Source organism: Larimichthys crocea, chromosome XVI, assembly GCF_000972845.2.
Source record: "Larimichthys crocea isolate SSNF chromosome XVI, L_crocea_2.0, whole genome shotgun sequence".
NCBI classification, from domain to species: domain Eukaryota; kingdom Metazoa; phylum Chordata; class Actinopteri; family Sciaenidae; genus Larimichthys; species Larimichthys crocea.
This window is the reverse complement of record NC_040026.1, coordinates 12972560-13102833: the sequence shown is the minus strand read 5'-3', so window position 1 is coordinate 13102833 and position 130274 is coordinate 12972560. Positions and strand designations below refer to the sequence as shown.

General features: G+C 40.6%; 2 long non-coding RNA genes across 2 annotated transcripts; one reads left to right on the top strand and one right to left on the bottom strand.

The window, feature by feature from the left end:
• Nucleotides 1-28795: 28795 nt before the first annotated feature.
• On the top strand, nt 28796-109189 carry LOC113747840 (uncharacterized). Its single transcript, XR_003463923.1, has 5 exons — nt 28796-29065; nt 100986-101050; nt 108154-108254; nt 108379-108563; nt 108830-109189. It is a non-coding gene; the product is annotated as an uncharacterized LOC113747840 (long non-coding RNA).
• Nucleotides 45750-48940, bottom strand: LOC113747841 (uncharacterized). The gene is made up of 3 exons (XR_003463924.1): nt 48843-48940; nt 46111-46413; nt 45750-45953 (listed from the first exon to the last, which is right to left on the bottom strand). It is a non-coding gene; the product is annotated as an uncharacterized LOC113747841 (long non-coding RNA).
• Nucleotides 109190-130274: the final 21085 nt, after the last annotated feature.

Below are 130274 nucleotides of genomic sequence, written 5' to 3'. Positions count from 1 at the left end.
CGAAAGGGAACAAAAAAAAAAAAAAAACGAAGTAGACCAAATCTTCTCCTTTCTTGTCATGAAGGCTCGTCTTCTTTTCTTTTTTCTTTGCACCTACACTCTCTCCTCATCACCTTACTGTATGTGGCAGAGGGAATGGCTCCCGTCATGATCCTACAGCGCTCTTAGCTTCTTCAGTGGTCCACCACAGCCGCTGAGTGCAAGGTGTGAATAACATCAACGTCATTACCACTCTCGTCCCATTTGCCTGGCCAGCATATGTGTCAGATGGTGCCTCCATATGTAGAGTGAGAGCAAACATGGGTGGAAAAGTTGCTTGTGAAATATGGTAGTTGTCTGATTTGTTGCGCGCAATACGGACGTGGAGGTGTATGGGTTTGAAAAGTTTCATTTTTGAGACCTTTACAACTACTCATCCACCCAGGTTTACAGATTTTGGTAACAGAGGAAGTATAAACTACTTCTAATTGATCATAAAAGTTCAGGGTAGTTGTGTGAGTCAGGCTGAATTACAGAGGAAGGCATTAATAATTTCCACCGGGGGTTCTTTACTGAGTTAGTCATGCCACAGAGGAGACAAAATAAGGTATATCTCCAGTTCTAAGAAGCTAATGGGGAAAGTTCCTCGGATCTACTTTGTGATAAAAGGGTTTACTTCAGCCAAACAGAGTTGGTGAAACTAAGTTTGAATGAGTGTGGTGTTATGTGCTAGTTCAACAAAAAGAACCCTAAACTTTCACAAAAACATCTATCTTTTGTAAGAGTCTTTCCAAAGTTCTCAGAGACTGACCTGTCATGAACAAAACAAGCATGAAACTGAGGGCACACACACTGCCTACAAGTATAGGCTGCAGCCAGTTTCCTTTCTGCTGGATGCAGTTCTCTCACTCAATACTCAACCAATTCACAAATTGTTGTGCCCATTGTCACTTGGCCACAAAAACATGGGAAAGAAAGGTCCAGGTTGAAAGATGCCAAAGTTGCTCTTTAAAACTCTGTTGTGTAACTTTTTTCCCATAAAATAACACTCTTATCATTCCCACTCTGGACCCACATGCCTGTTGCATGCACTATGTAAGTTTGTGCTCCAGGTATGATCACCTGCAAGAAGTAGCGCTTTATGGCAGTCACACACTACCACTGATTTCGCCAATTTCACAGATTTTGGTAAAACTGGATCATATTTTATGATGTAAATGTTTTCTGGTTTTCCCTCTCCCCCCCTCCCCGAGGCAAACATTTTCTCGTGCGCCCTCACGGCCGTCCGTGCGCCCCTGGATGCGTCGTGCGCCCCCATCACTCTGTCCGATGCCCCCCTCTGCCTTGTCAACACCCCGCTCCCGGGGCGCCCGCTCCCCTAACCTAATGAGCGGTATCTAAAATTCGCCCAGGGCGCAAATGTGGCCAGGACCGGCGCTGACCTGGAGCACAAACTTACATAGTGCATGCAACAGGCATGTGGGTCCAGAGTGGGAATGATAAGAGTGTTATTTTATGGGAAAAAAGTTACACAACAGAGTTTTAAAGAGCAACTTTGGCATCTTTCAACCTGGACCTTTCTTTCCCATGTTTTTGTGGCCAAGTGACAAATGGGCACAACAATTTGTGAAATTGGTTGAGTATTGAGTGAGAGAACTGCATCCAGCAGAAAGGAAACTGGCTGCAGCATAATACTTGTAGGCAGTTGTGTGCCCTCAGTGTTCGTGCTTGTTTTTGTCACTGACAGGCTCAGTCTCTGAGAACATTTTGGAAAAGACTCTTACAAAAGATAGATGTTTTTGTGAAAGTTTAGGGTTCTTTTTGTTGAACTAGCACATAACACAACACTCATTCAAACTTAGTTTCACCAACTCTGTTTGGCTGAAGTAAACCCTTTTAATCACAAAGTAGATCCGAGGAACTTTCCTCCATTAGCTTCATTTAGAACTGGAGATGATACCTTATTTGGTCTTCCTCTGTGACATGACTAACTCAGTAATAGAACCCCAGGTGGAAATATTTATAATGCCTTCCTCTGTAATTCAGCCTGACTCACACAACTATCCCTGAAACTTTTATGATCAATTAGAAGTAGATTATACTTCCCCTGTTACCAAAATCTGTAAACCTGGGTGGATGAGTAGTTGCTAAAGGTCTCAAAAATGAAACTTTTCAAACCATACACTCCACGTCCGTCATTGCCGCAACGAAATCAGACAACTACCATATTTCACAAGCAACTTTTCCACCCATTTTTGCTCTCACTCTACATATGGAGGCACCATCTGACACATATGCTGGCCAGGCAGAATGGGACGAGAGTGGTAATGACTGTTGATGTTAATTCACACCTTGCACTCAGCGGCTGTGGGTGGACCACTGAAGAAGCTAAGAGCGCTGTAGGATCATGACGGGAGCCATTCCCTCTGCCACATACAGTAAGATGATGAGGAGAGAGTGTAGGTGCAAAGAAAAAAAAGAAAAGAAGAGCACTTCATGACAAAGAAAGGAGAAGATTTGGTCTACTTCAGTTTTTTTTTTTTTTGTTCCCTTTTCGAAGTGATCTCATTACACAACTCACACGGCACCTTCCTCCGCACGTGTGCACACGTGAGATGGAGCCTACACAAACTCTGTCGTGTTAAAAAGCAACAGTGGTTTATTTTCCTGGGAAGCCAAAGACATCTTTTCCCTTTCCAGATCAATCTATGTGTCCATATGTATATTTTAGTTTCACAAGACCTTTCCCACCCAAGACTCAAAGTGAAAAAGATAGCAACCATGTGGGCGAGCCAATTTCCGCAGAAGATGGAGCGCATATACAGTTTAAGCTCATGGGAGACACTTGAGATGATTAAAGACGAGCATCTCAAAGCAAATTGGATACGTACTGTGCAACAAATCAGGTTAAGCGGTCGCACAGCCGTACTCACAATGGATGCACAAAGACCACATACACACACACACACACACACGCTGTACGCTCGCTGGCACACGCCCTGCTGCAAATGAGTGAGTCATGCAAAATGTATCAGTATAAAGAGGAAGATCAATGTCAACCCGAGCACTGCATTCTCCTCTCCGTTTCTCCTTCTATCTCCTGTGACATTTTACTAGACGATTCAGAAATGCAAATCCAACCCACCCACACACCCGCTTGAGTGTATAAGTGGATCTACGGCGAAGCAAAAGTGCAATTAATGTAATAAAGCGTGACATTTTCGGAGAAATAAAATGTCTGTTTTGCTTGTTTGTTTTTTTTTTCGTTATATGAGCCGTCATCAGACATGTAGGGAGTCATTTTGAAAAAGTGCTCTTAATGAAAGCTGATATGATAATACAAAGCCTCTGAGCATTAAAATGTAAACAGACATCTTCGTAAGTGAAACAAAGCAGTGAACATCTGTCAGAAGAAATCCATTCTAATGACCTGTCTAAATACACGGCCTAAAAAGGAGGCTCTGTAAGAGTCTTAGGTCTTTTTTCTGCTCATCTTTTTTTAATTCATCTATTCAATTATAAGAACAGTGACAAGTCGTCCCCCACACACATGTTATGCTGGCGAGCCTGCAGGGGCTGACATGCAACAGAATGTGTCATCACTCACAGAAAGTTTTATTTAAAAAAGACTGCAGCAGATATTGGTTGGAAAAGTTCAGAGTTCTGACAACGTAAAGTCAAACTGAAAATTGGATCTGTCCTTACACTTTTTGTGTAAATGATGCTGCAGTGATTGGTCACAATGATCATTATTTTTTAGGATGGTAGAGCACAAAAACTTTCGTGGAAATCTTGTCTAAGCTCCGACATGTGTGGGTGTTTTCCATGGCAATGGTTGATTGACACCTGAGAGCCAGTGTTGCTAGGAGACAGGTGATGGAGAGTAGTAAACTATATGTAATTAAACTAGTAATGAAACTACATTTTGCAGTAGCATGCTGTTAGCTCCATTCATATTTGCAGAGTTGCATCGCTGCTGCATGCTCAGGTCATGTGTGGTTCAGGTGCAAAATTGCTGTTACATCCCGGCTCTCAAGGGGAAATGAAGCAGCATAAAACCAGGTGTTCTTGGTATAACAAAGGTACCAGGAATATCTCACAGAAATATTCTTCTAAGTGTGTGTAAATCAAAGTGCACTCAAACTGAACCTGCCCCGTCTCTGTGTAACAAACGGAAACCTCAACTACAGACAGATTATCACTCATTTATTTTCACAGTCACAGTCCAATTTACAAAACACAACCGAGGTGAGCTCAACCACAAGACCACAAGTCGCCCCATCTCTCAGACATTTCTGGTTTAAATAATGTAGCTCTTCTGGATTTGACACCTCTGATTGGTGGGTCAGGGAATGTGCCACTCCAATCTAGATTGTCTGGACTTCCACCTTCGTGCTGTGTCCACCTTCGGTGATCACACACCTGTATTTACAGAGCCCAAGAACACTAAAGCAAAGTCATACACCCTGCAACTGCAGCATCTGTAACAACTGCTTTCAAAGTAGCTTCCTCTGCTATACCCAGTACATCCCATGCTGTATGGGATGTACTTTCAATTTAGGTAGTGTGTTTCCTACTAGAGAACATTATTGACTACAAATGTTGAAAGAAGATAGCTTTTTAAAATATCAAATCAAATCAAATCAAATCAAATCTGATTTGTATAGCCCAAAGTCACAAAGTACATTTGCCTTGGATGGCTTTACAATCTGTACAAGGAGTGACACCCTTTGTCCTTAGACCCTCGGTTCGAGTAAGGGAAAAACGTCATTGCCGTCATTGTATTTCAAACTTGTGCTGTGTCTCAGTTTGTGTACTTCCACAGTTACATTTGCTATTTTGAGTACATAAGTATGTTCACACTGTCAATCATGGCAAAATGCAGTGTAGTGTGAACACCCTGACCATGCACTCAGCAATCAGAAAGTTGAGTATGGAACATTGGGTTGAGTGGATAACTACTTCAAGTGACTTATTATTTAAAATAATAATAAAAAAAACATTAATGTAAGATTCAATCACAGCAGAAACTAACTTTTTTGGGGGGAGGGATCACAATTGTGATCAAATAGGTATACACCAAGAACAGTATATATGCTGATTTCTTATCAGTCATGGCCACCGAGCTACACATTCTAATATTTACTTGCCACAATAAGATCTTGTATTGAATGAATGAGTAGGGTGTAATGTAATCAAGCTGCGCTTAATAATCAAGCATTTACAGGGTCTGGAATGCATTTTTAAAAAAGCCCCCTATGCTTCCTGGAATTTCTTGTTTGCAAATTGAAGAGAGAATCTGATTTGAGCACCACTGTGTCAGTGGAGTCAGGAAGGAAACAGAGTTTTTCAGCAGTTAATTGTTGTTAATTGTTAATCTCCCTTCCAGTGACCTCAAACAGAGCAACTAGAGGATTCTGTTCCAATTTGACATTTAATACCTGGGACAAACACTTGTTAGGGCTTGGGAATGACCAATACATATGGATAAAAGGAGTTCAGCACTTTGACATTTGTCACATAGACACTACTCTCAGGATATAATTCATATATGTATCACTTTGAACTGGATTAAACGGTGGTGAGAACATAGGGAGCTTGAATTAACCAGTTTAAGTAGGTCGATGCCGATGCTGATCTGAGCCTTTCCATGATCCCACAAACAATAACTGCTAGATACACTTGCATACTTGTGTGATCGAGCTGATTCCCTTTCAATCTATAGCTACACAGTCATACAAACTCAAAGATATGGATGCATCTGGTGTGCTATTTGTGGACTGTAGAGGTCAGCCTAATAGATCATATGTGTGTGTGTGTGTGTGTGTCACACAACACAGATGCCAGCTAACAGGCTCTGACCCCAGTGGCCTCCTTCTGGGTAGGCTGTCAAATCCGGAGCAGAAGTTGGAACTGGGTGTCAGAGGAAGGACACAGCAGAGGAGAAGAGTATACCAGAATTACAGAAACGGAAGGGAAGAGGAGGTGACCAGAAATGGAGAGAAAAGGATACTTCTGTGAATCAGAGGGAGATATAAAGGGAGAAAAAGTGGGGGAGAGAAGTCTGGGTATACAGAAACTATCTTAAGCTGCCGAAGGATCCATGGCAACCTTCCCACTTCAGCCTTTTGAACAGCTCTTCAAACAGAAAGGCAGCAGATGGTGTACATAGGAGTAATATTTGATATACACGTGCAGTTTTATTTCTGAATTTACGTGACATTACGTTATCACCATCAGCGTCATCCCGAAGGAAGCTTGCAGCTTCGACGGTGCTATTTCAAATATTTAAACTCAGTTGGGAAGGTTTATGAATAGCACTCTTGTGCACCAATAGCTCTTACCAATGAACAAGGTATAAAAAGAAGTAATCCACCTTCTTATACTTATAAGACTTCCACATGCACAATTTCTCTTGTTGTCTTGTTGCTTTGCTGATGGCTTCTCATTGAATATTAATTCAAGGTTTGTCCTTGACAATTGATCTACGACATGTTGATTTCAATGTAAATTCAGGCAATTCAAACATGATTGTTTGTGGGTGAGACGATAAACAGCATTCTGGTAATGAATTTAGCTGAACAAATGAAGGAAGGTAATTGATTTTTGGAATAAATTAAAAGCAAGGTGTGTAACTGCAAGCCACATACTGAATGACAGTAGCAACAACTTGTTCTTTTGTAGTGATAGATGGACACAGACAGGTACAAATCAATAAACTATTTATATCCCTCTAGTTTAGGAAGTTGTTTTTGCCAAACACACTCTCCCTCAACTGACCTTGCTATTTCTGTTTTAGTCAGTGATAAGCCATAATGCCTCTCAGCAAACCATTTGTGGTTAATAACCTGTGCCCCTCTGGTCTACTCCAATGTTTCTCTGGACATTAATGGACCTAAACCCTGGGCATTGGAAAAAATGGCCATTTTTAATTCTCACCCCCACAGAGTTTGTGCATACTACTGACTGAAAAGGACCGAATGATCTTTCTGTGAGATGTGGACAACAACAGATCAATCAATCGCTGCCGTTCCTAGAATCTTCCCACTCCAATTAACAATGTCTTCCAGACAAAAAGGTATTGTGTTTTGTGCGACTCATGGAAAGCGCTGCTCATGGCTCAGTGTATGATTCAGAAATTCATTTTTATTACTTTGTCATCAAAATTAAAGCTCCTTGTCATGGTCACGTTCATGTAGAAAATTAAGACTTGGGAATGAGATAGCAGTGTATGGGAATTGCCACATTGTGTTGGCTTGACATTACTGACTAGGTTTGCAGCTCTGCAAGGTGAAAGTTCATTTCAAGCTCCAGCAATCGACCTTTAAACCATATCATGAATATGTACCATTGTTGGGAATGTATGAGTTAAGCTTCATAATTTACAAAAAACGAATCCCGGGGAAATGTCAAGCAACGCTATACCCGACGATAGTTTTATTACTGCTGAGCACTTTCTGTGTTTGCCAGGGCTTATAGTTAATCCATTTCTAATTCAGTGACTTCAGCCAGGCCATTTAAGGAATGTGTAAACATAAAATTGATATTGATTCTGCCATGGAGGTTCTGACCTTTAATTCAATGGAAATCAGCTGCTTTACATCCATTTACCCTGGAGAAGAGTCAGCAAGATATTAAACCCACAAGAATTTTAGACAGTGACACAGACAGTTTAGACAGATTTATGCAGAAAAGATACCTGTGAGGGCAAGCAATGAAATCCTTGATCATCAAAACTGCAAGGCTGTGGGGCACCCTTGACATTCCTGAGCTTGTAATGGAGAACGATAGTACAAGAGAGATAAATTACTGACTGAAAAAAGGCAGGCTGAAAATATGAGAGTATGAGTAATTAGTTAATGCCTGGCCATACGAGAAAGAGCCATAGAGAAACTTGGCTAACCACTAATACGTTAGGCCACTGGGACATGCTTGTCAGTCGCAATGGCTCCCTGAGTGTAGGTCGATATTCTCTGTACTGTTTACACCCTGTGGCATTTTTTTGCTGGACCACACAATTTATTTGAAATGAACTCCTGTCCAAAGTGTGTCTGTAAAATATGCCATTCTTTTATGGAGCTGTGGAGGGCAAGACAAAGCTAGCCTTTGTCATTGTCCTTGTCCTTTGTGTTGGTGTTTGCCATTGTGAAGTGATAACTGTTATGGTTTATTCAAAAAAGTGTTGCCAATTGCAGATAGAAAGGTAGAGTGACAGGCAGGATGACTCCTCGCTGAGGGGTCTAGGTAGAAATTTGTTTTCTACCTAGACCCCTTAATCCAGCAATCCAAGAATAGGTCCTACAATGAGAAACTGACAATAACTGAGATACACAAGGAGCAAGAACAGAGGGGCAAGCACAAAGATAGATGTAGTTATCTTTCAAACAAATGTAGCCTACAAGAGAGGGATAACAAAAAGACCAGCGGGGGGCTATAAAACAACGACATGAGAAATTTGCTGCTGGCTTACAAAGGAGGCTAAGTCTACACGACAGTGACAGATGTGATACAGTAACTGTATGCTCTCCCAAAAAAAAAAAAAGACAGATCTATAATGACAGCAGACTTTGCTGGATTTCCACTCTACCCATCATGTCTTTGCAGTCATTTTTCTTGCCATATAATAAACTGTATTTTTTTTTCACCCTGGAGCACACAATAAATGTGACAAGCAGAGTGCATTGTGTTCTCTGGCACATGAAATTGACTGCTGCCGTTTAGATTTAATGCGGCTATCAGGAAAATTAACAATTATCATGTGTGATTATGGTGGTCAAGACATGGGTGCATTGATTTCTGGACAACTTTTTTTTTAAACATAACGGAAGAAGATGTGTTTATTTTGCCTCCTGATGGTTGCCTCTTAACAAATAACATGATTATTAAGTTTTTGAACATTATTCTTACTTTTTTAATTAAAACATTAGTGCATTTCTTTTTACTTAGCAGGATTCCTAATTAACATGTTTGGCTGTCTTTGACTTGTGTACATGAAGTGATGTTCTGAAAGCCAAGATGTATCTATTCACAGATCTGCAGCTGCCGATCATTATAGAAACGTCACCACTTCTACTTCAAATGTTTTGACAGCGAAACTCATTTCTCTGTTTAGTATGGACAGCAAATGAAGTAATGGCAGTAAAAACACAGTTAATAGTGCTATTTACTGTAGATTGTCTTATCTATCCACACCATATATACAATAATAATTTTCTCTGGTTCACATTTAAAAAAGTTTTGTAACACTTCCCATCAACGGTGTCTTTAAACGTTATCTAAAATATGTATAAACACAAACGAGCAAATACTTCTTTTAGTTAAGTCTGATAAGTTTCTAGTCTTCACCTTAGTAATAGTCAGGGGCAGAGCCCGACATTGTAAACATTCAGGCATTAGCTGGGGCATGATCCAATGCATTAAGAGAGAGCTATATGAAATTACTTTTCAAACGATACTTTTCAAAAGAGTCAGTTTGAAAAACATGATAGTTGCCCATCCTGTAGAGCCTTCATCCTATGTTGTATCTAATAGTTCTCCAACTGTCTTCATTACCATAACCATAACACAACATTTAGGATATTTTTTTGGCATATTCTTTTATTGGAGTGTGACTGCTAAAGAGAGGGGAGAGAAAGATGGATGAAATAGGAAAAAGACCAAGGCAGGAATCGATTTTAGCCTTGTTACATGGGAGACATGCTCCGGATGAGCTACAGGGACACCCAATAACATAACAAATTTTAATGATTAGACTAATATTCACTCCTACCAGCTAAAAAAGAGGCATAAATGTCTGTTAGTATTTTTAAGTTGCAGAACATCCTGTAGAGAGGATAGCAATTTGTCATAATGTCATGATCTGCAAATTCAGGAACCCCAGACAATGTCAAATAGATTTGATCTTCTGTATTCATAATTGAAGATTTACGCTAAACATCTTTAGGGAATAACACATTTCCCCCTGGAAATAAATAAAAACATGACATGGCATTTCTTATTCTCTTACATCACAGCACCTCTGCTCTCCTTTACACTTCTGTTCTTCTCAGCACATTTCTCTTCACCTGCTTTCTCCACAAGTTTTCACATCTCATTTCCACTTTCACTCCCCTCTTTCTGCTCTTTTCCTCAGTCATCAAATCCAGACTTCCACTTGTGTCCTCTTCTCACCTATCTTCCACTCCTCTCCTCCTGGCTTCCATATTAGTGCAGTCAGTTCTGTAACTCACTGTTAAACCTGAAAACAATCTGTCTGGGGTTCACTCGGCTTATGCTGATGTTGCTGAATCACTTTCTGTGGATGACGCCTGTGGATGACTCATGAAAACCTTAAGTCGGATAGCTCATTGCAGCGACATGACTGAATAAAATGCAGCCATTGACAGTATAAAGAATGGAAAGTGCGTGCGTGATGTCACCCACGGGTTTCTGAAGAGGATTTTTGAAGCTCAAAATCTGTAGCGTGGGTACTCAAACAAGCCATCTGTAATGGTACCCGCCTGTCAATCAAAGCAGCCACACTGTTAATTATGCATAACTTTAAGCCGCAATATAATTTGAACGAGTGAGTTCTATAAAAATTCAGACACAGTACAGTTGTCATGAATGGTTAAATTAGCTATAGAGACCAAAACTGTTTATTTTAACATGGAGATTGTGTGGTGCCACTGCTTCGTGGTAGATCGGCCTGTGAGCTTTTTGTGGATTTGCTATTTGAGATTTCCTAGAGAATTACTCACCAGCTCTCTTACCACCAAGCCACCCTGCCACCGCACCCTTCAGCTCCAGCCTCAACCTTACCATGCTTTCCACCTCCCTCGTTCCCTGCTTCTACCCCCCCGTGAACTTGCCTGCCTCCACAGCCTTCCCTGCGTCAGGAGACGCCACCTCACCTTTTCCCCTCAGTTTCAATAAATTGCTGTTTTATTCCTTCTCCCTCGTCTGTTTGTCTGCATTTTGGGTCCAGCACCACCGCCACACAACAGATTGACTCGTTTTGTTGCCAGCCTCAAGTGGGTGTTTGAGGAACTGCAGTTTTTGGCACTTGGCACCGGCTTCACTTCCCAACCATGAAGGTTTCAGCTTGAACGAAGCACACACAAGATAACAATGATGGCATTTCCTCAGTAATCAAACTTTTCCTTGATTGATTTGCTGGTCCAGTCAGAGTGAGGGAGGGGATAAGACACAGACATTTAAGCTATTTTAAAAACCCAAAGGACTCTGGGGTTTTAAGGAAATATTTGGAGCTAGCTTTGGCCAGTCTGATTGACAGGTGGGCACCATTACAGATGGCTTGCTTGAGCACCCAGACTCCATCATCCACCGGTGATCCAGGTCAATTTTGGATTAGCCAGGAGGCAGGACTGCCAAGATGGCAGCAGCCATATGGGTGTCATCATGGATACTTCATCCATGTTTTATGCAGTCTATAGAAATCCCATAGACTTCCAGTTTAAGAACACAAACCAGGCTTAAATAATGAGCTGTCCTTGGCTGAATTAGCCTAATAGTTTAAGGGCTATTTGATTGCATTACATGTTTTCAGTCCTTGTATGTGCTGGTCTACATCTGTGTGACCATCTGTTCTGCGTTGGTGTGTCCCAACCAGGGAAGAAATAGCATCAATTGTAGGCCGTGATAAGGCAAAGCTGCCCTGTAATGGAACTGTCCAATGTGACTGAATGTGGGCAATTGAATGGCCCCATGTGAATGTCTGTATGTTTGTGTGTGTGTGTGTGTGTGTGTGTGTGTGTAATTGAAGTGCCCATAGCAGTGGACATTGATTTGTGAGTCAGACTTAGCTGCTCTCATATGGCATGGTCTGGTTTATTAGTGCCTAAGCAAACCTAAAACACACACACATACAAACACCACATACACACAATTATATACATTAAACAGAGAGACGAGAGCAAATGAGATGACCTAGCCGGCCCTTTATCTCCACCTGTCAGTCCCCGCTGATGAAAAGGGAACAAACGCTCTTGCGAAACGCAATTCGACAGAAGATTGAGGAGAAGAGACCTGCATAAAAAGCAGAGAGCGGGCGGGGAAACCTGAAGACTATAAAGACAACTGACAGTGACGGAAAGAGAGAAGAAAGATACACAGTGCTGCTTGTCACCAGTTACCTCCATGTTAGTCTAGATCTCTCTGTTGAAACGGAGTCGTCATTTGTCGTACCAAGTCCTGACTAATTTAAAATCAGTCTTATTCTGCAGGGAAAAAAACGGAAAGGAAGACGAGCTAGTTAAATAACATGTACAAGCCTTTTCACAGGAGACATCTTGACATGCCGCAGCAGAAAAAGCAGAGGTGTGGAAAAACAAGGAGAACGTGGCTGGATTCCATTGAGCTCCTTTGCTTTCAGAGTGGTTTTCATATCTGCTTGGTAGGTGACACTCATGACTTACTGTGACACCTAAACTGAACACAGCCATTGTTCATGTTGTGACAAGTCAAAGTGTGTGCTGTGAAGAGGAGAGAGGGGAAAAAAAAAAAGGATCCCTCAGAGTGTGTTACTGGGCTTTAATGGGCTCTGTGTGCAGCCCGTTGACAACATCCATGGGAGCTTTGGAGGTGGAGATGGTTCTCTAAGTGGCTCCTATAGCATGTTTTGTGGGCGTGCATATTCTCATGATATCTGAGATATGTTGAGTTAAGTCAGGCAGACCACCTGTGGTCAAAACATTTGTTTTATTCATGTAAATAAAAGAAGAACTGGGGAGTGTGGGTATTTTGTTTTTTAGTACTGAGGGATGTACTACTGAGCCTGAAACCAGAGTTTTCAATGTCATGCGGGTGGCTGTCTTTTAACCTGGCTATATATCACCAAATTTATTCTGCATGCCTATGTTTCTCAGAAAGAGGTCATGTTCAGAGTTTCAGATTTAAATCAGTTTAGAAAAACATAATCCTTTATTCTCTATGAGTGATATAGATTCTCGGCTATGCACTGAACTGTACATTAGGAATGTCATTAAGAAGCTGTGTAAATAATTACAGGAAGTCTAAAGACCTCGACGATGTGCAGTTGTCATGTTGGGAATAAACAGGAGGAATTGAGAGTGCTAGGAAAAAAAAAATGCAGGGACCTCCGGTGGAGAAATTAAGCCAGATTAAACTTTTGGTTAATTGCAACTTGACGTCATGCATCTGTGGCCAAATTGACGATCAGACCGGTCAAAATCATCCATTATCATGGATGATGATCATCCATGATCATCCATATTCAAGGTTGTTTGTAGTAATTTCAACCCACAGATCAGTTGCCTTCACCAACGAGAGTTAACTGGTCGTGTAATGTGAAGCAGATGCACTGTGTTAGTATTTGTGCACTGATTTGGCACAGTGATTAAACTCGCTTTGAAGCGTCAGCCAGGAACAAGCAATTTTGTGGTGACGGTAGAATTCAAAGCATTTCATAGCAATTCTGAACAATGATAGAAAGTCTCTCTTTGAGCTCATTAGTAACACGGTTATAGAAGAAGGTCATTTTTCGAACTGCAGCAGCTATGTGACATGAAACCTGTTGATGTGATTAGCAGCTGAATTGGATTTGGCCAGCTCGAGCTATTCAATTCCTATAGAGAGAGAGAACAATGGCATTGAAGTGGTGGCAGGCTCATTTTCCACTTGCCTGTGCTCAAAATTCTAATTATTTAAATTTCAACCTGCTGACTCTTCGCAGCCTTCCACATTACAGCAAACCAAGAACCTTAGGGTGCTTCCCTCTCACCTAATTATTCCTCCTTTTGTCCTCCAGCATGTGACCCAAAATTCATTCATGGTCACACTACATCAAACAATCCCTTAAAAGGGCCTCAGCGTAGACAAAAACAAGGAGGGAGGAATCCTACTGTATGCAGATTGTTGCAGTTACTGTTTGCTCAGCTGATGTGATCTGATGGGACAATAAAATCTGACTCAAACTGTGATATTAAATATTTTATAATTACAGTACTGTGGACTAGGAAAACTGCTGGTGGAGAGTCTGCAACTGACACTATTCATATTGATTTCTAAAATAAAATGTGTGCGTATATAATAAATTATGATGTGCATCTTTTCCCATTCAGGAAAAATCCATCAATTTTCCATAACCACTTATCCTTCAGGGTCGTGAGGGCTGGAGCTAATCCCAGCTGACATTGGATAAGAGGTGGGGTAGACCCTTGACAAGACGCCAGTTCATCACAGCGCTTCCGCTCACACATAGAGACAAACAACCACTGATCCTCACGTTCCTGGTTGTTTCATAGTGGTTACATTCAGCATTCAAGACATTAACATTTTAGAGTTATAAGAGCTTATTACCCACCAGCATGTCTTTGGACTTTGGAGACCCAGACCCAGAGAGAACCCATGCAAACAAGGGTTTAGTTAGTTCTATAATAAACACATTTTAATTGCTGTTCCATGATGCCCCGATGCCGCAAAACATCTACAGTCAAAGCAGCTGCCATCATGCATTGTTATTTTAGCACATTCCAGGATGATTGAGATGCCGTGCATCATCGTCAGAACTATTTTGGATTGTTCCATGTGGTAAACACAGTTCCTGTGTTGTTGCATCTCTTCCCCTCATCTCTCTCGGAGGATGATGCATGAGCGAGAGAAGCGCAAAGCTATATTTGCCAAGTTGAAAGCACTCGTAACTCCAGTTTTGGCTTCCATATGGTGACATAACACTGATACATGAGTACAATGTTCGAAAATATAGTATAGGTTTCTTGATTAATAACACTGGGGAACAATTTGAAAAAAAAAATCTGTTGAGTTAGATTTTTATGCTGATTAAAACTAGAATTGGCATGCTGATTTCAAAATTGCAGTCTGTTTTTTTCTAGCACATCAAGTTTTTTTCTCCACAGCTTACCGTCCAGATAAGCAAAATTCCACTGATTAGCTGTAGTAAGACTTGCCAGCTGATTACGATTGGACTCATCTACAGCTACGTGGAAACTTGTTTGTGCAGTCACAATTGAGACAGTGCGGTGAGAGGTGTGTGCAGCTCCCAATAGGTCAGTACTATCAGTATCTGCAAACAGAAAGCTAGCATAGTAGAAATTAAGAGGATTTGTGCTGGCTTTTCTCTTAACCTTGTAACCATGGGCATACCGTTGTAAGTTCTATTTGGTTTTATGCTGTTTTTGTAGTTTTCAAAGCTTGTAACTATTCCATCTTAGTGTTTTATTTAGGTACGTATTTCCTTTGTTCCTGATCATGTCTGCTCCTGCTACTTCTTATTGTAAATGCCTAAACAACCCTGACCCCTGTTGCTATATTTGTGGTAGTTTCACCATTCCAAGTCAGAGGGCAAACATCAATGCATTTGTCAAACAAGCATAGTTTGCATATTTTAAAGTCAAACTAGGTGATCAAGACAAGCCATGGGCCCCTCACAAAGTGTGCAAGCAGTGTGTCGGGAGTTTACGGATGTGGACCAAAGGAACACGTGAAAAGTTGGCATTTGGTATCCCCATGGTTTGGAGAGAGCAAAAAGATCAATGATCATCATGTTACTTTTGTTTAGTGAAAACATCAGGATTTAACAAGAAAAATAAAAGAATAATAAAAGTAAAATAGAATATGCTAATCTACCGTCAGCTATAAGTGCCTCATTCAGCTGAAATTCCAGTCCCAGTTTTCGACCAACTACCTCCTCTAGAAGATCGGAGTGATGTTGAAGAACACAGTGACAGCAATGATGCAGATTTTGAAATTCACGAGGATTCAACAAACAAGCACATATCTGTTAAGTACAGTATTTTTAATATTTTTTAAGAAAACAGGGATCCTATACTTCAAAAACTTGACATAATAGAAAAAAACTGAGATCCGTTTTGGATTCCGCACCCAAAAATTAGTTAAGCTGTCAGACCTAACTCAACAAAAATTGTGTTCCCCAGTGTAATTCCTTGCCTGTTCTGAGTCGCTGAGGTGAGAAAATTAAATGTATGACACTTCATCATAAAGTAACACTGAGCGCTGCAGATGGATGAGATCTAACAGGGTGAGAATGACCTGAGAGAGGACTTTGCTTTACAGTCCATTAAAGTGGACTCATGTGGAGTAACTAACCTTACAACTTTGATAGTTAGCGCTGTAGCTGCAGTGATGTGTGGTCAGCTTGTGTCAGCACGGACACCAAATTATATTTGATCCATGGACCAAAGATCAGAGCTGTGACTGACGTCACTTGGTAGCTACTGTCACTCCTTGTAGCGGAGGTTTCTACTTGGTCTCCACGCACACTCCCCTCACCTTGTGTTGTTAGATCAAGAGGAGGAGGATAAACAGGAATTAATAAATTCAACCTCAAATGTGATCTCTGGAAATGTAAACAAAGTTTTTACTCACCTCTTGAAAGGATATTTCTCTGCTCGCTACAAACACGAGCTACACATTTCATTGGATACAATTGTGTAACTGCCCTTGAGCTCAAGGTGAGGAGGAAAAAAAGTTTTTCACATTGTAGAGGGAAAGAAAGATTTTTTTTTTTGACATGTCTTGCCTGTAATAGAGACAGATATATGACAATAAACACACAAGGACAGAGGATTAGATCTTGTATTTTTCATTTCAGTGTATGGATTACATTTACACACCTCCAGATGAGACGCAATCACACCTCCAGATGTGGTCTGGCCATTCTGATTGCGTTCCAATCACGTTGTGTTCTGCTTGCATTTACACCTCGCATCAAACATGTGTTTTTCTGTGTTCATGTAATATATCAAAGTACATATTGCATACAGGTGAAGATGGAGTCATTGAACATGGCTGCTGGTCAGGTCTGAAACGAAAAAACAGACTAAACTGGTGAAGTGGCAGCAGAAGACACTCGAACAACAAGAAGCAATGTCAACCATCTTAGGAGGAATTCAAAGAGATGATTGGCTGCTTGTGCATTTTATCTTAAAACATGTTTTAAGCACGCTGTATAGATGCTATAAAAGCTCCCTACTGTTTTAATGTTTTTTAATGTTTCTCTTGCACTTCTGCCCACTCGCATAAGAAAATTACTTCTTCAGATTGGGCATCACAGCTCTTTGTTTTCACCGTGCATGGGTGTGTGAATACCTTTTAAAGTTTGTCTCTACGTTCGTCTTTGGGCTTATCTGCTTTGTACACAGGCCCATGACAAACAACTGGAGACTGAGGACCTGTGATGCTGGCATTCACGGGCACATAATTACACCACCAGCCTCAGCTCTTAGAGTTGAGCTTGTGCCATTTAGGCTTGTGTCGGTAATTATAATTTCTTTTCAGGAGCTTGCCTTTGAAAATGAGAGCCGGCGCTCCCCTTTCACTACACCTGCTATTTTCATGTCCTGTTCTAAATAAAGCGAATGGCCAGTTTAAATGAAAGCCGAAGAAGCAGAAGGCTAGGAGGCAGAGAGATCACAATATGTGAGGCGACTATGCTCTGTGATAATTAGCAACCTTTGATACTGGACCCGCCACGAGTGAGTCGCAAGTAAGCAGAAGGAATCCATGCCAGGCTAATTAACAGAACACGCTAATGAGATGATTTGTCCGTGACACTGGCTGTAACCACAGTAGAGAAAACGATAAGTAGGAAGCTTGAGGTGAGGGGGGAGGGAAAGGAGAGAAACATTCAGCATGGAAACAGGTGATTTTTAAAGGTGATTAGAGTTAACTGTCTGATGCTTCGCCCCGGTGGTCTCCTCAAAGTGCAGGTGGAGAAGCAGAGGATTTTTTTTATGTTAAGTAAACACTATGTACTATGTACATCCTGAAACAGTGTGTACATTGGAGCAGTTTAGTGTTGTCTCAATTCGGATATGGTCCTTGTGCACTTAACGGAAGCTGTGTTGGTAATATTTGACCACTTGGTCCCTCCCCTTCCACTACGTAGGCAAAATGGCATTCCACACTAAACCTTTGACAGTGTGAAGGCACTTATGTACTCAAAACACCAAATGTAAGTATGTGCATATATGTGTGTATGCAAACTAACACAAAGCAATTGTCTTCTTGATTTTAGACAAAGCTATGCAAGTTGTTACCGCCTGCCTCCTCCTAACCAGACCAAAAACGAACACAAAGGCAGAAAAATCGAGATCAATCTCACCTTAATTTAGGAAAGAAAGCGAATGAACATATTTCCCCAAACTATTCTCTTAATCCTGCAATAACTATTGATCTTTTGGCTGCTTAGGAGACAAAAACAAGCTAAGCACCTGTTGTGGAGAAATTGCTGAAGTCAAAGGTCAATGGTGAGGTCAGGAAGGAAGAAAGTGTTCAGGAGGCTCTGATGTCTTATGCTGTAATATTTATTGACGCTTGGCCAAGGAGAATTAGAGACACTCTCAAAGTTCATCAGAAGTGCCTGAGTCAGTCTCACATTCTGCCCAACTCATCCTGGTGGATAGACTTTAAACCCCCAACACCACAAATACTATACGCCCAGAATTAGTCAAAGAGAATGCTTTAACCCATGGAGGTGTTATTGTCAGCATATTCTAGTCTGGAGACACAGATGTCTGTTTATGCAGATTGGAACGTCAACAGCAAGCTATCTATTATGTCTATGAAGGCAGCAATAGGTCTCTTTGACCCTGACCACCACAGTGTTGAGATAGACTGGCACCTACTGTTCCCAATCAAAGCCAAACAACTAATACTGTCGAGGACCTCAAGGCCCACACGTGACCTTGGATAGAAAATTCCATAACAGCACCCAACTGACATAGGCTATTATAGGTGATATGGCAAACTCCAGCAGATAGAGAGCAACATTAGCATTTATTTGGAGTCGTTTTGTGCTCTGGTTTGTTCTCCACCAACTCCAGAGAAAAATCTGTTGTGTCTCTTTGGCTTATAAACGCTGAGTGTTTTAGTGCTGGGTGGGTAACATACAGTGCATTGTTAGGAGTATTTTGATGGAAACAGCTGCCTGCTGTGACTGAAAATTATGCTGATGAAAGTAAGCAGGAAGGACAGTAAAATTGCAGGTTGGAAAACAATGAGCATGAAACTTGCTCACTGTGTAGAGCTGAGGGAAATTGCATTCTCGCTTTTCCATACGATACATGTAATCTGTTGTTAATATAGAAATATTGAGAGCATACACAGTTTATTGAGGTTTTAATTACAGGTTGTGTGCCATAGGGAAGTCATTATAAATGGAAATGTGTTTATACAGTTCGATGTGGCTCTGTTCACAGTAGCTGCATCTTCACTTGCTCTAAATGACATTTTAGTAAAAATTGTACAAACGAACCGTTTCCCCACTTCAACTCCTTACACATTCTCCCATAAACCAGCAGCCCACCCCTCTCACTGTTTCCTTTGCTTTCGACATCAGCCTGGGTTATTTTTAGCTCCGTCCAGGGGGAGAGAGAGAATGACACAATCCCTTATAAGTGGGTGGTTGAGAGAAGGAGGAGGAGGAGTAGGAGGAAGAGGGGAAAGTAGTGGGCTCCTTCAGGATGGGTGCTCATTTGAATATTTATAGAAACAGCTGTGTTCACAAAGGTGCTGAGATGGCGTTGAGCACGTATACATTGGGGAAAATCAATAGAGGCCTCCGCCGCTGAGAGTTTTGGATGATAGGCTTGTAAGTGGAGCATACTAATTAGAAGTTACGTGGGACATGCTAATGTGATGGAACAACGACAGTAAGAGGATTCGTGATTTACAGCAGAAAGGAAATTTTGTCTTTATATACAGCTTGATCATCATATTGAGTTTTCCCAACACTCCGGCTGTCATAATATCACTCTCTATAAGAACAAATGTACTGTATGCAATATACATTTTGCATACAGTACATTTCTTATACCAAAAGACAACTCTGTCGTTGCCTCATTTCCAAATATCTTGACACATCCTGAGCCTTTGTTAAGATTTTCTCTAGTTCTCTGTGATTTGACAACTCAGCTTTGGAAGAAATATAGTAAATAAAATGAATTATGTGTTAAGTGATTGTCTGTGCACCACTTTGTCCCTGACTGAAATCTCTCGACATCTAGTGGATGGACTGACACTAAGTATGGCACATGGATGTATCAGAGGATGTACGTAATTTAAGTTTTATTCTTTCCTCTTTCCTATATTTTAAGTTTCAAATAACTGAGCTAACTAATTATGTTCCTCTCAACATCAGCTGTACTTTGTGTAGACCCAATTGGCAAACACACTGAACTATGTGCCTTCAAGAAGGTTCCTGGTTTGAACCTCGGCTGGAGGCTTTCTGTGTGGAGTTTGCATGTTGTAAATGTCCACGTGTCTACGTGGGTTCTCCACATTAACAGGTTAATTGATGACTCTAAAATGACCTGTCCAGGGTGTACCCCCGCAAAGTCAGCTGGGATAGGCTCCAGCCACACCGTGACCCCAGTGAGGATAAGCAGTTACAGATAATGGATGGACTAAACTATGTTGGAGAGCATAGCAAAGATTTTACTGGTTAAACATGTTAGCACCTCCATCACCACCGGGTCGGTGATGAGATCCTGCCTCAAGTGGAGGAGTTCAAGTATCCCGGGGTCTTGTTCACGAGTGAGAGAAGGATGGAACGGGAGATCGGTGCGACTTCTGCAGTGATGCGGTTTCTGCAACGGTCCGTCGTGGTGAACAAGGTTAACCAGTCAATTTACGTTCCTACCCTCACCTATGGTCACGAGGTTTGGGTAGTAACCGAAAGAATGAGATCGCGAATACAGGCAGGTGAAATGAGTTTCCTTCAGAGGGTGGCTGGGCTCCCCCTTAGAGATACGGGGGAGAAGCTCGGCCATCCACAGGGAGCTCGGAAAGAGCTAGACGAAGTGGCCGGGGAGAGGGAAGTCTGGGCTCTCCTGCTGAAGCTGCTGCCCCCGCGACCCGACCTCGGATAAGTGGGTTAAGACAGACGGAGGGATGTTAGCATTACCATTGTGAGCACGATAGCATGATGTTATTAACATTTACTTGGGTGGCAGTAGCTCAGCCTGTCGGGACTTGGCTTGGGGGTTCCCTTGAGAAAGCTAGGCAAACCCCTAACTGCTCCCAGGGCACTGCTGCCCATCACATCTCTCCACATTTATGTATGAGCCCTTTGTGTGTGTGTGTGTGTGTGTGTGTGTGTGGTTGTAAAGTTAATCTAAAACCACACAGACCCACAAGCATAGTGGGGATATACTGAGATGTTCTGTCTTTAACAAGGACACAGGGTACTGGAAAGACTACAGTGCTCCTTGAGGAAAGGGAGTGATGTGATTTGTGATTCTGGGATGTATAAATAAAACATAACTGCTTAATTAAGACTAATTAAATGAGCTCAGACTTGATTTTGAACGATAATAGACACCAGCATGTCAAATAATGCGGATAAATTGAGATTAAATATAGTTTCAAATGCCATATAGACATTTCAAAAGCGTAGAAGCCAGTCTGAGGGGCATTTAAATGGTATTTAATGTCACCTTTGATACTATGTTGTATGTTCGAACAGTGCTGTTAATTCAAAGGTTCAGATCTTTCTTTGATCGGGTCCACACTGCTGATCTGCAGATTCACGTCAGCGACAGATATTAGAAGTCAGCGGTGGTGATGCATTAGAAGATGATGCCGCTGGGCTGCTCGCATTGACCATAATGGTTCCTACAGTGACTAAAAAGGTCAGTGAGGGAGAAATGGTGGTCTTATCACTCAGGACTGCTGCTAACCGCTCTCGAAGCGCAGCACATGAATGCCTTCACTAATGACATTAAATGGCATTTCAGTGGCGCTTTCCCAGCATGGTGAAAAGAAATGATGACCGGGGAGCTTGTTTCCAAAACAGACAGTTGCATTTAATTCAGTGCTTCGGCAGGTTACAGTAAACAACAAAAATGTACAATCTTACACACACTTAAGAGAGACAAAAAAAAAAACAACTGTTTGATAAATATATTTGGTATTCCTGGTTATGTATTAAAAGAAACCGTATCAAAGTGTGACTTAAGGTATTTTTCATGCACACCAAACACTCACACAACTCGACTAACTTGACTGAAATAAACTGGAACATTTCTGCATGTCTTGGGCTACTCTATCACCGGCACCAGTAGGCCTGTACAGCTTACATTAACTGCACCTTACAGAGAAATATTGATGTTGCAAGTAAAAGGCACTCAGAGAAAAGCTGGGCCATGCCAATAAACTCAAAGCAAATTGACCACAACCACTTAAGCGACTGAATAGTTTCATTCCAAAAGACCATATTTATCAAATTTGGCTTAAAAAAATACAATCTGATATTTACTAAATCATGTTTCCGTCCTGACTTTTTAATGGGACTTTCACTTTGTCTTCAAATAGCAGATGTCTAATTTTGGAATGAAACAATTACAATTAACACGCACACCAACACACTTGAATTCATTACAACCAGAGAGCTGTTGAAACAGAAATAGAAACAATAATGTCAGCAACTGCCTCAAATACATACATACTGTACTTTACTGTGTTGAAATTAGCTCTGTCTACTCAAAATAGAAGATACATAAATAGTCTTTACAGTCCGTACAAGGATAAGACACTCACTGTTGGAGGTACATTCAAAAATGCGGCTACACTCTTAGTACCTACAGCATTTATGATATGTCATTTAGAAGAATACACAGTATTTCAGAACTAATATGTGTGCACACGACTGAACACGTCAATACTGCGAGGGATTATCATAGATCATCCTGGGTTTTATGAGCAGACTGTGAAACTGTGAAAGCCATGAAACTGGATAGTCGACATGGTGGAGGAGAAAGCCGGGGAAACTGAGGGAAACAGATTAAAGTGTAGCTTTGGTGTGTGCACACATGCGCACACACACATACAGCACACATTTCTACAGCTGCTGCTCCACATGATAATGGTTATCGGAACTCCATGCAACAAATCAAACCACGTGTGATTGCCCAGTAAACATTTTATCAAAGAGATACACAGATATAACATCGCTACAGCTGACAAAAAGCTGCTGGGTCTTCTTCGAAACCACATCACCTGCTGCTGCTAAAGACCGTACACCGTTATAGTTATATCTATTGTGGCTAACATACTGCTACATTTTGGCTCTGCGACTAAGACTGTTGCTCTTGCTTCAAGGAACAGTTTACAAAGAGCCGTCTGATAGCTAGTTGGTTAAACATCTGACTTTTGAGTAATCTCATTCTAGTGTATGGTGTTCAAGAAAGGACAATATCCAGGACAAATGCATTAAGACAGGTTTTCACAATAGCTACCTCTCTGTTATAAAGCTAACCTGATCTATGAGGAATGACAAGTTAAATCTGGTTAACCCTGTGCCCAGGGAAGAGTTACTTAATGTCCATTTCTCATATCCAGTCGCCTATATAAACAATTGTATAAATCCTTCCTTGGAGAGCTGGAGAATGGAGGGCACAAAGAAGGAAAGAAATTGATTTTCCCTCACTGCTCACACCCAAATGTCCATTGGTGTCACCTCTGCTGTATTCTGCAGGTGGTTCTGCAAGTCCATTAGGTAGGCAAGTCAATTATGTGCTTTGTCTTTGTTGGTATGGTGCTCAGTGAAGCATGTCTGTAATGGGATTGCCTTTTAATTTAATGTACATGCCATCTATGAGTCCACAAGTGCTGGGAAAAGCAATTTCAACCGTGTGGACTGAAAACGCAGCCCATTACCTCCAAAGCTTAATACTTCAAAGAGTGGTGATTTCTATTGATCCGGCACAGCGGGATCGTAGTTATCCACCACAAAAGCCTGGTTACAGGAACTCTAAAGTGTTGACCTTTGTGCCCGATAACACAAAATTGTACTGCAGAAAATAACACAAGAAACATGAAATAGAGAGTGCATGTGTCGAGTACTTCACCCCTGGGAAAATCTGCTAAGCCTTCTTTTGCATGATTTTGCTTGATTCCCAGCTTCCTTTTCAGGTACAACCCTTCAGTGCGTACTGGTACTTTTGCCTAATGAGACACCGCTGGAGCAGTCGGAGACTAAGTGGCATACGTGCAAAAGAGCACCTCAAAAGTGGTTTTGTAAGGAGGGGAAATCATGTTTCATTTCTTTCTCTGGAAGCCAGGCCAGGTTTTAAAGTGGCAAATGTTTGGGTCTAGGTTCTTCTAACTAATTCCCTATTGTCCCTCTGTGAAGCAACTGCACAATTAAACTAGCATGCACAAGCACAAAAGTCTACCCATTTCTTTAAGACTGTTTTATCACCTCTTAATGCTGATTCAGATGTTCCTGACAGGCATTTCTGCTCATAGACAACCCCTCCTGTTGTACACAGGCACTGCAGATAGAAGATCAAGAAGTCTTAAAGAACTATTCCTGAGGCGCCTAGCTCTCTTACATTTCCCTCACATAAGAGGCCAGTCTTGGATGATCTATAGTGTGCTCTGGGCTCTGTGCGCTACTTGAACACCGAGTTAATCCATAATAGGAAAGAAGGAAAAGAGGGAGTGGAGGGGGTTTAGTGTGACACATACTCTACTTGGTGTACCTGATCAGGATGGTGATGATTCTGATGCTAAACTGGCCATTTCTAAATACACCTGTTTGAGTCAACACTGTCACAAAGTTTCCCTGGCACAGTGTTATCACACTATTACTTAACTTTTCTACCCTCTTCATCACTCATCATGGTGCATAGAGGAAAAGCATGGATGGTCCCTACAACTCTTTTTTAATAGTTGTCTTTCTCATTTAAAAAGTCCAACTTGAAGTGCTATGTCCTAACTAACAAGTATCTGACCCTCCATCACAAAGTGCCCTGATCAGCGGTGAAGAATCCACCTTCCTTCTTTTTCCTCCTCCTCAGTCTGTGTACCCTCCAGCAAACGGCTGCCACGAGCAGCATCACGACACCAGCGCACAGCAATGCCACCGACACCACTTTGGTCTGGAGCTGCGTGTCAAAGGTGAATGTTACCCCGGTGCCCGCCATGCCGATCACGAGGGATATCACGCCAAAGGGGAACACGCAGCGGTACCAGGACTTTTCTGTCCCGCCTGTAGCCTGGGCAAGTCTTTCCAGCGTCGGGAGAGACTCTGGAGGTTTGGCTGGGTCTCTTCCAACACTTCCCTCCCCTTCTCCTCCTTCGCCACAGCCGTTTAAACCCTGGTTCTGGTTCTCGGAATCCTGGGGTAAGGTGTTGGCCTCACTGCCGTTGCCGCAGTCCAGGTCCGGGTGAAGGACCGGGGCGGGAGGCTGGCGGCCTGAAGAGCAGCCCATCTCGGAGTTGCTGTCCTTGGGTAATGATGCGAGAAAGACTCCCCGTTAGTGGCGGATCTCTCAGTGTGCGAGTGATGATTGCTACAGGAGCTTATGATGCTACACGGGGGTTTTTTGAAGCTGCTTTCCGCGCCGTCAGTGCCAGTGAGGTTGCTGCTGCTGTTGTTGCTTTCAGTACTTGACAGCATGTGCCTGCAATTGGAGAGATAGAAAAAGAAGAGATGGAAATAGAGAGTAGGAGATGAAAGGAGGGAAATCGTGCAAGAACACCAGAGCTAGAAGACAAAACTGGGGGAAATATTTCAGCTTTGATGGATTAAAACATTCAGAAAGAAAAGGGTAAAAAAAAGAAAGGTGGAGGTGAAGGAGGTAACACCAAATATAAGACAAGACTGCATGTTTTATTTTTAGCCTCACACACGCACACATTCAGAGCTGCATAGAGGATGCACTCACCTCGTATTTTCAGTGTCCATCAATGGGTGAATGTTTTCAGTGCAGCCTCGTTTCCCGAGCTGCTCACGGCAGCAGCAGCAGCAGCAGCAGTTGTGTGTGTCTGTGTGTGTGTGTGTGTGTGTATTGTAATGCCAATGCCCATAGACTATATAATCACACGGGGAGGAGGAGGAGCCTACGGGAAGTGGTAGACAGAATGCGTGGCTCTGATTGGCTCTCTCAGAAGACTGATTTCAGGGGAGGAGGGGCGGGAGCGAGGTTAACTGTTCAGCGGTCTCATTCAGTGATATTAATTCATTATTTAGTGTGACGAGGAATTTGAGATGTCTCTGAGGTAGAGCCTCATTCAGGGGTCTGATGTAGCCTGCTGAATCAAAATCATGTGAGGTCTTGCAAAACGGAGAAAAGACGTAATATGACATCAATAGCAGGAATTATTACATAACATCATTACAGTTTAATTTTTTTATGTATTCACTGTCATGCCTGATTTGGCACAATGTATGTGCAGCACATTCTGCATACCTGTATGTGTCTAGCTGCATTTTTCACAGTTGCTGGCTGATACATTGTTGTTGTTCTGAGTAAATCTCCAACAGTTGCTGGCTGATACATTGTTGTTGTTCTGAGTAAATCTCCAATTTCTCGAGATCTTTTTCCAGGATTGTGCAAGATTTCCACCATATCACAACTGTTTGGTGGAACACTCCAAAGCGTCACCATTTTGATGTAAAAACAAGGCTTGCCCTTTACCTGACAGTTAACATTTGCGAGTAGTCAATGAAATTTTTACTACGGTTCCTCAGCCTCAGCTGACTAATCAGCTAAGCTCATAGAGAAACATGACATCTATTTAGTGATGGTTAAAAAGGAACACGATGTTTGATTTAAATTGTTTCTACAAGCCGACAGTGATGTGCAATTCAGGATTTAAGTGAAAACATCCACACCAGATTAACTGAAACACGACTCTCCCCACTCTTCTCCCTGTCTTCCCATTGTCCCTCATCATGTGCGTCATCCGTGTTGCCCTGCACAAAGGCATGACAGCTAGCCCTGTCACGGTCGCTGTCCCTGTCACATTCTCCCCATATACTGTATGTCCGTAATGTTGTTCATGCACCCCTTTCTCCTCTCAGACAATGACAGTGAAGCATAGATCCCAGGGGACGGCTCGTATCACTGGGGACGGCTCATATCACTGGTAACACGAGGACGCTGTGTGTATGTGCGTGCACAGGAGCATTGCGTGCATGTGCAGTGGTCTATATATTCCATATTTTTTTTTCTTTCTTGAGGCAATTAAATTTCCTCATGCACAAGACCTGCTGTAATTATCTCATGTCTGATTTTAGCTGATATCTCACAGGCACAGCTGCTCTGGAGGCAGGAGTAATCTCATTGGTTGAGTTAGACCTCAAATGGTGGAGCCACAGATTTCTATTCCTGAAGCCCTGTGAAAAAAAATGGAGAAGGGTCAAAATGTGGCTTGAGTCCGAATTTGGGAAGAAGAGGATTACGCTTCTCATTTAATGATGATAACCTGACCTTGAATAACGGCAGCAAATGGAACACTGAAAAAACCTCAGCTTAACACCTGTTTTCAATCAGAGCTTCTAATAGGTCTTTTTCACAGCAGACATTGTGACTTGTCATAGCAGGAAAAGCACAGATGTGATTAATAGGCATTAACGATGGTTAAGTTCCTTTTAAATGTCCCGGTATGCCATCTCACGTCGCAGTATATACAATGGCGCATTTGCCATGGCAAATGGAATAACTCCATCGTTAACAATGTATAATTAATTACACCTGTGCTTTTCCTGCTTTTCACGTTACGTGTCAAATTGATGGCACTGAAAAAAATCCTACTAAGCTCCAATGACCTGGTGCAGCGAATGGTTTGATGCTGCAAGAGGTGATGCAACCTTAGGGGGTTCAGCAGGTGTTGTACTGGGTTTCACATTATTTGAAGAGTCCAGTGTTAATCACATAATTAGCATTTAAACTTCACTTGAGTCACTGCTAATGATTTTCTCATTATCAGTTCTCCTGAGTAGCTAATCATGTAAGATGCTATTCATTGGGATAGTGTTTTTTTTTTTTTTTTTTGTGAATAAAACTTCAGAAATTGACACAGCAATTGTTCAGAATGAAAATCAATCAATTTTTTTTTATTATTGTAAAATATATCATTGTCAAATGTATATTGTAGTACTCTAATTTTATATCCAGTATCCAACATAGCTGTTATCAACAAAGTTACTACTAAAGCTTGTGGTTTAGCTAGCTATGTTTATACTATAGATTTTGGTTCAGGAGGGTTGCTCAATGGCTAGGACACTGCATACGGCATGTTGTTAAAGTTTAGAGTACTGAACAGGACAATAGGGTTAACTTGCGAGGCTATTTACCATTCTCATAGTGGACAATACTACTAGGAAGACCTTACAGCTTTGCTAGCTATGTTAATAGTATAGATTTAGGTTCAAGGGTGTTGCTCAGTGGCTTGCATACCTGCTTACAGAAGCTAACTTTGCCAATGAGAACACTGGAAACACCATATTGTTAAGTCTATTGTTAATCCCATGTTCCTGATCCATCCATCTTCTTCCGCTTATCTGAATACGGGTCACGGGGGCAGCAGCTTCAGCAGGGATTTGAACAATGGATCAGGAACATCCCCTCCTGGAGCTGCCACCTTACCGCGGTGGAGGGGTTTGCGTGTTCCAATGATCTTAGGAGCTATGTTGTCGGGGGCTTTATGCCCCTGGTAGGGTCACCCAAGGCAAACAGGTCCTAGGTGAGGGTCCAGACAAAGTGCAGCTCAAATTCCCCTGATGAAATGACAACCGAAGGAACCAAGTCTCCCTTGCCCATTGTTCGAATTAGTTTAAAACAGACAAAACATACTGGTTAGGGAATTAATCATTGTCACAGTGGACATTTTGAATGGTAGCAGTAATCATGGCTCCATTCTGTTCTGGTGTGCTGTTTCCCAGACTATTGTTGGCTCACTGGGCTGCCAGTGATTGGAACCATCATTAATGCAATTAGCTCCACCTGTGCTTTTCCTGCTACCACAAGTCAACATGTCCACAGAGAGAGAGAGAGTTAGAGGTCTGTGATTCAGATTTCGGGAGCAATATTTGTGCATCAAAGCTACGAGTCTGGTTTTACAGTTTCCTTCCAACTGATATCAAATGACAGCAGACTCAGGTGTCTCTAATGGAGGGTTAATGGCTCATTATACCAGTGTTAATTAGCAGTATTAACCAAGTGAAGCGGAAATCACATTCGGTACCAGAGTTAGTTCCTGTTATTCACAGTGGTGCCCAGGAGCCAACTCATTTCATATTAATGTGTGATATTGCTGATATTGTTGGCGTAAAAGCACCCAAGTTCACTTGGAGGTAAGATGGCACTTTTTCATTCATTAGTCACTATATGAAGGAGCACATGCTTAATTTTAGAGCTGTGACTCATTTTATTTTTGCCTTCTGAGTTCGGTTGTGGTAATTAAAGCATTAGCAGTCTCCAATGCTATTATTGCAGTCTGGGTTGCTCATCTTTACTCATTCTCTGCTTTTATTGTGTTTGGACTTGGTCTGATTGTTAGTGTTTGAGCCATTATTGTATAACGCGGATGTAATCTAATTGTTGAAATTGGTTCTTAAAACGGGAGTCATCAATAAGTCTGGTTATTAAACGATTAAACTGTTGTAATTTTTGCCATTTGTGCGTCAGCAATGAGCATTTTCCTGTCTATGAAGAGCACGTTGACGCTTTTTGTTGCCAATCATCTCGTTGATGTGTCATCTGGCTTAAAGCTCAGCGTCCATAAAGCATCTCTAACTGTTGGAGGAGCCGAGGGCAGTATCCAATCTGCAGTAAAAATGCTGACCATGTATTTAATGGGCCTTCTCTGACGCATGTTAAGTTCATTTACCACTTGTAATACTGTAGTGAATGTCCTGATATACCCTAACACTCTTCAGACAGCAGTTGTTTATGTCCTTGTGCTGTCTGCTATATTGAATACCCTGTGGTGCCATGATGTGATATGCTTTTGTGTCAGAGCCACAAAGTAGTAAAGCAAAGGCTAAGATAACCCTCTTAATCTAAAGACCTAATCACTTGTGGAATCACTTGCAGTGTGGGTGATACTGAACCTGTTACCTTGGCCTCACATAAAGACTTATTTGTGTGGCACAGGTTGTGTGTACGTGCGTGACTCCATTTGTGCAGGAAGGTCATTCTAATAACAGATAGCAGCCTTCAATAATGGATAGTGTGAGTCGTTCAACACACACGGTGGGAAAAAAAAAAGAAAGGAGGAGGCGGAGGAGGAATAGATGAGAGTTATAGAAAGATCTTACACGCCATTGCCTGCTGTGCTGCCGTCACCCGTTCACGCTCGGTAACAATGAGGATCTTTGTGCTAGAGACAGGCATGAGCAACAAACACACACTCACACAGACACACGCACACACACACACACACACGTATACATACAGTTAAACCACCCGCTGCACACACGCATCAAACACAGATTTGTTGTGGGTCAGTGGAGCTGTTTATCAGGAGGTGAAATGAACAAAGACCGTGTGGGATGTAGGAGCAGTTCTGCTTACAATGGGGACTACGTGTGTGAGCTAATGAAATGGTTCACACTAGTAATTAACAGGACATGTATTGATTGTTAAAAATACATATTCTTCAGATTACATAATTTCTATTCAATGCCAGGTTAAAAAATGAATGACAGAAGTTACTGTACACACTCAGCAGGAACAAATAAAATTGTTTAAGAAACATTTGAGAGAGTATTTTTAGTATAAAGAATAGACAACGCATGCGTGATCTGCGTTCAGACCTGAGACAGGCTCAATGAAGCCTGGGTGCTTAAGCAAGCCATCTGTAACGGCACCTACCTGTCAATCAAAGAGGCCATGCTGTTAATTATGCATAACTTTAAGCCTTATTATCATTTGAACGGGTGAGTTATATAAATATTCAGCCTCAGTACACAAACTGGTTCTTGATAAATGTTCTGGAGCACTTTGAGTTCACTGGAGAACCTTTTTATCCTCAAGAAGGGTTCTTAAGCATAAAGTTCTTTGTCACAATTGCAGCATTTTTGGTACATTTAAAGAACATTTTTATGTTTAATATTTTCATTTTAAATGTTCTTTGGAATGCCAATTACTGGTTCTATAGGTCGACCCTTTGCAGCAAATGGTTCTTTGAAGAACCAATAGGTAAAATGTTCCTTGCAGAATCGACAAGGGTTGCCACTTTAGGTTTTAACTCGCACCTTTATTTTTAAAGGTGCATTGTGACGAAAAAGCGTAAACACATTTATTTCAGCTATGAAGTTGGGCATTTTAATACAGGAGGTTGATGCTTGCATTGGATGCACTGGACTAAAGAAAGACTACCAAAAAGGTTCCCAGATGTTGATCCAGCATGTAACCTTTGCAAACTGAACCTTCTTCAGTTGCTCCAGGCTAGCCATTTAACTGGCCCTCTGTGTACAGTCAGTCTCAGTGATACTTGAAATGACTATAGATCCCCTGCCTTATTATAGCTCTTTTTGGAGTAGCCTTTGATGTCTATTCTCCGAACAAGCACCCTGGCGCCTGGTGGAATTCTGTACACTGATTGCCTGCCGTCCAACCCTACTGAGGTGAAAAGAGGCAATTCCTCCATCTCGTACGCCGTGGATCAAAGACAACTTATACTATAAGAAGCTTGAAAACCTCAAGCACATATTGCAAGGCTTTTCTGGCAAAGTCTGCATAATTTGGCAACCTTTTCTAATATACAGAATGTAGAAGAAACTAGAGCTAAATGAAGACTCCTAATCAGGAGGTGGTTGGGGTGGCTGTGCCGGTTGGGTATCCTATCCTACAGTATTAGAGTTGAAGAGAAAACAGTTTTATAATCTTCCGTGTTTAGTCCTGAGCAGCATGAACACTGCGCAAAAAACAGCATTGTTTCTTAATCAGCATGATTACATGCACAATCATAACTCAATTACTATGAATACACAGATTATGGTAATATTTCAAATAAGGTGTTCAAACTGTATGATACAGTGTTTACACGAGGAACAAAGAGATTTACATGATTTCTTTGTGAAAGAATTAGAGGTGCCCTACAGGCTAATGGAAAATAAAGGTTTGAGCTTTGCTGGATGTTAGCCCCAACAGTAGAGTCATTAATCTGTCACCCCATAAAACTAATTTCATTCATTCACCTGCAGCTAGCTATGCTCACCTGTGACCTTTTTATTGTGTGTGTGTTTGTGTGTGTGTAATTAAAACACAGCAATGAACAGTAGCATTCATATGGGATGAGTAATTGAAAAGTTCAGGGCTGTATATGGTTAATAACATGATTTTGATTATAGACCAATCCATAAGTCTGTACTCAGACACAGTTATGAATTGGAGGTTTTAGTGGGAATGCGATGTAGTTGCAGCCCCATCAGGGTGACGCTAATGTAATTTTATGAAACCTCTTGCCCATTGCGTCTTTAATGGAGTGCATCTGAGGGCGATCATGGGGTGAAGGGGGTATTCATGTGTACGTGCATGCATGTGTGGGTGGTTGGCTTGTATTTGGTCACGCCCTGACCAGCAGATTTCTCTCTTCCCTTGCTCTTTTGGGAAGTGGCCAGCATCCCATCCTGTCCACGCAACCAAAGCCATCACGACATTAAAAAAAAAGAAAAAAAAGAAAATTGTGACTGCGGCGTGCCTCCTGTGTGGCTCCTGCATAGCTTTGGGCTTTTCCAGAAGGATGCGTACAGCATGCGACAAAGCTGAACACGACGTGAAAACACTATCCTTTAAAGTGTGGCTAGGATAGCAAGTTAATCACCGAGGAAAATTAATGATCAGGTTATGCAGCCAAAGAATATGAGGATGAGGACTCAGATAGGAGCCTCGGTCTCGCTGATCAGACAATGAAAGGTAAAAAGGACAATCATTCAATCACAACGCCTTCTCTGATTCACACTAAAAATAGAGAGGAATAAGTGCAGTGAAGTGCAATCTAAATGTCATGAGACAACTTATGTTATGATTTGGTGCTATATTCATAAATTTGAATTAAAACCACCAGTGCTGATCTAATGTTGTGTTTATAGGAATCGTTGTGATTATGTCCATTGTGTTGACATGTTGAACATTAATAGACTGGAATATTTTAATTTTGAACAAGCAATATTCAACTTGAGATTTGAGGACAAAATACAGCTGAGGCTAATGGGAATTTCATTAGTTTTATCATAACCTAAAAAATTACATTTCTGCCCTGGAGGTGGTGCTACATTTAAAGTTATTACAATACACCCTGAGGGTGGACATGGATGTCTGTTCCAAATTTCAATTCCAATTGCTAGAAGAAAAGTCAAGATAGAAAGATCAAGTCTTCAGAAATCATCCTCTGGGAATCGTGACTTTACTTAATTTAACAGTAATCCAATATGGCTGTAAGAAATCAGTTTGATTCAAGTTTTTATCACCCAGTGGGTAAATTTAGAGGAGTCTTTTTTTTTTTTATAGGTTGAAACCTCATACAACAAGGTTTGGCCTCCCTTTCCTGTGTGAGATCATGCAAGGTCCTATAGACCTGTCAGTCTCTATAAAAACCTTTTCTTTTTTTTTTCTTCTTTTTGGAACATCAAGCTGCTCTTTAGTTGCCCTACAGAGTTTTTTTTTCATCCATTTGTTCTGTTAAGCTTCTGAGGCCTCTAAAATGGTGTCATGGTGTCCTTCTCCTCTTTCAGTGAATCATGATGCCCCCAAACTTCTTCCCTCTCTAACCTTGAGTCGCAGAGAAAAGTTGACTCGGCTTGACTTGTTTTCTGCTTTTATGACTTCTTGTCCTCCTTGTTCCTTTTTTTTTTCCTTGTTGTTGCTTTTATATGATAGAAACAGCTTGAAGAGTGAGTGGGGAGAGCCGCGGCAAGGACTGAGCCTTTGTACATGGGGCGGCTGCTCTACCAACTGAGCTTAAAAAAGTTTGATTTCTCCTGTTCTATTTTGTAATATCCTAGTTTGGTTGGTGATTGATGGAACTTTTTTCCTCGACTGTACCATCATTGACATATTGTCCTAAAAGCACTCAGACAGAAGGAATTTCAATAAGAACCTGTAAATTAGTTTTTTGCTTCAAGCCAGCCATCTGTCTGCTCCTTCATGTCATACTAATACCTCCAGTCATCATCATTTATGAGCTTCTTGTGGATCCCACTATGTGTTTTAATTAAGTCTTCACTTTATGCCCGCATGATCCTTCTCCTTAGGTTCTAGTTCTTTGTCACTAATTGTCATTTTCCTCACTTTAGAATGTCCATATGGTTCATCCTTGTCCCTGCATACAACACTCCACTTCTTTCAGTCATCCTACTCTTTGTACAGACTCTGGATTTCTGCCTCAGGGCAGAATCTCAGCACCTCACAGCCTCTTTTGTCATTTTCATTCATTTTATGCAAAGCACTCTGTGGATCTCCTGGATCTCATGTTCACAAATTGTCATTCTGCGGGCCTGATCGCCTCTTTCTCTGCCAATGCAGCATTGTAGGATTCATCCAAAGCTTTGACATGTTGATGACTCTCTGTGAGCCACAGGATTGCTTCTTGGATGGCATTGTTCTGCTGCCCCCTTTTCCATCACAGCACACATTTCCTCCAAAGTGGGTTTATTTGGAGTATTTGCAGGTACTGATTTTCTTTTTGGAGCTTTTGTCTCACAGCTTCACTTTTGGCTTTTCCTCCATTAAACTTATACTCCGAGGCTTTGTGATTTAGCTTTTCCTTGAAGTCTCTGGACATGTGGCTTGGAATAATAAAAACACATCTGAGATTTTAAGCCGAGTGTCTCATTAAGCAGCCACAAAAATCAGTGAAAATAAACATTCATAACTATTAGAAAACCCTGTTCAAAACCAACTCATTTTGCTGTTCAGACCATTTCTCCAGACTATGTAGGGGTAGTGTGTGATCACGCTTTGACTGGCAGCTCCCTCAGCATGGAAGCAAATGATTGTACTGCTGTGGACGATGAGCAGCAAAATGTGTTTTAGCCACCTAGAAACATCTATTAGTCTGAAACCTTCAGACACTTTCTATACTCTATATTCTTCAAAGCCACAAGACCAGACTCCTTTTAGTAAAACATTAATTTTTTTAACTTCATGATTCATATGGACCAAACCGGAGTTGGTAATTGTTGGGACAGCAGAAAGCCTAACCAAGACGATTTGGTGAGTTTAAATTGGTTCCTGTCACGTTTGAATGAAGTGTGCTATGACAAGTTAACAAGGCAGTTAAACTAATCTTAGTTTGGAAAAAGAGATTAATTGAATTAAGAATATAATTGCTGTACGCCTATTTCCTTTTTTGACAGCTTAGGAGTGTATTTATTACACTAAACAGCAAAGTTTGTCCGGTTGGCTTTGAGGCTTTGAATCTAGATTGTAACCAATACCTAATGCTTTTGAGATGCTTATTACTATGCGTACTCTGTATTGCATAGTGAGAAGGCCGTTGTGGATTTGGGTTTCCAGTGGTGTTTAGGTCAAAGTTTTTCTTGCAGTGTGTGACTGTGACTGTCCAACATCTCATTTGACACCACCGTACTATCACAGTTAACACATATCGATCATTCTTGTTTAGAAAAAACAATTTAGTACTAAAAGGATCGATGATGTTTTCTGTGTGGTGCCTCGAGTCTGAAAGAACCTACCGAACTACAGCCTCTGTTGCTCTGTCCTCTCTATCAGGGTGACGACTAATCCATCAATTAGACTCCTCTCTTTTGTCTGGACCATAAAAAGTCCATTATTATCTGTGCGTATTAGTAAAGAGCAAAAACAATGACTTAGACATTATGCGCACATTCTGTGGATCCCAGGAAGAGCAGCTACTGTTTTTGATACAGTAACTAATAGGGACCATAACAAACACCCACCTAGGAATTTGGTGTGGTGTCAGTGCTGCTCAGGGCCTTGGCAGGTTGGTTATTGCCTTGAGGTTCATGCTGTCAAGCCCATCTGGCAGCAACCGGTGCCAAATCATGACGTGTTAGCCTCGCTTATGCTGCCACCCACCTACATCCTCATGAACACTCTGACGGTGTAACCTCTCCACTTTCCCCATCTTGCCTCTCTTAGTATTTATCTCCTGCTTCTTTTCATGATGCCATTGTTATGGCTGAGGTTAAAATTCTAAAGTAACTTTAGTCTCTGAGTAACTCATGTTTACAGATAACAGTAAACCTTTCTGTCCTAACATGTTAAAGGCCCACCCACATCCTTGAACAACATGTTTTCTCACTACTGCTACAGCTACCACTGAGTGCTTGTTGTGTTTTTTCCCCAAGGGAATTTTCAAAACTTGCATGCAATGGGTATTTTGTAGGCTATTTCCATATGTTTGATTTGATTGTTCATTCAAATTGTTCATTGTTAATTAATGCACCTTTTTGCTGGCTGTAATGAAGGTCGTCTTCATTACTTTTGGTAGCAATAGCACAATGAGTAAATATATTAAAGAATGAGGCACAAACCAAAGTAATGAATGTATTATTGAATTTGTGAAACTATTGTGTTAACTGTGTGTGTGTGTGTGTGTGTGTGTGTGTGTGTGTGTGTGTGTGTGTGTGTGTGTGTGTGTGCGCAGGTTCTGTGTTGCCCTCAGTGGAGATCAGGCCTGTAAAAGAAACATTCAGTTAGTTTGGTAGCCTGAACAAAGCTCTTTGTGGTAATGTGCAACCAAATGTATTTGATAAAATGTGACGTGACTGTGTAGTATCATAAATGAAATGTGTGTGTGTGTGTGTGGTGTGTGTGTGTACAGGTCACTCACCTGTTGTCACAGTTTCTGTATCCCCAGGTTAACTGAACAGTATTTAAAGGCTCCAGACCAAACCATAAACTAATTGGTGTAGGGGGGAATACACCTTAATTACTTCTTTGGAGTTTAATAGATTCTTTGGTAATGTTCAGCACAGGTAGAGAATGCAGTTTTCAAATGATGATATAGCAGAGTGTAAATGTATTTTAAGATTTTTGTCTAATGTTTAGTATGTTGGGATGTAATGGGAGGGGCAGAATCCCCCAGACTCTGTCAGGGTCTATGTTGGTAGCAGCAGTAGCAGCCAGTTCCACCACACACGACTGCTGGTAGGACCACTTATGTTCCTGGTCCACAGTATGTGTTTCTGTATGTTAATGTGTCAATGCCAATGAAATAAAAAACCTGGTTGGTTTGCACACAACCTCTGCCTCAAGCCTCCCGCCTTGCGTATCCAGCTGCTACATGGTCATCCATACATGGCATTGGTCAAGTTAGCAGTAATTAATATGCTTCAAGTTAAAATAAAGCCTGCTTAGATTTCTCATTGAGTTTAAAAAATCACAGTTTGAAAAGAAAATGGTAGTTATATATATCATAGTTTGGGTTAAGATAAACACATAATGTAAAATAACTTAAGTTTATGAAGTCAGTGTTAACTTTTAGTTTCATACTGGACATGAACAATGGTCTCGTCTGTGTTTGACACATCCATCTACTAGAACCTTGTCCATATTGCTCTTTATACTACATCACCAGACTTCAGCAGCACACTAAAACATTACCTCAGATTGGTGCGTCCAGAAAAGACGCAACAGAGGTACAATCCAGGTTTAGAGCATAAGGCCACTGACCAAACAGACCTTTCTCACTCCCAAGTCATCAAATATGTCAGTTTGTTAGCTCTGTTTTGGTCTCCACCAACTCCTGAAATATCCAGTTTTAGCTGTTGCATGCTCTGCTGTTTCAACAGTTGCTGGATTGTCAACGACCCCTAAAAATCAGGCTGGGCTTTGGCAAATAAAATCAAAGCTATCTGCATGTGTACTGTAGAAGGAAGACAAGTTCTTTTAGGTGAACTTGCCCTCAGAAACAGTAATTCAGTTATCTTCTGCACCATCTTGTTTGTATAGAGATTCACATTTATTGAATTGCACACAATAATCCGCCGAAATGTCTGCAATGTACCACCTACAGAAACTTTCCCCGTAAATCCAAAGAAAAGAGCATCATGGTACACCCCCACTGTTTGTGTGAAGCCTAGAAACACTAACGCTGATGAAGAAAACAGTTTGAGGATTACCTCCTGAAACTTTGTCTGAACCCACCTCTTCTTGTCGCCCACCCGTGCTCACAGGGGAACAATGGTTCTTTTGAAGTTACCGTCCTTCCATTTGTAAGGTTGAGATTCCCTCCACCTCCGCACTCCGCACACAAATAGCTCTCACTATAACGCTTTGCTTGTAATGCACAAATTTCTAAAAAAGGGAAAAAAAAGTGATAAACTCAAACTGTTAGGGGAAAACTAAGAAACCCTAGGAGGGTTATAAAAAGACTCAAAGCAATAACAAATAATTACACCTAAATTAAGTTGGCACGGAGAGAAAATTACAGCGTAGAGAAGGTGTACACAAAAGACAAAATGAGTAAATGAATACATTAGAACAGACCTGCCATTAAATAACCCTGATGCAGAAAAGAATATTCACAGGCTGGCCGTTGTTGGTGAGAGTGTTCTGTTGTCAACATGTTCCTGCCAGGAGAGAAAAAGATCAGGATGACAACCGTGTGTGGGTGTTGTGTTACTAAGGGAGAAAAAAAAAGTTTTAATTAGTTTAAGTCCACATGTGAAGCTGGTAGGAGCTGCAATTGCATTAGTAGTGTCAGCGGAACGTCTTCAGAATCAGGTATTCAAGTCAATCATATCATAGCTAAAGCTGCTACAGTATACACCTACATGTCACCTGTGATAAACTAGAAGCTATTTTAAAGCCAGACTTTACGGATTCTCTAACAACAAATGAAAGATAATTAATATTGATCATCAGATTTTAAAAAGGAAAAGAACAAGCTGTTTTTGTTTCAAACAAATGGCCTCTAAAGGGGAAAATGAGCAACGTCGTTTGATAGTTGAACAAATGAATCTCGCCTCTTTGTTCTCATGCTGTTCATGCTTGATTGCAGCTGTCGAGATGTGATTATGTTTGAGTCTAAACATGTAGAGTTTCAGGAGGATACAGAAACAGCGACTTTGCCAATTCGAGAGATGTTAAGGAAACGGGTGCAACAAAATGTGCGGATGGAAAATGTGGAATCAAGAAATCGGAAATACACTGATTATGGATCCTACTTTTTAATATTTATAACAAACAAAACAGTTTGGATTCTTCTGTGTGTATTCATTCATACCAAGACTCATCTGATTCCATAAATAACAGTCGCCTGCAAATTTCTAGTTATGCAGGCAATCGCCCACTCTGCAGCACATCAGTTCTTCAACATCTGTCAAGCAAATGATTAATCATGTTCCCAATTATGATTGCATTAGTCCTTATTGTTAAGACTATACTGTCAGACTTTGTCAGCTCTATGCCCATGTGTTCCAACTGAAACAGCAATATCATGAATATGTACTTTGATATTTTAAAGACTATTTTGTGAAGGATTTAATGCGCTGATGAATATAACAGCAGGGCTGAATCATCTTTTTATCAAAATAGTTTTTTAATGTCATGTAACAAAGTCTTACTTCTGAAATGTATTATAAGTTTAGCTGACGCATTAACTGACCTCCTACAGTTGTAAAAATCAGCAAAAAAAAAATGTCGTCTATATCCAGCTCAAAGGATGATGACCTCACCTTCACTGGCCTGTATTGATCGAGGGGAGAGGAGTGTGATCCCCCCTACTGGAGCTCAGAGGGATGACCTATAGATCGATGCACAGACAAGGAACTGCATCATCTATTTGCATCACAGGCTGCCTATTTTTAGCAACAAAACTGTAACAGCTAACTTGACTTGCAACAAAGATCCACTTGTTTTCTACAATCAAACAGTTTAATCGGAAAGATGATTACTCCTGTCTGTTAGACTTCCATGTGGCTTGAAATAAACCAGTTCTTAGAAAGAACAAAAGAACAACCCTACACTCGACTGACCTCATCAATAGTAGGACATGTGGTTTGATTTGCAGTATACTGTTGCTTTCCAATGCCCAAAAAGTAAAAAAAAACAAAAAAAAAACGTTTTCTTCCGCTCCTGGTTTTTCATCCCTCCTGCCAGTACTTTTCCACTCACCTGTTGGCCACTCCAACCTCATCAGTGCAACCACCTTCACCTGTGTTCTCTCACCTGATTTAAACTCACTCAGTCTCTGCCAGATTGTCTTGAGCAGCATGCTAAGCTCTCGTGCATTTATCTTCGGATTGCTTCCCCCGGTTTCGACCCTGCCTGTCCCAGACCCGTCATCATCGTCCCTGTCCAAGTAACCTGACCAGCCTTCTGTCCCTGACTCCTCTGTCTGCTCACCCTTGTCTGTCTCCTGTTTGCTTGGATTCCCTCCCCAGAGGTTTCTGCTGGGGAGTTGAAACTGTTTTGGCTGGCTCTGTTGTCGACTATTTCCTGTTCCAACACTGGTTTCAGTCTGTGCTGTTCTTGGGTCCAACCTCACACCTGTTACCAGCGCCGGTCCCCCCACGGAGACTGCGCCCTGGGCGGCCGCCCACATTGCCCATAGCTAAGACCGGCCCTGCCTGTTACAGTAAATGACACTTTCCATATATCGAGACCCAACAATTCCCACCGTGAGCAAGCACTTGGCAACATTGGCAAAAAAGAGGCAGGACCCAACTTATTGGTACCGATACTGGGTGGTTGAGTTATTAAATTATTAATCAATTAATGTTAACAGTATTTGTAGTGGATTTAAAGTAGGACCACGGCAGTAGCCTTGACCATTGCCAGATCTAGGTGTAGCCACAATCCAAACTTGCCATCTTACACTGACCTGTGTGCATCACACATGATGTAACAAAACATTTTCATTGGTCGATATTATTCTAAATGCTGACAATAGATGGAAGAGAATATGCAGATTTATATATTAAAAGTTTTCATTGGACAGCGGCTTTTACAGTTTCATATAGGAGAGAAGTAAGATGCAAGATGACATTTTGCTGGGATTTCTTTTCTCGTTTCCACAAGATAAAAAACAGAACTTTTCTCTATCAGCTACACCAGGTTACAGTGATGACATTTTTAAATGCATGAGGCTTCATCGAGCCCCATGAAGTTACTATTACCTCTGTCTTTGTCTGAAAGGTCAGCGGTCCTTGCAGGCTGCTATGTGCAGAGCGGACCTAAAATTCCACATACTTATCGTCAGTATTCAGCATCAGAGCCAGAAGGCAATTATGGATCGCTTCTGCTGCCTTCATTTAATTAAGGGCTTACTCATTGTTCCATCATGCATTATCTCGTGGACTGTGAGGAAATGAGAATCAGTGGACCTAGATGAGGCTCAGGCAAAGTAAACAAAGCACACACACTCACAAACACACACATCACACAGTAGTACTCTAAATTTTAAACAAATGAATGCTCACGGCTTAGGCAAGGAGAAGGCTTTCTAAGTGCATGTGTGCAGTAAACACACTGGGGTCAAACTCGTTTGTGAGTAAGTGATGCTAAAGCCATCATCGCCTGGATTCTGCTGCTTGTGCTTTGGACTAATTGACTGGGTTTTCTGGATCTTTTTGTTCTATTTTAGGCTTTTAGCTGACACTTTCACACAGTGGATGCTTCATTATCTGAATCACAAACATCATGAACAGTGTACGCCGGCCACAGCTGAAAAGGTGTTTATTAGAGCTCCTAATTTAAGGAGTTAGGAGGCTGAGATGAAGCTCATTCTGACTCAGGTTGTTAAAATATACTTTGAATGTGGCATTTCTGTTTTCATGAATCATTCCTTCACAGAAAAAGAGCTGCTTCACAATATTTTCCATCATTAGGGTAATTAGGCGCAATTAACCTCAACTATTAGGCTAATACATATATAATATATGTAAGTCTACCCAGTGCTCAAAAGCTATTACACAACACATAGGCCTATATTAAGTTAACTGCATTAAAGGTCCAATGTGTTTTATTTATTGGTATGCAGCATTCCAGCTGATTACAACCCCTCACCTCACCCTGTCCTTCTCGTGGTACAGCATGGCAGACTTCTCCTCAGGTAACAAAAACTGATATTTACTTACAACTTATTTTTAGGTGAATATACAAAACAAAGAAAATGGTTATGAAAATTCCATTTCTGACATTTTGTAAATAGAACCATCTAAATTTGACAAGCTGGCTCTTTTAAACTAAATGTTTAGCCTAATTAGGACAGCAGGAACAAGCTGAAAACAAATACAGTGGCATAGTATCACCTTGGTAGGCAAGCTGATATGACTAATGTGTTAGCAAGCAGTGTCATTTACATGTCATTCAGCCACATTAGCATTAATCTGGATTTGTGTTCCTGACCACCTGTCCAGAAAGTCCAGAATTCACTCTTGCTTCAATGTTTTCGATTTCCAACACCTCCTCAGGGAAATGTTGTTTCTTGAACTTCTAAATAGGGTTGGTTTATCTGAGCTATATATTTGGGGAGGAAAAAAAAGCCTAAACAGCTAAAACCAAAATAGTGAGCTGAAATAAAAGATCAGCGGAAGAAATGAAAACTGATTATTTGATGATAATTTGATATGTTCACACATTTCCCTTTACATGGAGTAATTTGATCCATTGTTCATATGAATAAAATATTGAGTAAAGCAGTTTTGTGTAAAGTCAATTCAGTACTGTTTATTCCTTTACAGACTGAAATTCGGGGGTTTCTACAATATATACAACACCCTCTATTCTTATCCCCTTAAACTGGATAAGGAAATGTTAATATTAAGGGGCTAGAAACAGAGTAGGTCTTCAGATTTCTATACATTGTGACTTTAACAATACAAAACAAAACTAACCCAAAATAAAAAGCTATATTAATGGACCTAAATACAAAAGATAAATGGCTCAGTTGCAACTTCATTAATAATCTGTTGCTTTGCTCCATAAACAAGCTCTGACCTGACCTATTTAATGTTCTACAATATGACATTGGTAAAAAATGAGATTCTGGCTCCATTATTTACTGAGTCTGACACGTGAGCACCTACTGGCTCATGTGTTTTATTTATATATATATATATATATAAATAAACACTTTATAGTCATATTATGCAGGCCATTGTTATCTGTGAACATAAATATTCAGTAGCCCATTGACGCTTCTGTTTGGCATAAAATAAGATGATGTAATGAACTCAAACTGCGCAGGGAGGAGGGTAGAATCTCAAAATACATTTCCATAAAGCATGCCGACAGTGGAAATACAAAGAGGACAGCACCACTAACTGGTGTGTGAAAGAAAAAAAATATGCATCACAACAGTGTATTTAAAGTGAGGATGTGTGGGTGTGTGTGTGGGCATGCAGATACAGTTAGCAAGTGTTTTTGTCCAAAAGGTCGAAAATGTGGCTGAGCCACAGATCTTGAAGTGAAATACCAACCTGAAGTTTTTCATGAGGCTTATATTACATGCCCGATTCCAAAAAAGTTGGCACGCTGTGTAAAATGTAAATGGAAACAAGATGGGATGATGATCAAAACACTGTAACCCCATTTTAATTGAAAATGGCCCAAAGGCATCTTATAACATTTAAGAAATTTGATTGTTTTTGGAACAATATGTCCATTTTGAATTTGATGCCAGCAACATATTTCAAAAGAGTTGGGACAGTGGCAACAAAACTCCTGGTGGAACGTCTCATAACAAGTTACTGACATGATGTAGTATAAAACAAGCACCCCAAAGAGGCTGACTCTGTGAATTAAAGAGGAGGTATTCATCACGCAAATAGTGCAACAGTTTAAGAATAATCTTTCTCTGCAAAGAGTTGAAAAGAATCTGTGGTACAAAACACCAATATCAGATGGCCATAATCTCACAGACAGCATTGCATCAAAAGCAGATACAATTCTGTCATGGACGTCACTGCATGGACTGAGGAACACCTCCAAAAACCACCATCTGTGATTTTTCTGCTGCATCCACAAATGACAGTTGAAACTCTACCATCCAAAGAGGAAACCACATCTAGAAACGCAGCTGACTTATGTCTAGCTTCTTTGTGCCTTCAAGCTAATTTTAAGATGGTCTGAGACAAAATCGAAAACTATAATGTGATCTGACAAGTCAGTATTTGAAATTCCACCAGGCATAAGGGGAGAAAACTGAAAATGTTCGGTGCATTATGAAACGTAAAAGCTGAAATCCTACGTCAAGCAAGAATGGAGATAACATTCCAGAAGATCAGCAAGAACCAAAAACGTTACGGCCAGCGACATATTTCTTAGCATAGACACGAACAAAGGAGCCCTGACACAAATCCATTTAATAAAGCTCTACATCTCAAAGTTTTACAATATTGCAATATTTTCTCTTTGAAAAACTGCCTGTGGGGCGGCGTTTAGCTCACTTGGTAGAGCAGCCGCCCCATGTGCGAAGGCTCAGTCCATGCTGCAGAAGCCCACCTGAATCCGACCTGTGGCTCTTTCCCACATGTCATTCCCCATCTATCTCTCCCTGCATTCCTGTCAGTCTTCAGCTGTCTCTATCAAATAAAGCTTGAAAAAGGCCCAAAAAATAATCTTAAAAAAAAATAAAAAAAAATAAATAATAAAAAAAACTGCCTGTACAATATATACACACAATATCTCTCAGTTCGTTCCAGCACAGCTGCAGGAAGGTGAAATGAAACCACCTTTCAACACGGTGGCTGAAACGGAGTGACAGCAAGGTTATCAGCACTGATGACAGTCTGAAGAAGCACAGCAGAGCGAGTGGCTGCAGGTCACAGGATGAGTCACACTCACTGAGAGCAGTCTATTATCGACACCGTGAATAGCTCCATTTGTATCCAGCTTTCTTTATCCACACTATTACTAGCCTGCACAACAGACAGCGTTGTTTAAAAAAAGACAGTTATAATAGAGCACGAGGAGATGGGTTTTTCAAACAAGACGCCCACTCCTCTTTTGAAGCTGTGAAAAACGACGTGGCGAAAATGTCAGACTTATTGTAAAAGCACAAAAACGCTTGTTGTCAATCAGCTTGTTGGTATTGTGGTCGAGCACCGTGATGGAAAAGGCTGTGAAATTCAAAGTGAGGATCGCTTTGTTATAAACAGAGCAACACAACACTTAAACACTTTAACATTTACTTAAGTGGTACCAAATCTTATTACGTGGCCCTGTGGGTGCCTGAGGGGCCCGGCTGCATAATTAAAGCTGTAACTACTATTTTAGACTGAAGCCTGTGATATACAACTGTTATAAAAAATAAGTAGCCCATTTCACAAAAGGGCCCATTACATCAATAATGCCACCTATTCCATTAAAGGATCATGTGTAACTCTTGTTGAAGCTCTTTTCCATAAACCCTGTGTAACATCAGACTCACCAGGCATGCTGCTGATTTTCTTTTGGAAATAGAGAATTACTAAAATATTCCTCTTTTCATTTACCTGATTTTCCTTTATTCAAGATCACTAAAGGGCTGTAGATGATCCCAGTGAAAAGGACAGATGCAACCTGGATATAGTCAGGCCACAGCAGGGCCCAATATGTAGTTTTGAGGTGGGAGGGGCTGCTATATATTTTCATTAAAAAAATTTCTTTAAAGGTCCAGTGTGTAGGATTTACTGGCACTTAGCAGTGAAGTTGTGGATTGCAACCAAGTGAATACTAGCCTATCTCACCCTCTTCCAAGCATGTAAGAAAAGCTCTGGCTGTGAAAAGCAAAAGACCACGTCTAGATCTTCAACATGGTGGATTGCATGTAGATATAAAGGGTTCATTTGGAGACAACGAAACATAATGATTCTTATTTTCAGGTGATTATACAGTAATGGAAACATACTAATGAATATTGTATTTTATTCATGCTAATAGATACACATTGGGCCTTTAAAGATATCCTCAGTGATGTGGTAACTGCTGAATTCATCCACTCTTTACCCAAAATCCAATAATGAATTTTTTGAAAGTGTAAACTTCTACTTCCATTGCACATCAGATAATAAATAAGAGAAAAAAGCTTTACATTGGCAGAGTTAACTTCTCTCTCTCTGGTTTGTACATATTGACTTCTAAATCAAAGAATCTGATATTTTCTAACACAGTTCATCTTCATCAAGTTACTTTGGTGAGCTGGTCCCTGGCTGATGTTTTGGCTGAGGTGAGGAAAGGTATCCAGGCATGAATGCTTGCACAAGGGGAAATCCAGGGAAAGAGATCTGGCTGCAGGTTTGCCGAGCTGGCACACAGGTGATCCTGGAGACCAAGTGAAATGGTGTAAGTTACTCTGGCAGACTGGCAGGCAGGCGGACAGGCAAGCAAACTAATAAACTGGAAGATAAACTGGCTAACTAGATGGTTCACTGAGCTGAAGCAAAAAAACAAAACAAATCTCATCACAGGCAGGACTTACGGAGGTGGAGTGGTGACATTTCATGTTGATCCAGAATGTAGAAGTGCTCCAGCTATGAGTCATGTAACACTGTCTATGGCAAACATGAATGAGAACTACTTTCAAATCCAGTGGCGCCTGAAATAATCCAAAATCTGAATCAGCTTAAATGATCTAAATAGAATATGATTGTTAATGCTATCTTTTGTATGAAAATGATGATGAAATGATGAGTGGTAAGCACCTAGGCAATCTTGGAACCCATCAGATGATGATTTATCCTCTGGCCAATGTTTCTGGGCTTCTCATATAGCAGGCAAATATCTGGAAAACGCACACAAGATATCTGGTGATGATGAGAAAGACACATTTCAGCTAATCTTTAATAACAGATATTTGATCAGCCAGCTGAAGGTGACTGGTCTATGCCATTCGGACTACAAATGGAAACCAGAACACTTTCAGTGTCAAAATCTTGGGACCTGGCCTACAGAAAAGTTTTTACAGTCTAGCTCGCAGAAAGTGTGGCACATCTGGTCAACAAATCTTCAAAATGAAATGACAAAAAAAGGTTGTTTGCAATTTCCCTCCAGAACAACACATACTGTAGAAGAAGGAATCACTTAACAATGCCTTCCAAAAACTCAACAAATCACTGTTGCATAAAACCATTTTCTGACCTGACAACACTATGTTAGGTTTGGTTAGGCTGGTTAGTTAGGGGGGCATGGTAGTTAGCACTATGACCTCACAGCAAGAAGGTATCTGGTTAAAATCTCACAAGACGGCTGTGGAGTTTGCATGTTTTTCCTTGTCTGCGTAGTTTCTTTGAGTACTCTGGACTCTGGCTTCCACCCACAGTCCAAAGATGTGCAGGTTAATTGGTGACTCTAAACTTCCTGTAGGTGTGAATGTGATCACGGATGGTTGTTTGTCTCTATGTGTAAGCCCTGTGATGACTCAAAGTGTCAGCTGGCCCTCTCATGACCGTGATAATGATACGCAGTCATGGAAGATGGATGGATGGTTAGTTAGGGTTAAGAAAAGATCACTGCTTGGGTTAGAAAAACTACTTGGTTGTTATAGTTGGGGAATAATTGTGGTCATGGTTAAAAAATGCTGACTCTGACTGGGGAAAACAGTTTTTTGTCCTGTTTCCCACTGGCACAGATTGTCAAAATTTTTGTTGACAAAACCATCCACCACAATTTCCTCAATTGCTTCCAACAGACAAGAGTCATAATTCACATTGCTGGAATTGAAAGTAAACGTATGTCTTTATTGGGCATGTGTGAAACATCGATGCTGTAATTTCTCTTGGGACATTGTCCACCTGGTTGCAGGATTGTGCAGAAAAAAACACCAGCAGAATTAGTCTAAGTGTGGTCCAAATCCATTCATTCATCCCAAGTACATGGCACCAAAACCTAACCAAATCTGGCAGTCCAGCACAAGCTGGAGCTGGCTTACACTGGTGCTGCTCTTAAATAAGGAAACGATAATCATGATGTTTTAAATCAGAAATTATATTAACATGGGCGTATATGTGGATGTGGATGAAACTAATCACTTTTTGCCTGCCATTTACTGTCTTACTCAACGTAAGGTTGAATTAATTATGCCTAATAATTATATGTACGCAAATTAGGTCTGCATACTATATATAGTCTATCTCAATTTTCTTTAACTTAGCCTCAGAAGCGACTCTTATGTTTTTTTATTGGGCGTAATAACAGACTGTAGCATCCAGTCTGATGCGTCATCCCCATTGTTTCAGATTTGTATAGTGCTCATCATCTCTTACCTCCTAGCCGATTAGCATGCTGTGCACTGCAGAGGGATGATTACTAGTTAGGTGCGATGTGGTGTTTTTCCAGGTCATCTTAAATTACAAGGTGCAAAGTGTGTGAAATCAGCCTGTCAGCAATAAGCTCCTGTTCTTCTGCTTTAGCATCCGTGCTTCTCATTAATGATAATTTAGGACAGAATTATCTGGGAGGGAAGGATCATTTGCCATTATACTGATTAAATGTTTCTTTTCTTCACATTGTTTTAATGTGAAAGAAACATGGGCTTGTTTTTCTCGGTTTAGCAGAGGCTATTAATTCCTGCACAGTATGAAAAACAGCTTTCACTTAGAGACATAATCCATCTCAGTACACATAAAACCATCACTGGCTTTGGTCAGAGGTTATTTATGGTAATTTTATTATAGTGAGCGTTGCTATGCTTCTTGAATCACCCACAGCTCAGCCAGTGTCACCATGCCAATTGTCAAGTTTGTTTATTAACGGTGTCTTTGGTAACCAGTTAAAGGCTTAGGGTTACATGAGATACATGCAGCATGTGCTAGAAATGATTGGGGAAAATGTAAACCTGATGGAGACCCTGAGCACTACTGATATTCTCCATTAACCTGTTCACTCAAACCGGACATGTGGGTTCTTGTACAACTTTGGTGGGAGCTTAGGACTTGGGTGTTTAGTAGAAATAACTCAATACACAAAATTCAATTTAATTATTTATTCACAAATTACTCAAAAAAGTTAAATACTATAACTAGTAACACAAAACAAGGTCTTTTGTAAAAACAGACAAACATAAAAGTCTAAACATGAATAAAACCGTCCATCAATGTAATTTCTTATCCAACTGCCTCCCACGCTGCTGCTACTATCTATAAAGACAAGTCCAACACTTGCCCCTTTCACAGATTCTTCTCCTTAGTTGCTACATTAGTGAACATGGCTCACCTTGGTAGATATAACTTGATCTTGATTCTTTGGGCTGCCTTGTCAGGCTTGGCTCTGCTGCGTCCACCTGTTACTCCCTTGCAGCCTCACTCCGTTGCTTCCCGGTTATTCTTCTGGCATGTAGTAGGGGGGCACTGGCACTGTCTGGTCTGTGGTTTTTAATTACTGTCCTCCTTCTCCCTCCTTCCACATGACTCACACACATCACCATGTGCCCATAGGAATGCTGGAGATACATAGGCTACATCTATCAGTGACCACAACACAGGGTAACGCTCCATTGCTGCCTTCAACCTCTCTTACATTTAAATGCTGCACTATGTCTACCAGCGAGTCACTAACTTTGTGTCTGTGCTGTTTGGTGTTGGGTTGTACGGTACAGTGGATTTATCAGAGCTTTTTTCTCTCTCTCTCTTTCTACCTAAAACAGCTGTGTCTGAAATCATGTTGATGAGAGCAATGAGACTAAACCAAAACAGTAAAGTTGTGGATTGGAAAACCAAAACAATTACTAAAAGACACTTAAAGCTTTGGGGAACTGTGAACCTGGGTGATAATTTTGTCGGGGTTCATCACCATGAGCAACCCTTTTAATCATCACAGTCATTTGATCCATAAACATTCATTTATGCAGCCTTAAAGTGCATTTTGGAAATGTGTCCATCATAAGCCATAACACACACGGACTGTGACTGTAGCTATAAAGAAACATCTTGGGTTTGAAATTTTTACTCGATGTTTTGTTCTCAGTTTCAATGGCACCCTAAGATACTGGAGATATATGTGTGATGCTGTAAACATTGTAAAAATACATTCTCACAATATAATCCTTGACAGATCTGAAGGTATAAAAATAAGATTAAAATGAGCCTAGTGTGGTTTATGAGTTTCTCCTCTTGTTTTTATCCATCAGTTGTCTGTTGCACTGCTCCTTTCCAAGCTTCTTTCTTGTACTTCTCAAAAAATAGTCTAATAATAATAATAACGATCTTGGTATACATCTTTCATCATTGTGGATTTCCGGAGGGCGCAATGTCAGAAATTGAATCTCGCCTCAGTTGGCGATATAAGTAGATCTTCCACTTGCTAAAATAGTAACAGACTGAGATAAAGAGGGTATAAGGATGGAGTGGGTTGTCTCTGAGAAACAGCTTGAGGTGTGTAAAAAAGGCACTCAGCCCTGCTTGCCCACATAACACTTAGATTTTTCGTCATCCATTATGCTGCCTTATTATTACGCCTTTTATGAGAATGTGCCTGATACCTTTTTTAAGCTACATTTTACTGTTTTTATAGGTAAAATATACATCAATGGAGGCAGCGTGTATCATTTCCCTGATAGACACCAATACCTTTTCTTCTTTAGTTCCTCTCCTTAACATCTGTTCATTTGAGATCAGTCATTTCTGATGATGGTTTGGTGTTCAGAGGAAGAAGCTGACCCACTGATGAGCTCCTGAAAACACAGATAGCAACGTGTTCCAGAGGGTTCATTGTGTGATATAGAAAGAATACAACCAAAGATGAGCAGACATAGCTGTAGCAGCTGTTGCTATTTAATCAGAGGCTCTTCCATTACCCTGGGATATGACTATCGCAGGTGTAAAGAGAAACAAATGGAGCAACATTCCAAACACAACATTGACATTTTTAACCCAATAAACAGATGTAATGCATAAGTTGGTCACTAGATGGAACCAGCAGTCCGTTTTTTAAATGTTTTGGTTAAGTGCATATCCAGTCATAACTTTACAGAATGATCCAATCCCCTTAGCTTGACCTTTACATCACAAATCACTATCAGACAAGGTTATGATAATACTGGCACAGCAAAATGATAAAGTGATCAAGCATCTTTTGGTTCACAGTTTAACAGGACACAGTTTGACTGGTAACTAATGTTGGCTCGGATATTATCAGTGTGCCCCTCCCTTATGTACAGTACATGAATAGAATTTTAATTATATGATTTCTTATTATATAAATAATCAAATTATATTTTCCATATTACCTCTACATCAAAAGACTATGTGCAGTATAAAGGAGCTCCCTTGTAGTGAAGAACCCACAGAGCATTACCATCTGACTCTGCTCAACTGAGCGTTTTAGTGTCTTTCAGCTTTTTTCAAACAAACTAAAAAAAACAAATCTAGCTGTACACTACCTGCTCAGCAACAGCCATGCAAAGTTAGCAGGAAGCTGGTGAACGTAGTGGAGCATTTAGCAGCTAAAGAGACAGATATTTCCCTCAGGAGTTGGTAAAGAAATGAGTTGGAGCTAAAAGGTGAGTGAATATTGGATTTACATTCCTCAAGTGGCCAGAAAACACAATTCTAGACGAACGCTTATTTTGCAATTTCTATGCTGGAAGTATAATTAAGAAGCTTGTTTGCCAACAAGTTAGACATATTAACTTAAAACGTGGCAGTGTTGTGTTTACAGCTTGTCTGCTTCCTCCAAATGCCTTATTCCAAGTTTAGATTGATAAGGGTAGCAGAAATGATGAGCCAATGAGTGCCTATGATCAGTGAGTTCAATACAGTGACCCCTGAGGGTACACACAGGAAACCTATCTTTCTTTATTCTTTGGGTAACTTCTAACATCTAACTAAGTCATTGCAGTGAGTGTTCCCTTCAGTGTACAGTACAGTAGTCCGTATCTACCTTACATTGTTTGGCTACAGCAACCCCCTAGCACAAACTTCCATGTTCACAGCACATGGTGGCAGCAGCGCTCCACTAACACAACATCACTTCAGCAATACATTCAGCCCGTATCAGAGCAACTACCCACAAAATACAAGCATTTTGGGACAAGAATATGACAGCTCTGTTCTGTCTGTCCTAATGCCTCTGACTGAAACTTGACTCCTTGTCTACACCTTTTATTATACAGAAAAGTATAAACAGACTTCATTCAGTCATTAGTGAAGCTCTGACAGGTAATGACCTCTTTTCTCTCAGGTGTGGTGTGGTTAGAAGTAAAAGGTTGTTCTGTCACTACTGACAAGTAAATTAAGCACAAGTAAAGTGCCTTCAGCATAAATCTGTCTTTGGTGAACCAACATGATAGGTGTTTACTTAGATATCCACAATCCCTCTATTCAAAACATGCTACCACAGTGCTGCAGGGATAATGAAATGGCTTCAGCTGAGAGATAACTGTGCTTATGTTTATGTGTGCTGACCTTATCTGTTCTTACGTTTATAATCCAGAGATGTCTTTATTCAGTTACTGCTGCCAAACCAAGTCTCTGCAGGGATTTCTTTTCACAGTATCTTTCCTCTCTTCATTCACTCTTCATCATCAAACCGTCCTGCCGTACTGGAACGTGCGAGGTAAATCTGCAAGTCCTTCCTGTTTGGCACCTGGGCAGCTCCACTGAAGCAGCTGGAGGCGAAGTGCTTCACTCAAGGGCTAAACAGTAAAGCAGCTGTTGCAAGGCACCGCGTTGGTCAATAAAAAAATGTGCAAGGGCACATTTCTCTGGAGGTTATATGTAACTTAAAAGTCATTTCTTCTGTTTACCTGGCAAACGTTGCATCGATACAGTAAATGGATGGAGCCGTGCGGCCCTGTCAGAGTATTTGAAACTGTTATTCAGTGTTTAAGCCTTTGATAAGGATTTAAATGAATACATTTATCTCTGAAACTGTACCTCCTTCCTCATAATTCATCTAACCGGTACCCAAACAGACACATCCACACGAAACACAACAAGGACTGTTCTGTCTGAAGGTGACCTTGACCTGGTTGATTTGAACTCTCATTAGACATCACTGACTGCTTTACTGTGATCTAATAGAAATGTATAAGATTGGCAAATTTATATATGTTTTGAGTCTCTAAGTGCTTTGGCTATATAGAAAAGCTTTTGGTTGTCCATGGATCTTCCATTGTGAAAACTTGTGATCTGGACTGGAATGAAACAGCCAGTTGTATTTTACCTCTCCTAGTGATGGTTATTTATCGCTCTACTTTTCTAAATTTATTGGGCATCTGTTGTTTTTTTGTTTTTTTTCACTGATTCTGGCATACCTTGCCTGTTTGTGTTGCCTCTTTCCATTTTGCAATATTATACTTTTTTTAAAACATTTTTTTTTATCTCATCTCCAATCATTTCTCCTCCCTTCTCCTCCTGGGGGTATCTCGTCCTCTCTCTATCCATCCGGAACGTTCCCTGGCCTTTGCCCAGTACCCTGCAGCTGTTCCCCATTGAGCCTCTCTAGGATTTTAACCCCCTCATCTCCTCTTCATCCCCCCTTTTTTCCCCTGTTCGCCATTAGTATACACTCTAAAAAAGTTTTTAAAAACAACAAAAAAACATTTGGTCCTTTGGGTTGCAACCAAGTGGCAACCTCCGTGACTGTGAAGAGAAGCCAACTTGAAAGTGCCAAAAACTGAAGTTGATTAAACGTCCACTTGAGGCTGGCTACAGAACAAGTCAATCTCCATAAGTCCCCATGTTAAAATGTCCAACTTCACAGCAGAAATAAACATGTTTACAGCCTGGTAGAAAAATCAAAATTGGTCTCTACAGCTAATTTCTCTGTTCATGACAACTGTACTGACTCTGTATTTTTATAGAACCTTTGTTCAAATCATACTAAGGCTTAATGTTATGCATCATTAACAGCATTGCTGCTTTGATTGACAAGTGGGTGGGCTTACAGGTGGCTTGTTTGAGCACCCAGGCTTCATTCAGCACAGCTCAGGTCAACTGATGATCCAGATGCAGGACTGCCAAGCCCTGTAACCAGTAACCTGTGAGTAACGTCACAGATACAATGTCCATGTTTTATACAGTCAATGGTTGCAACAAAATCTCTTCAAAATGTCTTGCACATTGGGTTTATGAACATAAATAAAAGTAATCTTTTTGTAATCGCATCAATATGATGAAGTCTTTTTTTTTTTCGTCTTTTCTTTGGCAGTATGGAAAAAAAAAATCTGTTTGGTTTTAGGAACCCATTTCTAATGTTAGTTTTTCACATGTGGAATCCCAGCTGGACCCTGTGTTTTTAGAGTGTAGAATGAAAAAGAAGCTAAAGAGTCTGGAAGGGGGAAGGTGGAAAGATGTTTCCGATTGAAGAATGTAAGTAATTAACCCCTCTTCCTCTCAAAACAAAAACACTCTCCTGCAGCATGTGTGGGGGTGATTGATCTGGAGCCTGTCCGTATGTGTGTGTGTGTGTGTGTGTGGCAGACATACGTCCACGTACGATATGTGTGTGCACACCAGGGTTTTGTCCTGATTGGTATCCATTTTGTATACACATTAGTACAGTTGTTTGTCATATGTAAAGCTCCAGTTCAAAGACTTACATCCACCCACACCCACACACAAGCACACACACACACACACACACTCATTCTCCCACACCACACCAGACTGCGACACCTCCTAATTGGGATGGATGGATTTCATTATGTAGCATCAAGAGAGAGTGAGAATGGTGATGGAGGGAGGGGAGGGGGAGAAAAAACACAATGTGCTACAATAACAAACATTTACAGAGGGCTGCAGTTCTCAGCTCCCTGCTAACATCACACACACACACACACACACACACACACACACACAGACATTACACAAGTTCTAGCATGACGTACATATGTTTACAACGTGGCCTTTAGTTGAGCTAAACTCTGCCTCTGTATCACGTTTTATCTCACTTTTAAATGCACTACAGGCCCCTAGGGTTCTACCGATGACGAAAGCTACCTCTTTGAGTTCCTCCTCTCCGTCTCCTATCCCCCGTTCATTTGTCTCCTCCAATGTCACCTCGCTAATGGCGCCTCCTCCCCTCGCCACAAATCCTCGCTGCCGATGTTGCCCTCACGCTGGCTCAGCGCGCTAATGACACAGACAAAACTGTGAGAACCGTCATCAAAGACGCCGAGGACAGCCTGCTGATGTTTTGCCATTTGGTCACCATTAAAGTGTTTATGTAGATTCCCTTTAAACAATATCTGTCACAGGCATCACATCAAGCCATTCGCCTCAATGGAATATATATGGAGGGATATATATCCAATGCCAAACCACAAACACAAAAAGGAAAATTCTAGACAAACACTATGACAATGTAATTTCTGTGCTTGTTTAGTGTAAATGAGAATTTTATGGACTTCTCAGTGTAGTCTATTTATGCTCAGATAAAAAACAGGTCACTATTATGCCTGTGGTGAATTCCTCTTGCATTTCAAATGACGCAGCAACGCAAACTGTCAGCAGGGCTGGAGCCAGGATTGTAAACATACTGAGGTCATAAGTCCCCCACACACATACCCGCACCCTCTGCTAATACTTCTGATCAGAAACTCAAACGTCTTCTTTCAGTTGACTGCTCAGTTCAATTTAAGTCTTGACAATGTTGGATTCAGCTAATAAAATATCCAACATGTGTTTGTTTTTAATTGTAGCTTCTAAAAGCACAAAGCACAATTCAAATGTCATAAAAACATGACCATGCAATTGCAGCTTTTCTTTTTTTTTTCTTCTTAACTTCACTTAAAGTAGTACTGCACATTTGAACATGTTTTTGGAGCTGTATACTAAATTGTATGATTGTACTGTGGTAAAATCAAGCAGCAGCAAAGCAGCCAAAATGCAGTTCCTTAAACGGCCACTTGACACTGGCTACAGAACAATAAATCTACATAAGTCCCCATATTAAATGTCCAAATTTACAGCAGAAATAAACATGTTTACAGCCAGGTACAAACTGTTTTGGTCTCTATATCTTATAAACTGTGCTGAGGCTGAATCTTTCTGTTATTTACTTATTATTGTTTATGTACCCAGGTTTCATTCGGCCAGCCTGAGGTTCCACCGATGATCCAAATCTTTGCCCATTTTTAGATTAGCCAGGAGACACATAGACCTAGCCTCTCTTAGATGTTACCTTAGCTACAACACAGGTACTACACACAAACTTTTACAAACAGCCGTGAATGCGTTTCTAGTGACCCTCGAAGCTCCAACACTGTTTCCAGTGTGGACACAGAGAGTCTGACAGCAGCTGTCCATGTCTGCTTAGCTGGACCGGCTCTGACTGTCAGCTTGCTGTTCCTGCTACACTGAGCAATGGTTGTCTATCACTCACTCTGGTTGCTGTCAAGGCTGTTTGTCATGTACTTAGTAGTCATGAAATGACTACTACAACAGACAGACAAGGTTATAGTTTATTTAGTAGTGGAACATTTAGCAGCTAAAAAGTAGTAAAATAGTTTCCTCAGGATGTGTTGAAGAGCAAAACAGACCTAAACTGAGATATTTGAGTGGGACAGTGGGAATCAAATGGTCAGAAACGTGACTGTAAATGACTGTAAATGTTGCTGGATGTGTGAGTAAGCAACTGTTTGGGGCAAACTTTTAATAAGCAAAACTTTTTATATCAATTTTATAAGATGATAAAATGTGTTGCGTTTGTGTTTACAGCTCATTTCTGCTGACCCCACGGGGAATCCACACTTAATGCAAGCTATCTGGAGTTTGGCAGCTCTGTTTGTTGATCTCAGATCTTTCCAGTATATTATAGTTTATGAGAACGCATTCACATGGAGAACCAGAGCTAATGATCTACATGAACACATGAGTTGGAGTTTGCATGGTGCATGGTGTGAGTTATATGTTGCACTGCAGCAGATTGTCAATAAAAATGTAATTTTCTATATTTTATGGCACTGAAAAGGGGGAGGTTGTTCATTAGTAGGAGTAAAAGAAACAGTTCCTGTTAATAATAGTAGTAAAAGCCTTCACATCCCATATGCACTTGTCTATCTTTCTCAGTGGATAATTGAGAGGAATTTGGGTTGCTCTAGCAACTTGTGTTGCTCAACGCCGTGCTCTTCTGCTCTGAAGCAACTCAAACACACAGAACACATTTAGATGTAAAGTGTGTGTAACGCTAGTGAAGTCATATATAGAGTGTAATAAGTGTGCATCATTTGGAAGTCCTGAGTTAATGTGTGCGGTAAATAAATATTGCAAAGCAAGAGAAACGTTTTACGTGTCCAAAATCCCGCTCTGAAATCCTCTCACACACACACACACACACACACACACACACACACACACACACACACACACACACACACACACACACGCACACACAGTGGGATTACAGTCCATGGCATAAGGGGCTAATGTAACAGAGGCAGTTGGATCCGGCTTGGCCTTGTTTCCTGCATTGTTAGACGTTGGAGTGCGATAAGTCAGAGTTGGACTGCTCAGAGTGGGACGGTCCTCTGCTGTTTCATACCCTCAGTCGCGGATTAACTCTCTCCTGCCACCTGAGCACTAAATCCAACACCAGTGCTCTGGCTGTAGGGGAGAGGCACAAGAAATGGACTGAAAAAGTTTGGCAATAGCCACAGTATCAGAACTAGCCAGAGTTATTGGTTTTATCCACATGGGGCCTACACTGATCTCACTGTAGTTAATATATGAAGCAATAATAAGAGTTTTAGACAAGTCAGAGCAAAAATCAAGGCTCCACCTGTGTTCTAATCATGACACAGAATTGGATCCTAATCATTAGGGATGTCCCAATTTTCCCAAGTTGAATATGTGCCAACATTGGATCCCAGTGTGACATTATGCAGTAAAAGCTGGAGATGACAACAGCCACAACAGTGAAGCCAATCAAATTTAGATAGAACAGCTTTAACCGTTTTTTAGTTTTCAGAACAACTGCGAGGTGTAGTGAGAAATGTTTGATGAACATTTAACGTATGTCGGGAAGAACGAGATACTGCAGGGGCCACAAGAATTCTCAGTTCATTGTTAATTGGTTTTGGTAATTTGATTAAATGCACATTTGTGAGGGAATGTGCCCACTCAAGCATAATATCAGCTAAAGTGGGTGCTACATAATGTTCTAATTCTGTGGCTCGGGCTCAAAATATAAGACTTCTGTTATTTTAATTCATATTGTGCTGACACGGTGCATATTTTCTATATAAAGTTATGTTTAATCAAATTACCACAAATGTATTGACACAGAGAAAACCAAGGTCCAGGTAGTATTATTGCAGCATATTAGTACTGTTTGGATTCTTGCTCTCTGGTCCACATAATGAAGCTGCTATGTGTACTTTGCTACATGTACTGTATGTGGCCTACGACCACAAGTTAACCTGGGCAAGGCTCCAATTGCTTAACCTGGAGGACCTGCATGGAGTGTGTGGATCAGGCTTTATATAGCTTCTATCCTTTATAATATATTTGTTTTTGCAAATTAGAAGTGTGTATAAATGGAATTTCTATGAGAGAGAGTCGTCGACATCTTGAAGATCAAACCAACCAACACTTTTAGTTCGTCTGTCACGTGTACCGAGAACTCTCCATGCTTATTTGAAAGAGTGTATTCAAAATCTCGACCTTTCCTTGGTCATTTTTGTTTATTTAGTCAGCTGAGAACAAAGCCATTCAAGTGACCACAAGACACCAAGAGATGTAGGTGGCAATAATTTGTGGTGTAAGTGAGTGGATATGTGGGAAATATAATGTGCCACATAGTTTCTGCAGTAACTAACAGGATGGCAGGGCTTACCGGTTCCATGAACCTGCAAGAGAAGAGCTAACGAGACACAACCGAACAGGCCAGAAGGCCGTCACAGCCTGCAAATGCGACTCTCTGTCCTGTTCTTGCAGACGTGTAGAGTTTGAATGTAATCCGAACCACCTGCAAGAAACAACACAGAAGAACAGGGTTTCTTGGTAGGAGAGGAGGAAGATTGTCAGCAGTTCCTCATGCTTTGAGAGTCGAGTGTAACAAAATGAACCGAGTGCAAATCACAGTCTGAACTGATACTCATCTCATATTCAGCTATTTGTTAATGCGTCCTTAACTGGTATGAGACATGTTGACCTTTTTGTTGTCAGCAGAAACTGTGAAACTCAATACGTGAAGGTGTCATCATCGATTTACGAGAGTAGTTTATTAGTAAGTAGTTCATTTCCAAACACAAACTTAGTTTTGCTTGTCATGTCTGAGACATGACTACTGCCGGTGTCTGCATTGCTCAACAACCATAATGAGTGTGTGTACTGCCCCGCTGTCGGCCCAGTCTACTGTATAATAAGCTGGTAGCACAATGAGAGCTTATGTAACACGAGTTGACGAGAGGGGATGATCTGAGGTTGTCTGTACAAATCACAGCCTTATACAAACTACCACATTACACACAAACACACATATGTAAACACACATTCTTAGTGAGTTATGTGCCTATAGATATACCTTCACATGCAGACATATATTCAATGGAATATTCTCTACACAAATGGTTACAGCTTTGACCTAGGGTTTATTCCAGAAAGCAGGTTTAACATGAATTCCGAGTTGATTGACCCTGACACATTAGTTCAGTCACTCTGAGTTAAGCACGTGCGTGAAGACTATGAGAAGCAATCATCCATAGAGGTCTGATACTGTTCGCCATGGCAACTGCCGAGAAAGAGGGGTCATCCTGCTTCACCCCGTTAAAGTTGGAAAGTCTATCACATGCTTATGGCTAACAGAAGCAATACAGTTGCTGCAAGAGAGAGAGATAGTTGCAGTATATTGGGATGTATAGTCTTTATTATTGTAAATAATTGTCAATGCACTTGGACATTTATGCTGTGGTAAGACTTTAGTTTCACATAGTCTGCTTCATTAACTGAAGGAGCAGTGATAGGCTGGATCAATGGCATACATATCCCCATCACCGTACAAAATAAAAATAATGATTCTTGTCTGAGCTGAATGTCAGCAGAATGTCATAAATAGAGTATAATTCAAAATACTGTCAATAATGTCAACTGTATGGTTCGGTGGATGGATCGGTCACATGCAATCCTATGGGATTCCTCTTTGATGGTTTTGGTCACTTAGAGGTTTGTGCACAGGAAAATGCTGTAGGTATTTAAGTGCATGTGACACTTTTCTAATGCCTCTAAGAAGTGTTGCTTTTCTGATATATACTGCTATGTTGTAAAGGAGTTTGGAAGGAATTTGAGAGCGCGTCTGTGACGAGAAATAAGGCTGGAGAAGGCTGATCAGGTAACATTCAATTGGGTATCCGTCTAGAAATGATAGCACCTCTTATCTGGGTCTCAAAAATCCTCTCCAATCCTCTCTTCCTCAAGCCAGTGCAAATGAATCCAGGTTCAACATTGATCGGGTAAATGGTAACTGACCCAGAGTTTACATCACCTCTCTTTCTGGAATGGAAAACTCAAAAATTCCCTCATCTGTAAGGAAAACCAACTCTTTGAATTCAGTCCAAGCAGACATCTCTACTCTCTCAACTCAATGTACTTAGTCTTAGTTTGTCAGTTTCAAGTCAGGTCAGCACCATTTTATTTCAAAATTTCATAATCAAATCTTGTTACATAAAATTCGAAATCATCTAACTTATTGAATGAAGTAGTACTAGTAGCAGTTATTAAGTACAGAAGTGAAATTCTTTGATGCTGTCCTTCAAATATGCATTGATCTCAACCATTGACATTTTTTTCATTTTCCAGTTTTGACATAACCAACATGACAGACAAAACAGAAACCTTTGACTTTTTAATAGAAAGTAGACATACTTCTAGAATCTGTGTATAATAGTACAATATATATAAAAACTGTTAACTGTTAAAAGCTTTAAGGTAATCTGAAGATTTCGTCAGCGTGGAAACAGTTTTTTTTTGTTTTTGTTTTTTTTTTGACAGGGAATGAAAGCTGGAACCTTCTTTGTGTTAGGCACCCTAAGAAATTAAACAGTGGATCAAACTATAGATCTGTATTTGGGGATGTAGTAATGGCATGTGTCCTTAATCCGTCCAACAAAGTCCTATAACCAGCTGTTATTGTCAACATGGTCTCAGGCTGGATATCCACCTCTCCAGTGTTCTTCTTGGGAGGCAGTTGTACTTCTGACACTGGAATGAATGTACTCCGGTCCTGCTGTCTGATACCAGGAAGGCAGCTGACTGACTTCAGGTGCTTCCTGTTCGGTGTTGACTATGTCTATGCAGGTGTCAGCAGGAAAACTCAGTGGGAGGCGGTGAGCAAAGAACGGATGCTGCTGAACCTCCAAGAGTTTGAAGTGCTGGCCAGGGTTCAGCTGCAGCATCCTTTTAATCAGGTCCACCAACAGACACCATCACCATCAGCTGCTCAAGGTCATCAAGGTTCTCAAGTCTGATGCATCTTTTTTTCTGTGGGGAACTCCATCTCATAGGCAAACTCTGTGGCTGGCCCTGAGTTTCTGCAATGAAGCTCAGCATATTATAGACCATGTTTCTAGGGTACCCCTGTTGCCAGTTCTATAGCTGCCAGACCCAAAAACCACATATCTATGACCTAATTAAGAGGAACATGTAGCATTGCTGACTGGACAGCAGACAGTAGACACGCCAGGCTGAAGTCTATCAGTTTTCAGTGGGCACTGAGGGTGGTCATAATATTTTCAGGTTTTAGATCTGCATGTAGAATTTCCATGGAACTTGGGTGGAAAAGGGCTGTGGCCAACTGACAAATAATTGGTCTGTAAGGACATAATTAAAGCTATTATTAGTTTGGAACATTAGCAGATACGTGCTGTTTTTGACAGGTACATATTTAGTATGATCAAACATTATTATATAATTTTTTCCAGCCAAAAAGTACAAGGCCCTATACCATTTATATCAACTGTAGGCCCATTTGGGTTAAAACAAGAACCACAAAATTTTAGTTTCTTAACAAACAGGGCTCATTTCTAATTGATTATATTCTTAGAGGAAATGAAAACAGAACTCTTCATCTTTAGAAACCTTTTCAAACCATCTGCTACAGTGGCATTGTTTTCTTTTTTTTGTTTTTGCAAGAGGTAACATGAGTCAATAAGGAGGTTCAGGTCATATCCCACCATGGAGGATCCTTTCCCTTTCTTCTGACCCCAGACTCATCTCTCTCTGATCTCCGTATGCATTGGCAAGATCCTCAAAGCTTCCCCCTGGCACAAAGCTGCTATCTCCTCTATTCCTGGGATGAAAAGGAAAAACCTCTCACCCAGTGAGCATCCGGTAAAGCTCTGGAAATGCTCCTCCTCTTGTTTCTTTTCTTTGAAGTGCTCACTTCCTGTCTACGGCGTACAGCAGGCTGAAGAGGCACAGAAATTATAGAAGACAATGTAAAAATGCTTGACAATGGGCTCTTTCAGAACATAAACATACAGCAGGCATTTTACATCTTTGTGGTTATACATCCCAGTGGTATAGTATAACTCCCCAGTGAACTTCAAGTCAAAGGTCATACCTTGTGGAAATTAGATTTGTAAATAACTTAAATGGTTGAATCTAAGAAGATGCCAGACACACCAAACTTCCACAATACATGGTTATAATGTCTGTAATGTCACTGACATGTCTCATTCTGTGATTTGTTGGTGCCAGGGAATCTAAATTTGGGCCAAGATGTTTTGTTACAGTAAGTTAGACCTGTTGTTGTGTAAAGACAGTGAACTGTAACTGTTACTATCAGTTACAAATGAATTTCCTGTAGTTACAGTAAAATAATGCATATGATTTTGTTATGAAAACAAGACGTGCAAAAGGTGGTCACTTTAAATGATCTGCAAGTTAACCTGATACGCCTTTAAGAATGCATTCTTGAGAAAATTAAATTCTTTCAACTAAAATACTTGTTTTGGACCTTCACACAGATCAGCAGGAAGATCATAATTGATGAGTTTTATATTTTAAAGGATGAGAAGTTTGCAAAATGTTTGTCAGCCAACCCATTTCTAAAGAGAAATGTAGAGGTTTGCAATTTAGTTTCATGTAGTTGGAGGTATCTTTTTTTAAAAACTAAAATTAGGCAAAGGCACACTCACAGGTGCAAACTTGGGAGTGATCACATAGTTTTTGCAGTTTTGGCAGGCCATGTGAACTGTAACTTTAATTTATTAAAAATGTAATTAATGAATCCAGATAATCTTACTGATATCAACGTGGGGTTGCCTAAAAAGTTGCAGACAAAATATTTGTGGACAGTCTTGTCCTGAGTGGATGTACTATTTAGTGTGTGAAATACTTTATTTTTATGCATCATGCAATGGGAATGGTTGAGTTTTCTAAATTAAATGTCAACTAAACTCATTTATATCTTGTCACTCGAAAACTTAAATACTTTAATAGTCATGACTCTGTTTTTTGCTCTTTAAAAGATCATATCGTCTTACATAGAACAGTTGATACTGTTACTATTGTTTGACTGGAACATACTAAATGTGACTTCTCAGACTCAAAAGTTAAATTAACTGTTTTCCAGAGGTACAAACTTTGTTCAGGAAATGGCACCTGAGAGCATATATAGGCGCAAAGTTAGTCAAATGAAAATAAGGCTGGGCTTTGTTGCGTAATAGACTGATCGTAGCCAAAGCAGTGCAAAAATAGAATCATAATGTGATCCACCGGTGTTACACAACTGGATTTGGGTAGGGGACTCTTGACATGTGTTATTGAGTTTTGTAAGGCTGCGACATCCAGCTGGGTGCTGCTGCTGTTCAGTTTGACGTCAGAAGGAAAAGGAGGAGTGGGGGTGGGTGAGGATGGGAAGGGAGAGAAAAAAAGAGAACTCATATTTCACTGAGATTCAGTTCCAGTAGAAAAAAAAAATTAATAACAGTATGAAACAAGATACCGCCTCTCTCAATTTCTCTTTTTCCCTCTTCCTTTCTGACACTCTCTCTGTCTTTGTCATGAGCTAATGTTGATACTGTGTGTATGTGAGGGCATCGTATCATCATGTGTGCGTATGCAAACATGAATCTATGATGTGTGTGTGTGTGTGTGTGTTGCACATTCTCCCCTAATTGATTCCACTAAAGCAAGAGGAACACTTGTGTTTTTTCAGGCAAATGTATTCATATTGAGCTGCATTGTTTTATAGGTATGCGATTTTAGCATCTTTCAGCTCACTGTTTTGATTTGCCAGCCCCCAACTTAGAGGAGTGCACTTTTTTTTTCTTCTTCTTCTTCTTCTTCCATCATTGTCCCTTTCTGTCTTTTCCTTTCCAGTCATATTGCTTGCTTACCTAGCTCCAGTTTTAACGCAGCACCAGCTCCGCTCCCATCAGCATTTGTCCAGGCCCCAGGGCTGAAAACCCTTTTCTTCCTGATGGGCCAAAACGCCTGTGGTACAAACACTAATACTCACCCAGGGCTTTGAGCTCACAGTCCATCGGGCTAACAAACTGACCTAACATTAGTTAACGGCAGCTACAGCTTAGAGGAGTTTACTTTATTGTCCATCACAAAACTCTCTAAATCACAGAGAGTTGATGTGCAGCAGTCAAAAGACACCAGAGGACAACCAGAAATTTTTGTCAGGTGTCCAGAAATACACCTGACAAATGAATGCTAATGTTGCTCTTTGTCTGCAGGTCATGTTAATAGGTAGCTGCTTGCTAACTTAGTAATTACAATAATAATTAATAATACATGAATACAGGTTTAACTGACAGTTGATCTGGGTTCTAGTGGCTAGTGGAAACCTTTAGCTGTATAAAATCAAGCTCATATCAGCCCCAATGCCAGATGGCAGCTTTTCTAACCTAAAGCCAATTATCAGTCAGATACACACACACACACACACACACACACACACACACACACACACACACACACACACACACACACACACACACACACACACACACACACACACACACACACACACACACACACACATATTCAGTTCAAGGTATTAGACTCCCCTCCTACAGATAGTTGTCAAGGACAGTAGCTAAGACTAGACAGCTATGATCATGCACAGCAGTATCTAAGCTGGTACAATAGCCTGTATTGTTACAAGAGCAGCCAGATGCAAGCACTGCATGTCTGCATATAATAATAAAAAAAAGCGATTCTCACCCATCATACCGGCTTCTCTGCATTGGCTTTCAGTCTCTTATAGAATCCTTTAATCTCTTATAGAATTCTTTTAATCATAATCGAGGCTCTGAGTGATCTGGCACCGCAGTATAAGTGAGCACCTCCACTGTCTGAACAGAGGCCCCTCAGGTCTGCGAGTCTGGGTCATCCAAGTATTCAGAGTCTAGGTTGAAAACAAAGGATAACAAGTCTAGTTCCTCTGCATCAGGCTTCCACTGGACATCGGATAAGCTCACCCAATTCTCCTCTTAAAACTTTTATAGAAAGACTTTTCCTAGCAGCTGACAGAAGCAATTTGGGTTACATTTTTGTATGAAAGCTGCTATATGAATAAGAAAGGTAAAAGTAGAATTGGTAAAAATAATTGTTTGTTGCATATATAAGTTGCCAAGGTAACAAGCAGGTGTAACAGTGAGGAAATATCAAAAGATCTGAATCCTTCCATAACCCCCTTCTACTGTCTGTACCTGTTTTCTTTCAGACCTCACTGGACCTAACTGAGTACGCATGTGTACATACTCGTAATACTGGTGCATAGACACATGCAAGTCTATAAACACTCTGCTTATCCTTTCATTGTTTGCATAGGCTCCTTGAAGACTGCATGAGCTGCAGAACCAGCGAGTTCCTAGCCTGTGAAGTCATATGGACATTGAGATTACAGGCCCCCATAGGCTCAGCAATAGCTAATATCACACACAGTTTGAGTTGAGGATTTGACTTCCCCACTCTTTTATACTTTTGTGTTTGATAAAGCTGGGCAAGAAAAGAACAGAGAGAGTTCAGCTTACATGAAGAGAGGCAGCATAAAAAATAAGAGCAGCATATTTCACCATATTGTACAAAGTAATCTGATGCATTGAGTGCATGTAATCTTAGATAAACATGCAACGATCACTTTTACTTTAGCTCAAAGACCTTAGACAGAGATTTTAATTTACTCACACTGCCTGCCCATCGCCTTCTCTGTCCTCTCCCCTCTCTCAGCCAAAAGCCATTATGGTTAGATGAAAATGTGCCTATTACACAACCCACTCCAACCTCTGACACCCCCACCCTGCAACAAGACATATTTGTCCATCATAAAACGCTGTATTAGTAACCCATCACATGTAGCTTCCCCCAATGCTGTATATTTATCTTAGCCTTTGCAAGCAAAGCAAAACAAAAACGCCACTGCGGTCGATTAGGCGGCGCGAGAGAATGGAGAATGCGGCCTTGGGTATGTTCGATATGCTATGAGCGGTTTATTTTGAGTTGCAAGATCGGAGCGGTGGAGTGAAGCGCTGCAAGAAAAGTCTGAGTGTGACTTGAGAGATACTTGGTCCGGCAAGATGGTGGGCGTTTTTTTTGGCTCAAACACAATTTGATTGGTTCCCCAGATACTATTTATGTTGAAGGTTAGCTCATTTTCAGCTTCTTAAAAAGATACCGATTTGATTCAGTGTGAAACTACAGTATTTTTAAAATATGCCCCACAATCACTGGAAAGGTGATATGATATGAAATTTTATGCCAATGCTAGTATGTGTGGCCAATTGGACAATCATCAAAGTATATACACTTTTTAGGCATGGGCCCTGTCATCATGTGGAAATGAAATGAAAGTGATTTTCAACAAGTTTCATCATACAACTTGGTAAAACTTGAAAGCTGAATTTGTACTTTTTGAGCAAGCAGTGACATCACCCTCATTTTGTAATCTTGTCCAGTGGGTGGAAATAACTGTGGTGGTCACTGTGGATGACCAATATACCACAGTTATTTCCCACGCCATTATTTGTGAAAACCTTTTGAAAAATCAACTTTTCTGTCTTTATTTCAATGGTCACATTTACCCAAAATGCAGCGCAACAAAACATTGTAGCAACAAAATAATCTCACATTCCTGAAATCTGTAATATAACACACTGCCACAAAGGAGCATCTCCTCCTCTTCCCGCTACCAACTACATACACATGACCATGTTTGCAAGATTGTTACTGTATATCTGTGTGTCCTTGCTTGTCATTCGTAGCAAAAGACTGTTAGTTACAATGCTGTGTTGCCAAGCTAATATAGAGATTTATATTTGGAGGTGAGGACAGTTCAACACTTTCTTAAATATGCAGATCATATGGCCCAGATCCGATTTTAGTAGCACCAGGGAGTGGCTTTATGTCTTATTGTGTCTATATTTTTTATATTTGTTTGCAGTCTATCTACCAAATATTCATGTTGTCATGATTAGACTCAAGTCAGTGTTTTAATGACTTGCAACTTGACTCAGCAGAAAAGACTTGAGACTCGACTTGGACTTGGAAATGAAAAACTTGTGACTTGAGAGATGATGTCTCAGAAGATTTCAATATAAATATCAAATATGAAATGTAAAAAAAAAACAAACAAAAAAAAACATTGTAATGTTGACATTACAAGTGTCTGTGTAACGTTTCTAATATGCATGACATTGTCATGATTGGATGATTCCCCTGTTGGTCAAGCTACTTGTGACACGAACTGATGGTCTATGGATCACATCAGATTATCACGCTGTAACAATAGGCTTTTATACATTTGTTTGTTGTTTGCTTGTTTACATTTATTTAACTGTATATCAGTAGTTAAAAATATAAATTCAACTCAGTTTCAAACATGTTTGATAAATAGGCCAGTAATATCATTATTACGCAGATACTAATAGTGTCTCTTCTCTTTATAGACCGGTCTTGACTTGCCTTGACCAAGAAAAAATGACTCAGGACTTATATGAGAATTGGGCCAAATGACTTGAGTCACATGTTTGCTCTGGACACACACAGGCAATTGCATGTCTGTCCATCTTGGAACAGGGATTGCTCCACTCTAGCACTGTTTTCCATGTTAAAGGCTTTTAGTGGCAAATTTGTGATTTTTGAGCTTTAAAATAAAATCAACTTGACATGAACCTGACAGGAGCAGCTCTTATCCAACATTAGCTGCAGGACATAACTTCACTCTGTATGAGTTGTAAAGGTGACATTGTACCATTCCATCATTGAAAGATAAATGCTTTGTGACATTACAAGTTGAATGAAACGGCGATTCACTACCGTTTGCTGCAATGGGAGTCTAAACATTTTGGGAACTTGGGCAAAGACTGACGGGAAAATGCTGTTCATTACAACAATTTATCAATTACTGTGTTCCTTTAAATCTTCCTCCTTGTTTTTATAGTGAAGAAAGAGAACCATACTCAGATGGTGATTGATTAAGCTACTTCTCTCATCGCAAATGGTCAATAAAGTGACCACTAGCCAAACACACGTTGTATTTTTCATTCTGCATGCTCTATCCACACTCACAGTTTCCCTGCTGTTTCCGGGATTCAAACTGGCAACCTCCTGGTCACAACCCTCTCCCCTCCACGTCTCCAACATACCATTGCCTCATATTTTCATTTGGTGGGTGATAGTCCACCAACGCTGTGGTACGAGGAGGTTGGAATACTAACATATCATTACTGGTCCACTGGGAGAGACTTGAAAAGATTAATGATCGTTTCAGTCAATATAGGGAGTTATGGCTGCTGGCGTTGTCGTGGTAACAAGCTACAGTTGAGCGTAGGTGGATAAACAGTGTGGTTAGTGTTTTGGATATGCGCAACAAGGATCCCACAGTGTGTGTGTATGTGTTTGTGTGTGTGAGTTTGTATGTGTTGAGTACATGCACACGAGTGACTTAAGTGTATTTTTGCATATGCACCAGTATGTGCAAATGGGAAAATCTGTGTATGTATGACTTTGCATTAAATATAAATGTTCTGATCGCCTGTGTGTGTGTGTGTGTGTGTGTGTGTGTGTGTGTGTGTGTGTGTGTGTGTGTGTGTGTGAGTTGGCTCCCTGGTTTTCTTCTCCCTTCAGACCCTCCGGTTCTTGTCAGATAACGGTTTTCCCACAACTCCCAAACTTCTCTGGAATCTCATTTATCCGAATGAAATCACAGCAAAGGACGTTTCAGCTGCTAATGTGTCCTGATCTAACATACCGTGCACAGCAAGTCTCCCACAAAGGAAACAAAAACCTGCCAAAATAAGTTGCACTTGTACAATAACATGGATCTTGAAGTTGCAACATGCATAGTTTCTAACACAAGGACACAAATGTAAACCCCCAAGTGCATGCTGCTCTATGATAGTCTAGAATAAATCTTGCATTTATTTAGCGCTACAAATGATTCATAATTAATGTTCCCTTTGGGAAATCATTAGAGGACAGCTGCAATTGTGGCATTGCTCTCCTAACCAGCCTTGCACCGCAAGCTGTGTACTGTAAGAGAAAATGTGTATGGGTTATAACATGACTAGTCTATAAAGTTTTGAAAAAATCCCCAACCACTTTGCTTTTCTGCTTGGCTGCGCATGTTAATGATTCACCAATGCAAACATTGATTTCTTGGTTACAGTTTATTTAGCTGGTTATTGATGAGTCATAATATCAGACACTTTGATTTGCACACAGACATATTTTGGTCATGAACTTTAAAGTCTCTGCACACAGCCCACACGTGTTTTTGATTAACCTGACTGATCCAGCTCAGGTTGAAGTTGGGTGGAGCTGTGCTGGGAATTATATGAGGTCACCGATCTTGACCCACCAATGAGTATGACAATAGAGGAAATGACAGTGTAAGTTATCCCACCCACGACAGGGTGACAGAGATGGCAATCAAAGCACATTTTTGTCCCTGGAAGAAATGTAATCAGGTAATTAAGTGAAAACGCCTATGTGATTGGACCATCTGTGAGCTGTCGTACAAATGTAAGTATTTATTCTATAGTTTTAGGAAGTCTCCAATCTTTATAGAAAGATTGCATTCACTGACATAAATGTTCAGCAATTTGCTTCAGTGATTTTGCATCCAAACAACGTTGATACCTCATCGAGTGACATGAGTGTATATTTAAACACATGACAACAGGAACCCATATAAAGTAGTGTAACCCACATGGGTGCTAAACCCATTTATCTCATTTAAGAGTTAAGATTTCTTTAGTGTGATGTTTTGGTCCATAAAAGTATCACTTATAGGCACTTTACTAAATGGACTTTTCACCTGCATGCAGTTATTACAAATGGACGCTACTGTTGGACATAAAACAAACCTCTTGATTAGTGATGCAAAATAAATGAACAAATCTTCTTGAATGACTCTTTTTAGTGCCTAGTATGTAGCGGGTCAGAAAAACATGAATCCCATATGTTCCAGCAGTAGCCCAAAACATAGAAGTGTGATAACGACTGAATGATCAGGATTCAGTGTCTCAAATAAACACGTCAGATAAATGAACTGAGCGAAACCAAATTCGTTAACTTGGAGTGTCTGCTGCTTGCCCAGGCAGAATGAAAAATGGATGTAATGTGATGTAAAATTAATGCATTAAATGATTATTTTTTGTCATTTATTAATGTAAACTGTTTTGTGGCGCAGGCAGCACTAACTGTCAAATGTCAGTTTCAAGTTTCAAGCACTTTTGAAAGCAAAGACATTCACAGATACATAGAATAAAAAATGAAACTATAAAAAAAAACCTCAATCAAAAATACATTTTAAACACAGTTAAAAGCAAGAGAATTAAAAGCCGCTCTTAAGGTAAGTCTTAAAAGCATCAACAACCTTTTTCTGAGTTCTGAGATATATGTAGGGGTGAGACCATAGAGAGATTTATAGACAAATACGAGGATTTTGAAGTTGATCCTAAAGTTAATGGGAAAGTTGGATTAGTAACCACGCTGCAATGTTTTGAATTAGTTGTAGATGGGAAATGGTAGCCTGATGGATGTGCATGAATAACTCTTTCTAGATCAGGGGTTGAGGAAATTCCTGATATTGGAGGCTCGTTTTGCAAGAAGGGTCAAAACGCAAATGGTTTGTTGCATTCCCATGTATCATTTCGGTCTATAGAAAGTTTGCCCATCACTACACTGGATGTGAAATGGTAAAGAAACAGTGTGCTTTACATTACTCAACAATTTCCCCAACATACCATACCTTTTTTTGTGATACATTACCACATAGTAATCATTGTGTGCTAAATTACAAGCAGGGACTGTGGTTGGCTGTTTTGGGGTTCTGACATTTGAGATTTGAGTTAGCTGTCATATCCACATGATACATTTCACAACATCTATATTTGCCTATTGTTGGCTTTTGTTTTGTATTTTTCCAACATCTCATGAAGGCAGTGCTTTTTTAGCAGCCAACTCGTCCTCGAATGCACTAGCAAGGAGCCCCAGCTCACCGCTGCATTAAGTGGAACTTTGACAAAAAGCTAAACGCTACTAAGCTTTTACTGTGATGGATGATTTAGCAAGCAAGTTGAAATCTCTGCATGTTGACTTCTTATTTTTTATACCTGTTGTGAAATAAATGGAAACCAGTGGCCAAACCAAATACACACTCCTCAGTGGAATCTGTGGGGGATTTATTCCTACTTGACATACTGTATAAATAGAAATAAACAAATGGGTCGTTTAGCAGTGCAACATGACAAGTGAAGCAACTAGAACAGATGAGAGTTGAGAAGCCTGTGTTGTGGTACAGTAAGTAGAGCTGGAGTTATCAGAGCTCGTTATGATTTAATAAAAGAAAGAAATGTTGCAAGCTGTCATATTAGTGCTGTTTTATGTTATATAGTGTGGCCTGTCAATGGCAACCATGAAATAAAGAAAAGGTGCCAAATCAGGCAGTATTTTCACATTTTCCTTATCAGCCAGGGCAATATTTTTTTTTATCAAAATACAAATTAATCATTTTCTTACTCCTTGCCTGCAAAGTCAGGGGTCTTGTGAGAGACATCGAAATGGTCAAATTCAAAACAGCTGAGATGTCCTAATGTTAATCTGTAGCATAGATCAAGCTCCAAAAACACTGGTTACTACAAGTCCCATGGTGTAACTTGATAGCATCTCTTTGCAAGATCTTTTCGTTCTTTAACTCCCAACTCATTCAAACTCCATACACCCAGTTTGTGACTCTTGCAGAAATGCCCAAGTTCGCAACAAAAGAAGACATATATAATGAAAAAGGTAGAAAAAAAAGTGCCCCTTTAAAACATGTTTGATAACTATCTATGTTTTCTCACCTAAAAATTGGTTCATGGTCTCTAAATTCAGCGGAAATTGACTATGGCATGCCACATGAAATGAGCTGGGAAAATATTTACCAAACTAGATTAAGTGTGAGTTAATCCAGAATTGCACCATCCTGGCAACGCTGCACTTCTACATAGAGGAAAATAATGATCTATTTTCCCCTTGGGCGATGAAAACCGTCCTTAAAAAACACAAGGGTGCCAAAAATCCAAAGCTGAGTCCAAGCTAAATCTAAGTTGAGTCCTTCATTTGTTGTTGGAAATATCGCTAATAGGCCTTGAGTGCACATGAACAACCCCCCCAAAAAAAGTGGCAAACGAACTGGAAAAGCAACAATTTCTTAACCTGTTGATTGACGATACAATTATGTAGTTTTAATAGTTTTGATTGGTATACTATTAAAAAAAGTCACTGGTGTTGCATTATGCCAGCACAGAAAAAGGTCTGTGTGAGCTTACCACTTTCAAACTCTGTGATGAAAATATAAAGAGGAGAAAGGAAAAGTAGCAACCAATTCAAACCAAAAATAAAGTTGTTAAAAGCTTTATTTACAGTAATACAATGAGAGGAAAAGAGTTGAAGAAATGATTAGTGATTAATGAAAACCATTCCTGGCATTCTCTTTCTATCTCTCAGTATCTTGCTCTCTCTTTTTCCCCCTCTCTGGTTCCCTCCCTCTCTCTGTTCGGTGCCATCATAAACACTGCTAATGCTAACAGAGTAGCCCTAAAGCTTGCCTGCAGGGTCTGTCACTGTGGCAACCGGGCCAAACACAGAGCCATGACAAAACCACTAATGTATAGCAGAGGAGGTTTTTCAGCTGCCGAGCCGTGCACGCACGTAGACGTGCACGCTGTCACTCACACACTCACACACTCTTGAGCCAGCCTGTTAAACAGACAATAGAGACACACAGAGAGTGATTGAATTTAATGATGGTATGTGGTGTATGGGTTTGTGGGCCCAGCTTAAAGAGAGACAGTCTGTATGAGTGTGTGTGTACATGTGTACCCATCTAACTGTGGACCTCGCCATCATCAGGGGACCAGAAAACCAACAGAGGACACAAGTCCTCTGATGGACCTAAAACATCTGCATTTCAACACACATACATGCACATGTGTTATTTGTGTACACATTATGTTGCACTAACTTGTGTGAGTGCCTGTGTTTTTTTTCTTTCTTGTGTACGACGTGTCCACATGTGCATCTGTTTGTGCCTGGGTCTGTTTATGTGTGTGTGTGTGTGTCCGTGTGTGTGTGTGTGTCCATGTGGTTCCATTTAACCCTTTCCTTTGAGTGTGACACCATTTAACCTGTGGACCGCTGCAGTGAGACTACAGTTAACACCACATTTCCTGTTCGCTCAGCTGCATCTGGATGCAAATGGGAGCGCACACACTCACACGCACACAAATCAGTGTTATTACCCTTGACTCAGCTGCATCTGGAGATGCAAATCCAAACACAAGCAGAACCCCACCAGAACACTCACATGTGCATTTGCCCCACACACAATAAAAAAAAAAAAGTCAGTATTTATCATTAGTTTACCCCCAGAGTTTTGTTATATAGTATTACTTGAGTATATCAATCGTCAGGCAGAGATGATGAATGATTTTGCTTTATTTTGAAAATGGCTTTTAAATGAGACCACAATATGTTAAAGCTGCACTTTGGCAAGAATCTTTATGGAAAAACAAGCCCTGTGTATGGAAATGCAACCAGCTTCACCAATTACCATAAGAAACAGTTGATTTGACTTGAAGTGTATGTTGTTCCACCGATACAATCATACAGTAATTGAGTTTCAAACTTCTGTCTTTTGTTAAGGTAATTTTAGCATTTTTAAAAGTAGGAGGTGAAGTTCGTCACACTGAAAACAACAAAAAAAAATGCTGCTTTGCAACGCGTCTTGTTTTGCTCTGTTCTTGTGCGTTTAGGTGTGTGGGTTTGTTTTCCTCGTCACCTCACACCTCTGACAGCGAAGAGGAGGCCTGGTGTTTGAGCTGTCAGTGTGAGGCCTATCTGTCACCACCGTTTCAATGAAAGCTCGTCACGAAAGCTTGTCAGGTTTTCACCCAGGCCCTTCCTCCCTACATCGCTCCTCCGGACCCTCCTCCTCTTCCACCTCTTTTACACTTTATCAACCTTCTGCTACCCTTCTTTGACAGGTGCCAGCAGTGAAGTATTTCAATAGGTGGCTCTTTGTAGCAATCTGTCACCACGTCTGTTGTTGCATTGCTGCCATCCCAAGACAGACGTCATGGTTGTTGTTGTCAGTTTTAACAGCCTAGTCAGAGTCTCAGATGGCATTCAACCAATATTTATGAGTGTTATAAGTTCAGAGAAGTAAGTTTTTGATCAACAGGTGCCTGAGGAATTGGCAAATGTTGTTGAACACTAGGAAAGTTTGAAGATGCCTTTAAAGTGTGGCTCTTAATCATCACAAGGTGTGGATATATGGGAGCATAAATTGTCCCTGAATAAATAAAGGTTCTGATTTGTGTTGTCTTTGACTGTAGAGTCATTTTTACTGTGGAAAAAAAAAGAAAAAAGTCTGATTCTGATGTGTCTGGAGCCAATTTGAGGCGTCAAACTTTACAATCCAGTTCCTTTCCGTCCCTATGGAAGCCCTTCAAAGAGCAGGCAATCATACTGTTTAATCCAAGTGAAAGTCAACAGCTCTGTCCAACCCCCCAACGCGTGTTCCGACCGCTGCTCTCCAAAGTAAAGAGTTTGTTTAGAGGCCTTTACAGCATTACTACACTACTGCAACTACTCATTGATCACAGTTTAAACAGTCCCGGAGATGGACAGAGTCACAGCTCGTAAAGTTATGCTTTTTGGGTCTGTTTGGCTCAGCAGTTATTACCACTGAGAAGGCATATTGCTTGACTGGGAATACTAATTGGGACAATGCAGATGGAGAAACCAGGGTGTACAAAAGACTGGGTGGATGAAGGGATAGACGGATAAAGGGATCAGATCAGGGAAAGATCACAGAAAGAGGAGGATGGAAAAGAAAGGGGAACAAGAGAAAAAAAGTTAACAAGACTGGGAGTCTACAGGGAGGCTGGCAGTTCTATGAGACAGCTTTTAGGCATCTACAGTAAGTACAACTGAAGCTAATATGAATGCCTTTAACTAAAGTATTGGACAAATCATGAGTTTGACCTGATTATAGATTTATAAAAATAGATGACATCAATGAAGGTGATTACAATTCATCCCCAAGGGAGTTCACTAGAAATCCATGCGTTACTGGTTGAGACCAAAGTTGGTGGCCTGATCGACATTGCCATTCATCGAGCTGTGCCGCTAGCATGGTGACACATGTCGCTAGCATAGTAAAAAGACAGAGTGAAAGTAAAATAAATAATTTATGAACTCCAGTAAAAAAAAATCCAATGACTTGAGTGTTAAGTTAAGCAAATTTGCTTTCTTTATTACTCTCTCTCCCTGATATTATCACCAAGGTTGACGTCCTTTAGTTGGGAAATTACCACTCTCTGCTGGCCTGGTTCTTTACTAAGACGTCTGGTGTTTTTATCACTATGTGATATGAAGGGCATTCCAAGGACTTGCTGTAATCTGCTGCGGGTTCAGGGAAGCAGAAGGGTTTAAAGCGTGGGACCTCATTATTATGGGAAATGTAGGTGACATGGACTAAGTCAGCCGTGTTGAAAATGTTGGAAAACTTTAAGAGAAGTACATTAAATATCCATGGCTTTAAACCAAGACTAGTCAAGAAACCTTGTTAGTACTTTCGTTTGACATAGTCCCATGATTTTTTCTTGTTTTTTGTACACTCCTTGTTCTAGGTTAAAGCATGAGCAACGTCTTAGCAATGTAAATATAAAAACCTCAACTGTAAATCAGCTTTGCAGTATGTTCACATCATCTCATAGATCACCATTTCTGTTTGACATTGAAAGGTCCCAAAGGTGTAGGCCAAAACATTTGCGTATTTGGCCCGGACACGGCACTGAAGATGATCTGAAATCTCCATGAAGATTTGTTGAAGTTAGCCTTAAAATTAAGTCAGACATTGAGGTAGTAAAACACACAGAGTTAGAAAAAATTAATGGATTTGCTTGGAAATAACTGCCACCCCCTCTGCATGTCCAACTGGTTTTATGTCCTTCATTAACGTCAAGCATGAAAACAGAAAATTAAAAAAAAGAATACCAAACGGAAACTGCATTTGGAGAATCAAATCTTTCGACACCCCAAATAACTCACACCAGCTACACTTCAAGTGCAATTCTTGTTGACGTCAGCCGTAATTCTGTTATTGCTGCGATGAAGTATTTTGGCGGATCACTTCTTTAAGAAAACAACTGGGAGTTAGTGAGAAGCTCTCAGAGGAAAAAGAATGAGAGCTTTTCTGAAGGTCCTCCAAGAAAAGTCTCTTCAATCAAGCTGCATAGAAAATGCCCACTAATGTATCTCTCTTTCTGTTTCCCCTCCATACATTTCTCTAACATTGATCTTAAATTCTTCTCTTTTCAACCGATCTGTCGTCAATATAGCCCTTTCTTTGTCTTTTTGCATATTTTCTTTCAATCTGAAGTTACAGTGGGTTGTGAAATATGCGTGTCTGTGTGGTCACTCTCTATGTAATGCACAGAGTAGACAAAATAAGCATCTCAACACTCATCTGTATGCTTTCGTGACAGACTGACAGCTTGTCAGACTATCAGCGGAGGTCAAAGTTGAAGCCACAAACTCTTCTCGGCAACCCTGTGAGACGAGGCCACAGCTTCCTGTAAAAAGCGTGCAGGGGGAAAATTTAATTCCTAAAATTCCTACAATGGAATATAGGATGTTAGGGTTTTCAATATTGTGTTGAGTGAGCTTGACATGTGCTTCCTATTGAGGAAAAAAAAAATCAAACACCATAGATCCAAAGTCAAACAACAGGTCTTGCTGTTTGCATTTGACTGTAGTAATGGGAGTGGAGATTATTGAGAGCAGGAAAGAAGACTTTGAGTTCTTAGACTTCAGAAAAAAAAAAAAAAACTATTACTGGAATTATTGCCTCTTATTTACCCATTCACATTCACTGGCCTACCTATCGGGAGCAAGTCAGGGTTTAGTGCCTTGCTCAAGGAAATCAATACTATTATTATAAATATAAAAGTATTACTATTTTCATATCAGTGGGGATTTTGGGGGGTAATAATATAAATCCAGTTTCAGAGGCTTTTCCGTCCCGCCAAGAAACTCTGAGTAGTCAGAAACACAGAAAATAACATGATACTTTGGCACAAAAAATGTTCAAATTATATATTGAGATTGAGATATTAAATATCAGTACAATCACTCCTCACTGGCAGCTTTAACTCAGTAATAAGAATGTAAGTCTTTCCCTTCAGAAACCTATATTCTTTGAAACTTCACAGATGCACGATAAATGTGAAGAGGAGGACTACAATGGCTGCTGTTGGACATGATGTCGCATTTACAGCCTGTCTGTGACTTGTGCTGTCCATACAGTGGGCGTAGACCATAATTAGTAATGTATTAACTTGTATGTGAATGAGTGTCTGGATTGTTTCGGGACCATGCTTGGGTTTCAAGTGAAATTTCAATGACAGAATAATGACCGAGGGGGAAACCAGCGTGACTCATATTCACCGCTCTATCACCCTCGCCGCTTTGCATCACACAGCAATTATTCTCTTTACTTTTTGAAGGATCTCACGGGCCACTAGTGCGCCCTGCACAAACCACCAATGAAGTTTTTTTTATGGGCTTATTAGATGAATACAAAGCTGCTACATTTTGTGAGGATTATAGCTCCATTCAAATGTGTTGACAATGAAATAAGTAGCTTGCTTTAAAGTAGAACTTTATTTAATTTTTTTCATAGCACTATATCAAATAAGAATGTGAAATAGGTTGCTCATAGTGATGAACCCATGATCACCTGAATCTACGTCTGTTTTGGTTCACCCTTACTGCTCTCACAGCATCATTTGTGGCCTCAGACCCACAAAGTTAGTGACTAGCCAGTTAACATAATCAAGCATTTACCGGTTAAAGATACACATTTTTTAAATAGTTGGTAGAGAATTAAAACAAATACAGTAAATATTAGACATACAATTACATGACAAAATGAATCTATTTGAATGCTTATGTTGCTACGTAATTTGTGTAAATAAGCATAAATAAGTGATTTCTCCCAAGCTATATCAGGGTCAGGATTTAGATGGAGATTTTGTATCTTGTAATATAAAATGAGGAAAGGTCTCAGCTAGTTTCAATCTAACATCCCCCTTAATGAGGCTAATTAGAGACATCTCGTCTTTTGGTGGTTGGTAGTTGAATAACCAACCCTCCATCTGTAACTGCTGGTAAGGCGTCAAGATAAATCCTCACATAGTCAAGGTAGTATACACCTATTTGTAATTACTGAATTTCAATTTGTTGTGTTTTTATAACACTACGTGATATGCTCCTCTGTATACTACTGAACACTGTTAGTAACACTTGTTTTTCAGACGTCAGTATGTCTGCTGTGGAATGGTGTTTTTCTGCAGTATCACCGCTTCTGACTTTGACCGCTACTGTTTCACTTCTGCCCGCCACTTTCACCCAAGTTAACTGTAAACCTGTTAATGTGTGGGAAGTCCCTGCCACCCCCTTCCTAACTGGGTCATGAGCTCTGTTATGTTTGCATACTTTTGGAGCTAACTGGCATTTAACTCACAGACATTAAAAGGCTGAGATAAGAGGTTATGTGTCTGGACAACTATTAACTTATAATAACCAAGCTAGTTAAGAAGGTGAACTAGACAACATGGAATTGGCTTTACTGGCAAAAGCAGTTCAAGACAGTTGTTCGGTTCTGAGTGCTCTGTCTGGTTTGGTTAATCCAATTCTTTCTTCTTGAAATCATTGAATCCTTGAAATAATGCTGTAAGTTCTAATATTGATTGATGATATTTTTCAATGGCAAATGGATAAAATAGAATATTCAGTACGCAATATGAAATGGATTATGGTAATATAGCTGTTAGTTTCAATCTAACAACCCCCTTAATGAGGCTAATTAGAGACATCTCGTCTTTTGGTGGTGGGTAGTTGAATAACCAACCCTCCATCTGTAACTGCTGGTAAGGCGTCAAGATAAATCCTCACATAGTCAAGGTTGTAATTACTGAATTTCAATTTGTTGTGTTTTTATAACACTACGTGATATGCTCCTGTGTATACTACTGAACACTGTTAGTAACACTTGTTTTTAGAAGTCAGTATGTCTGCTGTGGAATGGTGTTTTTCTGCAGTATCACCGCTTCTGACTTTGACCGCTACTGTTTCACTTCTGCCCGCCACTTTCACCCAAGTTAACTGTAAACCTGTTAATGTGTGGGAAGTCCCTGCTACCCCTTCCTAACTGGGTCATGAGCTCTGTTATGTTTGCATACTTTTGGAGTTAACTGGCATTTAACTCACAGACATTAAAAGGCTGAGATAAGAGGTTAAATGTAGTGTGGCTATGACACATCATCTTAAGTATTTATACTCAGGTAGCTGAGTCACTGCGTTTGTTTTGAGCCTCAGCTCAAATGGTTAAATTCAACTCTTTGACACTTAAAGTTTCATGCTTGTCAGCTTTAAGTGTTGATGATATTAAATGAATGCAACCTCTGTAGTTACAGTGTATTAACTCATGTAATTAGTGCTTCAGAGCTTATGCTGATTTCTGGCGATCATGACATAAGCAAGCGTTCTCTAACAGACACGGAAAACAAACCATGGTCTTGGTCTTCTTACATAAAAACATTATTGATGAACTTTTGTATTGCAGCTGAAGAAGCAGAGTTTTTCCTCACCTTCCTGGCTTTCTGAGCGATACAGCTCACGCTCTCACGGTTCTCTCTTCCCGTTTCCCCGTCCCTCTCTGTAACGTATGGAAACTTATGGCAGGTTATAGTGTCTTTCATGGTAAACTGAAACTGGGATTACATCATTGTATCCGTTACGTGAGCATTCCAATTTATTATATACTACTGTTCTGACAGTCAGACAATAAGACTAACACACAGCATGCCTACATGCACAGTTGCAGGGAGTGACCCCAGGCTTTACTAAATCACGTCTCCTGCTCTGATGATCTGCTTGGTACAGTCTTGGTGCTGATTGCTTTATGTGCTGGATGGATGGTGTACAGCCACTGTGGCCATCTGCTGCTGGCTTTCAGCAGTACCAGCCAGTACCCTGCTGCTTTTTATGTGTGTTTGTGTGTGTGATGTCCTCTACTAGCGCACATCAGGACCAAATGTTCTTGTGAGTTGCACGGGTTAAATACATTGGATTTATATAGAAACATTTCTATGGAGGCAAAAATTAAGTCACTGCTTGAGTCAGTCCTCAGTCAGCCGGGCCACAGGAGCCACAGTGTTTTGCTAATTGGCAAATTGGGTAAGGTAATGGGAAGGGAAGAACTCAAAATATACAACCTTCCAATGGACATATACAGGCACGTTGAGGGCCAGTGGCTTCATTATAATTTCCCATGGACAAATGACAGCTTCATATGTTTTGTTTTGTCAGAGCAACAGTCCAAAAAATATCTCGGCACATATGACACTGAAAAGCATCAAATCATCACATCTGAAATGGTAGAAACAACAAATATTTGTAATTTTGCTATTTTGATAATCGCATGATCATTTCTTTTGTCAACTGATTAATTATGGCAGCTCTGAATTATATCATTTGATATGTGTCTGAACAACTATCAACTTATATTAACCAAGCTAGTTAAGAAGGTGAACTAGACAGCATGGAATTGGCTTTACTGGCAAAAGCAGTTCAAGACAGTTGTTCTGATCTGATTGCTCTGTCTGGTTTGGTTAATTCAATTCTTTGTGAAATCATTGAATCCTTGAAATAATGCTGTAAGTTCTAATATTGATTGATAGTAAGAATATTAGGTTCGCAATATGAAATGGATTATGGTGATATAGCTGCTAGAATAGTGTTTTAGCATCTTTTAGCTCATGTTTTGGTTTCACATGACTTCCCTTCCCTGTGACTTCACTGTTTTTGCCCGTGGGTGTCATTTCTTTATACCGTTTGGACAAAAAACACAGATAAACTAACTGCAGACAACCTGACCTGCACCAAACAGCACGCTGACATAGTTAGTGATGAGCTGGTTGAACATACAGTCGCACTAAAGGCAGCGAAAGGATACAGGAAGCCAGATATTTCATTCAGGATATATGGAGAGCAAAAGTGATGACATACTCATTTATCTGGTCTAAATGAATGATAATGTTGCTCTGTGTCTGCTGACTATATCTGACTATAGCTGACTGCAAATACACTGTAAGACAACAGTCACCTTATAGCAATCATTTACTGTTTTCAAATCACACTTCACTGTAAGCCTGAACTACGTTAACTAGACAATATGTCTGTATAGTGTGCATATTTTGTCATGTGTTTTAAGGTAAAAGTCCAGCTTAATATTCAATGTTCTTAGTTCCTGTTTTAGCAAAAAAAAAAAAAAAAAAATCAAAGATCAAGTTCAATGATGAAACCCATTCATCTGCATTTTTCTGTGTAGTCTGTGTAATTTATGGGTACATGTGCATATAAGTGCATACAGTCTTGTGTGCACAGTGTTGTGTTTGTGCGACTCCCTCATAGCTGCCAAGCTAAGGGACCTTGCTAACCGCTGGAGAGCAATTAAAACATGATGGCCTGTTATTGCTTACCGGAACCATACCCAATATGAAATGGAAGCAGAGGGAAATGTGCAAAATAAAGACAACATGATCCAGAGTTTCTCTGAACAAATAAATAAATCACGTTCGCACTGCACTGTGGAACACTTTGCACACAGAGACAAGCCAAAACTCCATGCATATGGCGACGACAGACTTGTTTCCCTCCTCAAGACTCGACCGTGTTTACGATCAATTTAAAGGTGTGTGCGTCGACGCACATGTTGCGTCTGCGATGCATGCTGAGGTGTTTTTGTGCGGTGTGTACGAGCATCACGTGGGTTTGTGTGTTTTTAGTGTGTGCGTATGTGTAGACAGAAGTCACGCCAGGCCTAGTCACCTGTCACTTCTGTGTATTCGCTGTATGTGGGAATGTGCCAGTGGAAAAAGCCCTCACTATTTTAATGCTGCTTATTTCCCAGCACCTCACACCGGTCTTTTCCTCTCTCTGCTTTGGCATGAGACTGAGGAAAACCCTCTATGTATGTGTACGTGTGTGTGTGTGTGTGTGTGTGTGTGTGTGTACGCCCTCGCACCTCGTCACCTCTGATGCTGCAGCGGGAAGCCTTCGTTGCCAGGAGAACCCCAGACTGGCAGGCATACCGAACGCCTACGCACATACACACATGCACGCATGCCTGTGCGCACTCACACATGCTTTTACACACACACGTGAGCTGCACATATGCACACATTTACTAGACATACACAAGCGCATTTAAATATATAACGCACCCGCCTTTCCCTTTTCCACACACTCGTGTTAAACCTTTTCCATTATTTTACTGCTTCTTCTATAACAGTGGCAGTGAAGTCCACAGAGCTGTGTCCACACTCCAATGTAAACAGTAGGACTTGAATGTGACACCCAGCTCTAGGCCTGGGAGTCTTGTAGGACCAGGTGGTGAATCACACACCAGGCGACAACCCGCAACCCCCCCCTCCCAAAAAAGATTACTGTTTCCAACAGTAGCCTTTAAAACTTGTTGAATATTCCCAATTCCTCACATTGGAACTTATTCATCAGTATTTCCCACTGTGGACAACATTGGAAAAATGCTGACATGCCAGACTCAAATCACGCACGCAAAATTTCAGCAATGACAATCCACATGCCTGTTTGATTTTTTCCTATAACCTTTATTTATCTGGGGAAAGTTGACTGCACAGGCTGGATTGTTTTCAGCTCTGCCCTGCTTTTTCTGATTCAGTTGCACAGATTAACTTCCTGAAGTGACACTTTGAAAGAATCAGTCATTGAGCCAAATATCACAGTTGTACCCATCAAGATCAGGGCGCTTTGTGTTCCAAACACTGTAATTAAATGCAAACCATTAAGTTCATTTAATCACTATATATGTGAAAACAATACAAAATGTGATGTCGCTCCCATTGATGGTCTATAAATAGTGGACAGAGCTCCAGGGTCAGTGAAGTGAAGCCAATATAGAAGTGTGTTAAACCTGCATTCTTTGTAATGGTCAGCAGGGGGCAGCTTAGTTGGCTGCAAAAAGAACTGCATTTGCATTGACTGCAATGGAGAAATGACCCTACAGCTCACTTCATTTATGAACCTTATATACAGTGTCTTCATGAGTTTGTGGTCTCAATCTCTAGTTTGAAGTCTTATTAAATACAGCACGATGTTAATTTTATAATGTAATAATAATAATAATAATAAAGCAGATTATGTTTTAGGGCATAGGTTGTGATTGACAAGTCATTCTTAGGGTCCGTCAAGAGCAATGCACAAAACTCGGATCGAACTGCCAAACTAGGCAGTGCTGATCAAATATGACTCAAGATTCTGTTGCTGCATTGGCAATTTCTCACCTCAAATGTTCTCAGAAACAAATTTTAACGTACTGTTTAGCCATCTTTTCCTACTATGGATGAGTTAAAACCAAGCACAGTAAGTAAGTCATCACCAAGATGGCAACAGCATGCAACAGACCACTGTTTAATACCTGTTCAACACCAAACAGCAGAGAGACACAATTAGCAACTAGCTGGGGAACATTTGGCATTTCGAGTTGGTGGAGACCAAAACAGAGCTAAAGTAGAGTGAATACAAGGAGTCCAGAAAAATGACTCCAAATTAAAGATTACATTTCAGAAGTTGCTCAGAATGTGTCATACTATTATTCATTACTATTGTTCTATTGTTCTGTACACAAATGATCCAATTATTACAAATGAACCAAGACTGGGAACTCTTTCACAAGATAGGGTTGGTCCTGCATCATCAGTGCCATATTAGATTTGCTTTCCACGCTGGAGTTGTTAACATACATTGAGTGCAACACATGCACAGCTGTTTCAAGTCCTTTTCACTTCTGATCAGGGGGAAAAAAAATCCATGTACTCATGTAGTGACGGGGGTTATGTGTTACTGGGGTTTCCAAATGATCTTGGAAGAATAATATGTCACTGCTTTCATACTGTATAAATAACCTCTTTTATCATTTAGAACATTGAAATTGCTTCTACCTTCTCTTTTATGTGTTTTTCACCTCTCATTACCACACTGTAATACTCAAGTGAGCGGTTTCCCAACGTTCGTAACACGGTATGCTCATGTTTTGCCTGTGTATCCATCAAACCCACAATAAGACTTACGGCACATACATCACATGTACGAGGGGGGAAATATTGGTGGTCAGAGGGTGTGACTTGGATGAGAATCAGCAGTGGTTTGTGCTTTCTCAGTGGTTGTGCATGCGCGCATGTGGATGGTTTACATCAAGACATGCGTGCTCGTAGATGCCAGGTCCTGCAATAAGGTATCACTGGCAGGGGAAGGTGGGATTAAGTTTCTCCAGTGAAATGTCAGCTGAATATTGTTACTGCCAGGGGATCAGAGAGCAGTCGGGCAGCAGTGAACCGTTTCCGGATGGAAATCACTTCTGCTGGATTTCTCCTGAGCAGCCCGGCCTCTCTCTTTCCACGCCACTCCTATAGATTCCTCACTATTTGATGGGGTTTCCCACTGTGTATGCGTGTGTCTGTGTGTTCAAGCGGCTGAACAGATGCTGACAAAACATATATCCTAAAAGTGAGATAATGCAACTGAGGATTTTGCATGTCTGTCTGCTTTTGTGCATGAATTAGCAGGTGTTGACAGATGTTTGGGTTGCTAGTTGCAATGAGCTGGTCTGTTATGTATGAGCTTGGGAACAGAAACGCACACACACACACACACACACACACACACACACACACACACACACACACACACACACACACACACAGACACAGGCAAGATGTCTTGGTAATGGTAACAGAGATTCGCTATGCAAATTCCTGCATCATGAACCAAGTGTTGTTGCGAATAAAACAGAGAGAAAGCTAACCAGGTGGTGCCCAGTCTTGTGTCCCACCCAGGGTGGTCCTCTGAGAGGAGCTGAAATTAATCCTCATTACATTAATCAGGCTCACACACACACACATGCATGCACAAAGGGCCAACTTAATCACAAAGCATGTGTGTTTCAGTATACTTCACATTCCTCTGTGTAACTGGAGACGTATCACACATACTGCAGAAATTAATTCCCTATCACAAAAATAATATATTGACGACTCCAAGTCTTTGATACGTAGATCGTCGCTCTCCAATTAAAACAAAACATGTCCCCAAATTTCTGTTTTTAGGAGGATGAAAACTCTTTAATGACACTTTAATGACACACACTTAAAACCAGAAATAAAAATCTGTGTTTATACAGTCATCGGTGAACCAATAAATGGATTTATGTGGATTGTGAGCGAAAGTGGATATGCATTTTTTTTTTTTTTTTTAGAAATGGTTTGTGCGGTTGGTTCAGAGCCTGGACTATCCTGTTTATGTCCAGTTGGTGAACTATCAATATCAGGGCTGTCCTACATGTTTCCACAGACCACATTGGTCTAATGAAAGCTGTTTTAGATTGAAATCAATCCAGGTTAATGGTCATCTGACACTGACATGAGCGGATCAGTTTGACTCGGTTTAGAGAGATCACAGAACTCGTCGTCTGTCCTTGATTCAACGCTCAAAATGTATCCAAAGCTCTATCTATCCTACATACGCGATGTAACAAAACATCTTCGGTCAATAAGACTCTAAATGCTGACAGCAGATGGTAGAAAAATGTCAAAATCATCAAAGGATGATCCTCACGGGAGGTTTCACTTGTTGCCTGATTAGACCTCTTTTCAGGAGAGTGTGGGTTACAGATTGTGTTTAAAGCTCAGCTTTTCTCATCTGATGAGGAAACAGGTACAGGGTTTGTCACTTTTGCAGGTGTCTCATCAAACTCATCAGATTTTATGCTTACTCTTTTTGGGAACGGGAACTTCTCATACTAATTACCCAAAACTATAAATAATAACAGCAGTTATGTAAGGTTCAGAATTTTTACAAGCACAAAAATGAAATGAACTCATTTTCTCACAGAGCGCTCCAACGTTCTGATGTTCTGCTGCTTCTTTTTAATATTCAAAACAGATAAGTTCTTGAATTTATTACAATTGAAACAAAAGTAACAAAAACACGAAAGAGAGATGATGAGGGGCGATGATGCATCAAAACCATATAAATCTAATTTATATTAAAGCAATAACTGCTGTCGCCAGCTTACAGCGGTGCTAATTACACAATCATAACTCATAATCCCGATAACATCACATGCACTTTATCCCCAGTGAATCCTAAAACATAATTACTGAAAACACCACCACACGCTAATCAATGCTGACTGCTTACAGTTTCTGCTCAAAGCATCACAATTTAATATGACATAGCAAGTGAAATAAAACCCCCATTTACTATTAATCTGATGTGGAACATGCTGCTCGCTGCGGATCGGAATGACGACAATGTGTGCAATATATCGCCAAACATCCATGATTGATAGAGACATTAACTCGGTGCTGTAAAACAGTGTTTTGTTTATAGATACCGAGAGGAACATTTGCACTGTTGGTCATCAGCACTGATTGTTTCACCGTGGACAAATCTCTTGACTTCCTTTGAAGCTCCTTATGAGAAATTGCGCACAATGTGTTGATCCTGAGCCAAACACTCACATACAGGCAAGGTCTGCATTCTGCTGAGTGACAGCCAAGGCTGGCTCGCCTGTCAACCTCCGACTCCGTCTCCTTGAAATTCTGTTTATGCACAACTAATTTGCAAGAGCAAATAGGTTGTAAAGGAAACCTAATGCCGACCGGATTGTGTTTTCTATTAACAAAATGAGGAAATATTCATATCTAGAAAGTTGTACTGACGTTATATTTAATTTGTTTTCCACCAAAATATCACATCTTGCAATGAAGCATCTACAGCATTATTGCACTTTTTTATGGTTATGTTTATTCACTGGCAGGACTTGCGGAAGGTTAGGAAAAGATGGTTTTGTCAACATTCAACCGAAACCATGATCTTCCCTGACCTAAAGCCTAAAGTGCTTTTATTGCTTAAACCTTGCCACCACAATGTAATTGGGAAAACAGTTTAGTACTATATAAACATAATTTCTGGGATACAAGGTTTCTCTCTCTTCTGCTGTTTGACTCATTTTAAAACTTAGCCACATGTTTGTTTGTTTTTTTTCATTTTTAACCAAACTAGTTTAAGATCTAAAGTTGATGTTAAATCCAAACTGCAAAATAACACTGTAGTACCTAATCAGCGACGGAGACCTAAAGTACCCTGCGAGTTATTTTTTTATGACGGTGGGAGACCACAGGATTAGAACGGGCAGCTGCAGCCCTCAAGACATTGTAGGTATGAGACTAATAAACTAGTTTAGCTTAATTCGATTGAGTTTAGTTCAGGTCTAGTTGCTTTTATAGACCTTGGAGGATATTATAAAAACGTCTCAAAGCCGAAAAAGCATGAACATGAAACACAGGATGATATAGTGTGTTGTAGATTGACTTAAAACCTAATATATAATAGAATGCATCAGTACCAAATGAGGGAAGTCAAATCTAGCATGACTTTATTCCTCCATGCTGCAGACTTGCTACATAAGCAGAGAAAGTTTAGAATAGTGAAAATGTATATTAAAAGACATTTTAATCGGAGACTGACATCAGAAATATTTGTACCCCTCATTTCACAAAAGTCGGAATACCCTCTCATGCTGTCTGAGAGTCAAATTAAAGGAAAGATACGTCATGTCAGTGGCTGGATTCTGAGGGATGAATGCTCTATTTTCTGTAAATGAGGCATATAGGAAGAATATACAGTAACATGTGCGTTAATAATTGTCAGTTGTTCTTCTGTGAGCCTATAGCTTTGCCTTTGAGTTTTTTATTGCTCGGGAGCAGGACTTAAGAGATTGAGCTGACGAGTTGCTAAGCTAAATGACTCAGCAAGAGTTGTTTTTGAGGAGCGGGTGTGTGTTTTCACTAGGTATGTTTTGCACTCGTCACCTGTCTCGCATGCTGTCATTTTGACTGACAGGCCAGCTTGTAGAATCCTCATTCTCGTGCCCAACATGTTCATATTGTTGTTACATGTGCTGCGCCTTTTCATCCTTTGTGCATTTCCTCAGTCTGTTTATTGCTGTGCTTGCATTTGTGTTGATGCACTAATTGTGTCTGCGTGGACTTTTGTGCGTGCATATGTGTGTGTCTGTGTGTACATATTTCCAGCGGCTCTCCCTCCAGGAATGCAGCATGGCTCTTCAGAAGGGGATATTAGTGCTGACCGCAGGGCCTCTTTCCCCTCTCCGCTTCCATCTGGTGTCGCATTAAATATTAAACTTTTTAATTTGATTCAATTCCCCACGACAAACACCCTTGATTGGATCCAGATGCCTCCAACCAGTGGGCCCACCCCAGGCCTGGTCTGTGCCTTGGATACTCTGGAGCTCGGCACAGGAGCTGGAACTGAGACCCGGATTAAAGCTGGAACTGGGAGTGGAGATGCGGATGGTGCTCCAGTTTGGACTGGGGGGGTGGAAGTGGTACTTTTAGTAGAAGAGGAGGGGGAGCTGAAGCTGCCCTTTGGGACTTGAGATGGAAATTGAGCTGGCAATTGTGTTAAAACTGAAACTTTAACTAAGACTAAAACTGCAAAGTCAACCCTCCTTCAGAGAAGAGTAAGGACCCGGGAGAAAACATTTTTATTGTTGATGAGAATGGCTCATTGTCAAGTTTTCAAGCTCAACCTGTCTCTGCATCAAGCTTCAGTCTAACAATGACAATGCTCAACATTGCGGTGAAAGGGTGAAAACTCTATAGTGAAGCTGTTATTGGTGGTGGCTTGTAGTCCTTTCAGCCAAAATGTCATTCTTCTCCACAGCAAAGATAGTTAATGTAGCTTGTTGCACTTGCATATATTCTTCGCTTTGCATTTTTCTCTCTCAACATCTCTCATCATGGTGTTTGGCAGCTTGTGGATCTTCTCAACATGCTTGGCACTGATATCTATCTATCAAGGCAACAGACCCTCAGAAGGAATGATAGGTAAGGTCATGGCGGTCCAACTCCCATGTGTTGAGCTTCTAGATATGCACCTTCAGCACTAGCATTTGCACACTGACAGGAAAGGTACTGATAAAAAAGAAAGTGCTTGACATTAAATGATAAAACACATCATTGGTAATCACCCGTATTTGTTTTGTGTTCTGATACAGCTGCGGTTAAGTTTTGGGCTGAAAATGGCTTGGTTTGGGTCAAGAAAACATCCAAGTCATGGTTAAAAGAAACTGACATTGACTGTCTGTAAATAACAGGAAGTCCAGTGCTTGGAGTCGATTTCCTCCTATACTCCTAACTGACAAGTCAAATTTCCTATGGTTGCTAGATGGCTTTGTTTGAGTGTAAATACATTACAGTTTCTGGGCATTTTGTAAAATATCTGCTAATGTTCTGGCTGCCTCACAGTTCAAAGACAAACAGCTCAGGTTCACTGAAATCTCTACATGAATAGGAATGAATGCTGACGTGAATGGTTATCTATCTACACGTACAAATACCTGTGGACCAGGGTTCCATTTACTGAGAATGATAAATCAATGGCACCAATACTGGAGCTGGTATTAGGACATGACAGTTCAGATCAGCCGGGCCTTGGCTTGAGATCTTGGCTCATATGTATCAAGTGTCCATTGTGATTTAGCCTGCATTTCCCCTTTAGTTTCTTTTTACTCTGACTTTAAAATGCTTAATCGTTTTTCTGTTTCTCATGCTGTCTTCTACACTCCTTCTCCTCCTCTTCTTCTATTAGGATGGTATGCTAAGAGAAGTTTAATGCCAGGTGTAAGACGAGGTCTGGGGATTGAGGTTTGGATGTCTCTACAGTCCAGCTGTTCAATGCTGGCCTATGAGTTGTTCAACAGCGGGTGCGTGTACAGCGCAAAATAGCAATCAAGGTCACGTCTTCCCATCTTACTTTTCAAAAGACAACAAAAACAAGTCATTTTCCTTTTAACATAGATAATATCATCACTTGCCAATAAGTCAGTGCTTCAAGAATTTCCTTGAATCAGTGCCACTGTCTCTGATACTTTGTACTTTGATGTGTTTTGCTTAAAAATTCTCAAAATAAGTGAAAGTACTTTGGAACTACTAGTACTTTTTGTTATTGTCTCATGTCATTAGCAATAATTTGTTTCTTATGATATCAAGAGCATTTCTTCAGAGTCATGTCACACTAAATTAATGCTCTATTAGATCGTCTGTCTCTTCTTGTACTTTTCTGTCTCTCACTGTTACTAGTGTCACACCCCACCCCAGTTCTGTGATGTATCTCTAAATGAGTGTATTACCTAATATACTGGAGATAATAGAGCTCAGAGGGGACCAGAGCAGTCCAGAAGACCTGGGGCTAAATGTGACTCCCCTTGCCTGCGTGAGGACCTGACAGCAGGCTTTGGTCCAGGGGTCTGTGTCCCCACCCGCCATCCCATCTGCTGCCTTGATCCAGATGTTTCGGCAAGGATGAATCATAACTCCAGCTTGTTACCATTAGATTCTATGTTTATGTTTTTCCCAACATTATATCCTTTCACAGTTTAGACAGCAAAGAAACAAAGTCAACGGGAGTAAAAAGTAGATTAAAATGTTGGGTTTAATAGACTAAAGAGATAATTTTACTTTTAGTTTTTGATCTTTGTTGCTAATTAACTGTTAACTAAACCCCTCCCTCCAAACAGCACTGTCCAATCATAGCTTAGCATCACGGGCCTGTCAAGTTTTGGATTACTCCACATGTTGAAGCATGTGCATGTGACTATTGTAAAAGTGATTCTCTGATTTGTCTCTTTTAGCCTTTCTAAAACCAAAAACAGAAGAGCAGCTGTGTAGGGAATGGATTCAAGAGTGATATTATCAACTCAAGATATTCAATTGTTAGCATGTCAGGCTAGTTTATGATCTACAGTAGTAATACCTCATTACCCAGCATTACAGTAGTAATATGTCATTGCACGGCATTACTTACTTCCAAGGAAAGAAGAACATCATTGATTTTTAAGGTCACAAGAAAAACCTTGTTCATGACCATCATGTTTAGTTTACACTCTAGCAACTGAGCCACAGCTATGTGGCTAAATAGTTACATTAGAATGATCTTACATATTTCCCTACCATAACATATAAAGTGGACCAATCAACTATGCACTGCAATACAGGTAAAATTCTAGAGGTTATTTTCCATGCTACACGGATTATCAGCTGGTGATGATTCTAACTTTTATCATGGGGCATGCAGCTTTAGCATCGGTTCAGCTCAGCGCAATATAACGTGACGCCATTATTAAGGCTGCAGTTAACAACACCATTGTTTTAAAATGAGTCAGCAGAATTATTATGTTAAAAGTCAGCCAAAGATGAGTTTTCAACTCGTTGAGAATTGGCTTGCTAGGTAAAGCTGATGAAATCCACCCACAAGAGTTGTCATTTCAGCTGGCAAAATGGACAGTTGCTGGCTAGAAATGAGAAGATGATTTGTCTACCTCTGTCTCAAAACAAGGAACAATTGTTTCGGAAATTACAGATAATTTGGAGTGATAATTCGGCATCTGTTATTTTGTAAACTGTGATGAACGGAAAGCTTGACTGACATAGCAATAGTGACTAAGTTGGGGCTTAAGGCTTGGCGTAATAAACCAAATTCACACGGCGGCATTTTCCTCTGTCGTGCTCAGGATGGATAGTTCAAATGTCCTTTCAGGTTGCGAGTTGCTTTAACATAGAGAATCTGACAAAACGTTATCATTTCACCACTTCATGTTTCCGGGTAAACCATAGTATTTAATAACCTATTAGCTCCTGTTTGACAATAGCTAAGATTAGTATTCAAGCACTCCTTAGCTAACAATACCAATAAGTGGTGCACGATATGATAAGATTAAATTCAAATTAATTCTGTTATATCAATGCATGCTTGGACACATGTCACAGCCTGTAGTAAAAATACACTGGATGTGATCGAGCTTGCAATGTAACCTTTACTTTACAGATGTTTCATCTGCATTCATATGCAGATGTACAGATTAGCTTAGTCTGTCTTGTCATTGTTGTGTATCAAGTTGCTATTCTGACTGCAGACGAAGTCTTGGCCTGGATATCCATTTACCGGATGTCCCTTGGCTGCACCAGAAGCCCAGAAAAGCATATTATCCAAACATTATTGGATAAAGCATTATCTAATATGTAGTTTTAACTTGAAATATGGCCCAGTGTCGCCCTAGATTTCACTATCCATTCTCTTTTCGGTTGCTGATCAATCTGGATGCGGTAAATGATAACGATTAGTCACATTCACTATGTTTATACAACTTGCAACCTGAACTCAGCAGCAGCCTATGACATTTGAGCTTCCCACCCGGAGTGTGATGTCAGGGGAAAATGAATGAATGAATGCCAAGGTGTTTCCACTCTCCACCTCCCAGAGGTCGTCTCTGTCCTCTGGTTTCTTCTGTTGATTAAGTTTGACTTTCTGTAGTTGCTACTCAGAAATGTGTTACAAACACAGACTAATGCATTATGAAAGATTTGAGGAAAAGAGAAAAAAAAAATAGACTGAAGGCGGAATGGGACAGTAAAAAGAGAGAAAAGAAGCTGGAGGAGGGTGATTGAATGATCATTATTATTATTATGGGAATTATTCAGTGTTTCCTGTCCAACCAGTTCATACTGGATGTTGCTCACTGATCAGATTTTGCCTGCCGTGGCCTCTTTCAGTCCTCAGCGATCAGAGAGAAACAGGGTGTGAGAGGATATTGCAGGATCTCAAATTAGTCTCTCTGTGGATTTTTATGCAACACAATCTAACATTATCAAGGAACTCACAGCTCCTTTGTTTACCTCTTTCACACAGCTCAGCTGTACCACAATGCATAAATATCTGCTATAATTTCAGTTAAATCTAAAACACCATGTGCGTGTTATTGAATAAGTTTCATTCAACGATTTATTTACCATCGCTCTTCCATAACCTCTGCAGGGGGCTCTTTTATGACTGTTATACAGCTGAGCAGATTAGTATATTGTTACATAAAACTTATTACGCTGTATCAACCAACCAGACCTTTTCTTGCAACTTCTGGCAGCCTAAAATGAGCAAAACGCCAACTTTTTACAAACTATTCTACTTGGACGGAGAGCCAAGGTCCCGCATGGGGTAAAAATGAAGCTTTTAGATCTGATGAGATTAGATTAGATGAAACTTTAATGATGTCCTCTGAGATGTATGGTTATTGCAGCAGCAAGAAGTAATAGGATACATCAAAGAAAAATAGGATATGAATATAAGCAGAGTAAATGGGGGTTATATATACACACGCAACCAACAATAATTTACAATGACTACATCTGTGCAAGTTAATTTATGGCAAATCTTCAACCCCAAATGTGTGGGATGCATTATGGGCCGTAGGTGCTCCATGTATGTCACTAAAGGAAAGAACTTATATACTGTACAGATTCTGCATTCTCCTTTCTAGTAAATGAAAAAATGACAGCGAAAACATGCCACTGGGTGTGTTTATACACAGTATGAACAAGCTTATGTATGAGTCTGTCTCTCCATATGTTTGTGTGCTGCTGTATTGTGTGTGCATGTGTGGTTGGCAGGGCTGATAAACAGGCAGTGGGTTGGGAGGTGGAAGGAGTCCACCGCCTCAGATTATTGACACAATTCTGGCAGAACGCAGTGCCGGGCGCTCCAAGAAATCTGGCTGGCGGGCTCAGCGCTGCAATCTGATACCCCCTCCATCCAACATACAGCGCCGAAAAACACACAGAGACAGGCTGCGAGGGACACAGCTCTATCTATTCTTATACCTCTCCTCATGCCTTTTTCTTCCTTCTGTGTAACAATCAGCTTTAAGGGATTTCTTTAGTCCAATTTGCCTTTCTATCAGTCTGTCTCTCACTGTCTGGCATTCAATCACTCACTCTGCTTCTGTCTCAGGGCAGCATGTTAAGGCCACGTGCAGGCCTCAAGGTCTGAGGTCTGGGGCTTGAGGTTTGGACTACAGTCACAGCACTTTGTTTACTGAATTGTTTGTGTGTCTCAAAATGTGTCTTTGTGTCTTTAAACACAGACTTTGTGGTAGTTAAAAACTTAACGTGGTGGCACAGTTCAGGCCGAGGTATAGAGTTGTGTTCCTTGTTTTTGGTTGCTGGAAGAGGATGACCTCCACTGTTGATGGAACATGGGAACATTTTGTTATTCACTAACCTGTCACTTTCACCCTTGGATCACGTTTAATTTGTTGAATGTGTTGCGCTCAGATGGAAGTCCATTCCTTTCCGATGACAGATCGATTGCACTGCAGATGCATTGCATTCATGCGTTGGGTTTATTCTACTATTGATTGGGTTTCCATAAACTAAACTGACTGACTGTTTTACCCCCTTCTCTGTGATGTTGTCATTATGAAATCATTTCGTCAGTGAGTCAAAGATTCCACGTATATTCATATTAGAACAGTACAATTAGTAAGCATAAGTGTTATGTTTCTGTACATAGCATAGCAAACACATTGTTTGGTCAGATTTCAGCAGCATAAATGTTATGAGTGATGGATAGCTATGTTATCATACTGCTATTAAAGGTGAGTACTAAGTAATCTATGACCAGAGTCATTCTATTTTGGTAAACAGCAGGAATTGAAGCTGCACTGATATAAATCATCTTATCTGCCCTGCATCCTCCATGGTTGAGTAATGAAGCCAATGTGTTAGTGTTCTAAGCCGTAATTTGTCTAATGGCTGCAAGATGCTGTCTTCAGAAACTCAAATCAGATGCACATAAATTTCATTCAATAGGTCAGAAAAAGATTTGTTCCCCTACAAAAGGTTTTAGTATAAATGATTTGATTCTGATTTGTCTTGGTTGCAAAGAGAACAATCATTTCTTTAAAAAGGTGATTTGACAATGTACTATAAAGTTGGTGGGAACCAAAGAATGAGATTTAAAAAAGAAATAGTTGGGCATCCTGGTGGCCTGATAGTTAAGGAACGTACCACTGGGGTTGGGTGTACCTTTTGAAAACCTCCAACAAACCACAAACAACACCTGCATTTGATACTTTTTGTAACTAAATCTGTACTGTTTGTATGGTTTTTCTTGCAGCCAATCACAGCAAGCATTATTCAGTCTAATGCACTGTCATTGTCATGAGTCATTGTCTTGCTAGCGCAGCAGCAGCTAGCATCTAGCTAGTGCAGCGGATGCGAGAGAGTTGGCAATACAGTGTGCTGAGATGACATCAAAATGATCTAAAGTATGGCTATACGACATGCCTGTGGCTTTTGATAAAAGTCAATGGATGTAACATGATAAAGCACCTTATCATGCATGCAGAAATCTCTTCGACTATGAATGGATTGGCATCGGTATTACTTCACAGGTGCTGCTATTAGTACCGGTATTGTACATTTTAAAATGGTAGCCAGTCCTACATACCATATGTCTGGCTTAATAAATCTCTATCCTGTCAATTGCCAAAGGTGAAATTACTCCAAAATAGTACTGAATTGAAGAAGGGCTGAGATATCATGACTTTTATTCAGTGGTGTTTTCATTTGGAAATTATCTCCAGGACCACTGAAGACGTTATACAACTGTTTTTAAAGGCTAAGTAGTTCTGAACCTTGTGTTGAATCCTTAGTCTGGTGGCGAGTCGTATATCTCTGATATAAGCTTTGAAACGTACCCCCCGAAACTGGCCTCAGAGATGCTATGCTAATGTTTGTTTATAGCATATAGTTTATAGTATATGGTTTATAATGTATAGTATACACAGTTCAGTAGATACAGTATATGTGTGTTATATCTAGGTCAAAAACATGCAGGAAAATACAAGATACAGGTGATTCTTTGTTGAATATTAAAAGCATAATAATAGTAAATTTGCACGTTTCATTAGAAAATGTTACTGTCTGTAATTTGCCATTACGTGCAAATTCCAGCAGCTAAAAAGGCAGTAAATCTTGATTTCTCTACTTGATTTTTCCATTGAGACTGGTGCAAAACCACAAGTCCAGCAAATCTCAAGTGTAAGCGGAGCTTTTATAACATCTACATCAACCGCTGTCATTAGATCACATTCCATTGCCTCAACCTTGATGGATACATCAAGAAACACATCATGTTTTAAATCAGAGATTATTTTTATTCCATCAATGATTCTATTAATACGAACACTTTGATTCATAGCTTTAAACAGATGAGAACATTCACAGTACCACTGAGCAGCTCCAGCAGAGCATTTTGTGCTTTGCTCAAGAACAACTTGACGCTAGTGAGCTGGCTGCACATTTCTGATTCACTGTTCAGTGTTGAACCATCTGTTTGATTAAATGTCTTCCTCAGCCTGTTGGCTTCCATTTACAGACATGCTGAAAAAAAAACATCAGAAATGGACTGTTTTTGACAAAAGGGACAATAGTCAGAGCCATCCACTTTTCTTTGCTTTGCTGCTACATGTTTAGGCTATGTTATAGTGTAGGACCTGAGTAAGGGTTAAGAACATAAACACTGCCATGTGTTTTGCTAGGCAGAGTGGGCCTGTTTTGCCAGGCCAATCATCTACTGTTGGCTGTTTAAACTATGGAGCTGGGACTTTCTACTGCCAGCCTTCGTTGCCAGTGGACCAGTGGACTTGGCTGAGTCTGACTCTCTCCCTCCATGGCACTTAGTGCAGCAATATTCAGCCAATAGACTATGATCTTTTGCAGAAATGGGCTGGAAACAGGACTGCCGAGGGCTGCAGGCCGGGTTATAATCTTCAGCAGTGTGCCCGATACTCTTGGCTTAGCCTGAGCCGCTCTCAAATACCCTCTAATTCTGCTAATGCAGAGCCTTGGCTCTGTGATCTGCACAGACAAACCTTGTTGCTCTTTATTGTTATTATTAAGTTTTTATTTATTCTTTATCAGTGCTACTAAGGAGTTGTGATCCTGATAAGCTACTGTATATTCCGATGCATGGTAATGGCCATTTGTTAGGAAAGTCTTGGACAAGTCTTGCATACATCAATGCACATAGAAACGCCTTCAAACAGCCAGTGATGGGGGTTCTATTCCCAGGGGGACAATCTTGGCTAAAAATATATATAGTCAGAGCGTTGTACTGTATATGAGGTGTTATAATACATTGCATTACATTTAGTCATTTACCTGATGCTTCAGACTTACAAAAAAGGTACAGAGTGACAAGGACATGTTAGTGCAGCAAAAAGCACTGTAACAGTTCTAGAGGGGATAGATTTAGCATGTCCAGTTGTTGGTAGTGCTAGACGAGGAGGTACTACATGAAGAGCTGGGACTTCAAGAGTTTTTTTAACGATAGAGACTGCCTGAGGTCCCTGCTCTGGTGGGAACATAATACATCATAAATCTAAATCAGAATAAACGTTCTATAAGCATTTAGCTGCAGTGTATCCTTTGAAGGAACCAAAAGAAGTCCAACAGGATTGTGCGAGTATGTTGCTTCATGTTTTTTAAAACAGAGACAATGGACAACGTGTAACTTGAATTTTTTCTCAAGTTCACATAAGCCACATGTCATGTAGCAATTCTCTTTGTCATATTCATTTATGACATGAACATCCTTGACCAAAAGACAGCTGTCTTATGGTCAACCATTAGCAAAACGCTATACTTAAAAAAAAACATCTCTGCGGAATTGGAAATAGTATCATGTAACGTAACATCGAACCGAATCAAAACAATTGCATGAGTTAACAGTATCATAACACAATTTTGACCATGTGTGAGCGCCAGCTGGCAAGCAAATCAAACATTCATTTGATTTCTGACAATGATCACAGTGGACAACAAAGAAAGCGAACAAAGTGTTTTTTTTTTGGAATATACAAGGAAGTAGTGTGGTTTTGGAGCAGTGGCTTACTGGCTCCTTGTTTCCTGGTTTACAGTAGAATCTAAGTGTATAATGAGAGGCCTGTAAACCTTTGGTGCTGCGGTCAGAGAAAGCTGCATTGCAGTTAACATAATTAGGACCAATACCACTTTAGTACCGCATGTAGGATTTTTCACACTGGACTGAGCTGAGGTGACCTTTATTGAGCCCAGTTAACTGTGGGAACAAGGTCATATTCATGAACTCTGAATCTCATATTAATGTCATGGAACCAATTTTATCTGGATAAAGCTGGGCCAGGAAAAAAAAAACTAAAACGGGTGTCAATCACAAGGCCAGAAGGCCAGAACCGGCTTGTCAAAATGTCCAGTCTGGGCGACTCACTGGATAATTTTGCAAAGTATAAAAAATTGTAGTCATTAATTATAATTGTTCAATAAATATACTGCTATTCCTCATTTGTCCACTAGGGGCCACTCTGTCCGACTAAAAATAGGAGGCTCTATGCTGGATACATGGCTCTCATACGATACTGGTCTCGTGGCACAGCACTGACAAGCGCTGGCTTCAAGCAGGAGCCGCCGATTGACGTCTTTGTCAAAAAGTTCCGGATAAATTAATCATTCAGCGATGATGCTGTGAAAGCTACCTACCTTACTGATAACAAAATAGCATCAGAACCAAAGCTATACTCTGAAGGTACGATGAGAAAGGCCTGATGAGAAACTCTCTGGTACAAAGGGTCTTGAAGGGGATTTGGAGCCAAATTAAGCACAAAGTGAAGTCATTTGTTGCATTTGCTGTTGCTATGGATGAGAGCATGCACATGACAGATGTTGCTCAACTGGCCAAACTCATTCGTGGTGTTGATGAGACACTACAACAGTGAATGACATTTTCAACACGCTTGTTGGAGCGCTGTGTGGTGCCAGGTTTCAGGAGCAAGTTAAACAGTGCTGCAGAAAAAACAATGAATACTTACTGTGGTTAATTTTAAAAGGTGATGAACATTGTGCATAGATGGTTCATTAATTATAAATGTTTTCACTGAGATATACCCATTCATTCCAATCAGATAAGTAAAGGCCTCTGCTATTGACCTCTCACTGTCTGGCTGGCATTTGTAGTCGGTTGCAGGTCCAGCCTACTACTAAAACTGAACTATATGTGGCTCCTGAACTCAATTGAATTTGACACCCCTGTGTTACAGGTTTGATGGTGTAAGGACTACTCACAGGGCTAGCTGGTGAACTTCTCTAGCTGTCAACTACAACTGGCAACATGCTAGTAGACACAATAATTCTCAGAGCTTCTTTATTTTTACTCTGTACTGGGCCATTGACAGTCCCCTGGCATTCTATTCTCATCATTTCAGTCAATAGTGGAAAAGAACGGGGAGACAAGTGGGACAATAAGTAGACTTTTTTTTTCACAAAACACAGTGACTCCTGTCTCAAAACTGTCTGAAAACAGTTTGTCCTTTGTGAAAAAGTTTATACTTTGACAGTGGAAGAGTTTTAAAGTAAAACACTGCTAATACTCTCTGTGTTAGACCCTCTAAAGTCAGCACTTTGAAGACAGACTGTATCAGTCACGAGCCAAAGTTCATTAAAGTTGAACTCGATGGGAAAACAATTGTGCATATTTACTTCCCTTCAGCAAGCGGTTCAAGTGAAATTAATCGATTTGGCCTCAAGATTTCACCATTTTAAATGCTGGTGTGACCGGCCCACACCTGGAGTACAGATGTGCTGAAGATGCAGGATCAGTTCAAAGAATGTCCACGTTTTTAACTTTTCTGTAATTACACTAGAACAGAGGTGGACTACAGCAGGATCGTTCCAAACACCGCTGATAATTGGATAACCTGCCCTTCTCAGAGCCAAAGGATTTGATTGAGTATTTAACCGCAGATTGTCTCACATAACTGAGTTTACAAAGAAAGAGGCACAGAGGGAAAATTGTGTTTTGAGGGTGGAGTTGCAGGCCAAAGCTAGATTAAAGGTCTTTTATTGTGAAGCTGGTGACAAGCTCTTGGTCTCGCAGAGGTAGCCAGATGGCTAATTTAGAGGAAACGTCTGAGAATACGAGATAGTTCGAGCCAAACGACTGTTAAGTGATAGCAGAGGAAGTCTTATGACAGAATGATGTCGAGAGAGGATTTGTGTGTTTGTATGTGGGATAAAAAAAATGTCGTTGAGTGTGTGTATGTTTGTGTGTGTGTGTTGCTTTGGATTTTTCCTGGCAGCTACTGTACTGGCCACAAATCTCCCCAGTAAGTGACTGATCAAACCCATTAATTACGACAGTGACTGATAATACACAAACTCCACCACATTCCCTCTCTCACTGCTTCCCATCCACCCAACCCCCACCCTCACACACACACACACACACACCCACACACGCGGTAGTTTGGCATGTCATCTTCTGGCTGAGTTCAGGATAGCCAGGGGTTCACTGTTACTAGGAATGTTATCTAACTTGCATGGCAGCACATGGTCTCTGTAACTCTGGTTTACCCCTGGGAGGAACAAAAAAGAGCTGTAGATCTGTAGGAGGAGTGAGATCCAAACATGCAGCGTGTTGCAATTCCATTTAGAGTTTGTTTCTGGTTTGTTGTGATTGGGGCTTGGCTCCCATAGGGAGGTGCTGGAGGCTTTTAAATACACACATACACACACATGAATAATCTCCCTCTCCTGAGGCTGCTGGAAGAGGAGATGGTGGTTGTGGTCTTTCCTCAGACACTGCTGGGGGTGGTGAAGACGCCTGCCCACTTAACCACCAGCCACGTGAACCATTAGCCAAAAAATTCATAATGTGTCCAGCTGGACCATGTGCGTATCTGTGTGTGTGTGTGTGTGTGTGTGTCATTTGCTCTTGTATGCATGATCTTTCCGTTTATTCTTTTCTAAGTGCTACATGTTACATCTTAAACTGTCAAATAAACCGTGTTGTAACAACTGTTATAATTCTGTTGAACACATGAAAGCCGGGTCTGAAGTCTGGTTTATCTTTTCAGTACAGTGCTGCTTTAAAGAGGGTGATGCTGCTATCTGTAAGAGGACAAACATCTGACACACAGGGGTGAGTAATCATTCTGGAGGTTAATCTTTGTTTTTTTCTTTTGTTTTTTTAGAGTTTCATCTCTCCGACAGTTTTGCATGGCCGATAGCTCTAATGTAAAGCACTCATGGAGCCTTAGCTGGCGTTGCCATGGAGAAAACGACAGTCAGAGGTATAAATTAGTAGAAAACTGCAAACTCTTTGGTGTGGCAGCTGTGAACATAACACAATGCCGTATTTGTCAGATTCATCAAGAAAATGACAGAGAATTCAGAAGAGAAGAACAAATTCTGTTTTCTGTTCTGCAGCTATTATTGGTGCACGTAACAGAATTTGACTATATTACCCGAATGCACTTTGGGAGTCGTAGTTAACTGATTCAACTGGGAGAGTTTTGTGCTGATCTGAGTCAGTCAGGTGCCGTAAAACCATTGTAGAAGATAATGTCTAACAGCACCAGTCAAAACATGATAAAGAACATTTTTGCTGGGGAGGGGGAGGGTGTAAATAAAAGCCTGAATTGTATGAAACGAGTCAAACGATATTAGTCTGTTTGAACTGCACATTTATGTGTGAATAGACTTAGCCTGTTGTGTGAGAATTTTAGTGTTAATCTGAACATGCAAGTAGATGTCGCCGTATGGGGTGTTGGACTAAAGTGATGATTACTGAACTGCCGACCTGTCCACGGTTGCCCAATGTCAGCTGGGATTGGCACTTGGCCTTCTTCCTGTTTTATCTCATAAAGCAATGCTCTTGTCTGTCATAAAGCATTTATACGAATTTCCACATCAGATCTATTGTAAAATTGTAAAATGCACCGTAGAAGCGCATACATGCTGCAAGTCTTGTTGGTGACAGTCTTATTTCAGCATAGCATACATAAAATGATGGAGTCCATTAGTCACACATGAATCCACTCCACCACTTCATACAGAAATATTTACCCAACGGCATCTGATCTCAGCACAGTAAACAGTTAGATGTGGAAACCCATGACAGCCACAACAGTGTTGACAGGAATTCTAAAAATGTCTTCATCTTTTTTTCATCACAAACTTCAAATATGAATCACGGACATGTGCAGTAGTTGTGTTTTTCTATCTGTAATCTGTGCTGGTCATCAGTGTGAGCACCATGCACAGAAATCCTCATCTTCAATCACCAAACAGAAGAAAAAGAAGTTTGGTGATCATCTTCATGAACTGCACGTTCACACTCTAGCTGTTTTTGCCCACTTTGTCAGACTGTGTGGTTTCCTGTGTTTCTAATAATTACTTCTTTCAAATCTCCCCATATTTTCATATTTTTTTGAATATAGTATTTAGGTCTTCTCATGTAAACCCTTTATTTTAAGCACTTTCTGAAGTCTGGTTTATATTACAAACCATCATGTCAGTTTGATGGCTTTATTATATCCAGCTGATCTCCAGCAGAACCATTACAACCCTTGTACAGTAATAGAAGTAGACATTGATGTAAACTCCTGGTTTGACCCTGTTTTACCTCATGTTGTTTGTTCTCCCTGGTCTTCCTAAAACGCTGCAGGGGTGACAAACCTCGCTGGGGATTCTTCCTCCTATTTGCACTTCTAGTCATAGAGCAGCTGCTTTGTATTGGTTTTTAAACATCTGATGGATATTACAGGCTGCCAAGTTGAATACTGAACCACAAAAATGGTAGGTCAGCAGTGAGGGTGTGTATCATTATTATTATATCAATTCAATTAAAGTTTAATCTTGATTAAATTTGATTTGAGGATTTCATATGTATATATATGATATATATGTTTAACTTTACAGTGTATACATTACATACTAGACATCAGCAACAGCAAACTTAAGTACTAATGTGTATGTAAGTCCAGCATTTTCAATAATTATATATGACCACATATAAATTCAAATGAATGAAAAACTACTATTCACAACTTGCAGTTCATTGGTTTTGATAATGTATTACAAAAAAAAAAAAGACAACATTTTTGCTCAAGGCCAATAGACCATGTGATGAGTAGACAGCTCCTGAAAAGGTAGCAAGTGGACACTGACTTGGGATTGTTTCATCAAACTTCTTTTTTTAAAAGGTGAAAAAATGATATGAAGCTTGCTTTGAATATTTAAAAACTTGATTGTTTACGGGGTGACACGTTGGTGCAGAGGTTAGCACTGTTAAAAATTCCTGGTTTGAACCTTGGCTCTGGGTTTGCATGTTCTCCCTGTGTGTGCATAGGGTCTCTCTCATTCTTCTCACAGTCCAAAGACATGCAGGTTACTTGGTGACTCTAAATTGCCTGTAAGTGAGTGTGAATGGTTGCTTGTCTCTATGTGCTCTGTGATAAGCTGGCGACTTGTCCAGGGTGTATCCGTCGTCTCACCCAAAGTCAGTTGGGATAGGCTCCAGCCCCACTGCGACCCTGCGGAGGATAAGCGGTTTACAGATAATGGATGGATTGTTTACATCCAGGTTTGCTAGCTGTCACTGTTAAGTATGCCGAACCCAAATAGAGACACAGGACAGGCAGGGAAGGTGACAACAGTTCTTCTATAATGTGGCTGGCTGATGTGAGGCAGAAGAAATCTGGGTAGATGCACAAGAAATCCCATGGTGAGACAGGCAGATCAGTCTGAAGCAGAGACAGGTGTAAGTCAACAGACAGACAAACTATCTAACTGCAAATGTGGACTGGCTTCATACAAGCATGCAGCATTGACTATATATAACTGCGAGCAGAGCTATGATCCAGCGAGGGCTGGCAGTTTGTCCAGAGCTCTTGTAAACAGCGGGGATGACTAGATAGCAGACAGGTATGCTGATTGCTGATGATTGACAGGTGTATAGGAAGCAGAGCCAGAGTAAAGAAGGGAGACCAAACCCACACTAACAACCAGACAGGAGACACGAGGGAGGGGGGGAAACAAAGAAGAAAACACTGAGACATGGTCATGGCCATGACATAACTGTCAATCAGCAGAGTAGCTTCATAAGGAATGCAATCTGTGTGTGCACAAAACACAAACATAACAGCGCTCCTTACAACAGCTAGTGGTGAAAACTCTACCGGGCGTGTTGTGATTATAATCAAGGAGTTGCTCGTAGTGATAAACCTAAACAGAGAATTATCACCTGAATTTGCAGCTCCCTTCAGCTTTATATCAACAGCTTATTGTTTAGCTGCCCAGCATACAACTCTAGTGTTGTTTCCTGCCACAGCAGGCAGATGTTTACTGAGAAAAAAGCTCTAAATCACCATAGCACACGACCTGCTGAGCACCAAACAGCAGACAGACACAGTCAGCGACCATCTGGTGAACATAGCGGAGCATTTAGCAGCAAAAGAGCCAGATATTTTCTCCAGGAGTTGGTGGAGAACAAGCAGCAACCTCTGTGGCTTTGAAATGAAGTCAAGTTGCCAAAAACTGCAGTTCCTCAAACGTCACTTGAAGCTGGCTACAGAACAAGTAAATCTCCATAAGCCCCCATGTTAAAATGCCAAACTTTACAGCAGAAATAAACATGTTTACAGCCTGGTACAAAAACAGTTTTGATCTCTTTAGCTAATTTCCCCGTTCATGACAACTATACTGAGGCTGAATTTCTATAAAACTCATCTGTTCAAAGTATATTAAGGCTTAAAGGTATGCATAGTTTAGAGTGCAGCCACTTTGACTGTGTAGGTGCTGTTACAAGTGGATTAGCCAGGAAGTGGCAGGAGCACGGATACGACGTCTGTGTTTTATACTGTCTATGGTGGAGACCAAAAACTGAGAAAAAAGAGAGTGAATATTGGAGTTGTGACCCGAAACACGACTCCGAATTAATGCTAAATGTTGCTCTGTACCTACTGGATATGCAAATATGCTTACAAGCTCACCATATCAACTTTAGTGATTTCAATCATGGTCAGTTGTCAATGTTGCGTTCTTAACTCCCCCCAAGTAACATAAAAAAATCACACTGCAGGTTTAAGTCTTGTCTCTAATCTTTGTTTGTCGCAGCATACTTTGACCCAGCGCCGGTCCTGGCCACATTTGCGCCCTGGGCGAACATTTTCTCGTGCGCCCTCACGGCCGTCCGTGCGCCCCTGGATGCGCCGTGTGCCCCCATCATTCTGTCCGCCGCCCCCCTCTGCCTTGTCAACACCACGCTCCCGGGGCGCCCGCTCCGCTAACTTAATGCGCGATATCGAAAATTACCAAGGTTTTTTTCCGTTTTCGGGCGCTCGTGCGCCCCCCACGGAGACTGCGCCCTGGGCGGCCGCCCACATTGCCCATAGCTAAGACCGGCCCTGCTTTCACCAATAGTAATTTGCGAATCTGTCATCAACACCAACTTGTATCGTTAAGGCCAAATTGTAGCGGCTATTCACATTTGCTGTTGCTCAGAAGTTAAGAACGGCCATCGTGATTGGATACCCGATTAGAAATCAGTTTTGACCACTCTAGATGTTTAAGTTAGTGTTCTGTCCTCAGATTTCACAAAAAGTGCTAAGCTTTTAACAGTTGATATATAGAACAGATAGTCCCTCTTCAGACTAATGAGAACCAGAAGCTAGCGCTCTGAAGAAAGATTTCCACTGTACACCAGATCGAACTGCTGTTTTGAAATGTGACCTACTGTATCCAAACTTAACAGTAACAACATTTGGAAATGACTCATCTGTTCTTATTGTATTTGTTGAGTCATACTGTAAATCTCATGTTCGCCGTGTCCACGTGCGTCACATTTTGAAAGAACGCTCAAAGGGTAATGTCTTCAGTAACGTTATCTTCCTGTCAAAGGGTTCATTGACCATGAAAACAGTGTCACATTTTGGAAACAAACAGCAAGTTGGCATCCAAATGGATACAACAGAGGTTAGTAAAGCCAAGGAAGATATGCGAGATTAGACATATTAAGTTAGAATCTTTTTCAGAAGCTTTAAGGATTGGTTAACGAGATGGTAGAGATACATGAGAGTTTTATTTCACAATATAGGCACCAATTAACTGCATGTAAAAAAGACCTGTTTCCAGGACTAATGAAAGGTAGATGGACGATAGCAGAATGAAGGCGGATTTGTACAATAGCTGCCACTGTATGGCCTTGTGCTGTCCTGGCAGCGTCTGTGCAGCAGAGTGTGTCAGCCTATAGTTTGATAAAGATCTCAGTTCCATTGCAGTCTGGGTTTACGGCTTCATACAGAACAGCTTATAGATATTTCAGTCTTGGATTCTGCTTCCCGACTCCAACATTTACAGACATGGGGTTTTGGATCATCCACACTCACACAGGGGCATGGAAACATAACCCCTGCTGTCCAACTCCATCTACCCCACCATCCTCCCCACTCTCCCTCCTATTATAACCAGTCCCAACTCCTATAAAAGCTCTCTGGCTGGGCTGCGGTCCTGGCAGGCAGCTTGTATATCTGCTGGGCTCCGCTCTGCTCTGCTTGCTCTTGTCTTGGTACCGGTTCTGGAAGTGATTTTGGGCCTAAGGTGACCCGCATCTTGTTCCTCTGTGCCAATATAGTGGCAGCCACGTGCCCCTTTCTTTTGCCCTGCAGGATTTCTCTCACACCGTTTGTTGAGTTTACGAATTCTGACACTTATAAAAGGTCATATCAAAGATTTCTTAATTCTCTAACACTGTAGTCCAAATAAATAATAATAATAAACACAAATAAACATTTTCATTCCCTTGTTATCAATTATACCCTTACAATGAAATTTGACATGCAGGAATCCAGTCAGACTACCAAACTATTTTAAAGATAGGGAGATGTAATATTTTTTACGTCATTACTTTTATAGTCTGCTGTGGAATGCATGTCTTTGATAAGACTTCTTGAGAAGTGAAGAAGCCTCTTGGATGAGAGCGGAATTTCCAGTCCAATTCGCCCATAATGAACCTTCACAGGCATTTTGGAATGCATGAATATGACCATTTTCCCCAAACTCAAGGTACTGACTGATTCAGAGTACAGATCCATGACCAGGGCTTTTATTTATATTATTGACAGTTTGGAAAATTTCTCTCTGTATGGACTGATTCAGTTCAGTTCAGTTACTAAGATTGTTACAAATCAGGTGTAAAATTGGGTTTTGTGAGCTGCTATCCCATAACAACCTTCATTAAAGGAGTTCTCCAACAATTTGACATTGCACTTTTGACAATATGGGTTTCAGTCCAAAAACAATGCATTTCCCATAATGCAACTAGAACTTGAAATCAAAATGAATCTATAGATTAAATAAATAATACTGAAATGAAGAAATATCCTTTACATGAACTTCAGCATATCTATAAATAAGGTCAACGGCATATTGTTGATGTATGCAGAGCTTTTGAATAAAATATACATTTGTGGTCTCCAAGCCCCAGCCAAATGTTCAGTGATGTTGGTTAGTGATTTTCACAAATTTGTTAAAATGCACATGCAATAAACATTTAGTTTAGCTGTAGCTTGCACATCAAAATGAGCTCACGAACTGAGCAGATCAGGGAACTGTAAATCTTGATCAGTCACTGGCTGATGCTCTTGGTAACAATCTAATCTGTTGACGTGCAATATATTTGTTCCATTAAATTATATGCGGTCATAGACTCAGTTTGGCAGAGCAGGTGGTAGTGAGAGGTAAAAACCAATTGGACATGTTTGCTGCATTGACATATGAGATCAATCAGTGTCTAATGTTTGAAACGGTTGTTTGGTTGTTATTTACCTTATTCAAGGATTGTTTGAACTGGTTGAACTGGAACCACTGGACAATTTTGGATAGCTAGGTTGTTCCGCTATGCCATCCTTTTAGCACACAGACATCATTATAACACAAGAAGCATGAACGCCAATATGCAAGGACACCACGTCTGCATCAACTTTTAAAAAATCAAGCCACACTCTGCACAACTGTCTATTATTGTTGTCCATGCTGAAAACATCTTTTTGTTCTCAATGGTCCATGTAAGACGCCATGATTGTCAGAAGTGATGAAAGAAAGCAACGATGGTGGGTTGAGCAGTACCACCAACTAGTCAGATGCAATTGAACTCATGGCGTGGTTTCCCATTGTCCCAGTCAAACCCCATCATGAGTAAAAATGAAAGGCCCAATTATCATTTTTTTCTTTGCCATTTTTCAGTGGGAAATAGAAAATTGACAAAACAGCCATGAATGTGTGAAGCATATGTGGAGACAAAATCCAATAAAAGATCAGAAAAGTTTAAAGCAGTGCAAAACAAGGTGAGTTAAAGAAAGGTAAGTCAAATGGAAAGAAGGGAGGAATCATGAATGGTCAAGTGGTTGGAAATAGTGCGGTGGTGACAGTTCTAAAGTGTGTGTGTGTGCGTCTTGTCTTCTCCTACAGCTCTCCTGGTCCCTCTCTCTTTCATCTTTCATCCCTCAGGTCAGCACCACATCAGCCTGACACACCAAACACGCTGCCAAGGGAAAAACAGGATGGACCACTGCTGATGACGTCATACCGTCGACTGCTAGGTGCTGACGGAGTGATGGCCTGTGTAGGCATGTGTTTGTCTCCATGTGTGTTTTGTAAGTGTAGTAAAAGTCATGCTAGTCAAAGAGCTACTGTGACCCCACTTCTGCTTCATTACTCCCAATTTACCACTAAACATCTACACAAGAGTGTGTGAAGTTACTTATGGGGTGATAGTAAGATGTCAATGGGCTTTCACCCACAGTACACTGACTAGAAAACATTCAATGGAACATTCAAAACCACTAATGTCTTTTAATGGTGAATGACATCAGACCTGTCATGTTTCTTGTTATTTTTCACTTTTTCTCTTTCATTTCAGTCTCTCGCTCTTTGTCACACCTCCTCTCTTTGAGCTGATGTGTATACATGGACACAAGTGAAGATCTCAGCTTCTCTTGGCCTGTGCGCTGATGGATTTAGTAGGATCTAGAGGGTGTGACGGATGGAGTGACTTTGTTCAGCACCTGCCTTCTGTCGGCTCTCGTCTGGGTGGAAAAAAAAAGAAAGAAAACTGACTGAAAACTGTGTGTCAGAAGAAGAGAGAAGACGGAGGAGGAGGGAAAATACACAATGCCTCCTCAAGTACCAGTAGCGTCAGTGATTGGCTTCATTTTCATTGTTGTGTCTGGTTGTCCTTCTTTAAAAAGCTGCCAAAACTATGACGGAAGACCTCCTTGGTGTCATGGAAATGTTGACATGTGCTGATGTGTGTTAGAGTACATGAGACATGTCATTTCAGTGACTCAGGATCTGATTTTCTAAGAATAGTTTAGACAGACTCTTACAACATGTGCTATTGACCACTATATGAAAATATTAGTGACATACAACAAATCAGAAATAGGTACAAGCGTATGGTGGCAGCTTTAGGATGTCTTATGTTCACCTTGTCAAGCTGAATTTTATGTTTTCAAGTTTAATCAGGCTAGGAAACTGATCTACAAGCCCAGGTACCTGGACTGCATTGAGTGCAGTATTGAGGGAGAGGACTACAGCCAGCAGAAGCAAAACTGGCTGCAACGTAATCCTAATGGGTAATTGCACTCATGAAGTCCAAGTCCACTAGAAATACTTCTTTTTTGACACTGACGGGTTCATATTGTTATTATAGGTGTCTGGCAACGTTATGGGAAGCATCCCTACAGGGATGGACCTTTTTGTGACAGAGGAAAGACACAAGACACAACAGTTATATCGGTGAATTCAAAGCCTGCAGACTTCACTGACAAAACAGTGTTTTACCTCCTAACATTGTAACACTTCATTAAAACTGAAACAAAGTAAATCTCTTTTGCACTGTGCACAACACCAAACAAACTAGTTAATGTAAAGTATACCTTGGACTTTTCGGAAACAAATCCTGATGACCAAATGAATGCATGCAGTCCTGAAGGCTCTGCAAGGTTTAGTACAAAACATAGCAGCAGATTGTTGATTGAGTAGTTTAACCAATTCTGTTGATCTTGATCTAAGGCTACTTCTTCGACAAATTAAGTTGAGTTCAAAGTACTGTATAATACAACATGCAGTATGCAGGCAAACTGCCTACATTGCAGCCTCTGCTGAAAGAAACCAAATTCCAAGAAGACGAAGAGAAAGGATGACTCAGGCTCTCCTCCCTACTCATCCATCTGTCTATCCCTCCATCTGGATTGCGTTTGTGTCGATGTCTCTCATCCTGCAGCTCCTGCCCCAACAAAGCCCTGTTCCTCTGCTACCCCTCCCCACATGCTGCTGGTGCCAGCACCAGACTGAGACAGTGGAGATTCCCTGGACATGAGGTAGAAACATGTTGGTCTCCCCTGGCTCGGGAGCACAGCTTCACTGAGATACACTGGAGTGGATGGTGTTGGCATAAATCTGGAAGGAACGGAACATGTTGTTCTGTGTGGGAGCAATGGTCTGATTACTGGGGTGATAAAGTGGGCTAAATTAGACAGGCCTGGCTTTGGGGTGAAATACACAAGGCTTTGGTTTCTATGCGGCCTGGGTTGGGAATAGCAGCTGACAGTTCATGGCTGGAGATGGGATTAAAGCAGGGGAAAATGTACCACCCTTTAACTTGTGCTCGGATCCTCTAGTCCTGGGGAAAAATCTGGCTCGATGACTGATGCATCACATTGTCTTTGGATGTCAGTGAGCTTGGCACCAGACACACAGTGATGGTTCTGACGAAGCATGCTCCGGGGAATGACGCAGTACCTCATCGATCATCTCCGCTTTCCAAATGGTGTCGATAGGCCTCTGTGTGGAGGACAGGAGCCCAGACTAAGTTGAGACTCATTGAAGCTACCATGTTAAACACCAGAGAAGGCGTCACTGAGTGTGACGGAGTGTGTCTGAAATGAAAGATGGCGGCAGTCTGAGAAATCTGTGGTCTTGTGTCATTTTGTTGGGTTAAGCAAAGCAATCTGGAATTGTCTCACTTTTTCAGTTTAACCCGTTGTTGCTTGTCACCTGATTTCATGCAAATTTGATCACTGAATAACAAGCTAGTGGGCAATGGACACACAGAACTCACCCATCACCCCTGGACAAATCCAGATCCACTCCCATCTTCACATTGACTCTATATGTAATCATACTTCCTGTCAGTCACAAACATTGAGACTGTGTACTCAGGGTTTATGGGTTTATGCAGGAATCCAAATATATTTTTTAAAACCTCAATGCAACTTGCCTCTAGTCATATAGCAAAAGCAGTTACTGTTAATCCCTTAGTTATTGCCATGCAATAGTGTGCATGCGCTCCTATTTATCCTTCTTGAAAACCGTATCACGAAACCAGTAACCCTAACCAGTTTTGTCTTTACCACATGCAGATGTTTTTGCTATTTCTGAATCAGGACACATAGCTTGAAACATTTCGTAGATTCTTTCATTTGAACTGAGAGAGTGGTGCTTGGCAACAGTTTCAAGACAGCACAAAACCTCTGCACGGGCAGACGGTGTTGCGGCCATCACCGTCCTGAGATTCCCAGGCCTAGGAGAAGATGCGATGGCTGCAGTGGAAGTTTGACTGGTGGTGGGACTCGGTTGGAGCAGTGTACTAGGCATACTACCAGCACAGAAATTTGCTCTGCTCTTCCATCAAGTTGTCAATCAACTGAATATTGTAGATATATAGATCCATCTGCAAAGTTTTAGCTGCAGCCAAGTCATATTCCCCTTTGCAATTTGTGAAACATGTTACAAGTTACGCTATCAATCAAGTATCAAGTATACTTGACCAGCAGTGTTTTACAGGAGGATGCTTGTGAACAGCTCTTCTATTCACACTTTTCTTTTTTGTCTTTTCAATCAAATTTTCAGTCTATGAAATCAAACTTTTTTGTGCAAAGCTTCAAGTTTTACTCAAGCAATCAACCATATACATAACTTTTCAGTATCTAGAGATTTTGTACCGTCATACTAACTACAAACTTCTTGAGAATCATTACAAAGTCTCAGGGTGTTCCCATAACCATGGTAACTCACGGTGCCGGAGGAGAGGGAGAGACGCTGTTTACACGGATAATGTCCAGACAAAGTCCAGAGGAGAGTCGTAGTTTCACACATGTAGCAACAACAGGAGACTCTCCGTGTCAGACGTGTTCTCACATGTTGACAATACTTCACAAACCGAGTGTCAAAATGACATCACAGCTCTGTGATGCAGTCAAAAACTGCTCAATATCCGAATTGAGTAAATAAAGTTGAGTGACCTTGGATAAGCTCACCAGTATATTTGCAATGTCTGTGTGAGTGAGTAGTGATTAGTGTCTGTATGATGAGTACAACACAAGGGGGAGAGAGTGGAAAGGGCTTGCATATCCTGATCTTAGCCTGCTCAGGTGTTTTGTATGTGTTTTGTATTACCACTAAGGTCTGAACTCCACCATAGACAGTATAAAGATGTCATGTCTGTGACGTCACCCACAGACCCACAATTTCTGAATCCATAAATGGGCAAAGATGTGGTTGTCGGCCCTGAGACAGGCTGAATGGCACCTTGAAACTCAAGCGACCTATGATGGTGATGTGATCTGTCAAAGTGGCCACATTGTTAATTATGCATAACTTTTACCCTTAATATAAGCTGAACAGGTGAATTATATTAAAATCCAGCTTCAGTACCATTGTTGTGAACAGAGAAATTAGCTATAGAGACCAAAACTGTTTTTGCACCAGGCTGTAAACATGTTTATTTCTGCTGTGAAACTGGATATTTTAACATGGAGGTTGATGGATACTGACTTGTTCTGTAGCCAAGTGGTCATTCAAGAAACTGCAGGTTTTTGGCACTTCCACATTGGCTTCACTTTACAGCCACGGTTGCCGCTTGAGCTCCACCACTCACTTTCAGAGAGAAAACAGGCATCAACACAAGCACAGGACAGGGCCAACCCTGAGGCTGTCACGCCTAATAGTGATGAAATCTAGACTTTTTCTTCATTATCAAAAGTAATTCAATTGATCATTGATCATCTTTCGAAATTCAAAAAACTCCACATCTGTGGAGTCCCTGTGGTCCCTACATAATGTTGGATTGATAATCTGCACATCAGTTACTAGAATGCAAACTGTGAGCTACAGCATGACTACATTATAAACCACTATAGACTAAAAAAACAAACAAAAAAACATGGCTTTGGTTAGTGACACCATGGCAACATTTGTATTCTGTTTGTGTAACCGAAAACATGGCGGGAGCCGTAGTGCCAAAATGCAAAATATGCTTATCCCAAATGAAAATGTGAAAAACAATCAGAATGACAAGCCCTATCAGCATGGTTCTAATACAACTGGAACATCGATTTGAGAAATCCAGCGTAGGTTTTGTTTCATAGGAAGTGTCCTATAACACCACTCACAAGCCACATGATGCCATTTCTGAGGCAGGATAACGCATGTAGCAACTGTTCCATGAACACGTAAATAATGGGAGTTAACGGACCACAAAGAGCCCGGTCTGAAAGAGTTAACAAAGAGTGCAAGACATTAACACTACCAACGTTTTTAATCCCCACTGGTGCAGCTCCTGGTAATATTTCAACATTTAAAGAAGCCACCATTATGTATGATTTGGGGGTGCACAGGCATGCACCAGCAACATTTATCCCACTCACTCAACCCAGAATGGCAAAACATGATTACTCTTTTTGAAGCAGACTGGAGTTAAAGTACAAACTTTACCAGAAGTTATGTAACATGTCTGCATTTTTTATTCCCATGCAGTGTCATTTACTGTAATATGCTGGCAACATTTGGGCTTTTTTTTTTTTTTTCTCCACAGAAACTCTTCATCCAAAACCCCTTTTTGAACCATATTTATCCTAGTATCACCTCACAAACATGAATCATTTGCTTCTGTTTTATTTATATTATATTATTATATATATTTATTATAATTGGCCACTTATTTTGTCTCTGCCTCAGTGAATTAAACATGTTTACAGTTTGGTAGCAGAGAGGTGTCTGGCTGTGTAAAGGTGCCATATGGGAAAGCTTTGTGCCGTTTTAGAGCACATTTAAACTAAAGTATGTTTGGAGGTCTTTCTTCAATCTCTGGGGCATTTACTCCATTAGTGTGTTTCATTTGGCCAGGTGAGAACGATGCCTTTTGAAATTGGCGTCCGAACAAAATAACTGCATCAAGTGATGACAGCGAATGCGGGTTGCGCCCCACTGCCAAGCAAACTGTGGTGAGGTTCATTACAATTGTAATCCGAACCAACAACAGGAAAGAAAAACCCCAAATCACAAAATTTTATGGGTACGAGGAGACGGATGTTGACATTTGATAGCCAGCAGTTACTCGAGCTTGGAAAGCCGATCATAACAAAACGAACTGAGGGAAAACCGCAGTCTGGACGGATGCTCATGCTCAGCTATTCTTTTATATTTTCTTAACCGGTGCTGAGATGGGATTCGAAACAAACAAACTCCTGGCGTGTGGCTTTAACACAAACTAAAGGTGTCGTTGCAGCCCAAATAAGAAAGGGAGTAGGAGGTGGCAGCTTTCTATGCTATCTGTTTTCATGTAGCGTGCGTCAAGATATACCAATAGACGAGTTTTATCCTTCTGACAGCGGGTCAGGACACTTCCTATGTGGTGCACCGCAGTTTAGGATTTCATTCAAATCCCCCTTTTATTGTAGGGAACAGCTATTGTGCTGATGATCTGGGCTTTGGCGCGGTGCGGAGACGGGAGTGTGTGAATGCATGTGTGTGTGTTTTGGGCCTGGGTGGGGTTGGCAAGTCGTTGTGTGGACTGTGTGTCTGTGGGGAGGAGAGCTAAGCTTGATTTGATGACATCTTCATTGTGAGTGTAACTACCCACCCCTCACCCATCACTCCACCTCCACACACACCCTCCACACACACACACACACACACACAGGCGGAAATTTTACTCACATGCCACCCATGTGTGAGAGAAAAATGAAAGCATCCTCTATCTCCCAACCGCCCAAGCGTGGTCCAACGTAAAACAAAAAAAGTGCAATGTTGTTTGACACGGACACGTTGTCCAATAAGGTCGCTCCTTTCCTGACATCATATCCCTTCGTTGTCACTCTTTCTGGGAGTCTGGGTTACCTCAGCAACACACGCATAAGAAGGATTGAGTCATTGGTTTGTTGGGCCCCCTGAAGTTTGACAAGCATGTGTTTTTTTTTTGGTTTTTTTTGCTAAACAAACATCTCGATTAGAATGCGGAGAGGCAGGGACGGGGGGGGAGTGATCTGGTATGAGGTAACATATCAGTGAACGGCTTTAACTTCACATTTTTTTTGCTCTTTAAAGTTCTTAATCAGCCGGGTGTGACAGCACTCCTGAGTATAAGCATGCACAGAGAGCCGACGCAGCGCGCAACACTTCCACTTTCACGGCACCTCTTCCCTCTGACGAGCCAAAGTTTGCTCTTCCCATGGCGCTTTGTGCCCGGGCGATATCCCAGCCGCGCCGCTTCCCTCTGTACTCCCACAACTTCATCAAAGAGGAATGAGCGGAGCAAGGAGGGGCAGGAAAAAACAAAAAAAAAAAAAGAAAGAAAAGAAGGAAGAGGGAGAGAAAGAGCTGTGTTTTCCTAATCACATCCCCATGGGGTTTCAGCTGCGGAGGTGAGGGCGAAGTAAACAATTTTGTTTATCGTCTTTTTGTTGTGTTGTTCTTTCATTTCGTGGCCTCTTTTGTTTCAAGCTTTTCATTTTTTTTTTTTTTTTTTTTTTGCTGAGGAATAGAGGGGGGTGATTAATGCAGATCCCCTCCCTGTTTACTCCCCACTCTTGCCCCACTCTCTTCTGTTTTGGGAAGATTCCCCCCTGGTAATTAATTCACAGCAGAATTAATTAGAATGAGGGGAGGGTGGGGGTAGTGGAAGTGGGGGGGGTGGCAGCATCTCGAGAGGAGAGCAAAGATATTTAGAGAACGAGGGGGGACATTAAAGAAAAGTGACGATGAGAGAGGTTGAAAAATAGGGAGAGAAGATGAAAATGAGATTGAAAAAAAGAACATTTTGCTCCTTCTTCATGCTTTAGGCTAGACCCCCCTTCCTCCCCATAACTGTGTCCAACAAGGCTGACAGAAATTAAGAATCCAAATTAGGTTTGCCCCGAGCCCGGGGGCACTCTGCTGAGCCCCTCTGCAGAGCAAGATGGGGGCGATGAGGACAAAGATAAGAGATTTAGATATTTTGACAGATGGATAGAGTGGCTGACTAATGGAAAGGGATGCATGGATGTATGGATGATGTCTGAAAGATGAGAGGAGGAGGAAAAAACGAATGACGGGAAGGAAAAAAAAAGGGCCGGGGAATTGTTAGAAAAAGGGCGAACATTGAGGGGATTGAGGAAAGTGTTGTTCCTCGATCGCTGCGTAATCCTGATTGGTTTCCAAGAGCAAAGTGAAAAGAGGTCTAACATCCAAGTGTTGTACTGCTACCAAAATAAAGACAGAAGTATTCCTTTCCCTAATTCTTAAAGAACTACTCCTTTCTAAACTCAATCAAGCACTTTTCCATTTTGATTCCGCATCGAATGCCAGTTTATATGAATGTGGATGACTTGATTGAGGCCGTAACAAATCTTTGGAGCTGGCATCGCATGCCTCTTAGCTAATTGGCTAACTGCGTTAGGGAATTGCAATGTGCTTATTCATTCTCAGGTATAGTCTCCATCCTATTTTCACCAATGGGCCAATGTCTACCTACCTACCTCCCTTCAGTCTTCCCTCTCGCCCCTTCACCACAATCTCACCTCTGTTTCCTACTGTTCTCCACCGCCACAACTCTATTCTTAGTCGCTGTTTTTACTTTCACAAACATCCCTGTTCCCTACTTACTGCTCTCTTTTTCACCCCGGTTCTTCCATTGTGTTCATTATTCAAGCTCTCCTGCTGATACAGCCAAGGTAGACGGCACATTTGCTACGTTTGCTTAACTCCTGCAGCACTTTGACTCCATCCTCCTGAGGAATGTTTCGGAAAACAGCTTCATTCGTGGTTTAGCTCTTTCTTCAGCTGTTCTGGAAAGTAATTTATGATACACCAACTTCATCACTTTTTAAAACTTTTAAGACAGAGTCTCTGCATTAGTGGTGGAGGAAGTATTCCAATTCTTTACTTAAGTAAAACTAGAAATACCACTCTAAAAAAAAAAAACCTTGAAAACTTTAGTGCAACTCATAAATCCCACTCAAAACTCTGGTAATCTCCTCATCAGTACACTGTCTGTGTGGATTGATCACATTTAATTGACAGTTGTCTAAAAATATGAGGTACCTCATGGCTGTCATCAGATTTTGATCCAAATGTTGATTGGATGTTGATTCCTGATTGGTGCCTGGATGTCTGAGACGTTGCGTTTACCCAACTGAGCCACTTCGAAAGAAAAGTGCACGGACCAACAGAACTAAGGGCTCTATTTTCATGAATCTAGTGGTGCGGCACAGATTGGTCAAGAACACTTTTGGTAATTGCATGGAGATGTTTGTCTGAAGCACCCAAGGCACACTTGGACACGGTAGGATTATCTATAGGTGGGTGCCTGTGAAGATACTCATTGGCGTCTTTGCGAACATGCACACCAAAGGGTGGGTAAGCACACCTCCGAAATCTCAACATGTAGCCAGGAAACTGATTGGGTGACCCAACATCCAGTTGACACACAGCAAGTCACCAAATCTCAAACTGTAGCAGCTGAAGGTGATGGGAATTTCAGTCATATCACCAAAAGACAAAAGGATCCATTGTCTATACCATAAATACCCATACAAAATATGAATCTATCCAGTAGATATTTCACTTCTATTGACTGTAAAAGTCAGAGGATCACCAGTCACCCTACTTTATCCCCGGGTATCATAAATATCCATCTTATTAGTTATTGGTCTAAGTTGTTGAGATATTCCATCCTGGGCCAAATTGGTGGACAGACAAATCGACTGACATGCTTCTACCATGGCTTATAAAAAAAAACATGAATGCTGAAATAAACAACACTGTTGCAACTTTGTAAGCAATTATTGTGAAAATGGTGCTCTTTTGGGTAGTTTAATCTATAATAATGCATCATGCATGTATGTCATAAGTTCATATGGAGTAATTAATTTAATATTTTCATCTAAAATGTAAAGGATTAGAAATATAAAGTGGCATAACTCAAGTAAAGTACAATTACCCCCATATTTGTATGGTTCTTAAGTTAATGTTAGTTCCACCACCACTGTTCATCCAAATACAGGATAGAAACATCTCCACATTCAATATCATGTCTGGGAAACTTACACTACCTGTTCATTTTGATAGCCTCCAGATGTGTCCAATCTTTCACTTTAAGACAACTGGCCTGGTCTTTTTCAAGTGCAGCAGTTTTCAAGTGCTGATCCACATTAATTTTCCCATTCAGGGCATGATAGAAGGGAGCGGTGCACCCTGGTCAGCAACTGTAAATCACCTCTCGCAGATACTTTTCTAATCTTCATTACTCTGTATGTTCTTCTATGACTTTATTGGTTTTCTTTTCTTATTTTACAGTAAGAGTAGCTGTAATTTTGTAACAACCAACAAGGGACCAAGTAAAAGAATAAAGAAGCACAAGCCTGTGGTATGTAGAGGCTGAACTTATTAAAACTGGATACAAATTCAACATCCAGCCAGTACAGCCCTCTCCAGTCACCTCTCCTTTTCTTTCTCCACAGCCATGTGAAACTTTGGCTTAATGGAACTACAGCATGTTCTCTGCTCACCATCGACTGTCTGGTAAGGTCTAATGGAGCGAGCTGCCTCGTTAGTTTATATTAGATTCTAGAGAGGTTTGCTAGAACAATTACACCATGACCGATGGTGGGAATATGGCCCTGTTTTTGCACGTTGATGTCTCCTTATTCTTGAGCTAGGAAACATTTGGAAAGCATTTAGAAGATGCTTGCTTTCTTTCTTTCTTTCTGTCCACCTTCTGTGTTTGATCTTCTTCATCACAAGTAGGCTTGAGTTTCCAAACCTTGCCTGCAATCCCCCTATGTGTTTCCCACCTCTTAACTTTACCTTGCGGCCACGTAAACAGTCCTCTAATCAGTATCAGTGTGTGTTTGCACGGCCTGTGTGTGTGCGCCAAGATAGCGTGGGTGTAAAGCGATAAGGCTAAGTGAATGATTCCCTCCAGTAAACAGAGGGGAGCAGGAGACAGAGCAGAGGGCAGGCAACCTGCCATGGGAATCTGGATAATCCATTCTGCTCACTTTATTAACATCATTATGGAGGAAACAGAGAGGGCAGAGAGTGAGAGAGAGAAGGAAAGAGGAATAGCAAGACGGACAGAGAAGCTGTGGGTGGAAGAAATGTGGTGAAAACAAATAAGGGTTCACAGGTCAGAGAAACACGGGAACATGTAGGCTAATTCAAGCTTTATACAACTCCTGCATACATTAATCTTGCATATTAAATATGTTGGTACAGCTGTTTAGAACGTTGGAGATTTAACCTTGCAGTATGAGGTGAAATGAAAATCTGAGCTACCTTTTGCATCCATTTGTGGACTCAAATAACGTAAAGTGGAGAATCTGACCCCCCCTCTCATCCTGTCTGTACTGGCATAGCCTCTAGCCTGCTGCAAATCACCCAAGAAAAAGCAGGTATAGAACCTGGATGGACGAGGAGTTTCCAGTTTTATTGGGCTTTTACTGTTATTTGATGCTTTTAAAACATATCCACAGTCAGACTCATCAATGTAGACCTAACTTTGGCTTCATAGCTCCACATCTGTATTATCTAATAAGCTAAAGGACATAAAAAATAAGCCTGAATGTCAAACCACAAACCTTTTTAAGATATTGCTTGTGTGTTCAGGCATGCTGGTAAAACTTATGTCAGGTTTTGAGGCCAATCATTTCCAAGATTTGGTTTGGTCAGGTTTGACTAGCTGGTGATAAAACTAGAGAAGAGGTCCAGGCTTGAATTAGCAGTTAGGTCATGGATGTTGTTTGGGCATCAGCCGTGTGTGAAAAAAAAAAAAAAGCATCTCCATCATTCATTTCAATAAGCAATGAGGACTGCATGCCAACGCAGAGGGATCAGGCAAACAAATGCACCATTGTCCGGCACAAATCCGCAACGTCATCCGGCCAAGCACTGTGCTGGCCAATCAAATTCGTGTAAGTGCACATTCCTGGTAGGATACTTTGTTAGTCCTGTAAGAAATATTTTTTAAATAATGTCATAATGCAAAAATACTCATACATACACTTGTACATAATTAAAATTCAAATTAAGCATGTTGCTGCAATTCACTGAGAACCGTCCATTTGTTCCCCTTATTCAATCAACACACAGCTCTATCTCAAAAAACAAAGAAATTAACAATCACAAGTGGTTTTCATTAAAAAGAAAAAAAAAACACACAACTTCATCAAAAAGAAAAAAAAACAAATCATGGCAAGAATGTTGATTGAATAGATATTTTATTTAGAAGACCAAACAACAGTACAGCTACTGTATAAGAGAAAATCAGAGAATCTTATGGAGACACGCTATCAGAGACATTTTTAGATTCACAGTGGAAACCCATAAAAAATCAACATCACTATGCATATTTCTGGTTCTTATTATTGATGACAACTATCTACAATACAAAGTTCAGGACTTCATTTTCTGTCTTTTAATGCACTGGGAATAATTTATTCATTTCATTTTTAAATGACAGGTACTCTGGGGTGCTATAGTGAAATGAACCCTATCACTATTAGATTTTTATACACATTACTATTAATTTGTGGGTTTTACCACAATAAATCTATAATAATGAGGAATACTTTATTACGTAATCTTTTCTTTGTAAGTAATATATTGTTTTAACAAGTATGACACAGTAAGTTGTCCCACCCTAAATAAGTACAACAACTGAGATGTCAATCAAGAGCAGGTCCAACACTCTCCTTAAAAAAAGGATATCCAATTAGACATCGTTAGTGAAAACACCACCCACCTGACACTAAGTAGAATCTAATTAAAGAGAAACTTAGAACACCTTCAATTAGCATAGCAAAGTGACACATAACCATAGATGTCAGGAAAATGTAGCATACGGTACAATATTTCCCTCTGAAAAGTAGTGCAGCAGAAGTATAAAATAGCACACCACCGACTGAAAGAACTTTATTCAAAGCTACTGAACAAGGTCGTAGAGTTCATACAAGGCCTACGATCAGAGGATCAGTTGTATTTCCTTTCCTGGCTGTGGAAGTTTGTGGAGGTCAAGCGACTTCAAGAAAAAACTAACTTCCATCAACTTCTAACATTGGCAGGGGGTCCCAGTTTCTCCAAAAGAGCTGTTCCTGCGCCCATTAGTGGCAGACTGCGGTCGAACTGGCAGCTCCCGAGTGTGAAAGTAACTGTTTGAATGTGAAGCCGAGCGTTTCTGAAAATGATCCTGCATGCTGCGTCTTCCTTGGGTAAATAATTTTAGAGAAGCAAACACTGAGAGGAGGAGGAAAAGCTGGAAACAGAAGAAAAATAACTGATGTTTGCTACATCAGTCCTTTTTCTTTTTTCTTTTTCTTTTTGTGACTAAATCAATGGTAAGAAGTTAATTTGTTTGTAGCCCAAAGCGGCTGTAAAGCCAGAGCCATGCAGATTATTGTGTTGGAATATAGTCTTTCATGATGTTATCAATTCTGTCCTCTTAACTGTTTTTTTTTTTCTTTCTTCGTCACTGGCACGCAGGCGTATTCTTTAATGCCCTTTCTCTCTTTTGCTCACATCCAAGAGAGCGCTCGTTTTACAATGTTTGTCTTGAGCTGATTTAATTAATCTGCTTATCCTCTGTTTATTGTCAATTATGTCAAACTTATTGCCTTTTCTGGAAAATGCAGCTCAGAAAAAGTGAGCAGACCCAGCGTGTTGAGAGGAGCAAAGAGGACAGCCAGGGAAATTTCCAAATAAAAGCGGGCCATGCACAAGTATTAGAATTAGGAGTGTCACACAAACAACTTTCTCATTGTGGAAAAAGTAATGAGCTCAATTCTGATTCCTCTCACATCAAGAGTCGCTTTTTTTTCTTCTTCTTCTTCTTTGGTCGCGCGGGTTTTGAGGTTTAGCGTCCGTTGTGATGGCTTTTATGAGTGTGGTGACACACTGGAGACTGAGCGCGCACACACGCGCGCGGACATTACACTCAAATGTGCGCGTCATTGCTTTTGCACGTACGCATGCACAAGCTTTTTACACTCGTACTAAAAAACACAGTAAAAGTCTAAGACACACCTACACACACCCTCACACACACCTCCAGCCAGACTGTTGGACAAGCCTCATTTAGCCTGGTGTGTAACTGTCTCTGTGTAACGAATGGCTTGTGTCCTACAGTCACGAGTCCAGCCAGACCAACAGCGAGTCCCACTACACTGACCAGACACACACATACACACACACGCCCCTCAACACTACCCAGATATCCTGCTTCCAGCTCCATCTATCACCTCCACGTCCATGCTACGCTTCATATCAGGGGCCACCTCAGTCCCTCCAGTTACAGACCCCTGAGTTCTGTTTTTGGGCCGCGCCGGTGCCACGCCTCCCCCTCCCCTTTTTTTGGGGGTGGAACTCCCCCTGTTTAAGATGCACCATCATGTCCCCGGCTACCGCCACCACTTTCTCATTCTGTCCACAGCTACCGGCAGCGGGAAATTATGACAAATGGCCCGTTTTTTTATGGCTGTTTTTTCTTCCTATTTCTCAGTTTGTTCTTCGTGTTGAGAGAGAGAGAGAGAGAGAGAAAAAAAAAAAGATCATGAAAAAGACTGAAAAGATTAAAATTTTCCATTTTTGGTGATGACTCAACACAGCGCAGTGTTTTGTGGTTTGACCTTTTATGAGGTGTGCATGTGTGCATGTGTGTATAAATGTGTACAGTATGGGTGTTTCTAACTCATGTGTATAAATTGGAATATGTGTCTGTGTGTATGCGTATAGCTTACACACACACACACACACGGTTGTGTCTACGTGCAGAGGATGAACAGAAGGAGGATGAGAGACTCCAGCGGCTTTGTAAATGTTTCTGTCTCCTGGTTACTGCGACTGGAGTCCATTCACTTCTCTATTGTATGGAAGGCAAAATGCTACAGAGCAAATGGCAGTTGGAGGAAAAGTGTTTTGACCGTTGTACCCAATAATCCTGGAAGGTGACATCAGTAAAGGTTGGCACGGAGGCCCAGTGGTTAGCACCGTCGCCTCGCGGCAATAAGGTCCTGGGTGTTTCTCTGGATGTGGCACTTTGTGTGGCGCGTTTCCTCAACATGCAGGTTAGATCATTTTAAGACTGAATACGTGTGAATGTGTGTGTGATCGAATGATATAAGGTGTGCCTGATCTGCAGTCCAGGGGTTTGACACTGTTGGGGGGCCCCCCCTTTGATGAAATCTAGCCAACTGCAGATACAAATGGATAAAATCAGTGAGTTCTGAGGTGAAAATTCACTGCAGGGGGCATTATTTACACACTCTATCCACACAGGGTTTTCTACGCTGTTGCCTCCAACGTCCCTTCAACTAGAGTGTGCACTGCAGACACATGGTATGTATTTAGCCCAGAAACCCAGCATGCTGGAATAAACTACTTGATCCCAGGTGGTAATTTGATTAAACACAAATTTGTGTGTGTGTGTCATTTCTGACACTTCACTAAAAAACCTAGAAGCTTATTGCATTACCATGACAACCAAGAACTGTGAGCTGTCATGAGATTAGCTGCAGGACAACTGCATATTTAACAATATTTGATATATTGTTTATTTCTTCCACTTGGATATGTTTGAAAACATGAGAATAAAAAAAAAAGTCAATAATAAAAATATTGTGGCCCATCTTGAGGCCTCTGCATAGTGGGTGCCATGGCACAGCTCTACAAGACAGAGTCACAACAAAGGGTTATAATGCTCATCACATCTCTGTTGGTTTTTGCTGTAGTGGTGCGAATTTCAAAACAAAACCAACTGATAACCAGTGAACCAGAGGCTTTTTGGGGTCAGGTGCCCGCTGCTGTTGCCTGGTTGATAATCCAGCCTTGGAACAGACTTGTTGACTAATGTCGTCATGACGAGGCAAGTCTACACTTTTACCAACTCAGCATGTTTATGATCACACCAAGACTAGCCTATTATTTTGGTGAATTCAGCTTTTTCTGGAGGTCAGTCAGTGCAAAGTTATACACAGGAACAGTACTTCCCTGTTAACAGGTACATTTCGTAGCAAGTTTAAAGTACAAGGTAAGACAACATCAGATTGTTTTCAGTACCAAACTATATTCATTTCTTCCAACTTTACTAACTCTATCTCACTACTAACTCATATCTCTTAGCATGCAGTGTCATAGTTGACACAGCTCGCAGATTGGGCTCAACTCCTTATCATCTGTGTGAAAACAGTCTGTATTGATCACTGCCTACTGACAGACTGACAAATATTGACCCACTGTGACTTCCCACCGGATCCACAGATTAGAGGCAGGCCACAGTATCTGTTCAGTGGGAAAACACATATATTTGCAAAGGCAGCTCACACATGACATGACAGCAATTCCAATGAAAACTGCAGGGAGACCTTGGGTTATTAGGTTTTATACTTATACCTATACCCTTATTATTGATAGGGTTTTTAGGGAAATGGAGACACTGGAGGGACAAGTAGAGGGTGGAGCTGCTGTAACCATGACAATCAATCGCAGTTGAGAGATTCCCAGAAATAGTCCAGACACTACTTTACTAGTCTGTGGTCACACGTCGTACTGTAGTGGTCAAGCATGAACACAGTCAGTAGAATATTCACAACACACCCACATCAGGAACACCACACCCAACACAACACAAAGTATGGCGTCAATAGTTTTGGAAAGGTTACCTTTGAAAAGTAAAAGTTTGTAAAAGGTTATATTTAACTAGTCACCCTGTTAAAATGTAATACGTAATCTAACTATTTTTAACTGCTTCATCAAAGTTATGCAACTTATTAAAACGACAATGTAAGCCAGGCAGTTTAAACCTCACAACAATATTGAACTTTATTAAAAGTTGGTTGTGGAAGGTTGTGATGTATAACTACAGTATAACCACAAACAAAGTTGGTTTTATAGATAAAAAAGCAAAAATGTAACCACAACTCCACATTCAGGTCAACTGCATGATGGTGACAGGACCATCAATATGGTTGAATACTGTTCACAGTTTTGACACCTGTAGATGTTTCCTCAGGTTTGACATCAAGTGTTTTGATGTTGCTGGCAACTTCACTGATGTTAAACAAGCTTTACATTGTACAGAAATGTTTCTGATTTCCTGAGAAACATCAAATAATGTGGAATTTTCAGCTCTGAAAGAAGCTGTGTATTCTTGTTTGATCGACACGACCACCCACATTGACGTGGTCAGCTAGTACTAGGAATGGTAGATTCAGAATGACTTTTTATGAATGTGTATATTCTCTTCCATCTATGGTCAGCATTTAGAATGTTGTTGACCAAAGAAAAGATGTTTTGTTACACCATGTATGTGGGATAGTTGTAGAAGGCGGAGAGCTTTGGATAAATAACATTTTTACATTACATTTTTTGAGCCAGGAGAAACTACAATCTCTGTAATCTCTCTGGACCCAGTCAGACTGACATGTCAGTGTCAGATGGCCGTTAACCTGGATTATGCAGATTTCAATCTAAAACAGTAAAATAGTTTTGATTAGGTCAATGTGCTCTGTGGAAACATGTAGGACAGCCTTGACATTCATAGTTTACCAACTGAGGTGGACGTAAAACAGGAGAGTTGAGGCTTTGAACCACCCACGCAGAGGCTGGAAAGTATAATGAAGATGTGAAAGTTGAAAGAAACCTTCTTCTCTTGGCTTTACTGATTAAAATTAGTAGTACTGAAAACTGTACATGTCCACAAAGTGATGACCCACCATGCTGTGGGAATCCAGAAGTTAATGTTTACCCTCCAGAGGCATCATGGTTCCATTTCAAAATCTGTGATGGGAGGTGCGATCACCCACAGCCCCTTCCCCCCCCAACAACCAGGCCAGCTTCCCTCTGCTGTTTGGGCACTCAGCCCAAACAGCAGAGGGAAGACTGGAATAGTTACATCAGGTTTTGTGTGTTACTGTGAAAGTCTCAGTGACTCAGTCCAATCTTTGAAAAAGCCTCTAATTAAAAAGTTTAATAGACGATTAAACCACATCATCCAGTCTGTGTTTCTTGTTTCAGATTCATTCCTGCGCATCAATCAGAATAGTCGGTCCCAAGCCTGTGGTTTAACACACAGCTACACACATACCAAAACATTTTATTCTCATTTTATTTCTCATGTCTTTCCTTTTTGTATTGTCTCCCGTCTCTTCAACCCCTCCACCGGGTCCAAGGATGTATCTTGTAGGCAGCACATGTGTAGGATTATCAGATGCATGTAAGAGGGGGAGATAGTGTTCCTCTTGCTAATTTTCCAGTGTTTTACCGTCTCGCATCATGCAATGATCTCCTTCTCTCTCTGGTCTGGGTCATGCTTAGGTGTCCGGTTTCTCCTTTCTATGGGACTGCTGCCGGAAGGACTCCTGGGTTAAAACCAATAATCTGTCCTTCCACTGAGGTGTTCTTCCTTCCCTTAAATTAAAGTGGAGTCTTTACAGGTGACCTTCCACAGTGGTTCGAACAGTGGCTTCACTGTCACACCGGACGTTTACTTCTGCAGTGTTCATGGATTTGGAGGAGGTTTGGTAAAATAACTGTTAAAAAAGGTTTGAGATTAGGATGAAGTATCTGATTTTGTGCATATATAAAAAAGCATTGTGGAATGGGCCAATGACACTTCATTATACTTGGCTGGGAACTTTTTTAAGTTTACCACTAGTACATAATTGTAAAGAGCTAAATGTGTTAAAAATGTTAAAATATTTGACCATTTCATGCCTCATTTCCAGAGGCTTTAAGAATCCTGTCGTCAACAATTTTCTTAGTTTTCATCACTGATAATGTATTAATGTTTAAATGTAATTAATACATTGGTAATTGATACAATAATGGCTGATAAGTAAATAGTAGCATTCAATAAAGAAATTGTATGCAAAAAACAAAGCAATAAGGCTGGCAAGATTGCTAGTTTTACTTAAGTAAAGCTTGGTCAGAAAGGCATAGTATAACTCAAAATATCTACATCATCGTTTTTCCATTTTCTCCAAAAATGGCCGAGTTCTCTCTACAGTGCTGCCTCCACACCTGACCTACAGAAAGAGGAGACATACATGTTAGCATCCCATTTCACAGCCACCTTGAACAACAAGTGGAGACACACATAAAACACACAAAAAAAAAAAGGCATGATCCCTCACTGGCTTCCCACTAACATATTTCCCCTGAAAATAATACCTGAGGGGCTAGATGCATGAAACTAAAAATATCCACTAATGAACAGTGTTCGGCAGCAATTTGGGCTTCAGCACACAGACTGGAGGAGCCAGGGATATATACCCCCTGAGCCACAGCTGTCCATCATGTCTTTTAATTTCACCAGTTTTTACATTTGTACAAAATGTACATGAAAATTACACTGAAAAGGACAAAAACAAAGAAAATGTGGCAAATATAAGTTTAGAATATTACCATATAAAAGAAAATGTGGCAAATATAAGTTTAGAATATTACCATATATATTCTCTGTGCATATGCATGTTCTCTTAACTGACACCAGAGAAAGTATTGTATTTATGACTCTCTTTGTCCATTTGTAACTGTGAAATATAAACCTCAACAAACACAAAATGCAACAAGATACGATTAGTCTGGGTTAGCTCAAGTGGACAAAATAGATCAGACGTCTAGATATGTGGACATTACACAAACACGCATTAGAAAGACACACCTTGTCCAAGCGCTGCACACACACGTACGTACATACGTACCTCGCCCCAGGGCAGTGTCCCTGTTTGTAATAAAGAAGAAACCGGGATTTCTCTGTAATTACCTTCAAAGTAAAGAGGCTTTAACCGACATGAACCAAGTTGAAACAAAGCCAAAATGCCCCGTCGCTAGCACAGTCCCGAGTCCTGTACCATCTCTCTGGGGCTGTAACATGATCCTGGAGGAGTTCATTAGAAACAGGAGATAAAGATCAACAGGATCATTAAAAAGAAGAACATGTTACATCCTCCTCCAACCAGTTTTCAGTTGTTTCCACTACGGCCCCCTCCCTTTTTTAAGCTTGATCACATTATTACAATGTCTCGGGCCAGATGAAATCAGTGATGCATTTTTCTTAAGATCATAGACAGCTAACAGGAACAATTCAGCAACACTGCGCCTAGTGTCTCATTTTCTTTGTACTTCTACCTCCCTGCCTCCTGATTTTTCACTTTTCTCTCCCCTCTTCCATCTAATTCCATTTATCTCTGTGCTGATTTTTAAGTCTTCCCTCCTCTTGACTTATTCCCAAAACCTCAATGTTTTAACATTTAAATCCAGCCAACCACAGACGTTTGGCCTGTGGCTTTTTCTTGTTGAATAATCAAATATACAGTACGGGAGTTGGCATCGTGGTTTGAGAAAATGAACTCCCCCGTGCTGCAGTCATGTCATCACGAGATCTGTGATACAGTGGAATTTTTATTGTTGTGAGAGCAATCTATTCAAATGCTAAATACACAATACAGTATGAGTCTGTGTCTTGAATTACCAGCGTCTGTGCACACAAGAGATTTAACTGTTGATTAAGACTACATCAATAGTGCATTATGGTGGCATTCATAGTGAATTATAGAGCACTACTACACTCATAATCACAGTTAATGCTTTGCAGTATATCAACAGCCATAAAATATTATAGATGTGACATGAATTCAATTAAAATGAATGATAACTTGTAGTGTCTTATGGATGCTCTTGACTAGTTATAAACTAAAGGGTTGACTTATTGACTTATAACATATTATGACTACCTACACACCTCAACAGTGAATTAAGAATTCATAGTGTGCTATAACAGTCTGTGAGTTATCATAAGTTTCATTATATGTGTTAGGGAAAGTAAATTCATCATAACATTTCATTGTTGACAGTAAAGTGTGATATATTTTAATGCATTAAAAGAATCTGTAATGCATCATAGGTATTCTTATGTAAGAAGCCAAAATGCAGAGCATCAAAAGCATAAAAAAGTAAGTATAAAAGCTATGATCTATTTAAAGTAATTACACTGTGGTTAAAGTAAAACCCATAAAAAGCACTTTTTTGTACGTCTAGTGAAAACTCAATATTATACAGTAACTCTAAGACTAAAAACAGATTCCAGCCGACATAAAAAAAAAGAGTTAAAAAGAAACGTTAATAAAGAAACATATTCACAGTTTAAAGCGCTGCACAATCTAGGGAAAAAATTACACCAAACTCTATTTCAGAAACAAACAGACATTTCAGGAATTCCTTACTTGACTGTAAAAACACATCACTCTAGAAACACGAGCTAAAGGATATCATATGTCTGTGTCTATCTAGCATCAGTGTAATTCATAAAGATAAACTGTGTTTCGTTACGTTTTGGATTTTGTTTTTGAAGTTTTATTTATTGTGAAATAACCAAAGGAATGATGTGAACAGTTGAACAGAAGATTTCTCACTAAAACTACCGGTTGGTTGATCAGATACACACCAACTTAAACAGTGACTTAGTCTGTTGTGCGTGTGATGGTATTTTAGCAGGTTTTTCTGCCATTACCAAAGTAACCACAAGGTTCCTGCTTCTGTTTGGTGCTAAGGAAAGTGCACCTACTGTTAAAACACATTGTTTATGTAGAAAATTAAAGTGGGGGGGGTCACAAAAGGGCATAAATGGAAAAAGACATAAACAGGCATGCGGCCTTCTAGAGTATCATGTTTCAGATGGGGAGACAACAGGAACAAAACGTTGATGTCAGAAATAAAGATGTGTGGGGGTAAATATCTCAAGGGAGTGAACAAGGTTCAGTGGGTAATGTTTGGAATCACAGTTCAGCTGGACCCTCCACAGTGTGTATGTGTGTGTGTGTGTGAGGGAGTATTTTTGTTCAAGTGTGTGCCAAGAGGAACATTAATGTAAGACTTGACCCAGGGAGTTTGACCTCTCACCTTGATGTCATCCATGGGTCATCCAGCTGTGGCTGAGAATGATGGGAGCTGTCTGGCGGGGGGTTAAAATGTCGTCCCCGTGCTTGTTATTAAAGTGTTTTACTGCAGGCTCGGTAAGAAAATGCTGCTGCTCATTTCCCACGAGGGAAATGTTT